General features: G+C 35.6%; 1 protein-coding gene across 1 annotated transcript; it reads left to right on the top strand.

Moving 5' to 3' along the window:
* The first annotated feature begins 47,882 nt into the window (after positions 1-47,882).
* Positions 47,883-112,513, top strand: LOC140167026 (uncharacterized). Its single transcript, XM_072190506.1, has 15 exons — positions 47,883-47,919; positions 50,429-50,532; positions 53,560-53,640; positions 54,695-54,993; positions 59,362-59,424; positions 61,725-61,799; positions 78,337-78,388; positions 79,265-79,421; positions 84,813-84,897; positions 90,867-90,939; positions 105,154-105,205; positions 105,598-105,671; positions 107,023-107,258; positions 107,772-108,215; positions 111,722-112,513. Exons 2-15 carry the CDS (start codon positions 50,484-50,486, stop codon positions 112,022-112,024), a joined length of 2,043 nt encoding a protein of 680 aa, XP_072046607.1. The 5' UTR covers positions 47,883-47,919; positions 50,429-50,483; the 3' UTR covers positions 112,025-112,513.
* Positions 112,514-123,011: the final 10,498 nt, after the last annotated feature.

Consider the following 123,011-nt stretch of genomic DNA (forward strand, 5'->3'; position numbering starts at 1 on the left):
CTTTGTGCATAACTTAAAATGGCGAAAATTATGGACGGCCCCTAAATCTAGATGAGAAGACTATAAGGAAAAGCAGAGTGTCAAGTTAAATTTGCCTTAATTCAATTGTAGTGCGCCCAAGCAGTATTCTTATGTTGCTCGGCAGTATAATTCAGTATGCATGTATAAATGCAATGGAAAAGAATGAAATAACAGCAAAGATATGTAGTATTCATTATAATTCTATGGTATTTGTATTTATATTTCATTATTATATCTTCTGAAATTAGAATCATTCATTTTTCTGAATATCAATTTTTATTTAAATCAGAGCAGCAGTTACGCCTTAAAACTTAGTAGCGTTATAGACATGTTTGTTCCTTGTATATATGATCCTATAAGGATTTTGAGTCCTTTGTAGGTCATGGGGTTCAGAAACAGCTTAGCAGACAAACAATATTCGTTCCCAGCATACCCAAATTAACAAAATAAGTTGGTTGCCAGTTTTACCCAAACTTGCCAATGACCCAAAATAGAACCAGTCTATTATAACAAACTTAGGAACTTAGCGAGATGCGTAAGAAGATTACTGTGATAAATAACAAGCTGAAAAGTTATGTGAATTGCTTATGGCAGGTGTAACTTAAAGTTTAAGAGGTTATAGTAAAAGCTATTTTTTGCTGAAAATCAAAAGGCGTTCTTATTTGGTACTACATTGTATTATATAGTACTATGATCTGCATATCTTCATCTTCAACTTCGTTTCGTATTCTTTAGCGATTGACAAAAGCTGAATAAGATTCAACCTTCTTGTACAAGTATAACGGGTTTTTTCTTAGTCAATGTCACGATCCATAACGTTGGTATTTTTAGTGGTATCTGATTTCTTCCCTTACAATACAGTAGCTATCTGATTTCTTCCGTTACAATACAGTAGCTATAGGTGTAACACGGGAAACACACAAACACACTACTGTAGGGTGGATATGAATCCCTATAGATGTAGCTAAAGAAGGCCAACGTATTACGTCTGACGCTAACAGCTTCAGTGTATTCAGATTACATATTCCATTTCATTGTTGTGTTTTCCCATAAATAGATCAGCAGCTTTGTTACCAATATATTAAATTATTAACGCCTTCCGTAAAGAAAACAGACTGTATCTTACGAGTATTTTTCGATGGATAATTAAGCTTTTACTTGACAAATGATAAAATGATATAAACATATCCTCATGATTTCACCAGAATCATATTAAGGTTTTATGTTACTGTCTGTTCAATTAGCTTAGATTCTTGAATTTTTAAGATATTTGAAAAAATAAAAAATTGTGGTCAAAGTCATCAAAGAAAAGTGTTAGCACAGCCTTAGACCTAACGTGATGTATACCTTTCAAATTCTAAAGTTCAATTTAAAACCCCATTTCTTTTCAATTTTGGTCTTTTCCGCGATATTTTTATAAAAAGCCGTAGAACGTCAGGTACCATAAACTTTTTTGAATCAATCCATTTAGAGCATGGGGACGAATGTCACAATGCGCAGAGATTGTATTTATTCGACCATCCGCATCAGGAAGTATTGTCCAGCAAAATATTTGCCAGTATGCCTAATTTGTGTTGAAACCCGTCTGTTGAAACATTACGTTATTATTTATGAACTAAGGTTTTTTATAGGGCCAGCTTATATAAATATATTCCATGCATATTTATTTATTTATTTATTTATTTATTCATTTATTTATTTATTTATTTATTTATTTATTCATTTATTTATTTATTTATTTATTTATTTATTTATTTATTTATTTATTTATTGTGCGAATGGGTCTGAGAATGGGTCTGAGAAGGTGTAGGCTATTATAAAACTACACATTTATTTTCAATTTGTTATTTCGTTTTGCTTGTTGAATACAAACTGAAAAACTGTGAAATTAATGAACTTTTGTACAAGGAAATATTATTTAAAGGAGTGTTTCGTGATCCGAGCATCCTCTTTTTATGACATTTTTCAGTACATTTCCACGAAAAAAGCCTATTCCCAAAATTTCAGTTGATTCCGATTTTGCGTTTGCGAGTTATGCATGATTATGTGTATTACACTGCTCCATAGACAATGCGTTGTAATTTCGTTCTGGTGCACCAGAACGAAATTCAAATTTCACGATATCTTTGCAAAACGAATTAATCTGCAAGAAATATTTTGTACATAAACATTATGTAGCCAGAGGTTTCCAGTGATATAAAAATCTCAACTTTTTTGAGAAAAGTGGGGGATGAGGCTGTGGATCACGAAATGCCCCTTTAAAATAATCTTACATTTGTAAACCAGTTGAAATAAAAACGAAATCCATAATTTTAATGTAATTGTTTAGGAAAAAAATAATGCTCAGAATAATGTTATGCATAAAACGTAATCGCGCCATTCAATTTCGTGTAACAAAAACCGATGGACCATCATCACATAGAACCTATCCAATAAACGGAACGGTATAACAATTGAAATGGCAGGACAGATTGGTGGACAGATTGTTTTGCTAAATTGGATAGGGTCTATGCCCTAAGTTGATAATGGACCGTCCCACTCGAATTGTAAAAAGGTCGCGAACCCTTTCGGTGGACCCAAGTAACTGCCTAAAATGAGGCAAAATTCAAAAGAAATGGGGTTTTAAATTGAACTTTAGCATTTGAAAAGTATAAACCATGTTAGGTCTAAGGCTGTGTTAACATTTTTCTTTGATGACTATGGCCACAATTTGTTATTTTTTCAAATATCTTAAAAATTCAAGAATCTAAGCTAATTGAACAGACAGTAGTTTTGTTAGTCCGTGTACAATTGTGTAACACGCTGGTGTATTGGTGAAAGAATGGCATTCCCTGTAGTCAATTCAATTGTTCAAGCTGATGTATTGTTATATCACGTGTTTCATTCACTTCAACAAATGCTTAATTTGACTCAGAATTAGTATAATAAATGAAAATATTTATAGGTGATCAAAGTTTACAAAAAAAGTGTACAAAATATTTGCAAGCAACTCATATTAAAAAAATAAAATAAACTTTCACACGAAAATCGAAAATTGACACTTTTGCTTTTATACGAGATTGTAACATTTCAAAATAAAATGTACGTCTTTTAAGACGTACATTTACTTAAAAGTTGCGTTTGCCCTTGTTAATCACCATGTATCATCCGCCATTCTAGAATACCGATTGATTACTTGCTACTAATGTTTCTTTCTTGACCTGTTTCTTAATGGGGAAACATGGGATACTACTTTTTAGTAGCTGGTTATTCAGTCTTTTGGAGTATAGTACAACATCACATTTGTACAATTTTGCGTATTCTGTCGAGCATATAAGAAGAATTGTCTTTGCATGTTTATATACATGTAATTTCGTTTATCTGCTCACTTATTTACTTTCCTATAGCACAGTAAGTATCTCTGTCACATTCTAAAAAGTTCAAATATAACAACATTTTCTGAGGCACCTGCTGATGACCTGTCGGTTAAATATAGTCACACACCGATGCCATATTTCATCTGCAATTACAATCCCAAAGGTGTCTTTGCAATAGAGTAAAATCTTTTCATGCAGTTTAAATTTCACATTTCAAAAAATTTGATCCGATTTAAATTTGCAACTAACACCTGTAATAGCGTGTATGTTACATAATAACAAATGGTATCTGACAAGTAGTTATAAACCAGAGATAAGTTAAGGTGTACCTTACATTATGATTCTATATATTCTAATATTTCAGTGCAAAGTTCTTTATACCCAAGGTGTTTTAGGTACTCTAAGATTGACATTTGACTTCGGGTACACAGTATCATACCCCAAAGCCTGAGGTACATTTTTAAGATATTACTATTATTCAATTGAGTTTACTGAATTATATCACTGGAAAACCAGGTCAGGTGAGGCCTTTCAATTCGGCGTTGTTCTATATATCATAAATCAAATATTGGTATCTAGGGTAATATGCATGAAGAAAAATGTGCTTCAATCCAAAACCATCTGCTTCATGTTATGAGCAACTCTTGAGCAGAAATGTTTGATAGATGCAGCTATTTTTCTTTCTTTCTGTTGATGAAATTAGAAACTGGGTCAAATATGGTATGGTATATGGAGCAACAAAAATCATTCAAAACATTACATTCATTTTTGTAAGAACACAAATCATTACAATCATCACACATTAGGCATTTTGGCGGCCATTTTGAAAAGCGGCCTGTATCTGGAGTTCCCCGCCATTTCAAGAGGTTGCATGCTTTTTAAACCAAGGGCAATAACACTTTGGGTGTTCCATTTTATTTAAATGCCAATGGGATTAAGAAAGTGGCCGTTGTTTCAAATCAACCTTACACAGAGAGGGCTGACATTCAACTTTTAGATGTCTCTTGGACAAACAATATAAAATGTATCATAAAAACAAAACGGTAAATGCTAATTCCTTGATTTTTTACACAAGATCACTAATGAATATGTTATTCACAAAATGTTTAAAACCTAAAAGGTTCAACTCGGTTCTTAAATAAAAGTGGATTCTTTTCTCTATTGCACTTTTTTGACTCACCCTGTACTACAGAAAGAAATCATATTAATGATGAAAATCAATAGTTCAAATAAAACAGTCAACAGATAAATTTCGTTTATAAAGATATCTTGAAAACTACTAATCCAACTATTTAAAGCCTTTTTATTATTATTATTATTATTTGACTAGCGTGGATATGATCCCATAATTACAGGAACGCTTTAATTATGGCTTTCACGTATCCGTTGTAAAATAAAAAGAGGAATTGAGCACCATTATCTGACTTGCCAGATTTGTAAAGTGGGAAAAGAATCTATATATCACAGCAACGTTTCTACTCCTAAGCTATTTTATCATACAGGGTGGCTGCAAGAAATATTACAGAGTTAAAAACACACTAAAATAATTAAAAGAGGTCAGAAAGGCAAATGCTATTTACTCATCATAAGTGCTGAAATGCATCTTAATTTGAGCATATTTTAAATTTGGAGGAGGTACGAATCTTTGTGTTTCTACTACAAGATCTTTAACAAAAACTATAAAAAATATGGTTCCACACTGCTTACTGGACAGCGACATAAGTGAGCTGGAAATTTGTTTGATCGAGCCAAAATATGAGCTAATCATATTATAGAAAGAACCATAAAAATAGCACAAAGGAATGATGACAAATTATCGTAAAAATGATTTATATCCAATGATCAATTACTGATATCATATTTAATGTACCAACTCATTTATTTTACCATACAACATGTTAATACATCCTTACAACACGGTTGTTTGATGGCATGTAAAACTGTATTAATTTTCAAGCAAAGCTGAACACTGATGGCGCTATTTATCTTAAATCTTGTTTGCAACTTAACAAGGCGTAGACACTTGTGTAATGGCATTAAAACATCATAAAAATGAGAAACATATATAGCAAAAACATTTCAAACTTCTTTTTATCATGAAAATATAGGAATAACTCATTTTAAAAATATATGTATATAGCGCCCTCAATTTGCACACAAATTTATAGTTCGTAATTCCACAGATTATAGAATAAAAATTACCTCAAAAAGGCAAAAATAAATGAAAAAGAAAAGAATAAGTTCAAAGTAGCAAAAAATATATGTGTATATAAATTCTGTTGGTATTGTAAAGGTCTGGAAATGAAAATTATGTTATGTTTTGTTTTGTTAGAAAAAATAATAAATGATCACATCAAAGAAATGATCCCCATTTAATGTACTTGGAGAACATTTTATATGTATAAGCAGGTGTCAAAATAATCGGAACAATACAGTGTTTCTTTACATAATACAGTTTAGTGTTGTTTTGTGACCCGAAAATGTCACATTAAATCAACAAGTTAAAGAAACGAGCTTTTTTTTAAAGATCCCAATCTTTATTTATTATTTAAAGGAAACCTCGGAGAATCAGGTTACTAAGCCTATATGATATCAGGTTACTATGATTTCCACTTAATTGACAGTTGAGATTATGTGATCAAACATGTTTTGATGCTGTGTATGTCTCTGATGAGAAAGTAATATGATACAGTATCACGTTCACACTCAATTACATCCCAAGTAGCCGCTAAAAGTGTCAATTTTATATCTCTTATCACTAGTTTTTATCAATAAAAAACTATATAACATCATTTGGGTTTCATCTTTTAACAGAGGTACTGAAATAATCTTAATCTGTTGTATTTGACTTCAGAGTTCTTTGAAATGGGTTGTTATTGTAGCTGTCTGTCTCGAATAACCTGAGGACAAAATTGAGTGTTCTTGATGACAATCAATTCTTCGTATTAATCGCTCAAATAAAACAGACAGATATTTGCTTATACTGTCATTTTGTAAACTAGTTCTTATAACATCATTTGAAACACTTGTGCTTAAAATGTCATTTGGAAAAATATTTTTGACGATAGCGTGGAAATGATCCAATGATTATATGAACACTACGAGCCATGTTTTATTGGCTTCACGTACGTTGAAATGATAAGAGTCTGTGAACACCATTAGCCGATTGCAATTGCAAATTTGTTGAGTGTGAAAAGAATCCATGCTGAAAAGATCCATAACACAGCTACTTTCTACTTCTAAACTACCTTGTCATACAGGGTGACTGCAAGAAATTACAATATAAAAGCTAACAAATTATAGAGTTGTTCATTATAGATAGTGGCATAAAAAGAATGTCATGATCGGAAATCATGAAATGAAGTGTATTTTTGAAAGGCCTAAGAAAATCAGCTAGTACTGCACTCTGGAATAATATTACTAAGCACCAAAATGACCGGCTTCATTAGAGTGATATCAATGTTCTTTAAAATTGGGTCTTGTATGGTGATATTACAGCTATAGCAGACCTTGGTCTGGGGTGGACATTTTATAAATGAATTTAGAAGAGCCGCAACGGCAACACTTGCACTGCATTCCACATGTTAAATCTACATCATATATGAAAAATTTGACATGTTTGAGGAAAAAAGAATCGGGCGATTTGATTGTAGGGCCGTCTTTCTATATGCCTTTACATGAAGTCCTATGGAGAGAGTGCCCGTTGAGGGCGCTATAACCTCCATTTTAGTAACAAAATGCAATTAAATTAATGACCGATGTTATTTTTCTGAAATTTTCAGAGTATGTAGTATGAATATGTAGAAATATAATCAATCAATTGCCTTAGCTGCACTTCTCAGAAAAAAATAAAAAGGCCTATAGGCCTACCTCAGTGATAATGAAACCTAGGTGACGAATAATGCACAAGATGGATACACGGCCTACACGGCCTGAAGTGTGTTTTGCTTTGACGTAAACCCAGCAAACACAAAAACGTTTTAAATAAGTTATATTTTGACTTTTGGTTTAAGTAAAAACGTTTTAATAACATTAAAATGTCGGGTTGTATAAAGGTCATGACAACGTTTTAAAACGTTATGTATCAAAACACACTACAACAATATTTTTGCAATGTTTTCAAAAAATGTTATTGTAAACTATTTTTGAAAACATTTTACCAAATATTTTGTCAATACTTAAATAACATTATGTTAAAATATTTGAACCCAGCAAGCACAGAAATGTTCTTAAACTGTTTTTTTCAAAACCTTTTAATAACATTTAAATGTCGGGTTGTATAAAGGTCATGAAAACGTTTTTAAAACGTTATTGCAAATATTTTGGGCAAACATTTTTCGCAAAATATTTTTTCAACCCCAAAATAACATTCTGTTTAGAATGTTTTGTATCAAGTTTTCAAGAATGTTTTTGGAATATTATTGAAACGATTTTATACCCTTTATATAACCCGACATTTAAACGTTTTCTGTAAAACATTTTGGTTTGCTGAGCAGTAGATTATCAAAAATGTTTTTAAGGTTATGAAAACGTTTTATACTCTTAATATACCCTTTATATAACCCGACATTTAAACGTTTTCTGACAACCTTTTATAACCTTTTGCGAATGATGTCGAAAACGTTTTGTGGTTGCTGGGAAAGAACAATTAGGAAAATTGTTGCACAAACGTAGGTCGACTTTTCAGTTGTGTAAGGCTTATGTATTTACTTCCCGTCTTTTTGATGTTGATTTGACTATAACACTGGAAGATTTTGCTACTGGAAAAAGCATGTGTTCTAGACTAAATCGAGCGTGCTGATTCCAAATCTGAAGTCAGAACTACATTTTGAGATAGATGTAAGACCTATCAGCAAATTGGCTTAAAATGATTTTTAAAATGCGCTTCTTGTATTCTCACCTTGGTTTCTTTCCATCTATTAAGGGTGATATAAGTGATATGCATGGAGAAAGGTTCCACAAGATGAAAAACTAGGTATCAAGTACGGTTTAACCCAAACATGATGGCGGATATATATTATAATATCCTTAATATAGCATTCTGAGTAACACAAATTTAATTGAAAGTGTGATGTCCTGGGTAAATGCTGACTTCATATTTGAAATCAACGGCTCTGATTTAGCTAGGAATACATGGATTTTCCACAGTGACAGTAACAGATAAAAGGTTCGTATTTGTTGTCAAGTGAAAGCCACATTTTGCTCTGCAGGAGGGCTTATGTAAATGTTTGATACGCCCTGTATAAATGCAACAGTGACAAACGTCATCAGGTAACTCCGATTTTCAGGTGCGGTTTCGAAAACTTTGCGGAATAGAAAGGAAAATATATTAATCAATTAAAGGGGTATTTGATGATTGTAGCATCCACTTTGTAGTGTATTGTTTAACGTAAAAAGCTTATTTCACAAAATGTCATTTCATTCAAGCAACCTTCTTGTACTAGTATAACAGAGGGTTTTTTTTTTCTTATTCAATGTCACGATCCATAACGTTTGTGTTTTTAGTGGTATCTGATTTCTACCCTTACAATACAGTAGGTATAGGTGCACTACTGCAGGGTGGATATGAGTCCCTATAGCTACAGGTAAAGAAAGCCAACATATTACGTCTGATGCTAACAGCTTCAATGTATTCAGATTACATATTCCATTTCATTGTTGTGTTTTCCAACAAATAAATCAGCAGCTTTGTTACCAATATATTGAATTATTTTCGCCCTATATTGAATTATTTTCGCATCATTTTCTTATGAGCATTTTTCGATGGATAATTAAGCTTTTACTTGACAAATAATAAAATGATATAAACCTCTCTCCATGATATTCACCTAAATCATGTTAAGGTTTGTATTGGTCAAGTCAGTCCGTGTATAATTGTGTAACACGCTGATGTATTGGTGAAAGAATGGCATTCCCTGCAGTCATTTCAATTGTTCAAGCTGATGTATTGTTATATCACGTGTTTCATTCACTCCAACAAATGCTTAATTTGACTCAGAATTTGTATAATAAATGAAAATATTTATAGGTGATCAAAGTTTACAAAAAAAGTGTAACAAATATATATAAAAAAAATAAAGTTCACACGAAAATCGAAATTGACACTTTTGCTTTTATACGAGATAACATTTCAAAAACAAATGTACGTCTAAAGTTGCGTTTCCATAAATTAATTTTTAAATAATTTGCTTCAGATTCAGGTACAGGAAATACAAATCTCCTCTCTGAATGCAAAATGTGCAGATGATATATAGGTATGTCAATAAATGTCATTAAAATCTGTAACATAATGCAGATTAAATGTTTCTCCTTTCTTCAACAGCATTCTTCGTTGGACCATGAGAATGATCCATACATCGGAGTAAATAATAAGCTATCGGTCCTTTCCATCATGCATGTAGTTATTGTATCACAAACAAAATGTTTTACGTAATACGTCCGAGAGTAATTAAAGTGATATACACGCAACCAACACGAGAAATGAGGCTTTAATTATGCAATTTACTTAACAGTAACAGTAATAATAGTTAAAATGTGCCTATAATTATTCACCATATGTGATGCGATCAAGCCAAATCAAGCGGAACTCGGAAATATTGATTTTGAGATATAGCCAAAGAAAGGTAATATTTCCTTTTGTTTCCTCTTGTTTTGGAAACTCTTTAATTGCTCATATCTTTGGAACTGGTTGTTCAATTTCAATGTGGTTTTCTGCAAAATGCAGCTTTGTAAATGCCTTTTACTATCCTATAAGAAATTGAAATTTTAATATTTCCGAGTTCCGTCTGATTTTGCTTGATCGCATCACATATATCAACCACCATTTTGGAGTACCATTGATTTATTGGTACTAATTTGGAGAAACATGGGATACTACTTTTTAGTTACTGGTTATTCTGTCCTCTGGAGTACAGTACAACATAACATTTGTACAATTTTGCTTATTCTGTCAAGGATACAAGAGCAACTGTCTTCGCATGTTTATATGAATGTAATGTTGTTTATCCGTTCACTCATTACTTTCTTATAATACAGTACTATTGTCAAGTATATCTGTCATATTCTAAAAGGCTGCTGAGGCACCTGCTGATGACCTGTCGGTTAAATGTATTCACACCACCGGTCCCATATTTCATTTGCCATTACAATCCCAAAGGTGTCTTTGCAATAGCGTAAAATCGTTTTATGCAGTTTAAATTTTACATTTCAGAAAATTTGATCCGATTTAAATTTGCAACTAACACCTGTAATACCGGGTATGTTACATAATATCAAATGGTATCTGACAAGCAGTTACAAAACAGAGATTAGTTAAGGTGTACCTTACATTATGATTCTATACAGTCTAATATTCAGTGAAAAGTACCCACGGTATTTTAGGCACTCTAAGATTGACCTTTGACTCCGTTTGATACACAGTATCATACCCAGAGCCTGAGGTACATTTTTAAGATAATACTATTATTCAATTGAGTTTACTGAATTATGTCACTGGTAAGAAGACCAGTCTGGTACAGATTGTTCCTTTTATGAAACCAGGTCAGGTGAGGCCGTTCAATTCGGGGTTGTTCTATCACAAATCAAACATTGGTATCTAGGGGTACATCCATGAAGAAAAATGTGCTTCAATTTAAAACCATCTGCGCCATGTTATATGAGCAACTCTTGGGCAGAAAAATTTGATAGGTGCTATTTTTCTTTCTGATGAAATTAGAAACTGGGTCATATGGCATGGTATATGGAGCAACAAAAATCACTAAAACATTGCCAATTTTTTTCAACAATTAAAAGCATCTTTATTTTATTTTTGACTAGCGTGGATATGATCCCATAATTACATGAACAGTTCATGAACACTTTAATTATTGCTTTCACGTTTCCGTTGTAAAATAAAAAGACTCATTGAGCACCATTATCTGACTTAGCATATTTGTTAAGTGGGAAAAGAATCTGCATATCACAGCAACTGTTCTACTTCTAAGCCACGTTATCATACAGGGTGGCTGCAAGAAATACCATAGAGTAAAAAACACACTAAAATAATTACACATAAGCCAGAAAAACAGATGCAATATACTCATCATAAGTGCTGAAATGCATCTTAATTTGAGCAAAAAGGGAAAACAGATATGTACATTAAGTTGGTTTTCAAATTGGAGAAATTGGTAGGGATCTTTGTGTTTCTCCAACAGCATTTTTAAAATAATAGAAAAATATGGGTCCACACTGTTTACTGGCAAGCGACGGAAGTGAGCTGGAAATTTGTTTGACCGAGCTGAAATATAAGCTGATCATATTATTCAATTGAAATGTTCAAAATATTGTGGATCTGACAGACTAATCAATCAAGGACCATAAAAATAGCACATAGGAATGCTGACAAATTACCTTAATTAACGACGATTTATATCCGATGATCAATTTCTGATATAATATTTAATGTGCCAACTCATTTATTTTATATCATACAAAATGTTAATACACTCATAAAACACGGTTGTGTCTTAATTATTTTGCAGCTTTACAAGGGTAGACACTTGTGTAATGGCATTAAAACATCATAAAATGTAGCAAAGATATTTTAAAAGCACATTTTATCATGAAAATAAAGGAATAACTCATTTTGTAAAATATATGTAAATAGCGCCCTCAATTTGCACACAAATTTATAGTTTGTAATTCCCCAGTTAATAGAATAAAAATTACCACAAAAAGGCAAAAAAATGATAAACCTTTAGCACAAAGTAGCTAAAAAAATATATGGGTATAATATTATTGGTGTTCTTAAGGTCTAGAAATGAAAATTATGTTATGTTTTGTTAGAAAAATTAATAAATGATCAGTTCAAACAACCGTGACAACTAGCAACCATTTAATGTACTTAGAGAACATTATATATGTATATAAGTAGTTGTCAAAAAATCGGAACAATACCTTGTTTCTTTACATAATATACTTTAGTTGTGTTATTTTGTGACCCGAATATGTCATATTAAATCAACAGGTTAAGGAAACGAGCTTTTTTTAAAGATCCCAATCTTTATTTATTATCTAAAGGAAACCTCGGAGAATCAGGTTACTAAGGCTATATGAGTTTCACTTAATTGACAGTTGAGATTATGTGATCAAACATGTTTTGAGAACATTGACGAAGCAAATATGAGTATTGATTGAGATCTCGTGATGAAGTAATCTGATACAGTATCACGTTGACACTCAATTACTTCCCAAGTAGCCGCTAAAAGTGTCGATTTTTATCTCTTATCACTAGTTTTTATCAATATAAAAATAACATCATTTGGGGTTTTATCTTTTAACACAGGTACTGAAATAATCTTAAGCAGTTGTATTTGACTACAGCGTTCTTTGAAATGTATTGTTATTGCAGCTGTCTGCCTTGAATAACCTGAGGACAAAATTGAGTGTTCTTGAAGACACTACAGAAAAAAAACCCTTTTTTTCGTGATGGCAATCAATTCTTCGTACTAATCGCTCAAATAAAACAGACAGAGATAATATTTGCTTATAATGTTATTTTGTAAACTAGTTCTTATAATGTTATTTGAAACACTTGTGTGTAAGATGTCATTTGGTAAACTATTTTTGACGATAGCGTGGAAATGATCCCATGATTATATGAACACTACGAGCCACGTTTTATTGGCTTCACGTACGATGAAATAATGAGAGTCTGTGAGCACCATGAAGGGATGGGATATGAACGTTTGGACAGTATTTATTGTGGGACATTAGAGCACATCAGACATATCAAATTGCATTCTGAATACGAAGAATGTCCTTCTGATATCAAATAATTTTGATTTTTTGAAATTCGCAATGTAATACACATTTTATGGCAAATGATATTTTTGATATTTAACAATACTCGAAGTAAACTTTATAAATCTGATGATTTATACTTAAAGTGTATGTAGGTGGGATGAAAAGCCGACGATCAATTGAAAATTTAGATGAATCAATATCAAAAAGGCGGGAAGTAAATACAAAACTGAAAAGTCGACCTACGTTTGTGCAACAATTGTTGACGTTTATGTAACCTCAGGTCATGTATCCACCTTGTATCACCATGCAAGACTCACTTTAAGGAACATTGATATCAATGTAATGAATCCTGTCAATTTGGTGCTTATGATAATTATTCCAGAGTGCAGTACTATTTTCTTAGGCCTTTTTGTTGAGTGTGAAAAGAATCCATATATTGCAGCTACTTTCTACTTCTAAACTACCTTATCATACAGGGTGACTGCAAGTAATTACACAATAATAAACTAGAAAATTATGGAGTTCTCTATTAATAGTGGCATAAAAAGAATGTCATGGTCGGAAATCATGAAATGAAGTGTATTTTTGAATATTTTGATACGCCCTTTATTAGTTTATAAAAGCAACAATGACTATAACGTCTTCAAATAACTCCGATTTTCAGGTGCGCGTTTCGAAAAATTTGCGGAATGGAAAGGGACATATATTAATTATTTAAAGGGGTATTTGATGATTTTTGCATCCTCTTTTTAGGTTATGGCTTTAGGTAAAATGCTTATTTTCAAAAAAAATATTAATTGATTTGAACATCGAGTTTCCGCGTTCCCGTATAATTACATGTATTACAGCGCCCCGTAGGCCACTGATTATATCGGGCTGTCGCAGCCTGAAAATACAAATTGGACGATATATGGTTTCTGATGGTATAAAATTCTTCACCTTTTGTTGTTGACTAAGTTGGGGGATTAGCCAGTGGATCACTAAGTGCCCCTTTAATCAGATCTTATTTTTATCTTCGAAAATGAAACAAAGGTTATTGCATATGCATTTGAAATCGAGATACAATCTATAATTCATTCTGTCATGTTTATTCAATTTCCCAAGATTACTGATAAAGATGTTTCTTAATGTGTTGATATTGGAATTCATTAAAACTTCAGTTGCCACACAGGTGCATTTGTTTTCATAATTGAAGCATTCGAGCTCGGATTCGCCGTGAGTTCCTGAAATATTAAACAATGATTAGCAAAAATGGAGGTAATTAGATACGAAGATCATTTTGCATTTGCACAATATTCATGATATAAGGTAGAATTACACCATCAGGTTAACGCTTTGACATTGTTTGAAGGATATCCTTGATTTCAACAATAAAGGCATGTTAAAACAAATAATCACCCGTTTGTTGCGAATGCGTCACGAATTCAATGTAACAACAATAGACAGATAATAATCTTTAACGAATAAAACAATGAATGATAAATGATGTAGTCAATGCATCAAAGAAATTACATTTCAAGATTTGAAATAACAGGTGAAACGTAAAGAGTATATAAAAATATGCAAACTACCCAGCAAACACAAAACGTTTTCGATATCATTCGCAAAAGGTTATAAAAGGTTGTCAGAAAACGTTTAAATGTCGGGTTATATAAAGGGTACATTAATGATATAAAACGTTTTTATAACATTAAATAACATTTGTTGGTAACTTACTGCATAGCAAACACAAATGTTTTACAGAAAACATTTAAATGTCGGGTTATATAAAGGGTATAAAAACGTTTTAATAACATTCCAAAAACATTTTTGAAAACTTGGTACAATTCATTCTAAACAGAATGTTATTTTGGGGTTGAAAAATATTTTGCAAAAATGTTTGCCCAAACTATTTACAATAACGTTTTTAAAATGTTTTCACGACCTTTATATAACCCGACATTTAAATGTTATTAAAACGTTTTGTAAAAAACATTTTAAGAACATTTCTGTGTTTGCTGGATTCAAATATTTTAACATAACGTTATTTAAGTGTTGACAAAATATTTGATCAAAAATGTTTGCAAAAATAGTTTACAATGACATTTCGAAAACATTTAAAAAATATTGTTGCAGTGTGTTTTCATACAAAACGTTTTAAAACGATTTCATGACCTTTATATAACCCGACATTTTAATGTTATTAAAACGTTTTTACCTAAACCAAAACCCAAAATATTACTTATTTAAAACGTTTTAAAAACGTTTTTGTGTTTGCTGGGTACATGTGCACTATAACGCGCAATCAAGTGAAATGCCGCCATTCAAACGTTATCACCACAATTTACTACGAGCTATTTTCTTGGGCCTAACGATTAACTTGTCATTACAATGTACGTTCTACGTGTAAAAATGCTACCTCTGGTGGCATTTTGAGATGATATGAGTATTCCAAAATTCCAAATTGTCAAATGAGAAAAAAACACTAAAACGTGAGAAATATACTAGACTTATACAACACAATACAATACAATACCATACAATACAATACAATACAATACAATACAATACAATACAATACAATACAATACAATACAATACAATACCATACAATACTTATATGTTAATAAACGCGTATCACTTGTTGAAAGTGAAATTGTACAAAATAATGCACTTATACTGAGATGTTGATGCGTCTAATGCCAATATACAATTACCTATAAGCTCTAAGTAACTTCCTTTAAAATGTCAGCATGCGGAACAAAGGTGTGGTATCTACCTTGGCACTCCCTCACCTCTACACTTTTATACGACAGCAAGATTTAAGACGTATATTAGGAACTTCGAAAAAAAGAAAGAAAAATAAAACAAAAACGGGCGTGTGTTTTCTAACAAGTTGTGTTTTGTGACATTATCAGAATGTTATTTCATTTAAGAGACAACTTTTTCGCATCATGTTGTACTGTTGATGTTAGTAACAAGCATATAAGAGGTTATAGATTTCACAGTTGACTTCTTCCATTTCCTTACACTCTCTGTAACTGCACTTTGCCCTGGATTTGCAATTTATATCAAAGGTTATGCCATCTTAATTTTCGACTCACCCACTTAATAAGAGACAGCCAAATGCATCAAACAGGCGTCAGATTCGATTAGATATAGTGGAATGCTTCAACGAAGATGCTGTAAGATAAATTTCAATAAATTATGTTCAAATCGAACAGGTGGAGAGAAAATGGTACAAGTGCTTGAAGGGAACAATCTCTTTCACATCCATTAATCCAACTTCAATTAAGTGCTCTTACCTCTCCGCTGAGTGTAACCTACCCCGGACTTTCTTATTTCATTTTCCATTGGGGCGCCAGAAAAATTCGTTGGATGAAAACGCAGAAATGGTGAATCGACTTTGTTGTCTTCGCTCAGCGAGTAGATTGAATATCTCGGCATGTTTCCGTCACGTTGTCATGAAATTTTTATAAACATTTTAGTATGCAGAGAATGTGTGGAATTTTGCATTTCCTTCCCAACAGACATGTTTAAATTACATTGCCATCACTGTTTGTCTGTCTACACTTTTGAAAGTCTCGTCTTCGATCTTATTCGTCTGTAGCATGTTCTTTTGTCTCTTTAATTATTTTATATTAGTAACTTAAATTGTAATGGGGTCAGATACATTCGAGCTTTGCTCTCTTTCACCTCCAACACCACATTGTCTTGAAATTTGTATTTTTAATCTTTCTGATGTAGACTGAAACTGAATCTGAGACATTACAACTTTCTTCATTCTCTTTGCTTCAGCTGTGTTTATTAACGCTTTTGAATTTCTTGATCTATTTGAACTAAAAACTGCCTTGTTGTAGCAAAGAACAAAAAGAGCAATCTTGTGATCATCAAAATAAATTTCGCAGGATTTCGTAGAGCCACCGGGCATTAACGTTGTTATGCCCGGCTCTCGACCAATCACACGCGCCGTTATATAACGCATATGTATGAACTAGTGATCAATGACATTTAATCATTACACTGTATGTGATTCACCTTTGCGATGGGTGCTTTTACTCATCAAGGAAAGTGCCGTCAATATCTTCATTCATTTTTACACTTCAAAAGCTTTTAGCAAAATTCAAAAATAGACTTATACAGCAAGGAAAGATACAGAATCGAACCTAATCATTGGTTATATTCCCTTACGATGCATCATACAGGAAGTATTTCAAACCCGCTCTATTACCAGATTACCTGCTCAAATATTGAGTTTCATGTAATTGATTATTTTACAAAATCGTGCAAACAGATAAAACATGTCTTTAGAATAAATATTATTTTTTTTACCGTTGTTGAAATATGATATAAATCCCAGGGTAGCAAAGCTCATTATCAGCTAAATCCTTTGGATACATGTTGCTTAGCACACACATACAAACATAAAGAACTATTTGGCTATTCCAGAAATTAATGGCACCCCCCTCCCCCTAAAGAAAACATGTAAATTGTACCATAAATTGTTGGGAATTTCCAGACCAAGAAAAATGGGATTTCCCATTTTGAAAATAAAATGATTAAAAGATAGGGAATTCCCAGTGTCCCTAAAGAAGACAGGCAAATTTTTGGGACTTCCCGGTGGAACATTTTAGGAATCCCGTGCCTTCTTTAGGGGGGTGCCTTTAACTTCTGAAATAGCCCATTGAACCACACTGCTGATATTTATCACCAAATACAAATGTCACTTCATTCAAACGAATGGAAAATTTACATAAAATGTGTGTCAGTTTCGTTGGCCTTACAATAATAACATGTTTTTGTTGATACTTAATCTCAGCTCACCATCTAAAACATGCACAGATACAATTTATACTAGAATGTACTTTCCCCCTCCATTATGCTGTAAAGGTTCCATGCGATTTCACATCGATCACCAACCTCGTGTCCGAGACAAAATTAATTAAAGTAGCCCTAAAACTCAGGGGAAGGTATCTGATTGATGTATGGCCTTTTGCTCATTTAAGTTAAACGGTAAACCTTATTAGGCAAGGTTGGATAACGTATCGATTGCAGGCCAATTAGTTATTTCTATCGGTAAAGACAATAAGGGGTATTACAGATGTGGTACGAAGTTCACAACAAATTACTCACAATATATTGCATGCTCACAATATTAGGCAGTTTCATATTTTGGACAATTGACAAGAGTCATGTCAAAATTGGTGGTTTTTTGTTGTTGTTGAAGACATTCAAAACGTCATATTCAAATTATCAAATTACTTTTACAGGTATGGAAGTCCTACAGGTGCAGTCAGGGCTCGAATTCGATTTTTAGGAGTATGCCACTCAGAGTAGGGTGAATACAGCAAGTCTAAACAGGCACGGTTTTCAATCAATACATGGTCGTTCGAAGGAACTCACCGCTTAAGTTGGTTTTTGCGGAATATCAATTTTAAACGTCTTATTTTCTCAAAAAAGGAGTCATTTTCATTGTCCTTATAATATTAGCTTGCCAATGATATGATGTCGTTTTTGCAATAGACCTGCCCTTTAAGAAGACGTGTCAATTGAAGTGTCTCTCCCTGGGGATCATATAAAACCACGTAAATAATAACTGTGAAGTACAAACAGGAAACACAAGTATCTCAAAAAAAATACATCTGCCAATTTTCCCACGAGAGTTTGGGTGGATCTCGTCAAATTGTTTCCGGAGGTTTGAGATTGCAATAAGGATCATCTCCATACGTACCTTTTGTCAAAACGAAATCCATCAATATATCATAGATTAGTGGACAGACTTGCATAGGACCAAATAAAAAAATAAATTTGTCTCACGTCACCCGCGCGCATTAGATTTATGCTGGGCGTTTGCACATGAAAATTGCAGAAGTTTTCATTTTAACGAAAATGTTGCTGAAAATCTGTATAATATTATGTTCAGTTTCAAATTTGCTTCCGATCGAGTCGGCAACTTCAAAATGTATTACATACAGCTTTGACATACAACACATGAATACTTCAAACCCATGAAATTGCAGAAGTTTAGGGTATTAAAATGCCATTTCATTTCAATACTATTCTGTAGGCCCTACTATAAACTACATGGGCTGTGCTGTATTGCAACACTGTAGAATTGCATTTTGGGTTACAATGCAATGCAATAGGCATTGTATAAAGATAAAAATAAATTAACAAAATACCGCATTATATTTTCAATTCCCATTTGATAGGAAACAACTCATTTTTTTATGGCATAAAGGGAATCCGAAACACGGGTCTGATTGAAAAAGTTATTTTTGATATTAACGGGAAGCAGCGATAATTATACTCCAGCTGTCAGGCACTACCAACTGAAAATGTGACCATCCTCCACAACTGAGCCCGGATGTCGCCAGTGCCACTATTGAGATATGTTCCATTTTGTCCAGGCCCTGTCCTACAGACCCGTATACATTTTTGAAAGAGGAAAGTTTGAAAGTTGATTCGAGTAGGGTATGCATAGGTCTTCCCAATTCTACTAGGTGGAAAATTCCAAACCCGGGCAAACTCTGTATATGGCCATTTTTCAAAATGGCCGACAAAATGTACTTATGAACCAGGTAAAATGACAATAACTCTGAAACTACTTGACCTAGAGGGGTGATTGAGGTGTCTATCCCCACTAAATCAAGGCTGTCTGATTGAATGAAGGGGGTTTCATGTATGTCTGAGGTCCAGGACACCTGCAATCCAAGATGGCCGCCTGTAGCAACCATAATCATCATATTAGCCAAATGATATGACAATAATTCGAAATCTGTCTGATCTACAAGGGTAATTGAGGTGTCTATCCCCACTAAATCAAGACTGGCTGAGTGAATGAAGGGGGTTTCATGGATGTCTGAGGTCCAGGACACCTGAAATCCAAGATGGCCGCCCATAGCAACCATAAATCATCATATTAGCCAGGTGAAATGACAATAATTCGGAATCTGCTTGACCTACAAGGGTCATTGAGGTGTCTATCCCCACTAAATCAACGCTAATTGACAATATCTTGACTGACAATTATGACATCAATTCTGCGATATTGATTACAGACATAAGTGATCACTTTCTGACTATTATTTCAACTAGTATTAAAGTAAGGAAGAACCAAGCAAGTAATAAGGACACATTTTGTAAAAGAAACTTTACTACCAGTAATGTTAATCACCTAAAAGAAAGGTTATCAAGAATTAACTGGACAGAAATTTTACAAGGTGATGATGCCAACAAAGATTATAACATATTTATATCCAGGCTTCAAGATCTAATAAATGGATGTATTCCATTGAGGAAATACACCAATAATAGGAAACAAAATCCGTCATTGCCTTGGATTACAGGTGGTTTGCTGAAAAGTATAAATAACAAAAATAAACTCTATAAAAAGTTTAAAAACTCACCCACAGCAAACAACCTTAATAAATTTAAATTGTATAGAAATAAACTACAATGTGGGTGTCCTAGACATCAGACAACCACGACACCCTCTTCATTCAATATTATTAGACAGCCTTGATTTAGTAGGGATAGAGACCTCAATGACCCTTGTAGGTCAAGCAGATTCCGAATTATTGTCATTTCATCTGGCTAATATGATGATTATGATTGCTATGGGTGGCCATCTTGGATTTCAGGTTTCCTAGACCTCAGACATCCGTGAAACCCCCTTCATTCACTCAGCCAGCTTTGATTTAGTGGGTATATACACCTCAATGACCCTTGTAGGTCAGGGAGATTCCGAATTACATACTGCAGTTACTGTCCGTTTTCCTATACACAATACACAGTGCTCTCACCATTGACGCGTGACCTCTACAAACAGTGTATGTTATAGGTATATGGGCATTGCCTAGTTAACATCACTGTGTGAAAAATAACCGGCCAATATTTTAACTATTCTCCAAACTTCTAGCAAATATATTTCTCTCACATGACCTAAAATTACAGCTAGGTTAGATGTTCAGAAGGGGTCGCACTTTCGTAGAATATGAGTGAGGGCAAAGCATAGCTAGCTCATAGCTAGCCAACTCCCCGTGTTAATTGAATGAAGATTTGACCGAAAATATTGAGCTATATTGGTAACGGACCGCTCCGTTCTGAAGGAAAAAAAAAAAAACGGTACAAGCTACATTTAAACTATTCTAAATAGGTTCTAGAAAATATAGTTTTGTAACATGTCCTAAATTTTTAGCTAATTTAGATGTTTGGAGAGGGTCGCACTTTTGTGTTTTAGGAAGGATATGTAAACGACAGATAACACCAAAAATATGAAGAAATTATTTCCAAACCGTGTTAAGTCAACAATCATTATGTTGCTCATTTTGAAGAATGCTGGTTAACAAAAAGCAGGTCATTGTCTCATTTCGTGAACAAAGGTACACATACCATTGTTTCCTTTCGTTTCCTTTATAATCGGTTACCCAACTGAAGCTATAATACCAGCTTTATTGCGATGTCGCACATGTAAAACAGACACTTGTGCACAACCAGAGAAGATCTGATTTAATCAGTTGAGCTGCTTCAATGAGTGTTATCTTGGTTTAATAGCTTTTAATGGGGTTTAAGTCCTGCAAAGGTCGAGATGAATTCTACTGTAGACATAACTGCATCATGATTGTCGTTTCACCTGGCTAATTTGATGATTTATGGTTGCTATGGGCGGCCATCTTGGATTTCAGGTGTCCTGGACCTCAGACATTAATGAAACCCCCTTCATTTACTCAGCCAGCCTTGATTTAGTGGGGATAGACACCTCAATGATCCTTGTAGGTCAGGCAGGTTCCGTATTATTGTCATGTCATCTGGCTAATATGATGATTATGGTTGCTACGGGCGGCCATCTTGGATTCCAGGTGTCATGGACCTCAGACATCCATGAAACCCCCTTCATTCAATCAGACAGCCTTGATTTAGTGGGGATAGACACCTCAATCACCCCTCTAGGTCAAGTAGTTTCAGAGTTATTGTCATTTTACCTGGTTCATTTTGACGGGTTTGGAATTTTCCACCTAGTAGAATTTGGAAGACCTATGCATACCCTACTCGAATCAACTTTCAAACTTTCCTCTTTGAAAAATGTATACGGGTCTGTAGGACAGGGCCAGGACTAATTGAATTTAACAATAAACAATAGGAAACAAAGGATTTATTGACTGTTTTATTGATTTTTCACTACTTAAATGTCAAGTACATTGTACTATAGACATGATATACATCATTTTAAAGCTAATTTCAAGCAGAATATTTTGGTTGAATATCTCAAAAATGATGATTGGCGACTTCAGGGCTCAGTTGTGCTGCCGGGTCACAAATATGTGCACTAATTGGCCGCTGTAGGCCTACTACTAGTATATTATGTTTGGTTAAGGGATGGGGTATGAACGTTTGGACAGTATTTTATTGTGGGACATTAGAGCACATCAGACATATCGAATTGCATTCTGAATACGAAGACAAAACACACAAAAAAAATAGGTCTTTTTGGGAAAAAAATCCATATCTTCAATATGAAAGGTGAAAGGTCAAAATTTTCAATTGATCGTCGGCTTTTCCTCCCAGCTACATACACTTTAAGAATATATCATTAGATTTCTAAAATTTACTTCGAGGACTGTTATATATCAAAAATGTGAAAAATATCAAATTTTAATAATTTGTCATAAAATTTGTATTATATCGTGAATTTCAAAAAATGAAAATTATTATCAGAAATACATTCTTCGTATTCAGAATGCAATTCGATATGTCTGATGTGCTCTCATGTCCCACAAAAAAATACTGTCCAAACGCTCAAAACGCTCATTCCAGATCCCTTAATTGAGCTTTGATTAGTTGTATCGCAATGGCTCCTTTTAGAACCACCATATCGTCATGCCTGGCGGACTTTTAGGTTAGATTTTTGAACGGATCTTTTCAGAAATAGCAGAATGTTTTGGCTTGCTATCCAAACGGCTCTTTTTAGAGTCACCAAATTGTTGCACATGCGACGGACATCTTTGATATTGGATATAAAGCTAATGGACATAATAGCTCAATTGTGAATTGGTTATCACCTAAATCATGTGATGGAATTTATGTCCACGTTAAAGGTCCGTAACCCGATCGACAGCATCATCCCCCCGATTTTTTTCATTGTTGATGAGGTTTTGGTATCACATAATAGATACTATTTTTCTCATTACTATCCTGAAATTTGACGCTCCAAGTCGATGTATTTCCGGAGAAATCATGAAACACAGCGGTTTTTACAGGCTACCAGTTGTTCGCATTTTACACGACACGGGAGTTTTGGGTAGTCATAGAATGAAATCGGAATAGATTCGGAAGACTTCACCCCAGTACCAATTCGTCCGCAAAAATACATCAAATAGGCCCCTAATGTCAAACTATAGATGGCGCTATAATGATATAAAACAAAAACAAAAATAAAGAAATACATAAGAGGCGAAATAAATAAGGAAACATGACCTATATTGTCAAGCATGATACGAGGAATATGAAAAAATGATGAGAGCACCCCCCATAAAAAAAATTAGTTAAAAAATAAAACAAAGAAAAATCATAAATATGTGAAAATGTGCATCATATAGCTAAAAATAAAGAAATAATTAAGCGAAGTAAATACAGCATGGGCTATCTTGTCAAGAATGATAATGAGCGCAGTGATATGTAATGTTTTTTAAGATTAATCAGTATGAATAGAGGGTATAAAAGTGTACAGGGGCGAGCCGGTTTTCAGTGCCAAGGCGAACACTTCCTGTTTCCACCGGGACATGCGCTCGGCCGTTGTTTCTGGGCTGCCTGACCAGAATGCAATTCACGCGTACCAGTGTATTGGCTTGCTAATTATGCTAATTATTCACACTTATGCTGAAATTGTTCCCGTTTTCTCACATAGATGGATAAAGGGGACAATATTTGACATTGTATGTAAGTTTGAAGAGAATCCATATCCTAAACCGATAGGGTTACCCCCCTTTAAAAACTATATGACAAAATATCGAGTCACACTGTATATTTTTATTACCGAATGCAACGATCAATTCAATCAAACCGACGAAAAATAAGGGTATATAAAATGTTCGGCAGTTTCGTTATCCTAACAGTTGTTTGCTTATATCCGTAGCTAACCATTCCAGAACATCAACATAGATGCAATTTACACGGGAAGGTACTTCTAACTCGCTACCAATCACCCAATTCGTGTCAGAGACAAAATCAATGAAGAAAACCCAAGGGATCAAGGGATCTGGAGCATTGCATTCTGAATACGAAGAATGTCTTTCTGATATCAAATAATTTTAATTTTTGAAATTCACGATATAATACAAATTTTATGACAAATTATTAAAATTTGATATTTTTCACATTTTGATATATATGCATCATGTCACAACGGTATTTTCTAATTGCCAAAGAGGGCGCTATTTACTTGCACAATTTTTTTAGACAGGCTGTACATGTTATATCTATTTTCGAAGATAAATGCTCAGATAAATTAAGCAACAACATCATTAGAAAACATATGTGAGTGGTCGAAATTCTGGCCGGCAAATCGTAAAATTACTTTAATTTGACTCTGTGACAATAAACAAGTTAATAAAAAGCGTTAAGGATGAACCCAAGACGTACAAACGCCAATCCCTCGAAGAACTATCAAAACAATTCTCCGTGAATGCAAATGCTGTATAAATACTTTATTAACATCTGTCTTTGAAAATAAGCCCGATGACCACTGGTTATATATATTTTTCACTTTAGAAGAAAACGCCTGAAGGATTTTTGTTATTGGCAAAAAGCCATCTTAAATTGCATTGTTGTAGTTGTCCATTCCACAATTAAGTCTAAGACGGTGATTGACCACTTAATTGAAAATAAAATAGTCACCAAAACGGTTGTTGGCCAGACGTTTACTATGTTACAAAATAGTACGCGCCCAAAATGTTGCTGGATGAAATTAAGCAAATAAAGAAAAAGTGAAATTTATAAGGAACAAATCACGAGAATTGTGTGATTTACTCCACAGCGACGCCCTCACTTTTCTCGAATTTCTACTTTTTGCACGATTGGACATAATTGTTTGATTATTTCGTGAAAAATGTTTGCTACTCAAACTTACAAGAAGGTCCATTATTTCTCTGTTGATATCAGCAATAAAACTACAGAATAACATGCTTAGTTACTACTACCTCCAAATTACTGAATTAAACATGTAAGTGCGCGCACAAAATGATCTGTTTGTTTTCCTTTCTTATAAACAGTTGAATACGGAGCTAATTTTGTCGCCGAAGCAATTATTCATTGAATGTTTACTTTAATAAACTCTGAAATCTTCAGACGGGTAATGAATGTCACGAGAACTAATTTGATACTGAATGCCAGTGGAAAATAAAATAAATGCAAAATATATAATAAACTCACGGATCTGTTCGTTGGATATAGTAGATGCAGGTAGTTTGCTACTAATGGATTCGGGTAATGCTACACGTCAATTCTATGTATAACATTGGACATTTGCAGTTGGCAAATACCGTAAAACCTCGTCTACAAGCATATAGAGTGCTTCTGATAAAAGCTAAATTAATCCAGGCGCCATTATGGAATTTGAGCAAATAAATTACAGATCCAAGCACATACAAACAAGTATTATTGTAAGACCAATCTATTGTATTGGCATATTTACGCATACGTATCGTATTAATTTAGCTTTCATCAAAAACACTATATATGCTTGTAGACGAGGTTTTACGGTATTTGCCAACTGCAAACGACAAGTTCCAAATTTCAAAAATTTCAGAAATATACATTCATGATAAAATTTGGAATCTACATGAAAAACGCATGAAAATAAGTACAAAGAAGCCCACATTTGGTTAAGAGGTTTTTGATATTTTGAGAAAATGTCTCAAAACATGGACATTTTATGTTGAAGTTTATGGCCATTACGTAAAGCAGAATAGGAACTGTACCGTAGTATTAATCACGTCGCGCTATAACTTGTCGCCTAAAGCAGCATCTTCGCTAGATACATATAACTAGGCATGCTAGAGGAAATAGAAAAGAAAGTTCAGTCAGAGCTAGCTTGTTCCTTGCTTTCAAAGCCAACGCAGAAAATTTCGGAAATATACATTTTCATGAAAATATTTGGAATCTACATGTAAAATGCATGAAAATAAGTACAAAGAAGCCCACATTTGGTTCAGAGGTTCTTCATATTTTTGAAAAATGTCTCAAAACATGGAACATTTTATGTTGAAGTTTATAGCCATTAAGTAACGCAGGATAGGAAATGTACCGTGGTAATCACAGTCACTATAACTTGTCGCCCGAAGCAGCATCTTCACCAGATACATGTTACTAGACCTGCTAGAGGAAATAGAAAAGAAAGTACAGTCGAGCTAGCTTGTTTCTTGTGCTTTCAAAGCAACCCCACTAATATTTGATTGTCAGGCAAGACAGGGTAACACGATTATTGCTTAGTCAAGCTGATTTTATTTATAAATCTTGACATAAGTTTGATAAAGGGAAATAAATAAATTTAATAAATAATTTATTACCTTCATCCATTAGTAGCAAATTCCATGCATCTCCTACATCCAATGAAAATAGATTCATGAGTTTATTGATTCTCCATTTATTTTCATTTGTAAAAACGTTTTCTATCAAATTAGTTCTCATGACTTTAACCGTATGAAGCTTTCGGATTTTACTAAAGATTAATATGTAAACATTATTTGATAAGAAGAATTACTGTGTCAACGACAAAACTAATTCGGAAATCAGCAGGTACACATTTAAGGGTAAACGAGGTATTGTTGGTCGAAGCAACCTAAAAATCGATTTTCATTATCTATATCAATATATTATTGAAAACTAACGCCTTGATGTTTTGCAAAAGTTCATTCTACAAATCATATACTTTGCAAACTTGCTTAATTTATTGTTGTTAATGAGTTATGTACGTTTTACAAAAGTGTTGTTGTTTCAGTCCTCTTTACAACGTAACTCAAGAACCGCAGCACCTATAAAAGTGTATCTGTGATATTTTAATTCTTCTACACGCTCGCTATGAATTGAGCAATGCAGTTTTTGCCAAAGCTCACTACCATTCGTAAGATGATGTGAACTACCAAATCACAACAGTTTAAAATAATTAATAACCTTAATAAAGGCGTCCCGTCAGGATGTTCAAAATGTGAATTGTTTTAAGAAATGGAGGTAAACATATCAAATCGAAAATATAGCTCAATTGACAGCGAAAACCTAATTTGCCCTTTCCCTTTGCGCCTCAATTACATTGCCTGTTACATTTGACAAAAGGGATCTTTACCTTTGGTCATTTCAACTTGCACGTGGTAAGGTGCAACACTCATATTCATACATTCACTATAAATAGCTAAACCCACTTTTTGATCAACGTAATGGTTAAAATGGAACATATCAGTCATACAACATTTACCATATTGGAGAAAATAACGTCTGAAAAGGTTATATAATTAGATAATTATTACACAAGATCTTAGATATTATTATAAGCTTGGTGATAACTATTGTCATTATGCATGTTAGTGATTTATTCCGATACTTTAGTTACTTATACTACTGGACTTAATTTTACAGTTCCGTAGTTTTATTTAATAATGTATGTGTATGTTTTTTATGTTTCCAAGCTCACAGAATTACACATTGTATTATTTACAGATTTCATATAACTAACACAGTATACTAGGATTGTGTGCATTTCGTTCGTCAATCTTTGCCAACACTTCCAAGAAAAAGAAAAACACAAGATATTTTATTATAATGGTAGAACCTGTTGGCATGTATGATAGAGTGGATACGTGAATCGCTAAAAGATATTACCGCGCGGGATTGCTGTATATTGAAACCTACAATAGTATAATAGAAAAGACTAGGTATCAGTGTGAACATTCATGTTACTTTCGCAACACAAATATCTATCTTCATAAGAGATCACATGCAGATCTCTTCATAAGAGATCACATCATTTTCAAGAGGTGAAACTCCGCAAAAGTGTCGGCATAAAAGCGTGTTAAAATAACCTCATCATCTGCTGGCAATGGCTTATATAGCTAAATGGGTTTCAGCAGTTTCATATTATTCTTGTTTCATCGTAAGATGCAAAGATAAGGATACTAAAAGTATTGCATTTTAATATGATTAAAGCACAGACAGGACACATTTCATCCTAAATTACTTCAGGCATTTCGAAGTTAACATGTTCATAGATGTTAAGATAATTTGACGTAACAAGAATTTAAGTTTTGTTTGGGAATACTGATGATACAGTGTGAGGCTGCCGATAGGAACATCCTTCGTAACATAAATTTAGCAGCTGCAGTTTTTTTGCAATATAGTAGCTCACTGTGATTTGTAAATGATGCGTTGTAGTATGATAAAGAACAGTTAACATTGTTAATATCAGAACATTAAGAAGAGTGTAGCTGAATTATACTCATTTGCTGAGTGTCGAGCGATGGGTTTTTAGCCGATGATGAGCCTCTGTTGGGAAAAGCGAGCGTAATCATTTGGTAAAATACCGATCGCTCGTCGCTCAGCCATGTCAGCGATGGAGCATTAATTTTTTAAGGATGTCTCCGGCAATCACAACATTATGCCTTTTATGTTAGAAAAATAATTATCAAGTACAAATCACATGGTTTTATTTTAAACAAACTCATATTAAAGATAAAAACGATAACACACGATACTCAAAATTACCGCACCGATATTTTCTATAGTCTGTATACCTTCCTCGAGTCATCAATTTAGATATTGCTTTTTATTGTATCTCTAAATGTAATGATGAGAAGTATATTAAAGTATACATTTTCAGAAAGAAAATGATGCAAGCATTACAGATTCCTCCAAAATTAACAGTTTTTGAGAAACTCTTGATTTTCTTGACGTGCAATGACGTAATGGTTGTCAGCCTTCATTGTATTACTGGGACGTCATTGCACTGGACAATTTCGGATATTTTGAATTTTGAATATCGCGTGTTGAGAGACGGCTGTATTAATTAGTTATTATGGTCAATATGAGTTTGTTTCAAATAAAACCACGTGATTCGTGCTTGATAATTAATTTTCTAACATATAAGGCATAATGTTTTTATTGCCGGAGTCATCCTTTAATTATTTGCCATAAAAAGTGCATTATATCGTGAATTTCAAAAAATCAAACTTATTTGATATTAGAAGGACATTCTTCGTATTCAGAATGCAATTTGGTATGTCTGATGTGCTTTCATCTGACCTACAAAAAATACTGCCCAAACGTTGCTGCCAGAGCCCTTAAGGCACAATTATTTTCATCAACCATGGATTGGATTGATTGATACCACAGATAACAAAGAAGTAATATTGTTTTTGCTTCGCTCTTAACAATAGTGATTCTCTGTGTCATTTATATTAAACAATGGTGAACAGAGACAAAGGACCCCACCACCTTCCACCCACCTATGACTCGTCATTCATTCATCTAACCGTCGGAGGTCAACATCCGTTGCTACTTCCGGTCAGATGACACAATCTCCCGTTACCATCAAAACCAACACCAGTCGACATTGAAGACCAGTGATGCTGGTCGCAGGCCACCAACCTCCATAATGTAAGTCGTGAGAACTTTGTTTCAATGTGCACTTACTAGAAATGGTGATATTATTATCTTGTTGAATCTTATTAAATCAGTGCACAATTATCAATTTCAGTTTAGAGTCTTCATCCATAACGATAAGGATGTAGGATTTATTATATCATTAAATGTATAATGTGTTACGAGTCGTGGATATGACTCAAGGCCAAAACACCTTTTTCCCAAATTCACTTCAGAATGCACAAAAAAACACACTGATTAATTAAGTTAAGTCTTTTAATCAAAAGAAAAGTTTAACAATACTTTAGTGAGTCAACATAAACACATACTATCAATCATACAGATACACTCATTTAGTAAAGTTACTTATCCGACAGCCTTCATCTTGTAGTTGATTGTGAAGTTGTTGTTCTCAGTGTTCTTGATGTATATATATCCTGATTCACTTGTGCTGCGAGGATCACTGTTCAGCGAAGTCCACTGAAGACTTGCAGTTATAATCCTATGCGTAAAATTCTTTGCTAATAAAATCTTCGCTCAGAAATGGTACTGCTTTCTCCACACTTAACTCCTTGCGCAGTTCTCCAAACTTGTTTTTGCTTCTCAGTTAATTTTTGTTCGCTTTGTATGTAGGGCTTTCCTTTAATTTAGTGCTCTTTGAGCACTATTGGGTATTGCCTGTGCTTTTTGCCAAATGTAATAAATAAATAAACACTTAACTCTTTGCGCCGTTCTCTATCTCCAAAATGGTGCTACTTTCACCTTTCAAGCAATTTCTTTAGGAAGCAGGACTGCGTTGCAGTTGTCCCCTTATTTCCACTTATATTGACAGATGTGTTTTTTCATAAACCAGACTTCAGCAAGTCGACAGAAGAATATAAATTCCTTTCTTGGAAGAGGTACGCCCTTTGACGTAAACTTGATCTTCTCCGACAACACTGGCAGGCAGTAAGTAGTATATTGACTACATGAAATATTTCTGGTATGCAATTTCCTTTCTTTGAAGGAAATGGACTGTAAGCACATTAGCTAGCTGAGGACAACACTACAAACTATGAAGAATTGTGTTTACATTTTCTTATATACCAAGCAATGCTATTTTACAACACATGATGTGATCTTGGAAATTACCAAGAACACTTATAAACATTAACCTTTCACATTACATCACTTTCTCAGTTGTGATGTCATTTTCACTTTATAATCTCAAGGGAATTCCCAACTATCTAAAGTTAGAAATGATTCAATTTGTTGTTGCTTAATTTGATGTGTGAGAGGGGAATCCTAAAAATATCTCATGAAATAGATTTTAATTGTAAACAAAGATAAATAATCAAATTAAATTACTCAGGGCACATCATAAATGTCATACCATGAACACTATACACCAACTCGCCAATACCTAAATTCTATTTCCCGATCCTGGATACACGTATGACCTTTAACAAAATAGGGCTATCAACCATGGTGTAATAAATCTAGTGGTTCAGTCATTTGGAAGTGAATGTTATATGCTAAATCAACAAGTCTTGTCGTTAGGTTAGGCTAGCAAGACGGCACTATACTATCAACCACGATGTAATAAATCTAGTCGCTCAGTCATTTGGAAGTCAATGTTTTATGCAATCGACATGTCTTGTTTTTACATAAGGCTAGCAAGACGACACTGGCACAAAATTCATTGCTCCGTTTATAACAATCAGTCCAATATTACCGATGTCCAAATGCAGTGGCGTAGCGTGAGTCATAGCGTGAGACCTTATTTGGGGTCAGAAGCCGTTTTTCGGCATTTTCAGACCGATTGGGGTGACAGGTCCCACACACACACACACACACGCCCGTCCCCTACACTACGCCACTCACTGTCGAAGTAAGTTCTAATTCTTGTGTGTTGTGTGTTAAAGCAGAGAAGTTGTACAAAATAATATGTTATAACATCTTCTCTGGTTAAACCTATCATGCTATGGATTAAAGCTAGGCAATGAGTTGGTTCAAATTAGTAAACATTCTGAGCATCTTCGTAATTGCCTATATTGTCCAGTCAGTACGATTGATTGACAGCTATTGTTGAGTCAAAACGGCTAGGTGTTTTGGAGTGTATTACATCTTTTGTTTGAATTACAAAAAGTGAACAGTTAGACAAAAAATGAGCAGAAAATCCAGTGGATGTTGACAAAGATATGAAAAAAATTACAATTTGATGAAAGGACTAATTACGAATACCAAACCAAATATTTGACAATGTTTGACAATGCTTCTATGGCTAGCAGTTTTTCCAGCATAGACACAGGTTCCGACCATCACTTGGTACTTGCCAACCTTAAGCTTAGACTTAAAGTCAAGCCCAAGCCATTAAGACAGAATAAATAAGATATTCAAAAACTTCAGGATTCTGCAACCAGGCGTTCATTTGAGATCCAAATAGGGGGCAGATTTGAACCACTTCTAAATGTTTCAGACACAGACCTCGAGGTGGAAGATCTATGGGACTCAATAAAACATTAAAGCTTCAAGGAAATATCTGAAAATGTGTTTGGTCTCAAGAAACCAAAGCCACAGCTCAACCACAGACACCTCAAAAAACAGTAGATACAACAGAGAGATCAAAAGACAGTCAAAATAGTGGTTCAAATCTGCCCCCTATTTGGATCTCAAATGAACGCCTGGTTGCAGAATCCTGAAGTTTTTGAATATCATATTTATTCTGTCTTAATGGCTTGGGCTTGACTTTAAGTCTAAGCTTAAAGTTGGCATTATTTCTTGACCGAATTTAACGAATGTCTATGCTGGAAAGGAGAAGGTAGAATATCTGGACACAGGCCTAGAGGTAGACCCCCAAAGCGCTAGCTTGACAATATAAAAAAGCAGCTGCCTACATCAATCTACAATGCAAGGAGTATAGTCACAAACAGAGACAAGTGGACTTCCATGGTGAAACGGCTGCTAGCTCCAAGGTTCCCAGGATCAGAGGGAGGAAAGCAATAAGTCCAAGTAAGTCCAAGTCAGAGTTCTGATTTTTACACGATTGTATATACTTTAGTTAACTAACATGCCCTGCAAATATCAAGGCTTTAGGTGATGTAGTCGTGACAAAATCTGAGATTTTGAATAAAACGGCGGACCTTTAATTGTTTTAACTATTACGATTGAAATAATAGTCGAACGTACATACACGTATGGCGTGCGGGTGGTCATAACACATCAAAAGGACCGACTTCAGCCATGATCAACAAAGTAGTACGCATTGGAAACATCTGAGCTGGGATTTATCTTTCTTATGGAAATGTTTCAGTTCTTGCTTTCATATCATGTTTGTTTGTGATATCTAACTGGTTTTGTCACTTCATGTTGAGCTCTCACGTATAAACCAAGCCTTTATAATCTTCGATTTGGAATCATCCTAAATCCATATCTCGATTTCATTACAAGATGCTTAAAAATATGGCTGTATTGCTGCTGAATTTATGCTCCATTGCTGATGACTGAGCGACGAATGATTGGTATTTTACCCAATGATTTAGCACGCTTTTCCCAACAAAGGCTCATCTAAAAACCCATCCGTCGACGCTCAGCAAATGAGTATAATTCAGCCACACCCTTCTTCTCTGATAACTATTCTATAACATACGTACTATGGTTCAACGCGTCACATGCAAATCACAGTGCGGAGTTTCGTTCCACTATTGCTACTGCTGCTAAATTTACGTTAAGAAGAATGTTCCCATCGGCAGCCTCACAATGTATCATCACGGTTTTCCCTACAAGTTAACAAAGCACAAGTTAACGTCAAATTATCTCAACATCTGCGAACATGTAAGCTCTGAAATGCCTCAAGTAATTTTGTATGAAATGTGTCTTGTCTGTACTTAATCATGTGAAAATGCAATACTAAAAGTATCCTTAACGTCATCTTTGCTTCTTACGATAAAACAAGAACAATACGAAAATGTTGAAACCCATTTAGCTATATAAGCCATTGCCTAGCAGATGATAAGGTTTTTTCAACACGCTTTTATGCCGACATCTTTGCGGATTTTCACCTCTTGAAAATGAATAAGGCTGCATGTGATCTCTTATAAAGATAGGGATTTTGTTGCGAAAGTAACATGAATGTTCGCACTGATACCTAGTCTCTTGTATTATACTATTAGGTTTCCAATATCCAGCAATCCCGCGCGATAATAGCTTTTAGCGATGCACGTATCCAATATATCCACAATGTCAACAGGTTATACAGTAATAATGAAATATCTTGTGTTCCGTTTTTCTTGGAATTGTTGGCAAAGATTTACAACCGAAATGCACCCAATCCTAGTAGTATACTGTGTTAGTTGTATGAACTCCGTGTAATGATACAAGTAATTCTACGAGGTTGGAGACCTAAAAAGCTATACACATATTTTAACTGCGGAACTGTAAAATAAAGTCCGGTGAGTAAGTCCGGTGTATTTAAGGTAGCGGAATCAGTCGTACCATTAACGTCGCTTCCGCGATCAATAAGCACAAAGATTATTATTATCAAAATTACAATACCAAAGTTCTTGTGTGACAAGCTAATTTTATCTAACCTGTGCCATTTTTTCAGACATAATTGGTAAATGTTGTATGACTGATAGGTTACAAATGATTATTTTTGTTCCATTGTAACCATTACGTTGATCAAAAAATGGAAATGAAAATAAATGAGAAATAATAAACTCCTGAATCTATTTTTATTGGATATACGAGATGCATGGATTTTGTTAACAGTGTCGGCTGTAGACGACAGGTTCTAAATTGTCTATAAAAAAATTTCAGAAATAAACATTTTCATGACCATATTATATAGAATCAGCATGTAAAAATGCATTGAAATATGTACAAACTAAACAACCCCACATTTGGCTCAGAGGTTCTTGAGCGATCCCTTAATATCGTGATAAAATTTCACAAAACTTGGATATTTTTATGTTGAAGTCTATAGCTCTATAGAAACAGGATAGGAAATGTGCCGTAGTATAAATCACGGTGCGCTGTAACTTGTCGCCCGAAGCAGCATCTTCACTAGATACATGTTACTAGACATGCTAGAGGAAATAGAAAAGAAAGTACAATCAGAGCTAGCTTGTTTCTTGTGCTTTCAAAGCAACCCTACTAATATTTGATTGTCAGGCGAGACAGGGTAACACGATTATTGCTTAGTCAAGCTGATTATCACATCTATTTCTGGAAATTGATGGTTCGTACAATATAATCGAAATCTTGAATTATCTATCTTGATGGGGAGGAAGCAGAACAGAAACACAAGAGAACTACCTAAAAATAAATATATTTGATCCGTATGTTTTAACTGGCATATATTTATATAGCATCTAAAATCAGTACCAAAGACCTGATAAATAAATGCATAACTATGTTTTATCTGTATTTACCTGATACATATTTATATTATCATCTGTGGAGGCAAGGAGGGGAGGAAAAGTATACGTATATATTATGTATGCTTTAACTGATATACGGTATACAGTGGCGTAGCGTGGGTCATCACATGGGGGGGTCACCGACCATGATCGATTGGGGGGCACAGGGTCTGATTGGGGGCACAAGCCGTTTTTCGGCAATTTTCCTATGGGATTTTTAAAATTTCAGATCGATTGGGGGCACGTGCCCGCCACCCCCCCCGTGTCCCTATGACGCTACGCCACTGACGGTATAATTATTTATATCCTAAACCAGTACAAAAGAAACAATAACAACTAAGTGCATGAATAAACTTTTAACTTAATATCTTAACTGAAATTATCATCCAACGACGGTCAATTTCATCTGTAGCCTACTCATTGTAACAAAGCCCCCTACTCAGTTTAGAGCGACTAACCAAAGTAGGTGCCTGTTGTTTCCTCTCATATTACTCTTAACGTCATATTGTAAATAATTATTAGTGTGGTCCTAAAGCAATGAATGTCTTTTCGTCCAACGCTTTGAATTCCATCAAAATACCTTGCAGCACAGTACGTTGATAGTTTTGTATAACAACTTACTCCTAAACTGGAGGCATGATATCAGGTGGAGATATTTTTACCAGAAGTATATATTGTCTACTCATGCTTACATATTGGTTGAATTGCATAAAACGTTTTCGAAATAAGAACGGTAAGATGTGACCTTGAATGTGTTTACAACTTTGCAATTATGGAAATAAAGAATATAAGCAAGCAGAATCACAATCATCCATCAGACAGTGCCGCCATACTGAGGGGCCTTGACTTTAAAAGACAATTATTATTATTATTTTCATTAATCATGGATTGAGTTGATGGATACCGCAGATAACAAAGCAGTGAGTTGCGTTTATAACAATAGTGATTATTTGTTCCTTGTGTTACTTTCATATTACACAATATTATCCCATCATCTTTATTCAAGCAATTTAAACATACATATTTAAAGGAATAAAGAAACCAACAAACACCCAAGACAACTGGGGCCTTTACTGACCACCAGGCATGGCGTGAACGAAATACATATTACACACAAATTTTAAAACACCGAAAAAAGATACAAAAAAATAAATATAAATATATATGATATTATTATTTTAAATCTTATATTAAGTTAATGCCAGTATTATAATAACATTGCTGTGAAAGCTGTTGAATGTATGCTGTCATATCATTATGAAGACTATTTAGCAAATCTATAATTCTATCTTCTGATTCTATATAAACGTATAACAAAATAGGGCTATCAATCATGGTGTAATAAAACTAGCGGTTCAGTCATTTGGAAGTTAATGCTGAATGTTGTATGTGTTCCAATATCTGTGATTTAAATCGACAAGTCATGTTTTTTACGCTACGCTAGCAAGAATGCACTATCAACCATGATGTAATAAATTTAGTGGCTCAGTCATTTGAGCTCATTTGGAAGTCAATGCTGCAATCGACAAGTATTGTTTTTACGCTAGGCTAGCAAGACGGCACTGGCACGAGATCCATTGCTCTGTTTCTAACAGTCAATCTGTAGATCAATAATAGCTAATAATAACGATGTCGAAATGAGTTCTCAGTTCTTGTGTGCACTGTATGTTAAAGCTATGTGGATTAAAGCTAAGCAATGAGTTGGTTCAAATTTTTGTTTGTAAACGCATAGCAATGGCTATTCCGAGCATCTTCGTAATTGCCTATATTGTCACATAGATTGATTGACAGATATTGTTGGGTTACTCACTATGATTTACGAGACAATTAAACAAACCACAATGGTTAGCCGATTCGGTTTTGTAATGTATCTTTTGTTTGAGTTCAAAAAGTGAACAGATGCTGATCAGATTCATAAAACACAGAGACATACAATGGTTAATAAAGATATGGAATAAATATGACCTGTTACCACGAAATGAGCGTAAAGTCGCACGTTGGCAGTTTCGAGACATCCTGACTGACTGAGGATGGTCTTTGTTTACCACGCACCTGTACAAGCCAGTAGTATGACATTCGTGAATGGCCCATACATACAGACATAATACTGACTTGAACAGGTTCGTGTGATAAAAAGAATACCAACGCAGTAGCCAGAGCGTCTAGAAACTACCACCTTGCGACTTTGCGCTCATTTTGTGGAAGCAGATCACAAATTATAGATTTGATAAAAGAACTAAATGCGGATACCAACTCAAAGATCTGAACTGAAACAATGTTCTTAATTCTCACACATATTAAAATCCTGGCACAAAATAACATAACAACATATCTTCGAGCGCGAGATATACGATCATACGCAACATAAATATTGCCGCAGCGATTGATGTTAGTATCATCCGCAATACACAATGTTTGTTAATGCCAACTTATTGTTTTTGTCACTTTTCATTGCTAACTTAAGGAATGTGAGAAGAGCGAACCGCGTGGTTTGGATTCCAGAGGCAGGGTGTCTGCAAGAGGCACAGTCATCAAAAAATGAATAACCGAGATCGCACGCCAAATAAACTTACTGTAGTAATTTTCCTGGTCTTTAAAAAAATTAGGCATAGGTGGAAATCGAACCCGGTACCTCCTGATTCTGAAGCACGGATAATACCACTAAACCTACTTTATATCTGCTCTACAACCTGTGATATTAATTTGATAATGCTTAACGGAATAAATCAATAATATATAATATAATATTACTAAATCACCAAAACGAATTGTAACATACTAGGTATGCAGAAAAGAGTTGTATTAGCAATAGCAAAGTATGTGCAAAAAGATTTGTCTTTGACATGTCGCCTTCTTGAAATATCACCAAAATATCAAATTTCGGACAAAACGTCCCAAAATTCAAAACAAACATGAACCTTCCAAAATAAATGCACATTTGCACTTGCTGACCCGGTCATTACCAGGGGCTGTGATTTGGGATTCCTCGTCGCTTTCTGTCTCTAGTTACCAGTACTTTAAGTTTGCCCTTTACCCAGCCCTTAAGCCTTTGGAATCATGATAAATCCTTTACTAGCTTTCATTACAAGCCTACCCGAATTCGTATGAGAATACCAATCACGTGATGATGCATGTAAATTTCACCATATCCCAATGAACTGACTGTGACAAAATAACTACACGTTTCAAAATATGACTCTATTTCCAACTCGCAGAAACCTCATTGCCTAAAAACCCATTACTCGTCATAATTTTTTTGATAGCTGTAATAATACTGTATCGCACGTATTGTTAAACATGTCACTTACAAATTACAGAGTATAGATTCTTGACATTGTCATATTGCTGCTAAATTTATGTTAAGAAAGATGTTCCTATCGGCAACCTCACACTGTGTCATCCCAGTTTTCCCAAACAAAATACAAGTTCTTGTAAAGTCAAATTATCTCAACATATATGAACATGATAGCTTTGAAATGCCTCAAGTAATTTAGGATAAAATGTGTCTTGTTTTTGCTTAATTATGTTAACATGCAATACTTTTTGTACCCTTAACATAATTTTTGCTTCTTACGATAAAACAAGAACAATACAAAAGTGCTGAAACCCATTTAGCTATATAAGCCATTGCCTAGCAGATGATGAGGTTATTTCAACACGCTTTTATGCTTGCACTGCTGCGGATTTGAAAATGAATAAAGGCTGCATGAGATCTCTTGAAGATAGAGTTTTGTGTTGCGAAAGTAATATGAATGTTCATATACCTAGTCTTTTGTATTATACTATTGTAGGTTTTCAATATCCAGCAATCCCGCGCGGTAATAGCTTTTAGCGATGCACGTATCCACTATATCCACAAAGTCAACAGGTTATACCATTATAATGAAATATATTGTGTGTTTTTTTCTACGAAGTGCTGGCAAATATTGACAAATGAAATGCACCCAATCGTAGCCTACTATACTGTGTTAGTTGAATGAACTTAAGGGAGGTGTAATGAGCGTGAACCAGGTTTGGATTCCAGAGGGAGTGTACCTGTAACAGACACAGCCACCAGAAAAGGACCAGCTCAGATCGCGCGCCAAATAAGTTTGCAGTCCAGAAATTTCATTTTTTTCTTAGCCTTGCAAAAAATAGGCAGAGCTGGGAATCGAACCAGGGACCTCCGTGTTGTAAAACCTAGTGCGTTACCACTGAGCCAACTGACAATTAGCTATGAGAAGTTTGATAGTAATCCTTGATATTGCTGAATAGAATAAATCAATACTGATAGGCCTATTTATCTAATGTACGATGCTATTCAAATTTAATAGACGTTCCATAGGGGCCTATAAACTAGGAATATAATGTGAAATGACTATCAATCGATCAATCAATCAAGTTTTCAAGTTATCAACAATCAATCAATCAATCAATAATAAACCGACGTATCATGGAATATTACAAACTACTAACTAATATCAAATAAATAAATAAATAAATAAATAAATAAATAAATAAATAAATAAATAAATAAATAAATAAATAGGCATAGGCCTAAATAAATAAATAAATACAGAATGCAGAATAGTATTTTATTTGCAAAATTCCAAACATTCTATTATAATTTTCTGCTATACACGCAAAGGACATGTGCCTTTAATATGTCCGCGCCTAATCAATAATGAGTCTTTCACCATGCTCACACACCATGTTATCCCTGTAGCATTATCTAATGACCAAGTCCTAACAACTCAATGAAATGGATCCTATAACGTACCCAATCAAGCGAACATATCAAGGTCATATCAGGGCGTTATACAAAGAATGGTCAAAGGTCAACGTTTCCAAAGAAGTATAGTCATAGATGTAGACACACGCTTTCGTGCGGGAAACATAAACACATAGTCGTCAGTCGTGTGGTTTTATGAGATTTGATACGGCGCTGAAGTCTATGGCTGTCCCAAAATCAGTTCCAGGCCCGGTTTCCAGACGGCAATGTGTGTGTTGTTACAAGGAATGCAAACTCATTTTATCAATGAGTGAACCACATAGAGGAATACGACATCTATCGTGACCCAATCTGTATTCTGTTGCCTGCAAAAGCCGACGATCAGGTAAAAATTCTAAAAGCAGCGTGACTAGATATTTGCGTTAATTTCATGATACGTGTAAAACGCATTGAAAACGCCAAATTGCAGGCATAAAATATATAATATTAGTAAAATCACCCAATCGAATGTTAACGTAGGTATGTGGAAAAGAACTGCAATAACAATAACAAACTATATGCCCAGAGAGTTGTCTTTGGCATGTCGCTTTTTGAAATATCACTCAAAAAATATCAAATTTTGGAAAAACGCCCCAAAATTTTAAACAAACACGAACCTTCCAAAATAAATATTTTGGCACTCGGCGGCCCAGCCACTACCTGCCGGGGTAACTCATTGCTTCCCCTCTCCAGATACATGTACTTCAAGTTCGCCAATACCCCACGCCTTAATGTAAATGATATAATATGTAATACTACGAGCTTAGAGATGTAAAAAGACAACACATCTTAATTCAATCTGCATAACTGCAATTTAAAGTCCGGTAGGGTAATAAGTATAAGTAGCGGAATCGACCATATATTACAGTCGCTTTCACGCAATTTCGCGCATCAAAAAGCATACATGCCTACAGGAAAATATTATCATGATTATAATACCAAGAAGTTTTAAATAAAAATTGGCAGAAAGTGGTCTTTTGTACTACGTTATAACTATGTTATCGCTATTGGTAATGAATAACAAGACAAGTACCAAAGTAAATCTCTCTTACGGCTGACTGATTGCTGGAATTCCGAGGCGGATACACAGAATATCAAGCCTGGGTGTGATACTGAAATTAGCATATGAACTATTGTTATTAAATGACCCATTGACTTTGAGTTTTGACCAACTACAGTAAAGTAATCACGGTACTGGAGAAGCTCCTATAAAGCAAGAAGATGAAAAGGCACCTGGATCACCATTCATCATGTTCATCCAATTTCTAACAGGCAGTTTGGATTCAAGGCTGGGCTCTACCTCCGATGCATTGACTACCATTTCACAATCTGTCAGCAATGCCAAACACACAAACCTCAGATCCTAGGCTTCGACGGTCCGTATTAAAGATCTCACAATCCTGCAGTTGATATACCACGATCGAATATTGTCAAAGATCATTTGCACCATCTACAACCCGTATGTGGAATGATCTCCATGCGCATATACAGACCAACTTCAGCAAGGGGATTAATAATTATGTGGGTGCAAAGCTGTCAGGGCCAAAGTGGGTGAACTTAAACTATTGCATGTATTCAAAAACAGAAAATCGTATCGTGCTTCGTTATGTATGCGCAGTTCAGCACTGTTAGTGTTAACAACATCACATCCTTGACTACCGGGGTACCGTATGTTTACCAATCTCTGCAATTCCGAATAGCAATTACTTTGAGCACAATAAAGTCGATAGGTTGATAGGATGTAACGCCAAGTTAGACTTAGCAATGACAGACTGTCCTTGAAAAGGAAATAATAATTTATCATTACTTCGGGTAAACATGGGAAATGCTCCGTGTAAGGTCTAGTCTATAGGTAAGTAGATCAAGCCTCTGTGCTTTGATAGATACAGATTTCAATGAGTGACAATAAAAAAAGAAAACAAAGGGATATTGTAAATCAGGTTTGACAAAACATCGGCATGCAAAACCGGTTTTGTTTTGTTTTAAGGTATATTTGTGGCCAAGTTTTTGTGGCAATAATGCTCATTATTATGTTTTCAGGGTTATTAGGAGTCCAGAAAACCTAATAATGATAATATTGGATGGCTTATTTCGCATGATACCATAACATATCGGATTCGTCATACAAATATCGAACTCGCCGTTGGCTCGTCCGATATTTTTATAACTCATCCGATATGTTATGGTATCAGGCTCAGCCATCCAATATTATATCAATATCTCAACTCTCTTTAAAATAAGTTGTTTAATGTTTCATCTATGATAGCCGTCCTTTGGATTGCATGCATCGAGCTTTGAGCTAACTCAGCTCACATATTCCATTTTTTTTTGAGTGGGCAACAGACTTGTATTATATCACTACCCTTCGATGGCGTCCGCAAAAGGGATGGGGCTGGAGGAACGCCCGTCCGCCACCTTTTATCACTCAGTGAGGGAAATGCGCCCACTCGGGTGGAAAACGTGCGGTTTTTTCCCATTTTAGTGACCGCAGGTGATCACGACACAACAGACAATCGGCTGACCACAAAGAATTGTCACTTAGGTAATGCGTGTTAAGTATATGAGTTCCTCTCGGCGCTTTAACAATATTTCTGTACTAAGATTTAAGCAGTTATAATTTTTATTAAAATAATTATAAAGTCTCATCATGCAAAAGGTTATTCATTAAGTTGAAGTGATTGGTCGTCAACTACCTAAAGAAATATCCATGTTAATTTCCCAGACGTACCTTAAATAAACATAAACACTCTGCAACATTAATGTACACTAACACAAACTAATACCACATCGATGAGTCTACTTGATTTCCAGAGAATCCAATTTGCAGGGAGCCGAGATGATTACATCAGACATAAGGCTTGGCCTCATTTCCTTCGATATTGGATATTGTAGCAAGCATGCATGTACTCAGGAAGGTTTTTAAATAAATTTAATGAAACAGTTAATATACAAGTGTGTGATTATGCAATATGTTTGAAATACAATTAAGTTTATTGCTACAGCTCAACTTACCGTACTTTTCCTAACCAGACAGTCCATGCCAAAATTGTTACTACACCTTTACATTTCATCGAATCTCTTTTTGATGTCTGTCATTTTGAACATCACACTTGAAAGATGTATGCTATGTAGAAACTTTATTTTGCAATTTCATAATTTGCATATTATTAGCATATTTGCAAGAAAAAACATGAACATCAATAAATACCTATATTTTTCACAATTTCAATATTTTATTATTAGAAATTAAGCATGTAGGCCGTTTGTTATGACTTGATGAATGAAGCTGTTAAACAGATTTTGATATTTTTGCTTATTTTCCTTTTTTTGCCCCAAAATGTGTAAAAATCAAAAATTTTGGATGACCTATATTTTCTTTGAATATTTATCAAATTTCTTAATTTAGGTATAATACAGTGCAGAAAAAGATGTCAAAAAATCTGTTAAACAGATTTCCAATAAATTGTTCCATTTTCCATTTTGGGTTAAATACTCAATTTTCATGCGCGGGATATTTGAAACATAAAATGAAAACATGTCCATTGCACTTTTCCTCGAGATGTACTATAATATCAAGGTTACGGATATATTATAATCCCTTCTTATCTTCACTGATCCATCAGATATATACCTATTGTTATGAATGATCAATGAAAAGGTTCAGAACTGGGCTACTAATGGTCTGTCAAGTATCTATAGTTATTTTCATGACTGTGTCAACTCAAAAATCATGCAAGGTCGAATGTAGGAAAAGTACGATCAGTTGAGCTGTACGTTGACTGAGAACTCGCTATCCTAGTTAATGTATTAAACCAATACCTGTGACAATTTGTTATCGTGTCAGTTGCTGCTGCCTTGCTAGCTATGGATCGTGGTGCTTGGAGAAACTTTGTAGTCGCTTGCTCCGCAGCCGAATGAAATGAATGACCGTAGACATCTTTCCTTGGATCAGTGTTGAATTGAATTTTGTTTTCATTGACATTTAACATGTATGCAAAAGGACACAAGAATACGCCAGTGGGAAAATGGATGTTAACAAACATGTACAAAATCGAATGCAATTTGCGTAACCTGATTTGATTTACAGTACAGACAAATTGGACATTAATGTCATAATGTCGAAGCTAGCAAACATTCTTGTGAGGCCGGCCATAGGTGATATGATAAGAAAATCAATCTCGCCTAATGCTTTTCGTGTTCAATAAGAGGGAATCAGAATTGTATTTGTTTTCTAACGATACATGGTATTGATACATACAGTACAATTTTATTCAATCATCTTTATTAACCAAAAGAAGAATAACAAACAACCCCAATATATAGAAATTTAACAGCAGTTTCCCGACATATGAACTATAACAATACCTTTGACGTTTCTATTAAGACGATAAATTATCATTATGGCTTTATTCCATTTAAATTAATGAAACTCATTTTATTACATTGTACGTTGATGATACATTCAGCAAGTTGTTCATATTTCTTTGGAAATCAAATTGCTCCCACAAAATCAGAACTAAGGACGGAATACTCTCATGGTTTATTTACCCAGTTCTAAATACATCATAGGAGAGCGGCTGATGTCGTCAATTAAATTCAGACTTTAAATTCATGATATTTTACAGCGTTTTCCCGGACGAGCCCCCAATTGTTACCAGTCGTTAATGACTCAAGGCCAAAAACACCTTTTTCCTAAATTCACTTCAGAATACGCAACAAAACACATTGTTTGATTAAGTTAACAATATCGGAGTCTTTTAATCAAAAGTAAAGTATAATCTTGTGAGTGAAGATAAATAAATACATACAATCAGTCAGAATCATATACAATGTGTTTAACAATTTTACTTAGCCAGCAGCCTTCTTTGTGTTGCTGATTTCAAAGTTATGATGTATGTCCTGATAACCTGATTCACTTGTCCTTTTTGATGATTTCTCCGAAAATATATACCGATTTGGAACGCCTAATGTTAGTATATTAATGAGAAAAATAATTATGAGCTTTCACCTGATACCGAAATCTGCATTTTGATGGGGTAAAGTGAGGGGATGAGGTTGTCAATCAGGTGCTTGACATGGTGCTGCGTCAAGCCTACCAGTGGACCTCGTCTCTAGCTCTGTCGTCTGTTCGAAACACCATCATGACCATGAACAGAAATGAGGGGAACTATTTGTTACCGAATATTTTCGACCTGTTTTCTAGCGCCGCCACCGGCAGCAACTTCAGGAAAGAAGAAGAAGAAGCAAGGTTGCTAGTCTGATAAAGTGCTGCATAGCAGCATGAAACTGTAACAAGGTATGTCACCAAAAATGGATTTGATAGTATGAATTTCCATCAAATAGTGTTAAATTCAAAGTATAGACCTCTGGCAAGGCAACCGTTACTTAAAGTTTCACGGAATACCCTCACTTACGATCATTGGGTAAACCGATCATCAGACGGATAATTTGTCATGATTTCAAATTTACAGGAATGTATATACAAGAATATACATTCTGTGGTGTCGAAAAAATGACAAATCAAGCTAACCAGAACAATCTCTACTCCAAAAGTAGTCGAGAGTGCTCAACCACTAAAAATAGTGGGGGCGTATTATAACAAGTATACTTTACAAGTGACTAACTTTGGAATTTAGAGTGCTCAAACCCATTACAGGTGAGCTATAATGTTTTGGAAGAGGTACGCACTTTGACGTATTCTAGGTCTTCTCCAATATCACTGGATAATAGTAGGCCTACGTTGACTTCATTTCTTTCTCTGAAGGCATAGGGACTGGCCCCACAAATATGTGTAAAGGTGAGTGACCGACCGAGTAATAGTTATGGATTCTATTGTTTACCTACCATTACTCGGAACTTCTTGCAACATAAAACTTGAAGCATACAAAAAATAAGATCAGGCATGTTTAGACATAAAAATGACAAAGGTACTATCAGATTGAAACAGAACAGAACAGAACAGAACAGAAGAACCGGAAAATTGGAATGCGAATAAAAGTTTGACATTAACTATTCGACACGGCATGTGTTGGAAAAACAATATTGCAATGCGGACACTTTAATTAAATGTCACGTGCGGTGCAATATATCTGTTGGTGAAAATATAATACTGCTACTATTGTGAGGCCCGAAGTGTCAAAATAAACATTTTGAGAGGCACATGAGGTTTACCCCATGAGCTCATATAGGTTTTACATATCTTTTAACCGTACTTTCTCTCCACATTTTAGCACAAGTGTTCTGGAAAGATTTTTATAAAGTGCATTTCTACCAAAAATACAAGATAACATATGATGCCTGTAGCACTTGATTTCCCTATAGAGTTTCCAATTCCTGGGGGTTTCTGCTTGTTTGATGATATATGGTCCCGCGGGTTATAATTCTAAGTTATACTTAACAAAAAGTAATACATCCAACGCTATATAGTTTGAACTCTTCTGAACGTAGTTTTAATGCAGAATATCAAAATGATCATAGAGTAAGATTGAAAAAAGATTAAACATGGGGAAATTGTAAAATTGGTATATACATGTAGAATCTTCTTCGGTTTCCGCATTCTGATGATTAATACAGACCCCGGGATTCATAGATATCAGAACCATGAGCTAATTAAGTACGTGCTATATTTGGTTGCTATACATGATACCAGATTCAATAAATGAAAAGCAATCCTGGGGTAACATTGTAGCTACTATATTTTTTATAAGCCCTCACATTAACGGCGTGGATTCGTTCAATGGCAGACGAAATGCCTGTCGAAATATTTGAGGTTTATTCTTTGGGCGCCGCGCATTGCATTATTCTTTGTGATCATGATAAGAGACGAATGTTTTCGCTCGAAGTTCAACGACTTTTAGACAACATTTACTCCCTTTATATGTCATAATCTTACTTCTAAATAATTATAGTAACCATTGAAGGTTTTCATCGAAATGTACAGAAGGTAGCCTATAGGCCTAAAGTCGAAAATATTGGATTTTTGTCACTAACTGCTAACTTTGAGGCATAAAGTGATTTGCAGGAAGTTTACCATTCTTAGAGCGTCTGTCATATTGAAACTATAGGCCTATTCTTGCTCAGAAAGCCGAAATAAATTCCATTACACCGACCTTTTTCATACTTGGGGTTCAGTATAATTCTTTATAAAAGCTCTTTCGAGCTGCATTTTGCCATTTCTGACAAAAAGGGCATATGCCTATAGAACAGAACCCGAACATTTGATGTAGGCTACATAATAAGCTTATAATGGAACATAGGCCTACTTGCATGGTCTGAACATCAACGTTGAGAAATGGTCTGTTTTTATTTTTCATCAGCAGTAAGAATTTTAAACAATGCATCACACACCGGACTTTACTAATTCTTTCTGCCGCCCCTACATGCCCAAAGCCCCCCCCCCCCAAAAAAAATACTCGCATGTATGGGAATCACTGCCATATCCTGGAATAACTGAAGTGGTCCGCGCTTCAAGAAAGAAGGAAGTGTCATCGGCTAACCTGCTTTCACAATACGGTATCCTATATAGGCCTACCAACCTAGACATATAATCACACAGATCACATCAAGCCGAAAATGACCAGACCCAGAAGAGGACAATTCCCTGCAGCAAGACTCAAACAGCCTCATGCAAACTCCATTATCCACCACCACCAGATAAATGCAACAGACTTCTTCACACCATGGCATGTAGGCCTACAGTAGGCCTAAACCAGCGTTGGCCAATGACTTTCAAATCAGCTCTCCTTTCCGACTCTACAATTCACATCAATTAGACCTCTCTCTCCGACCCACCTCCAGTTAAAACCTTTTTTGGAGAATTGAGGATACTAGGAGGAGCACTACCAAGTAGGCCTAGCATATAGGCCTACCCCCATCGAAAATTGAACCATTCCCCGGAACAGCTCGGAACCATTCGAGACGTTTCAATTTGGACTGGTGCTCCACACCCTGAAGGAATATTTTATCGGGCGAAGTGCGTACGGATGGTGGATTCGATTCGTCAATGGTAAATGTTCATTCAAATGTTTGAATTTATTCAATTTACGAGTTATTAGTACAAAATATAACGGTACTGCAGACCAAATCCTTTCACGTTTTAATGGGTGAGGGCAGATCGACTGTAAAATCAAAGATATTGGCATTTTTAAGATGCAAGCTCCGGTCAATGGCTGAACATGGCATATAGTAGATAAGCTTAAATTTTAAGATAGTTCACGCATGAACAGAACACGCATGCACATAGAATTATGAGAATGTTCTTTGTCATCTAGTAGCAGTTAAATAAATCTATAGTCTATATATATGATTATATCTACCTTGAGTCACCGCACCGGCACTTGACTCTAGCTTGCCTTAATTGAAGTTCAGTGTGTGCTACCGCGTTGCCTTGAGGCTGCCTAGGCATGTTTAGCGTGGTTTCTTGCGTGTACATATGCGGCACGTTGATCCAGAAGTTGCAAAAAGTAAGATTCGACTAGTGGATTTCCAGCTCATTTTCTAAAATAGTGGTGTGGGAGCAGGAAAGTTTTGACCACCCCGTTTTTCAGATCTTTTTTACTTTTTGCATGGCAATTGGCATGCTATGTCCTATTCTTTCACATCTACTGAACCATTTTATAAACACTGCATTGTTTGATTGATCTTTCAACCTGTGGAAATATAAAAATAAAATAGGTGTTTAAAACCAAATTGTGAAATTTCAAACACTTTTCTCATTTTTGTCCCTGACCCCCGCATCACTATTCACCCCATTCTACGCCGTAGGCATGTTCACAAAATTTTCAAGTAGGATATTTCACATTGAAATTATTTTGTTTAAAAAGGTGATTATTTAACTTAAAAAATGAGGGGTCAACCATGTCTGTAGGTCAAAAATTAGCGAAGTTATGGGCAAATGTCTGTTTAAAAAAAACTGCACTTTTCTGCGCCCATCATTGACAATGCCTTACACTGACTTACTGTACAAAAAAAGTATGTAATGCATCATTTTTTACCACGATGATCCATTTTACACAAAGGAGATTTTATTTTATGAAATCTAACTTTCACTGCATGCTGACTTCTGTATCAAGGATAAAGTACCAGCACTTTTTAGACTACGTCGTCAAGTTTCTGGTGTCCAAATTTCAAATTTTTGTATTTCCCTATGGGGATTACACAGTTAAGCCATTGTCTGACTGTGAGCTATTGTGGACACAACTTTTTGGATTGAATGTCGCCCTCTATAATAAGCAATGTGGACATGTCTATCTACGGTAATGCTAGGCCTAGCCTAGCTAGCACTAGCAGTGTCAGTGCTCAGTCATGGGCCTAGACAGACTTAGACTCTAGTGAATCTGCCTGGCCCTACAGTCTGTCCACATAGTCTGACATAGAAGTAAATAGACCTCGGAAACTGGAGGCATGGGAATAATTATTTCAGTTCAATGCGTGTGTAAATTGCTTCTTTGGCACGCCAACTGCTGCGCGATTTGTACTTGCCAAGCGCACCACACCATACTTTGCAATTGACTATGCTTTTAAATTTGGCATTTTCTTTTGTGTTGAAACCGCATCATCCTGTCTGTGGTGTGTTATTATGACCCGTGTCTGGCCGAATCAAGATTGCAAGTGCCTAGCCATTCTTGAGGCGAAACTTCCAGGCCTAAAATCCTACAGCATAATCAGCCACAATATGAATAATTATGGTGCTCTTTTTTTCTTCTGACTGTAAGAAAATTATGCAGTGATACCAGTAGTCTCTAGATTTCAATTGTCTTTGCATTTATAAGTAATTAAAAATGCAGTGGATGGGCCATAGGCCTAGTTTAAATCAGAGAATGTACCTTGTAAGTCATATCGTAGGCATAAAATGGCCTAAGCTTTTTAGCTTGTGCCTGCAATTTAGTACCGGGTAAGCTAGTTTGCAATTTGCTCCAAAGTGACACCCTCAATTTTTCTTGTATTTCTACTTTTTGCACGATTGTAATACGGTACTTAATGGTGTACTAAAATACCATGTGAAGGACTAAGCCTGAAGTACGGTACCGTACTTTAATTACAGTGGTACATTAAAAATTTGGAGTTTTATAATGATTCTTGGTTTTATTCTCTAATTCCCTATAGAGCTCCTTGACTGCTGGGAGTGCTGCCCTCATTTGCTAACACTCTGGGTTGACAACTGAGAAAACTACATGAAAAAAAAAAGTTACAGACTTTTGCAACCACTTTCTGGTTGCACTAATTGACCATTAGACCGGATTTGTTGTTTTTAGAACTTCAGAGCGCAATCTTGTCACAACAGCGCAATAAAGTGAATATTTTCAGAAGTCGTCACAATATGAACTGTACCGGTACTTATCATCCTTACAAGGATACAATACAAAACAATGTCAAAAATTTCCCACTTCGACTCGAGTGATCCTACATGCCACCCTGATTTAATAACATTAATCTCTTCCTGAAAATTACTTTGACATTTTTGCAATTAAAGAAGCTTGATTTGTTTAAACATTTAAATTTCTTTATTTAACCAGGTTTTGTTCAGTTGCTTTGTAAGACCAAGACATATTATGAAATGAAACAGACCATATGGACGAAAAGAAGGAGCAGGCAAAAGTTAGAGAAAGGATTCTAAGAGGTACAGTATGACCAACACACTGTGATAGAACTTATAGTTGATGAAACTTACAATAATATAAATGGGAAAAGTGCAGTGAATAGTCTCAATTTATTAATATTCATGAGCGCAGGGTCAGAATTTTGTTTTGCAGTGCGAGAATCAATCTTGATTATCTTTTGATTATCATTTGATAATCATTTGATTCTTTCAAATCAACTTCTGTGTAAACTACAAAAGTTTGCGAGAATCAACAAGGATTCACGGAAATCTGTTAACAAGAATCTTTGGGAGAATCAATTCTCGGATTCGTGCCGAAATTCTGATCCTGTGAGCAAATCCAAATATTGGTCAATAACAAAAAAATGACATGTTTTCCAGTGCGATAGTTTTCCCTATCTACATGACAACCTCATCCCATAGTGTAATAAAACAAATACGGCACTTCATGGTTCATATCAAGGAACAATTTTCTCCTCAGTGATAGGCGTAGATCCAGTGGGATATATATCAAATATTTTGGCAATCATCCCCACCCCCATTTTGACACCTGTACAGGCTCGAACGATTTTGAACAAATGGACTTTTTTCAAGAGGGGGGTGATTTTGTGAAAAGTGGACTTTCTTCCCAAAATTTGGACCTTTTTGACAAAAAAGCGTAAAAATTGGGGAAGTCGCACCCCCTCCTGCGTATGGGCCTGCACATGTATGTGGGTTTCTGACCAAATTAACCTCACTAGTAGCCATTTTATCCTAAAAATGCCCATTTTTGCACTTGTCATGTGGATTTGTTTCACTTATTGCACCATTTGTCTATCAGTTACCCCTGAAGGGATCCATAGCCAGTACCTCAAGATAGAACTGGCTCCGTTCCTCTGACCGCGGTGCCCCAATTGCGAGCGCCGCGAAGCGGCGGCGAGCGCGAAGCGCGAGGGTGAGCGGTGGTTTAGGGAGTTGGATTGTCATTATCCTGAGCACGTAACTAGTGCTACCTCAAGAAAAATAGTTTGCCCTATTTTTCCTCTAATGAGATGCATACCCAATATCAGTTAGTTTCTAAATAAATATGCAAAAACCTGCAAAGTATGTTGTTTTTTCTTTCTGACAACTAAAAGCAATCAAAATTCCTTTAAAAGGGAAAGCCAGCCTCAATGTAGAAGAGGTCTTGTAATTAGTTTTGGTCAATGTGAAAGGCATTTTAGGATCACGCTTACATCTACATGACAGTCCACCAAACCATCAACGATGAGAACATGCACACTGAAACAGCAGAAAACATTAATTCCTAATCTCATGTCAACTCTTTTAATTCATTACATGTACTCCAAATTGTTCTGGTCTGTTTGTTTTGTTGTTGTTGTTGTTGTTGTTGTCGTTGGTTTTTTGTCTTTTCAGCTTTTTACCCACGATATCTCAATTTCCAATTTTGTAATACCAGAACTTACGAACTCAATATCTTCGCTTAGGAATGTCCGATTTCACTGCTTTCGATATATACACTGCGGTTTGAGTTAACTTACATGTACATTTTATTTTAAAATAACTTAATTAATTCGCAATGTATAGTTTAAGCCTACTATATTATAATAGATAGTGGCCAGCACATTTATAAAGGACTAATTACTCACTACAATCTTCACTCTTAAACTGTGTTTTTCTGAATGTGCTGATCATGTTGATTGCTAGTCGGAAACTCCTCATGAAGCTATGGACATGGCATCTTACATACTCCATTCTATAACAGTCTGCCTAGTGCCTTGTGTGTTTTCTCTTCAATCATTTTGTTGAATGTAATTTTATGAATCAAATAGTTATGTGTCATTTTATTTATAATAAAGAAGTTATTAAATTAATAAAGTAAGACAATTTATTTATCTATAAGTGCATGTCAAATGGGGTACATTGTTCAATACTATATGCATAAATTATGCCCATATTATAGCTAGGCCCTAAAAACTTTATTTTGCATCGGATTTTTCCCGTTGAAAAGACAAAACTGATGTTTATGATAGCAACCATTTCATCAATAACATTTTGAGTCATTTTATCCATAAAACGACACAGGATATGATAGATAACTACTTTCACATCAATATGGTCCATATGATCACAGATTGTTGAGAATCTGTGATATGATCCGAGGATATGATGAAGATTTTGATTCTATAGATCTGTTATCAACATGATATCACGCTGTTCAGTGGTCAAGGAGTAAGGACCCCGGTCAAGGACACTGATATGACATCATAGGTGATGTCAGATTTTCTTCTGCTGACCATATGATGCTATATATATTAACTATTATTATAATTGTTACATTTAGGCCTTTAAACTTTTAAAGTCATAATTAATTAGTTCAAACATAACTTTGGTAATACTCACTCGTTTTGTTCGTTGAAACGGCAAAACATACTTACTTTTCCTAACAAATCGAATTAAAATATTTTTTAAAAATTTAACCACAAAAAGTAAAAAAAAAAAAATCATTCCAATACCACTAAAATATAATCTCTTGAGTAAACTGACCCCAAACCTGAAACGGGTACCAACCCCGAATGGGCTGGCGAAAAGGCCCAAAATGGGCTGATAGCATCTCCAGAGTTATGCAGCAAAAGTGAATGTACAAAGTACAAAGTCCTTGGGATTGGCCACTACAACTCTCGGCCTAGTCATTCATCTAATTGTACTTTTACCGTTATGGTAAAAGTGCATTGAAAGGGGCACGATTGTGAAGATTATCATTTCATCCAGGTATTAAAAACTATGAACTTGAGATTATAATCTGATCTACTGGACTTACATTTTATCCCGCCAGATGCATCATCAGGTCAACTGATGTTAAAGCAGCAAAAGTTTGTTGATCTGTGAAGTGGATGTTGTGTCACAGGTCGAAGATGAGCCAAATGTACTTTATAAATTATAAAAGTGTATGTGGTGTTTATAAACACCCCTATGCACTTTCGCCAATTTTATAATTTACAAAGTTTCAACCTACCATTATGCACAAGATAACCTTATTCTTCTTCCTGATTTTCTTATAAAACTCAGTGTTCAAAGCACGTGCACAATCTCCAGGAGGTGGCCCAGCAATTATTGTAAACAATGACAGGCATCAATCCAGAAAGAAATGTGAGTAGTATGGCTGTTATTAACTAAAGGAAAAAAAGTGCCTACTTTCTATGCCAATGATGTAATCAATGACTCAGGTTGGTTTTAAATTACAATATAATTTTACTGATTGCTGTATCATATCAACCATAATGAAATCTCTTGATAGATGTGCAGGTGGAACAGATTGAAAAAGGATGAAAAAGTAGGTTATGTGAATTTTTCAGACATAAATATGTTACAGTTTTGGTAGTAAAGTGTGCTAATGAGGCTAAAAGGAAAGATGATTGATACAGGTAAAAGTGAATAAGGAAAAAATCCATAGATGTAGCTCTTAGCATGCATGTGCTATATATTGCCACAACAAATTACACACAAAATTATTGACACCTTGTCACTCCCCTCAAAAATATCTTTTAAGTTATCCAAACATGTAGCCTTTTATTGAATCCTGGAATTGTCAATCCTAAATGTAAAAATACACCTTTGAAGGGTTCTTAATTTCTGGATAGCAATATGCCCAATAATTGAGAACATATCTAGAAATTAAATTGTGGGATAGGCTTTTACGACGGGAGTTCATAACAATTAGTAAGTTTTTAGCGGGTTCGCCGTTGGATAAGTTAAGAACTGTCAAGCTTTCGTCAGGAGTAGCTCTGACTTCTTCAGGACAAAGTACCTAAGAATGAGGCTGCCCCTTGCCTACTGGTGAACAAAGCTGTTCACTGAAGACTCCTCTTGTCAATAGAGAACAAGCAGATCTTGCCTATCTGCTAATTTAAAAGATTTGGTGGCTCTGAAAAGAGCCTTTCACTGAAGACTGCCCTTTGTCAACAGAGAACAAGCAGACCTTGCCTATCTGCTAAATTGAAAGATTTGGTGGCTCTGAAAAGAGCCGTTCCCTTAAGGCCCTTGTCAACAAAGAATGTTGTCCCGTACCTCTTTGTGTGATTATTAAATAAATTGGCTGCCCCTTGCCTATGAGGTAGGTGATCATGATCATTTGACAATGAGTAGATGCGCGCTACGAATAGTATGCTCATTAAGTGAGTGCACTTTCTGGAAATCTTTCTAGGTACAGAATCACATATAACAAGTGCAGAATTTCCCAAGTATAAGCTGCCAGACAGTGATGATGATTTCCTACTGAGTGATATTGCAAGTCCTGCAGATGAGAGGATGGAAAAAGGCACATCGAGGAGAAAGAAACAACAGTCTAAAGAAGAAAGCCCAGAACTACATTCAAAACAAGATGGCCATACTAAAAACCATGGTCATGGCCATTCAACATCACATGCTAAGTCACATCATAGAGAAAAGAGGAGAAAGTCACGAGCAGAAAGAAATAAAGAGAGAGCTCAGAAACAGCAACAGGTATGGTTGAACAAATTGAAAAGAAAATTGGAACCTTAACTCTAAGTTAACAGCTTCTTGTTGTACTGCAAAAAATGAAAATGTTTGAAAACAAAACAATATTTCATGAACAATCCTATCAGTTTTGCAGTTACACTGCCTATGGTGTATTGCCAGAAGCTGCCAGAGGTCAGATGTCTAAGGGGCGGGTGGGTAAAACATTGTGAATTATTTTAGCCTGCTTTCTTTTCAGGTCTGTGGGACATATATTACTGTGCTATTGTTTTTTTAGAGGAACTGTTAAGTCTTGATGCTGACCTGCCCTAAAATTACTTTACCAGGACAATTATTGTGTCTGAATTGGGGACAAAATTTCATTTATACATTACTTAGGTCCATAATCATCAAGCTACCGTATTTGTTCCATAACCCGCCCAGGGCGCCATAAAGTCATTTTGGGCGGGCGCTTATTTTTTAGAAATTCTTAAATAGACATCAATCACCATCTGATAGTATTTAGTTACTCACAGTTAGTGCATCCTAAAAAATTGTGTCCAGATATGTCTAGGTCTGTTTACCATGGCATCAAATGGCGACCGTTGGCAAATTTGGTATTCCAAAAGAATTTGCAGGTGGCATGGGCGGTTAATGGATTGAATACGGTACTTTGTCACGAGGGTGATCCCATTTCAGCCGCAGGGATAATTTTGTGTTTCATTTGACGAGCAAATTAAACTGCATTGTCAAAATGAGGTTATTGTCCTTAATATTGTCTTATCTTTGTCACATCAACTTGAACATGCTGAAGGTGTTGGCAGCTCTGTCAGACAAATGAGGTCATACAACCCATCAGGCTCAAGTGTTTATATCAGGCAGAGTGTCCCCCATATTTGTGTGGCTCCTTATTTATTGTTGAATTTAATGAACATTGATTCACTATTTTGGTCCATTTCTAGGAAAATTAATCCCTATTTTACACAAAATTGGAAGACAATCAAATTATTTGACTTTTAGAATAACTCATAAGTTTTAAGTTTCATGATATATGTGATACAAATTTTAAACTTTATTTTAGTAGCTAAATGAGAGCTAAAGCATGAAAGTTTTATTTTTTAAACCAAAATCAGCATATTAGCTAATTTGAGGCAATTTCAAATTGTGGAGCCATCGCTGGCATTCGTTAATTTTTCATTGTACGTAGATTTACTCAAAAGCATTGGTAGCTGACAGGCTGAGTGATGTCTGGTAGAAGTGGCTCATTTGACTCACTGAGACCAGAAGTTGAATATCTGACAAGAGATTTTCTGTATGATCAATGCTTCTGTATCACACTAAAATATACAGTGCCAACTTATATCCTGCCACAATGTCATATGGATATGTTATCAACCAGACTTATGGACTAAAAAATAGTTTACTGCACTCTCAAATCAAGTATTGAACAAGTCTCCCAAAATAGGCTTCTAAAGCTTTAATTTGTGACCCAAAAACTACTCTAACATAAATATGAGATGTAAAAATAATTCAAAATTTGAATTACTTTTTGAGGCAACCTTTATCATGACCAACTTGTAACATTTGTCTACATCCACAACCAAAACCAGTCTTGTAAAATGTAAATCCACTCAATTCTTGTACAAATCATGTGTTTTTTAACAGAATTGTGGCAATTGATAAAGAATTTGCATATATCTCACATTGAATGTTTTGATATGTAGCTAAACACAAAAAAAGAAACTCCTCACTTACATAGCCCGACATAAATCTAAACTTGCTAACTTTATGACAATTTGATTGACACAGTCATGTGCAGCATGTTGTTAGTAAAGTAAAGTGGCAGTTGAAACTCTAGTGATAACACGTTTGCAGTGCATGATGGGGCTTCTTTAAATCATCCTCTGCTATTGAATGTAGATTGTTACCAGTATGAAATTTGGTGCATTTTCAAAAGTTGCAAATCCAAACATCCAAGCAGTTGGAATTTGACACATGGCCAAGCTTGCTTGCCCCTGTTGACTATCCCAAGTGCCCAGTTTATAGTCAGTTGAGGGGACTAGAGGGGGGAAAGACTTCTCCCATGGAGGAAGTTGCCCCTCCCCCTTTGCCCCCTGGCTATCCCACAGATTAATTTGACCAGTTTTGGGTTATGTCATGGTCACGCTCTGCAATTCACTACAGCTCTGCATGCTCGATTTTAATTTGCAATTTTTACAAGTGCACCAAATTCCATATAGAGGTTATCCTTGTTCTATAAGCTGCATATCCTATCAGTGACTGCTATACCTTGTTTAAGACTTTCAAAAGAAATACCTGCATGTGCAACCATGACTATTTCAAAATAGCCCGCCAAAGTCATGCAGGTAACTCCGAGGTCGTGCATTGAATTGGTTTGAATGAAGAATACTACGGGAATCAGCGTCTTTTGTTAGAAGTCACCGTGAGTTAAGTGGATAACCTCTATACTGGTATCAATCTTTGTCAATTTAGAACTTTTGGTACCAAATATTGTATCATATTAGAGCCAACTAGATCTGCACACGATTGTGTCAATCAAATCATCAAAACATAAGCAGGTTTAGATTTATGATGGGAATGGGATACATAAGTGAGGACCTCCTTTTCGTGTTGTGTTTATATCATTTTGTATGGATACCTAGAAAATGCTGCTTGCATCCAACCAAATCTCCAGTGTAGTGAAGTGAAAATCCTTGACAATTCCCTAAACAATCACCGTGTAGCAGAAATTCTGCTTTTGGATTTGGTACAGATCTGCTGGGATCAAGTTGATGCCCCTATAATTACACTTTTCTGTTTGCATAGTTTCTGTATAAGGTGGAATTATTTCTGATGTAACCAAAACAAACTCAATGAACAACAAGATGATCCTTAGGTATTACTGTGGCTTTAAGCTCAAATCAGTCATGTTAAAGGGACAATAAGTGATGCTGAACAGAATAAACATACATTCATCAAAATTCAGATTTTTAATGGAATACAGGGCGAAGCAAGCACTACATTCCCTGAGTACAATAATGTAATATTTATTCCGCACAATATATATGTGACCATCCACCACAAAGTGGTAGTAAAGTCGCCTCTAAGTCATTTTCTGTTTATTGCAGAATTTGAAAGAATGCACTTTCAACTTTAAAATGACACCTCAACCAGCTTCATCGGACATCTGGAAGTGAAGTTATGGTTCACCAAAGGTCAAATTTCTAATATACTTTACATAGAAATCCATGTACTGTTTTTGATTGTATCTCAAAATGGAAAATGCCGACTTAACGACCAGTTTGTGGTGGATGGGCACATATGTGCGATACACTATCTTCATTTCGTTCACCTGTGTATGAGCAAACTCAATGAACAACAAGATGATCCTTAGGTATTACTGTGGCTTTAAGCTCAAATCAGTCATGTTAAAGGGACAATAAGTGATGCTGAACAGAATAAACATACATTCATCAAAATTCAGATTTTTTAATGGAATACAGGGCCGAAGCAAGCACTACATTCCCTGAGTACAATAATGTAATATTTATTCCGCACAATATATATGTGACCATCCACCACAAAGTGGTAGTAACGTCGCCTCTAAGTCATTTTCTGTTTATTGCAGAATTTGAAAGAATGCACTTTCAACTTTAAAATGACACCTCAACCAGCTTCATCGGACATCTGGAAGTGAAGTTATGGTTCACCAAAGGTCAAATTTCTAATATACTTTACATAGAAATCCATGTACTGTTTTTGATTGTATCTCAAAATGGAAAATGCCGACTTAACGACCAGTTTGTGGTGGATGGGCACATATGTGCGATACACTATCTTCATTTCGTTCACCTGTGTATGAGCAACCTCACACATAAAAGAGGCGAAGGCTTCAGCATGTAGTAGCTTGTAGTCAAGCTCCAAAATCCTGTGCTACGGAGCCTGAAACTGTCTGATGTATATCAAGACACAACTCTTTGAGAGCAAACATCCTTTATAGCAAGTTAATGTTTATTGGTTTCTCAAGAGCATTGCGGCAGGTGCGGTCATGGCCTTGCCAATATGTAAGAAACTTCTTATGTATTTCTTCATAACATCATATCAATTTGGACCCGAAAGATTTTGGCCAACCTTTTTTTTTTCATGTGTCGCTCCAATATTTTGACCTTCCTAAGGCCCTGATTGAATCAGCTATGTTTGTTGTTTATTTGATGAAGCACAGGCACAATATGTTGGTTAGAATCTTTGCTTTAATACCACTACATTAATTTGATTATGTTTTGTTGATGTAAAAATTATCACCTTCCATTAGCTAAATGGCAAAACAATACAGGCATGAAACCTAAACAAGGTAGTGAAAAGTTTCCTGACAAATATTACTGCTTACATCCTCAGGTGAATCCACATGAGAGAGAAGAGTTCAGAAAACATGTGAAAAAGGCAAGACAAATTACCAAGGTAAGTGGCCTGACGACTGCAGACGTACTGAGTAGGGACAGGTCAAATGCGCAATGTCATATCATATTGATAGTAAGTAGATAGATAGATGAGTGTGGGTGTGAATGTCATCTATCAGTTGGCATGGTGGGTGTGTGGATTTTAAATGGGGCAGCGTGCATTGCATGCAGTAGCTTGATCCCCATGAATATTTTCTGTTTGCATTGAGTATGTATCGGGCTTTAATGAATGGATTATCAGGAATATCATGATTTGTGACATTTACAGACATGTTGGAAATTCAAATACTATAAACGTCATTCCAAAAGGCGCGATAGCACTTTCATATTTCCTATTATGATATGGTCTGCCTCATATCTGTCAAGTGTGGCAACTTGACACTGCCTGGTCTGAGAAGGGTTTTAGTGGGAAAGTACCTGTGTAAAAGAGGTTGGGTTCAACATGGATTTGTCCCAAGACGGTCTGTATGCATTTCACTTTAAAGCGATGCAATTAAACATTTTAGTTCATGAAACTGGTAACCTAGCAGGTTTTTTATACTAAAAGCATCTATGTAGCTTTAGTTTTAGCTATGCAGGGTGGAGTGTACTCACATTTATTACAAGGAAGTGCCGCTGAAATGGGTATGTTTTCCAAGAAATCCTTAAACATGGATCTACGTTTTAAATAAAAATCCTTAGACATGGGGGGATCTCCTTTTTACAATGTTCCTTGCAACCTATGAAAAACACATTACTTTAACTATTTTAAAGCTCAAATAGTGTTTTTTGTGACATTTTGTACTACAGCTATAAAATTGGTACTACAAATATGGACTTTTTCTGAACCAAAATTATTAGATATGAGGCCTATTTTCAGTGAAATTTTGTCTTTAGAAATGGTTAAGGGTTCAGTAGCTAGAACCGCACATCCATTTCTTTTTTGAAAATTAGCACCCCTCCTTAAGGGCGTACTACACCCATATATTGGTTTGATTGGTCTAAATAAATATTTTTTCATTTATAGCTAGGCGATATATGCACGGATCATGTGAAATAAAAAAAATATGAAAAAAAGAAAAGAAAAAAAAGTGCTTTTAAACAATTGTAGTAAGTCATTTTAGCCCTATATATATTTTGTTTACTGTATCCTAGTTACTCAGATGCGTGTTTCATAACAAACCATGATTTATTCTATTCAGCATGTTCAAGTAGGGTACATGAATAGAATACATTAAATCCTTTGTTATACTCTCTATAGAAAATCTAGTGGTGCATGCAAAATATATAAACACTTACACAATGGATGTATAGTCATTAGTCAATAACATTATAATGTGTTGTTAGGAGAAGCAAAGGCTATTAGGTCACCGTATGTCAGGTTATAGGTCAATTGGTTCAGGTCAAATTTAAGCATCAATTTTAAATACACATGTGAGAGTTTGTGATATCATAATGAGGAATAATTTTGATATTCTGTCTTTAACTGGATATATATCGAGAAGTGCAAGGTGGATATAGGCCTACTAATATACCTTGGGATGTAAATGGTGAGTACAATTTAGAATGCCTAGTTGCGATGGATTTCACAAATAAATATAAAATAGTTACCAAAATCACAAACGTTAAGCTTATGGAAAACTACCCAATATGGTGGTATAGGTGACAAGAAATACAATTTTTTTCAACATTGCTGTAGTATGGTTGTGGTTACCTGTTACCTGTGGCTTAATTAAGTTTCAGTGAAATAATGTCGCAAGTTAAAAATACAAAATATAGCTCAACATTGAAAATAGAAGCATTTTAACCAGTTCCTTTTTTGATAGTTGTGGAGCACCAAGTTCATGAAGTCATCAAAGAAATCAGGAACCACTTATTCCCATTTTACATATCAACTTTATTTCCCTAACGTGTTAGCAACACATATCCAAAATTTTAACGAAATCCGTTGATAGTAAGCTTTCCAAAATGAAGTGAATTTAAATCATCAGTGATGTACCACCTTTTGGCTTCTACTTTTAAAAGCATGTAAGCTACGTTGATACCGATGCCACCAATAAAGCGAGAAGATTTGCCCTTCATTTTGCATACCACTTTGTCCATTTTTTTTTGTAATTTCTTCACAAAATGCAAAAAAATGCAAAAAAAAAATCAATGGGTGTAGTACCCCCTTAATAATTGTATGAACATTTCTCATGTAGAAATAGCAATAGCATAAACAAGATTCTCATGACAGTTTTTGGATATTTACCTCCAGGATATATTTTGCATTTTACAACTGAACTCTTAATTTGTTCTCACATTTTTTTCCTTACATCACAGCAATCTTCTAGACACAATAATTCATTACACAGTGATGACCCTCTCTTTGTTGCAATAACACAGAATAGATTGACGGTAAGTAATGTCAGTGGCGGCACTGGGGGGCATTTCTCCCCACCCCAATATTTTTCTTGCCCCCCTCCTTTCAACACAAAAACTCCAAAATGACACAAATTTCCCCTTTTTGCGGCTAGTTTGGCAACATTTTTTATTTTACCCCCCCCCCTTGAAATTCACTTTGTACCCCAAAACCCCCCACAAAGAAAAATTCCTGGTGCCGCACTGAGTAGTGTTATCATAATTTGGAAAGCATTGTTATTTGCAATGTTTTGCACTTGATCTAATTCCAGAGATTGTAGCTTGTAAGTGAGACTTATTTAACAAGATATTAAAACTTATCAGCGGTGGGCACTTGTCTTGTAGAATACATAAACAGACTCTGTTAAGCCTGAAGCAAAATTTGATATTACAAAGGTTGTCACCATCACTTTGATCACACGGTGAGGAAGCCAAAAATATGTGACAGTTTTACTTCCATACTTACAAGATACTGACACAAGAAGGCAATAATTTAAAGGTATACCAATTTGACAAATAATTTGTCAAATAATTTGTTATAATGACATTATATCTAAATTCCCTATATCTAATTACTGATGAAGACCTCAGCATCACTGGATGCAGATGTTTTTGTTGACTTGGAACTTTTGCTGTGTTCAAGGATTAATCATGTCCGACACAGCATTATATTTCCAGGCCTATGGCCTTATTTTGCAGCATGTCTCAGAATTAGTGGAAGAAACTCTACTTGGAACCTACTAATCACAACCTTTCATGCCGACGTAGCCACTTCTACCTTACGTAGTTTGATGTAGACCATAATCAGTCATTTTGTATCCATCATTATTTGTCATTAAAAGTAGACCAAATTGACAAATTGTTATACAATACATTCAGGAATGAATCTGATTCAGGAACATGTCTCTACTGTTAGACCATTGGGTCTGATTATAATTCCCTAATAGCTAGCTGTTTATTAGTTCACATAATAATTGAAGAGATCTGTCATAAAAAGTAGACCAAACTGACAAATTATTAAACAATACATTCAAACAGTTATAATCAGGAATAAATCTAATGCAGGAACATGTCCTTATTGTTGGGTCTGAGTATAATTCTATAATAACTAGCTGTGATAGTTGAAGTGATCTGTCATAAAAAGTAGACCAAATGTGACCGTCCACGGCGAATGAGCCGTAAATTCCTCCCCGGTCAATTTTGTTTTATTTCGTGTTTAAAAATAAACATCATAAACTTAAAAATGGTATATCATTTGACTTCAAGCGATATCCAGAAGCGGAGTTATGGTTAGTTAAACTTTGCTCCTTCAACAAAATTATAGCTTGTTTCGTTTCTATGTGTGTCTCTTTTTCCACATTGCTGGCAATAAATATCAAACAGTCATAATTGGCGGTCATTTCAAATCATCCCCAAGTCAACGAGGTTTAAGAAGGTTCTTTCATTGTTAATTGTTGGTTATGCATACCTGATGCAGGAACATGTCTCTACTGTTAGACCATTGGGTCTGATTATAATTCCATTAATAGCTAGCTGTTTATTAGTTCACATAATAATTGAAGAGATCTGTCATAAAAAGTAGACCAAACTGACAAATTATTATACAATACATTCAAAAAGTTATGACCAGGAATGAATCTGATGCAGAACTTACAGTTTGGTGATGTAAACCATAATGTTAATGATATGTTGGAGCATTTTAATAATGTTTCTTTGAATGTACTTGATAAGTATGCCCCTTCAGCCACAAGATCGCGTCTTGTTCGTCCTAGGCCTCCTCAGCAAACACAAAAACGTTTTAAAAACGTTTTTAATAAGTTATATTTTGGCTTTTGGTTTAGATAAAAACGTTTTAATAACATTAAAATGTCGGGTTATATAAAGGTCATGAAAACGTTTTAAAACGTTTTGTATGAAAACACACTACAACAATATTTTTAAAATGTTTTCAAAAATGTTATTGTAAACTATTTTTGCAAACATTTTTAGCCAAATATTTTGTCAACGCTTAAATAACATTATGTTAAAATATTTGCACCCAGCAAGCACAGAAATGTTCTTAAAATGTTTTTTTCAAAATGTTTTAATAACATTTATATGTCGGGTTATATAAAGGTCATGAAAATGTTTTTAAAACGTTATTGCAAATATTTTGGGCAAACATTTTTGCAAAATATTTTTCAACCCCAAAATAACATTCTGTTTAGAATGTTTTGTATCAAGTTTTCAAAATATTTTTGAATCTTACTATAAATAGGGAATGTTGTATGTATGTATGTATCTATCTATCTATCTATCTATGTATAGTGTATAAAGGCTCCGTCAGTTTCGATCCAAATGTCGCCAAATTCATAAGGGAGATCGAGGAACTTACCGAGACGGTTATGCGAAAATTTGGTTGAAAATGATCAATAATTGGCTGCAAAAACAGTGAAAATATGGGTAAAAACGGGGTTTTTGTTATGAAAATCGGTTACCAGCCTGCGAGTCACTGCAGCTGGCCGGAAAATCACAAGCTAAGCATAAGAAACTAAAAAAGAAAATGTATAGAAAAGACAGATTTAGATAAATAAAAATGTACCTTTTCAATGATTCTATCTGTTCAGTAATTCTTCCTGTTATAGTAAACGCTCCCATTTACTCATCTAGCGGGGACCCGCGCGAAGCGCGGGTATCCCGCTAGTGTTATTTAAGCGTTTTAATACCCTTTATATAACCCGACATTTAAACGTTTTCTGTAAAACATTTTTTGTTTGCTGAGCAGCATATTATCAAAAAATGATTTTTAATGTTATGAAAACGTTTTATACCCTTAAGGGGGTACTACACCCATTGGATTTTTTTGCGGGTTTTCTGCATTTTGTGGAGAAATGAGAAAAAAAAATTGGTCAAAGTGGTATGCAAAATGAAGGGGCAAATCTTCTCGTTCTATTGGTGGCATCGGTATCAATGTAGCTTACATGCTTTTAAAGGTAGAAGCTCGGAAGAGGTACATAGACCTCGATTCACAAAATCGAGTTTCTTTATAATTTCAGAATTGATACCGTTAATCCAATCACTCACACTTGTTAAGCATTTGTGACAGATGCTAAAAGTATAAAAATTATTTTTGGGGGGAAATTAATTAATTATGCACAGCTTTGAAAACATTAATATGCATCAATTTCATGTTATCAATGAAATTAAACTTATTTCCCCCCCTTTTAGTTGACAATGATATGCAAAATTTGTGTTCGCAAGGCAGCATATTTGTTTCAGGTTTGATAAGGTTGAAATTAAAGAACAGTAAATGCCTTGGTTTTCAGTATTAGGTGAATTTTTGCTCAGTTTTCTGAGGACATACGGAAGCTTACAAAACATGATTTATAATGCATTTGTAATGTGAATCGGTATGTTCACAATGATAACAGCTAAATGGGACACCCTACTAGTTCACGTGTATTAACAGTTTCAGTCACTTACCTGTACCGCATGCTGAAATCATTCCACTTTAAGAAAATCCATTATATATCCAGTATAAATCCATGAAACTCACTGTATTCGCTTGCGAAAGACTTCCGCATACATTTTTGTACAGGCGCCATTTTTTGGTTTTTGTAGCGGTGAGCGATTCGATACCATTTTGGTATCGGTCAATTTCCGATACAATACTTTTATTTTTATGGAACGTAGGCCTATTGAAAACAAAAATAATTATTGAAAATTGAAAACAAATATTAAATAAAAATCTTTCATTCTCTATTAGCGACTTCAGGTAGCGAATAAATTGTGTGTGGTAGGCCTATAGGGACCGTCGACCGTTCACAAACACTTGCTGGGGGGGGGCTGAAGCAAAAAAAAATTCATCACAAAATTTTTTCGGGGCCCCCTTTAGCCTACAGACCTCCTATCATTCACATTTAAAAGTGTATAGAAACTAGTTTACGCTAGGAATCCTCATTTCATACAATTTTTAACAATGTTTCACACACCCGAAGTTTTTGTGTTCTTGAGCATTGTAAAGTTGCAATGTTCGAATCCAATCAAAGTAGGCCTAATTGCAAATCTTTTACAAAATATTTTACAAACACCACGGTTATATGTTATGAAAGATTTGAAACTATAGCCAATGTATTGGTTTTGTTTAATGTTTACAATTAATTTCAACACAAAAATTGTGTTAATAATGTTTTAAACTTAAATTGTCAACAGAAAGAGTCAGCTGATCATCAGGTTTTATGTCTTCTTTTAACAAGAGTGGAAACAAAGGAACCCGAAGAATGTGCAAAGTTATTGACTTCGGCTAGCATCTTAAATTTAAACTCCGAGTCAAAAATAAGCTTTGTTTCATTAATTAAAAAGAAAGTTGTAAAGTTGTTGTATCTTGTTGGTAAAGTGAAGTTTGCTACTGGTTTTATTATTACCTGTGTTGCGATTCGAAATCCCACAAAGAGTAAGTAAGTTCGTTATTAAATGTGGTAGGCCTCAGTACCCCCCCCCAATGCCCCAACATAGGCCTACACATGGACTGAATTAAGGGGGGGATTAAGGTGGCTGACGCCCCCCCCCCCCAAATAAATAAATAAAGAGAAGAGAAGGGGAAGAAAGGAGAAAAAGAGAAGAGAAAATGGAGGAAAGGATCGAGGAGAGAAACTAAATTGCACGCCCGGGATTGCACGTAATTGAGTAGGCCCATGTGTAAATAACCGCACAGTCGGGACGATTGGAAGTAGGTCCTATAGAGGCCTGCGACTAGGCATTGCTTGAAGGCGGGTCCTCGTCCTAAAAGCACGTGAAAATTACTATGGTCCGCCCGATATGCAGGGCCCCTCACATTTTGCCACCAAAGTCAAAAATTAAGACGGACTCCATAACGACTTCATCGATTTATGCATGCTTTAGTAATTGCCAATCTCAAGTTTTGCAAATGGATTTCTGGCCCTTTTTTCTGTTTAAAGCAATTGATTCAAATAGTAGTGTAAAACAATGCACCGAATGGCTTCAATTCGACCTTCATTTTGCAAATTTTTCAAACTTCTCAGGGGGGAACATCCCCCTCACACTCCCCCTTGCGTAGTGGATAAACATACATGTATGATCATTTTCGCTCTTCTTCCAACATTTGCAAATTTAAGCCCAATTTGCGGTATAGGCTTACAGGGAAAACTTGTCCAAGGAAGGTTTCATGGACCATCATTTTACAAATTTGCGGCTTTTTCAAACTAAAATTTTACACACTAGTACCAAAATGGTCCACCAAATCACTTCAATTTAGTCTTCATTTTACCCTCCCCTGCGTAATCGATATACAAGTGGCCATTTTCGCTCTGCTTTAGCCGATTTATGTTTAAAACAATTTATAGGCCTACGATAATAGGGAATTGAAACTTGTCCACGAAAGGCTCTCACAAATTTTCGGCCGCCAAACTAAAATTTTACACTAGTATATAGGCCTTGGCATAATAGTGCCAAAATTGTCCACCAAATCACTTCAATTAGATCTTCATTTTGCACGTTTTTTTTTTTTTTTTTTCTGAGGGGAACACCTCCCTCAGACAACCCCTCGTCGGCATAAGCGCGCTCATGACCATTTTTTTTTTCATTTTGTTTTATTTTTTCTACAAATTCGACCCAAACCCCCTGACTCGACTGCTCTAGTTCGACAATGGGTACCAAAAGCTGGTATCGCCCATCCCTATGAAGATTGACTACGTACTCTCGCTAAATAAAAAATCCCTTAAAAAGGGATGAATAAGCGTCCTTATCAACCAATCAACTTTTAAGACAAATAGGTGAAAAACGATGTTTTTTCATAATTTTTTTAATTTCACATGATCCGTGCATATATCGCCTAGCTATAAATGAAAAAATATTTTTTTAGACCAATCAAACCAATATATGGGTGTAGTACGCCCTTAATATACCCTTTATATAACCCGACATTTAAACGTTTTCTGACAACCTTTTATAACCTTTTGCGAATGATGTCGAAAACGTTTTGTGTTTGCTGGGTCCTTGGTATGATGAGCAAATCCGAGCTGAGAAGCTGGAGCAACGTAGGCTCGAAAGAAAGTGGATGAAAAGTAAACAAGATGATGATAGAGATGCGTACAGAAAACAACACGTTCATTACATCAAAGCGGTGGAGGCTTCAAAGAAACAGTATTATAATGAAAAGTTGCTTGGAGCAGGGGCTAAAGAAACCTTCCAGATAATAGGTGTTCTTTTAAATCAAAGTGTTAGAATCTTGCCTACATTATACACCCCTGATGTGCTGAGTAATAAGTTTGGTCACTTCTTTACTCAGAAGGTTGACAACATAAGAGCCAGTATTAGTTCTGATAGTAATGTTGATAGTAATTTCTATTGTACTGATGATATGTATACTGATGTTGTTATTCAGAATGACTTAGTTTGCTTTAGAAAGCTTACGCAAAAGGAAGTCTGTAATATCATTATGGGTTGTACCAACAAATCGTGTCATCTGGATTGCTTACCAACATGGTTACTTTTAAGAAAATATTGATGTTGTTTTACCAAGAATTACCCAGATTGTAAATACTTCTATCACTTGTGGTGTATTTCCTGATTATTTAAAGCAGGCTATTGTGACTCCAGTCCTTAAAAAGATCACTTTGGACTGGAATGAATTTAAGAATTACAGGCCTGTTTCAAATATAGCTTTTATGGGTAAGATAATTGAGAAGGCAGCCATCGTCCAAGTAAATGAGCACACGCAGGCAAACGATCTTGAAGAAGTATATCAGTCTGCTTACAAAACTAAGTATAGCACTGAAACGGCATTGCTCAAAGTTAAGAATGATATCACACTTGCCCTTGATGATGATATGGCTGCTTTCCTGATTATGCTTGACCTCTCTGCTGCCTTTGATACCATTGACCATGATATCCTGCTTCATCGTTTAGAACATGGCTTTGATATCAAAGGCACAGCCCTAAAATGGTTCCAGTCTTATATAACCAATCGTCATTTCAGAGTTTCTATTGCTGGCATAATGTCTGATAAATTTGTTTTAAATTGCGGTGTTCCACAAGGGTCTATAATCGGACCCAGGGTTTTTACCATGTATATGTAGCTTCCATAATTCGTCATCATGGGCTAAATTTTCATATTTATGCTGATGATGTTCAGATATACATGGTTTTCAATCCTAAGGTACCAGGGGATGCAGCGTGCGCAATTTTCAAAATAACATCTTGTGTCGAGGATCTTCGTGTTTGGCTGTTGAACAACATGCTAAAACTGAATGACTCTAGACAAAATTTTGTATTGCTGCTTCGAAATATAACATCACCAGATTGTGTGAGATCACAATACAAATTGGTTGCGCTGATATTGTTCCATCTCCCACCATTAAAAATCTGGGTATCATTTTTGACGCTGCTATGACTATGTCTAATCAAATCACATCCATGTGCAAATCAATTAATTTCTTACTGTGGAACTTGGCTAAGATACGCAGATTCATAGATCATGATGCTTCCTCAAATGCTATGCGGGCACTTATTTTATCTAAACTTGACTACGGCAATGCGCTCCTGTTTGGATGCAAAGTAAAAGATCTTGCTCGTCTACAGCGCCTACAAAATCGGGCAGCTCGCATAATTTACAAAGTTGGGCGCCGTCATTCTACATCTCCTTTGTTAAACTCGCTTCACTGGTTACCGGTTGATAAGCGAATTCGATTTAAAATTATTCTTCATGTATTCAAAGTGCTAAATGGACTATCACCGATATATCTCACTGACTACATCGCTACCTACATTCCACCTAGGAAGGGCCTTCGCTCTGAGCTTGATATTACTCGCCTTGTCATCCCCAGGAGTAAGAGAAAAATTGGTGATGGTTCATTTAGTGTGTCTGGTCCAACCCTCTGGAACCAGTTACCGGCTCCACTTCGCACTGCTCTCACAGTTGAATCTTTTAAAAAGGGTCTTAAAACGTATATTTGCTGTTGTTATTTTTGTATATTTGTAAAGCGCAATGTTCATATTTTTGGTATTGCGCTATATCAAGCGCCGTTGTTATGTTTATGTTATGTTATGATGATAATTGAAGAGATCTGTCATAAAAAGTAGACCAAATTGACATAATAAATTCCATGTATACAAATAATCCCAGCAAACACAAAAACGTTTTAAAAACGTTTTAAATAAGTTATATTTTGGCTTTTGGTTTTAGGTAAAAGCGTTTTAATAACAGTAATATGTCGGGTTATATAAAGGTCATGATGACGTTTTAAAGCGTTTTGTATGAAAACACACTACAACACTATTTACAAGCCGACGACGAACGTCGGCTTGTTCTGTCTCTTCCCAATTCTTCTTCTTCTGGCAACTCGTGACATTTTGCGTGACTTGCCACGTTTCGCCCTAGCTCTCTTATGCTTCGACAGATTTCAACCATACTTGAGCCAAATGACCACTGGAATAGGCCAAACCCTACATTTGACTTTGACCTGACTGTGACCTTTGACCTTGACCTTATGGCCAAAAATGTTGATTTCACAAAAATGCTACTCCTTCCACAAATTTCATGCGATGAGGACATGGTTATATCATGTGACTCGACTTTAGTCGGTGTCTACAGGGTGTGCTCAGATAAGGGTCAAAGGTCATTAAGGGTCATTTCGGTCAAAGTCTAAAAATATTCAAAAAATCACTGTCTTTACAAATTACATAGCAGAGAGTCGCCATTAGCACACATGCATTGCTACTAGCCAGGGTCTTTAGGATGTCTACAGTTTTGGGGTCAAAGGTCATTAAGGGGTTACTTCCGGTCAAAAACCAAAATTATCAAAAATGATCAAAATTTTTTATCTTAAAATGTAAACAGACCAGAATAATATAACCATCATACATGAATCAGTGTTCCCTGATGTATACATGGTATTTTTTATTTTGGGGTCAAAGGTCATTAAGGGTCACTTCCTGTTTTTAGCTGAATAACTTTAAGGATTTTTATCTCGAGAAAGGAACATGATAGAATTTTTAAATTAAAATTGGAACAATGCATTTTGTCGGTGTACATATGTTTTTTTTCATTGAGGTCAAAGGTCATTAAGGGGTCAAAAGGTCAATCAAAAATTTAAAAAAATCAAAATCCATGTATAAGTTCGATTAAGCTGAAATTCACCAGGAATATTTCTTATGACATCCTAAGCACAATGCAAGAGCAGTTGACCCCATCCGTGACCCAGGGGTCAAGTTATAGGGGTCAAAGGTCAAATTGCGGCTTGTATTCAGCGTCTGTTGACTCTATTTTTTTAATGTTTTCAAAAAATGTTATTTTAAACTATTTTTGCAAACATTTTTGCCAAATATTTTGTCAATACTTAAATAACATTATGTTAAAATATTTGAACCCAGCAAACACAGAAATGTTCTTAAAATGTTATTTTCAAAGCGTTTTAATAACATTTAAATGTCGGGTTATATAAAGGTCATAAAAAGCGTTTTTAAAGCGTTATTGAAAATATTTTTGGCAAACATTTTTTCGCAAAATATTTTTTAACCCCAAAATAACATTCTGTTTAGAATGATTTGTATCAAGTTTTCAAGAATGTTTTTGGAATGTTATTAAAAGGTTTTTATAACCTTTATATAACCCGACATTTAAGCGTTTTCTGTAAAACATTTTTGTTTGCTGAGCAGTAGATTATCAAAAATGTTTTTAAGGTTATGAAAGCGTTTTATACTCTTAATATATACCATTTATATAACCCGACATTTAAACGTTTTCTGACAACCTTTTGCGAATGATGTCGAAAACGTTTTGTGTTTGCTGGGATACCATATAACTTGAAGCAATCTTGTAACATTCATGAGGAGGTATGCCCTATTTTGTTTCTAAATTCTGACTTTTATATACTTTTTTTGTAATGTCCTCTAATGAACTAACATACCATGCAGAAATGGTATTTGTGTCAAAATTAGAGATTTTTAATAGACATTTTTAATCAAATCATGGAACGTGCCATATCTAACATGTCTAATTCATTTGTTGGGAAATATTAATTCAAACTTGCATAATGGTTAAAATGTCTTGTTGCACATGTGAATCTGCAGCCATTAATAACATACAGTTTGTGCACCACACCACCATATTGGGTTCGTATATTTTAATGCACTCGGTGTTTCTACCGTCCGGCTCAAACCAGGCTCAAACGATTCTAGAAGTTTTTCTCACAAGCCCCGCCTACTTTTCCTGCCTTCTCGGCGACCGAAGTAACGTTTTCCATTGGTTTGTGTGGTGCAAAATGAGGAAATTACCAATATTTGGCAGCGAATTACAGGAATTCAGTCGTAGATCTCGACTGAAATCGATATATCAGGTAAATAACACTTTCATTTATGTAATATCAAAAAATTGTAGGAGATCTACTACCAGTTTGGTAGAAAATCGAGTTGAAATGTGGGCATGTTTTTGGTATAATGGTCAAGTGAATTGACAGGTTAAGTATTAAACTCAATGGGAATCTCAAGCTTTCGGCTAGGCTAAATTTTAGTCTCGGCATTATACAACAATATTTTGTAAATTTTTCTCGTAAATCAACTCGTCCATGTGTGGTATACACTCTCTTTTTCCATTTAAATAGTTAAGAATGGAAATTTTGGCCTTACGAGCGTAACATTTACGAGGTATTTGTCCACGGTTTCGGATTCTGTTCCCTTCGCCAGTAGTGCAAGACTGTGGAATTCGGCAATGTCGAGATAGTATTTTCACGAGTTCATACCCTAAAATGCACTTTATCACTGAGTGTCTCCCAATGAGTTTTGGTTATTAATATACAATTGTCTTCATTACAAAAGAAAACGTCCAAACCTGTTAATTTAGATTTTAGTTAAGAGAATTCCCACACATAAGGGGCTGGCATTTTCTTCGGAAAGGGGGGGGGGGCTCAAATATGTCGGTGACCTGAGAAATTTATGGCGCCCCCCTATCGCGGGCAAAATTTTTTTACGACCCCCTAAATTGGGTCGAAAAATTTTATGACCCCCCCCCCCTTCCACCTACACAGACTCAAGACAAATTATTTATTGCGGAACTAAGGCGGCACGCATCAAAACTTAATAGTGAAGAAAGTGCATGGAGCGTGTTAAAAATTTTTTTTTTTTTTTTAAAAAGGCGCGCGTTGCACGCAAACATTTTGCATAGATTGTACGCAGATTTTTCGATTGCTAAAATTTTGAGTCACCAGCCCTTAATAATTCTATAACCCCCTATTTTGGGTGTTAACAAAATTATACCCCCCCTATTTTTAGTCTGAAAATTTTTTTAGAGCGTTTTATTTAAAAGGCGCCCCAAGAATGTGTGCCAAAAATCATTTGCCTCCCCCCTCTCAGCTTTGTGGGTCTGAAATATTTTTCAGGACCCCACTTTCAGACCTAATATTAATTTCAGGGCCCCCTTTTTGGCCATGATTAATGAATGTCAACCCTATAGAAAATAGTGAAAATTAATGTTCTACAAGAAAAATTAAGGTGACATTTCTAAAGCCCCCCCCCCGGCAATTTTTCTTTGGGCATTAGGCCCCCCTGTTACAAGTGTTTGTGAACGTTCCCAAATATGACACCTAAATGAACCCTGTGGTGTGCGACTGACTGGGGGGGTTAATAATTTGCCCCATAAATGAAATCACTCAGTGCTGAATGACACCGCACCACAAGGGGGGGGGGGGTTCAGGGGTAACATTCTCCAGTGACGAAACTAGACTTTTGCAATCAAGAGAACAGTTACATGTAGCTCGGGGTAAATTTGCCACCACCACCAAAGGGGGCTGGGGAAATGCTGATTTTTTATTGAATGTGTTCATTTGGGGAAGTGTGAGTGGGGGAAAGGATTTCAAACGAAGCTGCTGTAACAGCCCCATGCTGGAGGTATTGTGCCACTGTCCCAGCTCTACCCTAACAAATTTTCTAAAATCCTATTTTCCTTTTCAGACCCCGGGTTCAGACCTGCCAAAAGATGAGAGCTACTGTACAAGTAACAACCAACTGCCAGTCACCATTGACCAATGCCCCTGTGAGCCATTCCACATCGCTTTTTGCAGCAGAGGCAGACAAAACAAAGGACTGAAATAACGGAGTTCAGAAACGCACTTCACTATGTTGCTAATTGAAGAACAATACTAGTATTAAAGTCGGGACTCATAAATTATGTGTAATGGAATGTGTAAAAAGATTTTTAACCCCTTAAATTAAAATCAAATTAGATTGAATCGAATTGGATTTTTAAAATCAAAGCGATTTAAAAAATCGAATTAGATTGAATTCTAGATTGAATGTTTCTAATTAGAGAATAAAGGTATTGTTTTTAACGCTGGAGTGCATCTATCGTCTCATATAACACGGGTGACATCATTATTTTAAGTAAAACAAAAATAATGATGTCGCCCGAACTCGCCCGTGTTATATGAGATGATAGATGCACGACAAAAAATAAAAACAATACCTTTATTCTCATTCTTAAACACTTCAATTCAAATAAAAATATCAAAAGAATTACAAATTTTAATCAAATTAAATCCTACATTTTGCAAGGAATTATACCTAGGGCTTAAAATCGATCAGTCCTGTTGTTGCTATGCGCCTCCAATTGGTTCAAATAGCGAGTACGCCTATCGCGTCGATGCACATGCGCTGACGCGTGTGGTAAGAACCAATAAGATTGCAGGAACATTCTCAAGTGTTTAAGAATAGATTAGAATTCAGTTAAATTTCATTTAAATGTTTTAATCCAATTTTGGACTTGTCTCTGATTACAATCACTAGTAGACTGATTTTTTTAGTTTGAGGAATTTGTAGGGAACGTATACTGGATATCTTCTTCCATCACAATAGTAGAGGCTAGTAAAAAAATTCCCATCATTTATTCTCTATTTAGTAGGTGTGATGAACTATTTTGGTTTGATTGTTTATTGATGCCAAACACAAGCAAACACAGAACTTCATACTTTTTAATTAAAAAATAGTGTTTTTATTTTTTAAATTTCTTACAAATCTCAAAATAAACAGTGATCAAAACTACATACTGGCCGTATTCACCATGCTTTCTTGTTGTGTTTTTTTCATGAACTCTTGTCTTTTTTATATAGTGTAAAAATAACTTTAGTAATGAATTGCAAGTACAAAAAGATCATTTGTTTGTCTATTGGCAGTCACTAGTCTTTTGGGAAGGCTTGTGTGCAGGCCTCAAATTTTAATGTTTTTTTTTGGGGGGCCTTGAAAATGGGTGCCCCCAAAAAAAAAAAAAAAAACAACAACAACAACACATTGAAATTTGAGGCCTGCACATAAGCCTTCCCAATTTCCCAAAAGACTAGCAAGGGCACCAAGGCCAACAAGTGATGAAGAATGCCTTGAAAATGACAAAGATATGGGGCACCAAGGCCAAAACTGAAATAGGGCAGGCAATGGCCTTGGTGGCCTCACTGCAATTCAAGCCCAACTTAATATGGTACTAGTATTGACTGACACCTGCCGATGCTAGTCTTCATGAAAGAAATAGTTTGTCTGCCAATAATAAAGCATTTACAAGTCAAAGATTTAGGACCAGAAGGCCCTATCTGCAATAGCTGCCAGGTGTCATATTTTAGATATGTACACTACATAATGCAAAAATTACTGAGATGTCTACATGGCAGCTATCGCAATTGGGGCCTTCTGGACTTAAACCCTTGAAGTGGATACTCATCATATTTGCAGTATCCAGATTTTTAATTATTGGAATGAAGTGTACACTTTACCCGTCACTGACCCCCCCCACACCCCCACCCACGGAACCCTAGTTTGACTCAAGTTCGGTGGTGACGTTGGTGCAAAAAATTTTTGGGCGGGGTGGAGTATTGAATCGCACTCGTAAAGTTAATTGCGTAGAGCGCACATGTACAATGTTGGTTTTAGGGCTCTCAACTAACAGGTAATTATGTACTTGGGTACCGGTACCTGATTTAATTTTCGAAAAAATTATAAAAAAAAATACTTTTGCTTCTATTGAACAGGTAGGGACAAATTGAATTAGTATGCATTGCTAGCTGTTCAATAGAAGCAAAAAGTAATTAAAATACAACTTAATCCAATTTTTAATTTTTTTTATTGCAGTATTTCTCTGGTTTCCAACCTCGAATAACAACTGAGTAATTTAAGGCCTATAACTGCCAGGTTATTTTTTCAAATTTTGTATAAAAAAAATTTTCAGGTACTTTGACCCGGGTAGGCCAAGAACAGGCGGGAACTCAGAATTGGTGAGAGACTTAGTTGGTTTGTATTGGCACAACCGCGTAAAGACATTGATGTCATTAGGCCTACCGAACTTGAGGCGAACCAAATAAAAATGCCTGCACATTGAACATTTCCAATCATTGTGTGCTATAATTTACAGTCTACAAAATATCGTTAAGGAACTCTGCATTGTACTTGTAGGCATCACATGTCAGTGTCACTTTTTGAGGTCGATTGTTTTTATAATTGGAGTTCATATTTACTAAATTACTACTGCATCGTGCATGTATTTAGTTTATGCACAACATGTATTGCTATGCAAGTATTTAATTTCTTTTAAAGTGTTAAACCTCCAGGTAAGATTTTTCTTCACAAAATTAAATTGTTGACTTTATCGGTCCAGCAGCATGTTGGGAGAGTTTCAAATGCATGCAACAGATAGTTTACAGATGCCAGCTGTTCACTTCCAAATCATTATCTTTTCGGTCTGTCAAGAATTGCGCCATTATCCTCAGTTGTTCTACTGCACCTGGAAATGAGAATAAAATAAAATGTAAAATAATATTAGCCAATGATAAATTACATATTATTATCCATGTATCAGGATTATAGACTGCCTTTTACCATGGACAGCACCATTTGAGGTTTGTAAATTGGGATCCCAAAAATTTGGCATACATAAGGGGGGGCAAAGAATTTTGGCAGGCGAGAGGGGGGGAAGCGAATTTTGGCGGGCGAGAAAGGGGGGGAAAGTGATTTTTGGCGAGCCGTTTGGAAATCACCCCGGTTCATAATTATTGCACATCCCCTATGTCAATGATGGCTGCAGAATTTGAAAACAGTCATTTGCCCATAAACTTAGCTAATTTTTGACATACAGACATGGTGGCAAGACCCCTCATTTTTGAGTTAAATCATCACCTTTTTAAACAAAATAATTAAATGTAAAGGACCGTTCACAAACACTTGTAGGGGGGACTTTACAGACCTCGAAAATTTCAGGGACCTCCCTTTTGACATGAAAATTATGGGTCAACCCCATAGAAAAGCATATAAACTAAATTTTTCCAAGAAAATTTGTGGTCATCACCTGGTCATTTTTTTCAGGTCCCCGCCCCCCTTAGAGAGGGTCAAAAAATTTCAGGGCCGCCTTTTTGCATCATGCCCCTAACAAGTGTTTGTGAACGGTAGACTTAGACTATAGAAAAATTATCAAATTCGTGGACATCGTGGAACATTCAACTACGCGGTTACTCGCCGACTAATCATGCTAACTACATGCGCGTACAACGCTACTCTACGCGTCCATATTAGCGAGGCTATCTGCGTACAACTGCTTACTACGCACAGCCACGCAAAGAGTATGTTCCACGATGTCCACGAATTTGATAATTTTTCTATAGTATTGGTTTTAAAAGAAACCCACCTTGCAGAGTCGTGTACACAACAAGCAACACAATCCAACATCATGCTCAGCTAGCTGTACACACAGACAAAGGTATGATCAATTGATGCATATGAAAACATACGGGCAGTGCAGTACATGGTAGTCAATGGAACAAATCTCGATATCTCGTCATGTTTTCGCCGTCTATTCGATGCGGGATTCGATGTCCGTGGCAATATTTGTCCTTAGTCCATCTTATTATTTGCTTCTCTGATACAAGATAAATTGAAAATCTATTGCAAACTTGTCCAAGCAAGTCGGTAAACGAGGCAAATAATGCGATTGATTTTCACAACTATCGTGTGTATTGCATTTTGTGTGTGTGTGAATGTCCCACTGGGCGCAGCCATGTTTGTGATCGAGGTCAGAGGTGAAATCTGTCAATCAAACTACTTTGCGATATTTTAGGGAAATATTTAGCCGAAGGCATTGAAGTGGTGTGTTTGTGCACTTTGAAGTACAAAGTAAAGTACGCAGTAAATTACGCAGTTTCTGAGCGCCGTAATGTCAAAAGGAATTATCACGCTGCTAGGCGCATACAAATGCATGAGCGTCTTAATACACGACATACAACATGCTTACTTTGTACTTCAAAGTGGCCAAACTGTAATGAGCCAATTGATCTTATTAACAATTGATGGAATGATATACTGACACATTGACAATATAGGTACTGGAAAGAAATATATTTTCTTTGTTTTACCTCATTTGTACACATGGTTCAAAATTAAAAGGGCACACATAATAATGAAAACTAACATTTTGTAGACAAAAATAAGTATTTCATTTTTGATGAAAATGTTATCGCTTTAATATCAATGTTTGGAGTGAAATTATTTTTGCTTCTTTGCTTGTTTTATGCAGAGGCAGGCTGGCATCTACAATCAGGGAAAAAAGTCACATCGTCTTTACAGAGGTAATTATTCCCAACTCATGGTTTTATGGAGCTAAATTTCACTTTCATAAAATTATTTCTTTCATTTTTTTTCAAAGGTAGATAAAAACGTCCTATTTTTGTGCAATGAACCAAGCATTTTAAATGCATTTCTTATTAAATTTTATATTAAAGACATAAATTGGAACTTGCATTTATGTAAGTCCTGCAAATGTACGACTCTTACAACTTCAGCTACTATGCATCAGCAACTGTTAGTTATTTATGAACGTTCAGGATCCTTTTCAATACTACAAACAGCAGGCAATAAGGCTCAGAGCTGAGGGGAAAAAGTGCAGGACATTTTGCCATTAGGTCAGGGCCTCATTGAGGGCTGGATTTGCAAACTGCTAGCAGAGAAGCCATGTTTCTAAAGAGCTCTGCTGAGCAATTTGCAATTTACATTAGTTTCCACACAGCATGCAGCTGTGCACATTATATCAGTATTCATTAGTTCACAAGCTGTGGCACATATACTACAATCAAGTGCAAAAACCCTGGAACACTAATTTTATTTATATTATAGATCATCATGTGATTTTATATGATTGCAACCTATTTTGAATCCCCTCCAACCCCACCAATCAATGTTGAAGCAAGCATGTGGCACATTTCAAAATTGATGTGTTTGGTATCAACATAATTTTGAATCAGGAGAGTGTGGGGGATCACTGAAGTATTTAAGTGTGCAGAATTTTTTCACTGAATTGTAGCTTATACCATGAGTTTCCATGGGTATTTGAATCATGTTTTGACAGGATGTGCCACTCGACCTCCCAAAACCCTACCTTATTTCAAAGGGTAATTTTTACTCAAAAAACACCTGACTTTACTCTTTTACCCAATTACTTATCGTAGATCCTCTGCGTGTTTCTGAGCGGGTGTCAGCAGCAGTAGAAGAGGATGTTAAGATGATTGTGGATCCCAGTGGTAGTCCAAGTTTACATACCAGTATGGAATCCTTGCCACCACCAGTTGTGACCAGTACACCTATCATTGAAGACAGAAGGACCAGGTCAGCCAGCAGAAGTTGCAGGAGCCTCAGCCTCCTAAGGTACACTCTGAAAAATGTTGGATATCAGTCATCATTAATGGGTAAATTTTCTCGAGTAAATTTACTGGACATGTGACACCCATGGGTGCAGACATATGAGCATTAAATGGAATGTAACTTACGTGTCAATAATGTTATAGTAAGAGTTTCTGTGGAGAAATATATTTTTCTGTAGGTAGATATTTTTGAAATTATAACGTTTTGATGATATTGTGAAGAAATTAAGATTGCTGAATATTCAATAAATTTGCTATGCACATATTTCTAGTGCAATTGCGGCCAAGAACATTATTTTAATTCAAAATGAGGTCAACGCCAGGCATCAGAGATCAGGCTTGTAGTTTCACTCACATTGATACACATTGGTTACACGTCCAGTAATTTTAATTGAGAAAATTTACTCAGTATTGGGGACTCAGTATTGTTGACTGTTTATGGTCTTTCCTTTTAAAACAAAATAAATCCCTAAAAACAAAACCAAAAGACAGAAACATTATGTTGGACAAGATGGACATTCTGCAAAAACGAAAAATTGTCTGCTATTTTTATGTGTATATTCTAAAAGTGCAACTTATCAACTTTGCTCCAAATGTTTATTTTACAGTGAACTTTATTTTCAATGATGTCAATCATCCCTGTAGCCAGGCTTGATAATGAGGGCAGTGCAGATGGAACTCTTTAGGGAAACATTGGGGTTTTCCCCAACTGTTGCACATATTGATTGATTATCATAAAGTGGGTCAGTTTGATCATAACAAATCTTGTGATTTTGCTTTTATGTGAAATCATTTTCTGAACTTTGTTGTCTTGTGCCTTGCAAAAACAATCTGTATCCAACTCACTACCTGTTAAATATCTTTGTTGCATTTGTTTTATGTTTCAATAACTTACAAGAGCCAACCATTGTTAATCTGTGATGAATACACACTTTACAGTAGGGTATATGCAAACACAAGTTAATGTGAGCCCGTAAAATTTGTCATGCCTGAAATCTGTATGCGCAACATGTTGAATTCAGTATTTTGGAGGTAGCAGCTAAACATTGCCATTTATTGCTGATATCAACATAGAAATCACCAATCTTTTTGTAAGGCTGGAGTGGCAATGGTTAACTGACGTGTGAATTATACAATCTTTAGCCTGTTTTCATTGTTGAAAGGGATTCAGTCATGTTTCACCGCTGTTCATCATCGTTTTACAACTCCAGCATGTCTGCGTGGGTTTCCTTCCACGTAGCCAACACGGATGCATCGTTGTTAAACTGTGATGAACAATGGTGAAACATGATCGAATCCCTAATTGTTACTTTGAAGGGTTATCTAAACACATCTATGCATTCTAAAAAAGGACACAGATATGACAACGGAATATTAATGAATTCTCCGGTGTTCTGATTGGGATGTGGAATTTTTAATTCGAATCTCATTTTGACATCTGTTGCATTGGCAAGTTCATTGACATTGAGATGATTACTTGTGATCAATATATACAGGGTGTCCCAAAAGTCTCGATACCTTTTTAAACATTTGTATCTTTAAGAAGGAATGGTATACACAAAATTTGAAAACATATTTGGAAAGAAGATATTTGGGCAATTATTTTGGTACCAAACTTGCCCCCCTTTGTGGCTCCTACTTAAAAATAATGTTAGATGAATGTATAGGCACATAACGCGTAGTACCATACAGCAGTCATTCCTTTTCTGAATATTCACAGATCTTCTTGGGCTTGCTGATACAGCACGTCTAACTATATCAATGTTTCGTGTATCGCCTTGTCTTCCTACGTCCATAGCGCACTGAATCACGTACTGATCCTGTCTTAAAGAATTTGTTGACAATGTTTTTATGCAGCATTTTGATGGTGCTCGAGCATGTCCAGTGAGTTGATAATGTTCGTTGAACACATTGAACATCTTTTGAGTATGTTTGACCGATTTTGTTTCGGCATAAAACCAAAGAATGTGAATTTGTTGTTGAATATTGTATGTCATGTTGATACAACGCCATTTATCACTTATTCGTGCATACAAAATGTCAGCACTGTGCAAAACAAACCGCTTGAATGCGCTTGAATGGAAGGGGGGGGGGGGTATCAGAGCAAAACAATGGATTCAACAGGACAGTGACTCTCCAATGGCTTGAAAATCGTTTCCATGAGAAGATCATGTTCCTCAAAACTGATCAAACTTGGCCACCTCATTCTCCGGATTTAAGTCAAATTGATTTTTTCTGTGGGGTTATCTTAAAGACCGAGTGTATATCATAAAACCTCGCAGCATGCCCGACTTGAAGGAAAACATAAAGAGTGAGATAAGAAAACTTGAAAGAGACACTTGCAGAAGCGTCATTCAGTACTTCAAGTGTGCGAATTTATATGATGGACATCTCATATTCCGAATAGACTACTTGCAAAACAAAAAAAGTCCAAACTACGGAAGAACAAAATAAAAATAATGTGAAGTTGTTGGGAATAGTGTTTCAATTTGACAATGTTCCTGGTGATTTGTTCCCATTAACCATTTTTGCATATGCGCTATATTGATGCATAATGTCTTCTGACTTAGCATGAAAAGGGGAGTTTCAATGTGACAATTCAGTAATGATAGGGGTATCAACTCAATCAAAACATTATAAAATCCTTGAGATAAGGAAAATTACTTTACCAAGTCACTTTGTTAGGATTGTGAGCAAATGCAGAAGAGGGTGTTAATTTGACAATTTGTTTGCATTTAATTAAGTGCTTTTGTTTCTCCGGTTGAAAGAACGATTTTCCAATATGATAAACATTTGCTCGTATCTTCATACTACAACATGCAAATATTAGCAAGTTTGGTACCAAAAATTGCCCAAATGTCCTCTTTCTAAATATGTTTTCATATTTTCTGTATACTATTTCTTCTTAAAGATACAATGGTTTAAAAAGGTATCGAGACTTTTGGGACACCCTGTATGTGAGAACTGATTGTTGCTGGAAATACTGAGGTATTTTTAAGGATCGTTGTGCTGCCCTCATCCTCAGCGACCAACCCTAAATCCTGAACATCCAGGGCCCTTTTTTTAATATTTATTTTTACAGATATGTTCAAAATCTCAATGTTTCTACTTAAAACTAGTGATGTGATTAATCTAACTGTCTGATAGTTACCCAGTTGTCAAATTTGACAAGTGTCCCACATTATTTAATTTTTTTGGATTTTAAAAACTGAAGGTTTCAATCTGAAATTCAAATCATTAGCAGTATTGTATCCAACATTTTCCCGAGGAAGGAGGGAAGGCAAGGGGGTAAAAATAAACCAAAATGGGCAAAAAATGCCTAAAAATCTAAAAATTATAGCAGCCAGCATCCCACAGAGGGTAAAAGATGTTCACCTGGGAGTTGATGGCTACTAATCATTAGGTGGTCACTGAGTGACAGAGATGTGATTTTTTTGCCAGTTTTCCTGATTTTTAAAAGTGAGTTTTTGATGCAATGTGTATTAATGCTTTGAATTTTATTTCATGAAATCCATGCCCAAAATAGCTTTCCTTGAGCCTTCAAATAGGCTTAAACCCAGGAGATTCGGGGGTGTGGTCGCTACGCTTGTTACGCTTGCGATTTTTGCATATTGTTTTGATAGTAACCACTTGGTTTCAGGATTTATTTGAAATCCTCAATCACACCCCTGCTCTGAAATTTGATTAAGATATGGGCTGTTTGTCATGTCCTTTGAGAATTTCAAATTGATGAACACAGCATCACAAATGTCTGTGTTCCCACCACTCAGCCATGAAAACACTCCACAGGAAGATTACCAGACGGATGCATTCTGGATACATGCAATTACACCCGCGTCAAAAGGCACACTGTTACTTCATTTGAAATTCTTACTGCAGTTCAGTACACTTGCTTTTCTTTATAAAATTCATTCCTTCAAAACTTGATATATTATTCCATTTTGTTTTTCATCTCATTGTCCATAATATCTGATGTTGTTTTCCATGGAGATTTATGTCGAGTCATAAACACATCTTAAATCCACCTGAATTGTCTAGAGTTTTGTTATGTTTCAATTCAATTTGAATGTATAATGCACTGATATGTCTTGTTTTTGGCACCGTTGTGAATAATAAAACATAATATTACTTATTCAAACTGTCTCGCTTGGTATACTGTAAATAAAAATGGTGCTTCTTTTAGCGACTCTAGCTCTGTAAAATGCCTTTTGAAAATAAATAATGTAATCTTATTTGAAGTACATATAGTAGTATTATTTATTAATGGTACTTATTAAAATATCATACCAAATCTATATGTTGTTCTAGGGTCGTATTGCTTCCAATCTACTTCTTATTGGAGTAATTATGTACATTGAAATATTCCGTTTCAGTATGTTGTAGTCTCATGTAACAAATATTTGCTTTTGTGATACATGTTTTCTTTGTATGTAGTCCAACTACATTTAAAACGGCAATAGATAGCAATGAAACAGTTGTGCTTAATGATGTAACTTCAGATTTTACTTGATTAAAAAGATTTGGGTGTGATCTCATGAAGACTTGCACAAGGTATTTAAGTCATGTAGTCTTGAAAAGTATTATAATATAATAATAATTGTGCTTTATAAAATACTGTATTGTCTCTAATAAACACCCCCAGAGTGTTGCATCTATTAGAGGCAAATTTTCAATGATAAAACTCCATAAGCTTATACCTGGAAACGAGGAAATATTGCCAAGTGACTTCTGGTTGTATTTCTTGTACTTAAACTTGCAATGCTATTTTTGGTTATCTGATCGTGATCGGTAACTTCGGTAAGCTTATTTATTTGAGGAAGCATGAACATATCTGCATTTTTAAAGCATTTTGGTCGAAACATTTGAGGGGGGCATTTATTATAGGGGGAGCCTTTAATAGAGACATTATGGTTCAAGGGAATTAGGTGTTATGCTTGTGATACATGTTGCATGTCTGTTTTTTTTATAGAAATTGTCCCATTATGACCAGGCCAGCATCAGATTTTAATATTGGCAGATATGCAGCAGATTTTTTTTGTTAGTAGGGTTATACATGTAGGAATGTTACAGTATCTGAATTGATGAGGGTTTTAAAGAATTGATTAAGATAGACTTTAGTAGCTTTTATTAAAAATAGCGGCTTGGAGAACAAGTCAGTTACTCCAAGCCATTTCCAAGAAATCATTAGAGCAAGCTATGTTGGGCTGACAGTGCAGAAGGTCTGCAGAAGAGTGACTGGTATGGGGTTCATTTATGTTATGTAGATGATTAAACAAATGATTGATAACATTTGTTGTATAGATTATTGAACAAAAACATGTAAAGATTCTGGTATTTTTGTTTGATTGTTAACCAGGAAAAGAGAATCTGAATCAGAAGCGGCAAAGAGATCCCACTGTAGGAGTGCTAGCGGCCAATCTTCTGGAGGACGGTCAGGACAGGTAATATCTGTATGAATAACACTTGTATAGCTGTATTTTACTTATGTTGAATATTTTCACACAAATGTTATGAGTGCAGTTGCTGTTGAACTACCTCTGATTGTAGTTACTGTTGAACTACCTCTGATTGTAGTTACTGTTGAACTACCTCTGATTGTAGTTACTGTTGAACTACCTGTGATTGTAGTTACTGTTGAACTACCTGTGATTGTAGTTACTGTTGAACTACCTCTGATTGTAGTTACTGTTGAACTACCTCTGATTGTAGTTACTATTGAACTACCTCTGATTGTAGTTACTGTTGAACTACCTCTGATCACAATTAGTGTTGAACTACCTCTGATCACAATTAGTGTTGAACTACCTCTGATCACAATTAGTGTTGAACTACCTCTGATCACAATTAGTGTTGAACTACCTCTGATCACAATTAGTGTTGAACTACCTCTGATCACAATTAGTGTTGAACTACATCTGATCACAATTAGTGTTGAACTACATCTGATCACAATTAGTGTTGAACTACCTCTGATCACAATTAGTGTTGAACTACATCTGATCACAATTAGTGTTGAACTACATCTGATCACAATTAGTGTTGAACTACCTCTGATCACAATTAGTGTTGAACTACATCTGATCACAATTAGTGTTGAACTACATCTGATCACAATTAGTGTTGAACTACCTCTGATCACAATTAGTGTTGAACTACATCTGATCACAATTAGTGTTGAACTACATCTGATCACAATTAGTGTTGAACTACATCTGATCACAATTAGTGTTGAACTACCTCTGATCACAATTAGTGTTGAACTACCTCTGATCACAATTAGTGTTGAACTACATCTGATCACAATTAGTGTTGAACTACATCTGATCACAATTAGTGTTGAACTACCTCTGATCACAATTAGTGTTGAACTACATCTGATCACAATTAGTGTTGAACTACATCTGATCACAATTAGTGTTGAACTACCTCTGATCACAATTAGTGTTGAACTACATCTGATCACAATTAGTGTTGAACTACATCTGATCACAATTAGTGTTGAACTACCTCTGATCACAATTAGTGTTGAACTACATCTGATCACAATTAGTGTTGAACTACATCTGATCACAATTAGTGTTGAACTACATCTGATCACAATTAGTGTTGAACTACCTCTGATCACAATTAGTGTTGAACTACATCTGATCACAATTAGTGTTGAACTACCTCTGATCACAATTAGTGTTGAACTACCTCTGATCACAATTAGTGTTGAACTACATCTGATCACAATTAGTGTTGAACTACATCTGATCACAATTAGTGTTGAACTACATCTGATCACAATTAGTGTTGAACTACCTCTGATCACAATTAGTGTTGAACTACATCTGATCACAATTAGTGTTGAACTACCTCTGATCACAATTAGTGTTGAACTACATCTGATCACAATTAGTGTTGAACTACCTCTGATCACAATTAGTGTTGAACTACCTCTGATCACAATTAGTGTTGAACTACATCTGATCACAATTAGTGTTGAACTACATCTGATCACAATTAGTGTTGAACTACATCTGATCACAATTAGTGTTGAACTACCTCTGATCACAATTAGTGTTGAACTACATCTGATCACAATTAGTGTTGAACTACCTCTGATCACAATTAGTGTTGAACTACATCTGATCACAATTAGTGTTGAACTACATCTGATCACAATTAGTGTTGAACTACATCTGATCACAATTAGTGTTGAACTACATCTGATCACAATTAGTGTTGAACTACATCTGATCACAATTAGTGTTGAACTACATCTGATCACAATTAGTGTTGAACTACATCTGATCACAATTAGTGTTGAACTACATCTGATCACAATTAGTGTTGAACTACCTCTGATCACAATTAATGTTGAACTACATCTGATCACAATTAGTGTTGAACTACATCTGATCACAATTAGTGTTGAACTACATCTGATCACAATTAGTGTTGAACTACATCTGATCACAATTAGTGTTGAACTACATCTGATCACAATTAGTGTTGAACTACATCTGATCACAATTAGTGTTGAACTACATCTGATCACAATTAGTGTTGAACTACATCTGATCACAGTAACCGTTGAATTTTCTCTGAGCTCAGTTACTACCTGTTGAATTACCTCTGTCTGCAATGAATGTTGAACTACTTCTGATCACAGTAACTGTTGAATTACATCTGATCACAGTTACATTTGAACTCTATTGAACAGCATAGTCCAGATGAACTGAATAATATTTTTATTTACCTTAATGATTGTGAATGTTCTAATTCTGATTAGTTACTGTTGAATTAACTCTGATCAGACACTGCTGTACTATCTCTGATTACAGTTAAACTACCACTGTTAAGAACACAGAAAGTTATGTTCACAGTCTGTGAGGACACACAATTTTGTTCTTTCATCCTAGCTCTTTGTAAACAATTTCTTGTTCAAAATACAGCAAGGGCAAAGCACTTACAAATTAACAGCGTATGTAACTTTAATGTAGTTGCTTTTTTTTTTCAACAAGTCTCTCGGCACAAAAAATATTGAAGGTTGACGACATGACACCGCTGAAGCAGAAAAACCTCTGAAGTAAAAATACATGCTTCATTGGTTATTAATACCAAGAGGCAATAAACTGTCACTTGCACAAGTATAGCGTAACCTTCAAGAGGCATCATTTTAAATGACAGTCCCGGTTCTTCTTCAAATCCTTCAAATTATTTGACATCATTTTCTTGATTTTGATATGCACTGTGTTTGTAAGGTTATCGTCAGTTAAAACAAAACTGGCATTTCTAGATTTATTTTTGGTGATAGATTTACTACTGGGAGAGAACCTAGTAACTAAATAGGATACACTTCAAATGTTATATTGTTGTTGAATTATCTGAACTCCTCTAATGTATTATGTTACGTGGCATTGAGGGAATTTCCCCAATATCGAGTCTGGTGATAAACCGCAGGGATTCAGCTATCTTGTCACTTACTGATAGGGTTGGCTTATCAAAGGAATTCTCTTTTACATTAGCAAAATATCAGGTGACAGTATGTTTTGTGCTTTTTGCAGTTGTTTTAAGTACTTTTTGACAAAAGCTCAAAGTTCTCAGGTAGCTGAAAATATTATTATAACAATTGTTAGTTCTTAAATAGAATATTAATCACTGTTTGTTCAAGATGAGATTTCCCCCATTAAAGTGGGACAAAGTAGTTGGAACTTTATGTATGAAATTTAAATTTGTGATCAACCCACTTTAGTTTTTTAACAACTATCATGTGAGCCATTTTATTCAGTCTTTGAAATAAATTTCTTTTTATACGAAGTGTTGCTATTTCATCCTATTTTTCATATAAAAAATTCTAGTGGTAATAGTGCAGATGTATCAAACCTAAAGCACTTACAAATTGACAGAGCATGTAACTTTAATACAGTTGCTTTTTTTCAACAAATCTCTTGGCACAAAAAATATTGAAGTTGACGACATGACAGCGCCAAAGCAGACCAACCTCTGAAGTAAAAATACATGCTTCATTGGTTATTAAAATAATCTGTCACTTGCGCAAGTATAGCGTAACCTTCAAGAGCCATCATTTTAAATGACAGTCCTGGTTCCATATCCGGATCCTGTGATCCGGATCTCTTTTAAATCAATATTATACTTAACTTTTACATGATTTGCATAATGAATTATGATATTGGTGTGCACTGTGCTTGTTGTAAGGTTATTGTCAATAAAAAAACAAACTGGCATTTCTGATTTCTTTTTCGGTGATAGATTTACTACTGTAATGTATTATGTTACGTGGTATTGAGGGAATTTTCCAAACATTGAGTGTGATGATTATTTTCTGTGATAGATTTACTACTGGGAGAAAAGGCAGTAACTAAATATGGCACACTTCAAGTGTTATACAGTATTGTTGTTGAATTACCTGAACTCCTCTAATGTATTATGTTACGTGGCATTGAGGGAATTTCCCCAATATCGAGTCTGGTGATAAACCGCAGGGATTCAGCTATCTGATCATATACTGATAGGGCTGACTTATCAAAGGAATTCTCTTTTACACTTGCAAAATATTAGGTTACAGTGTACTAGTACTACGAGTCCTTGTCCCGGTGGGGTCACTCAACTTGCAATACTGACCGCACGATCGTTACCAAAATCAAGGAAAAAGGGGTCATTTTTAGGGCATGTACGCGGACAAAATTGTCCGTGAAATTGGAAAAATAGGGGTGTTTTATTGCACAAATGTCTGCGAAATTGAAAAAGGGTTCTTATTATTTTCTCCTGATCCGTGGCCAGATAAAAAATCACAGGAATAAATTTGGTTTCCTACTTTGTACTCATCCCGTGATCAATATTGTTCTCGGTTCTGATTTATATGCAAGGGGGACTACTTGAATTCTGTGCTGCCCTTGTTAATTACTGAAAAAAAAAAAACATTCATAGGCCTAAAAATCCCTTCCTTGAAATGTTGAAATAGGGTCAAAATTGCAAATGTGTCCTCGGAAACTAAAAAATAGGGGTGTTTCAGAGTACCATTTTGTCCTTGTTTTGGAGTAAAAAAGGGGGTAAAATTTCATGATTTGTCCTTGAAATCGACTGCAAAAGGGGTAATTTGTACTTGTGGTAACGGTCCTATGCGTCCCCCCTGCCAGGGAGTGACCCCACCGGGGTCCTTGTGTGCCTTTTTCAGTCATGTTAGGTATTTATTGTCAAAAGTTCTCAGATAGCTATGAATACATTAGTATAGCAATTGTTAAATCTTAAAGAATTTTCCTATAAATTTGTGATCAATCCACTTTAGTTAGACTGGAGATGGGGTAAGGTGGGGATGGGCTAGGTCTCATAATATCAGGCATGAGAATTTTCAGGTTTAAACCTGAGTACAGGCTTTTTTGTTGTCCAAATTTCTGCACTTTTTTAAATTTCAGCCCGTTTTTGGCCTCTTTAGCCCAATTTCACACATTTTTTTAGGATTTTTTTTTCAAACACTTAGGTTTTTTCATGGATAATCATTCTCATGCCTGTAATATTATGTGTAAGCTTTGAGTCAATGAGTATTCAATAAACCTATGCTAATGAATATTAGCATAATTAACACAGATATCAAGGGTCACTGCTTGTTTGTATGATTTAATAGATCTTTGTGAAAATGGAAATTCTATGGAAAGTAAGGGGTCTGTAGGCAACAGCATGGGGAAACAAAAATGTTAAGGGTTGCAGGTGAAAGTGTATAAACAATAACCACTTTGCAACAAAACCCTAAATGGGGAAGTGTTCCTTGCAATCAGCAAGGGATCATGGGGGGAAATGTACTTAACTAAGAAATTAATTAAAAAAAAGTGTACACATCACATATCGCTATGAATTCAGAAGAGTTACGAATCGAGAATTTTGAGCAAATTGAGTTTTAGTATGCTTAAAATTAAAATCCTTGACTTTTTGCTGAATATCACAGGCATTACTATATACCAAGTTAAGTCTACATAGCCTTGGGACAATCAGTAATTTCTACACAAAAGCACCAAATCAAGGATGCGTGCTATGGTTTACACGAAGTTGAATGCGTATTCGACCCAAATACGACTTTCTGCACAGTAGTAGAGACATTTTGGATACATCTTATTCTTAAAGCCGAATATCTGTTAAAACGTGTTTTTAGGGATATATCGATTGTTTCAGAACATGCAAGTATTGTAAATAATTGTGTACATTCACTTCTATAATATACATTTAAAATGAGTGTTCATGAATGTTCTAAATTTTAGGAAGGACCAATAGAATGATACCAAGATTTTCAAAAGCTCTTTACTCAGAACAGCAATTTTGCGTATTCGGCACTCTGCCGTGTTCATAACGATATGTATGTAATCTTTAATTTTCAATTATTAAATCTTTGAATTTGACTCCTATCATTCAGGTATTGGAGATGCAGGATTTGAGTGTACAACTGGCAAGGAGTCTTGATCTCAAACAACTATTTCCTGGTAGAGGTATGTATGAACACTCATCCCAACTATATATTTTGAAGCAAAGAGGAAAGCATTACGATAAGGATAATGAACTGAGTGCAATGCATTCGTCAAGATAATCACACGCGCCGTGGAGTTATTGCATTTAGCTCGAGAGCCGATAGGCTCGAGAACTAAATGCAATAACTCCATGGCAAGTGCGATTATCTTGACGAATGCATTTGCACGAGTACATTATCCGTCATAAGGGTGTGAGTGAGTCCGGGAATTCGAGTCCCGCCGAGAATCCTGTTACCCGGCAGGAAATTCCCAGCCTGGTACCAAATTTAAAAAAAATTAAAGTTTTTTTTAAAGTTTTTTTCGGTATTGTAGTGTCTCTGGACCTAGACCTAAATGCTAGGATCATTCAGGGTTGACCTAAAAATAAAAAAATAATAAAATAATTTGCACGATGTTTGTGTTTTTATTAAGGAAATTGATATTTTGTGATAAATGGGGGACTTTTTACGTCCTGGAACCCTAAACCAGGCGTCCTCTACCCATCAAAAAAAAAAAAAAAATACAAATTTTTGACGCCCCATTAGATATAGGCCTACATGTATTTCATTTGTGAAATGCTGAATATTTTGTAATGGTGTCATCTTGTATATGGTCACCCTTGTTTTTTAGCCCTTTTTAATTAACATACGCTCGATTATTCTCATTTGATGTTTGATTTATTTGGGTTCATTAATCATAATTTATGGCAATGCTAGTTGCAAAATAGAACATAATATGTAACCTATGATTAACATCATGCGTATGAAAAAATACCATTGTAATCTATAAATATTTTAACACCACAGAATGTATATTCATACTTTTTTGATGGTATATATATCGAACAGACAAGTTATTAGTTATGTGAAAGTTCTTGTAAATGAGTATTTCTAGTATTTGAGCGTGCACATATTATCTAAAATCTATTGTTTAGCGTGCGGGTTTTAGATAATGCATTGTTTAGCGTGCAGGTTTATATAATTTGGGCTATGAAGGGTAGTTCACGAATTTAATGCACGGGAGAAGAATACATAACGATGAATAGAAACGGGCACTAGAAGTATATACAAACGTGAAGCATTACATAAACGTGACTAAAAATGTAGATCAAAATCAAATTTCAGTTTTCAGTTTTATTTCTTGAGTCATTTTTGTGGGGCATGGACATGCATTTGATTATTTGCATATAGAGATAGAATATTAGAGCGTGTTTCTACAGAGCCATATACCGTTTTGGAAAAGGTATGGAACCGTTAATCAGTCATGTGGAAACAGCCTCCAACGCCTTTTTACAACGCCTTTTCAACGCCAACGGAAACATCGTTGGAGTAGGTTTTTGACGTTGACGAAGGTGTATATTTTTTCTGTAGAAATTTAACAGACCAAAGCGTTAATTTGCCGTTTATTGAGCAAAATCAGGCAAAATGGCTGTTAATCAACAGGCAAATTAGACGGACGACATGACAAAAACCCTAATTTTGCTCACAGAAATTTGTAAATGCCACAAAATAGTGAAAAACTGTGTAAAATGTCAAACTTTTCTGTTGATTTGCAAAACATAACAAAGAAAAGTGATTATTTAGCAGTAATCAACCATTAAATAATCCATTGTAGCATTAATTCTAGGCCTACGATGCAAGATTCTGGCCATACTACAGTAAAAGGTAAGACAAGATACACTTTTAAAACATGTTTGATGGTATGATGCAAATAACTAAAACCAATATTAGGCATGTTAGGGTAGAGGGACATCACATGACGTTATTCAGCTTAAGGTTTTACCGTCGTTACTAAACCTATCGACGAAATTTTTTTAAATTGACATATTTTGTACATTAATATGTGTAGATAATAAATCAGGAAAAAAAACAGGGGGTGCCGGACCTCACTTTTGAGCTCCATCCGTCTTAAAAGAGGTGTACATTTCCAAAAATCTCTATGTAAACTACAATGGCAAAATCAGCAATTTGCCCAAAATATATCACCTTTTGCGTTGTATAAAAAAATTGTCGAGACAAAATTTTTTACTTTTATATATGTTATGAAAAAGAAAAAGCTCTGTAAAATCGCGCAAAAAAAATTGGGGGTACCGGACCTAGTTTTCGCGTAAATTGACCAAAATAGGTCAAAAATGCATTTTTTTCTGCGACACCATGCGTAGTTAATTGTGTACGTTGATATTTTGGTGCGTGCAAACGCGCTGGTATGAAGCGCGATCTGATGCGGATCAGCGTTCATTTACGCATATGGCCACAAAAAAGGAATTGTCTGTTTACGCAGGAAATTTTTCACTGTAAAAAAAAAGTTACCTAAGATAGGCCTACTTAGGCTAAAAAGTGTCCATAATTAGGAACAATTATAATGATGTCGACTATTAAGGCTAAGAATATCAAAAAATTCTTAGCCTAATTCTAATTTGGTGTATTTTAGTCACAAGCGGGTGTAAGAAAGACTCCCATTCTGCAAAGATATTGGGCCAAAGAGTTATCAAGTTACACAAAGTGAGTTATTTTCAGCTTTATGTTCACCTGACTCGAATGACCAAAAAGAGGATTTATTAAACATGTTAAAGCTAAGCGTTTAACACCATGGGCGGAAGTGTTTGACTATAATAGGCCTACGATTATTATAGGCATTGGCCTACTTAGCATGCTTAGTGCCTTTACCGAGAGGAAAACTTTTTGGTCACAAAAACTATAGGCCTTCGGAATTATCTCGAGGTGGATTCATATCATCAATTGTTGCAGTTCAATTTAAACCAAAGTTAAACGCTGGGTTGCCTATAGCTGTAGAAAAACGTTTGGCCAATTATGATATCATTTTTGTAAATGTAGGCCTATGACACATTTTTTTTTTAACTGAATAGTTTTGATGGTGTTGTCTATATCGCATGCATTATGAAAATAGCAATCAAAAACATTGAACACTTGCTGCAAAACATATTCTTAGTTGGAACAATGGTGCCAAAATAATATATGTCTACAATAACATTTTCACATGTTTTTAATTTTGTTGTAGCGTGTTTCATTATGAAACGTTCTACAAACGTATAACCTTTAATACGCCAATATACCGTAGTGCTTACCCAACATTTAGGCCAAAATATTATTAAAACGAATTAACCAATTTACCCAACACTCGTTTAATTAGGCCTAATGTTAAAAAAACACCTAATTCTGTGTTTGTTTGGTAGGCCTATAACTTCATACCATCTATTGGACCCTACTGTCGTATAGGCCTACTTTGGGGAGGGGGTCCAGGTCCGTTATTACTGGAAGCACGCTGGCAAGATTTGGTTTGTAGGCCTACATGTTGTATTTAATATATTAGAAGCGACCACTTTTTTTGCGCTCAGCAAACATTGTTTTCTTTATTTTTTGTTTTTAGTTATTGCCGGTGCGCAAAAATAGCATTGACACGCACAAAACGCATCGTTTTCTGCGATGTCTGCAACGCAACGCAGAACACGACGCGGCGTACGCACGCCTTGAAAACAGGCGCAATAGTCAAGTCGAATCGGCTGACGACGGTAAAACCTTAAACGGTATGAACACGCGCACGCCAGCAGCAAAACCTGTCTGTGGAAACAGCAGGTTAAATGGTAGGATAACGGTGAGATACCGTTATCCATTTAACAGTAACTTAGCGGAGCATCGTAGAAACACGCTCTTAGAGGCCCATTTAGTAATTTGCATAACGAGAGGATCATCAAAATTCAGGTTTTGGCGCCTAGATGGGCTAACATAGCCTGCTGAGGCATCAACACACAATGTCTATACTTTGATCAGCTCGTAATCGACGGGCCTTATAACATCGCGGATTAATATCAATATATTTTTATAGAAGTATCACAAATTAGTAATTCAAACCCTATACTTTGTCTACTTTATTTAACATGCACAATAATAGACCAGACAGGTCAACTAATCACTCTAAACGTGGGTCTACTTTTCGGCGTAGTGGTAAAAGCCTAACAATTCCCGCCGATTAAGAGCTGATCAAAGTATACAGGGTTCACTTGAGTGAGAGGGTTGTTTAGGCATCAATACACAATGTCTACAGGGTCCACTTGAGTGAGAGGGGTGTTGAGGCATCAACACACAATGTCTACGGGGTTCACTTGAGTGAGATGGTTGTTGAGGCATCAACACACAATGTCTCTGGGGTTCACTTGAGTGAGAGGGGTGTTGAGGCATCAACACACAATGTCTCTGGGGTTCACTTGAGTGAGAGGGGTGTTGAGGCATCAACACACAATGTCTCTGGGGTTCACTTGAGTGAGATGGTTGTTGAGGCATCAACACACAATGTCTCTGGGGTTCACTTGAGTGAGAGGGGTGTTGAGGCATCAACACCCAATGTCTATCGGGTGAAACCAACACCCCTCTTACTCAAATAATGAGAGGGTCGGTGTTGAGGCATCAACACACACAATGTCTCTGGAGTTCACTTGAGTGAGAGGGTTGTTGAGGCATCAACACACACAATGTCTCTGGGGTTCACTTGAGTGAGGGTTGTTGAGGCATCAACACACACAACGTCTCTGGGGTTCACTTGAGTGAGAGGGGTGTTGAGTGATCAACACACAATATATATGGGTGAAACATAACACCCCTCTCACTTAAGTGGCACTGGTGGGTATACCAAGTTAATAGATAGTTGCCAGAGTGAGAGGGAGGGGTGTTGAGTCATCAACACACAATATATATGGGTGAAACATAACACCCCTCTCACTTAAGTGGCACTGGTGGGTATACCAAGTTAATAGATAGTTGCCAGAGTGAGAGGGAGGGGTGTTGAGTCAACAACACACAATATATATGGGTGAAACATAACACCCCTCTCACTTAAGTGGCACTGGTGGGTATACCAAGTTAATAGATAGTTGCCAGAGTGAGAGGGAGGGGTGTTGAGTCATCAACACACAATATATATGGGTGAAACATAACACCCCTCTCACTTAAGTGGCACTGGTGGGTATACCAAGTTAATAGATAGTTGCCAGAGTGAGAGGGAGGGGTGTTGAGTCATCAACACACAATATATATGGGTGAAACATAACACCCCTCTCACTTAAGTGGCACTGGTGGGTATACCAAGTTAATAGATAGTTGCCAGAGTGAGAGGGAGGGGTGTTGAGTCATCAACACACAATATATATGGGTGAAACCAACACCCCTCTCACTTTAGTGGCACTGGTGGGTATACCAAGTTAATAGATAGTAGCCAGAGTGAGAGGGAGGGGTGTTGAGGCATCAACACACAATGTCTATGGGGTGAAACCAACACCCCTCTGACTGAAGTGGCACTGGTGGGTATACCAAGTTAATAGATAGTAGCCAGAGAAGATATCTTACAATTCCCATAATGCATTTCTTCCATTTCAATGGTCTGTACTGATTTGCAATCCTGTTCAACATGGCTTGATAGTGACAAAAGGTACCTCATAATTATACAGAGCACATTGAAAATTATGTTATTTCATGACTACCCATGTTTAGCCAGTTTATTCTCAACTTGAAAACCAATGGAACATATCAGTTAACAAAATAATAGTGTCATTTGATGAAATGAGGTAATGTATCATGTTGCAAAGGATTCTGGGAAGAGTAAGATATATTTCCTGGATAATAGCAGTGTTTTTATCAAATCTGTGATCCCACTTTAAAATCACTACTGCTGTTACCCTGGATATGTGAAATGATTAGATTTCTATATTAATTTTTCCAAGTTTTCAGAGTTTTCACAACACAACTTAAAGGAGGATTTTGTGATCCTAGTATCCTCTTTTTATGACATTTTTCAGCACATATCCACGAAAAAAGCTTATTCTCAAATTTTGAGTTGATTCCGATTTTTGCTAAACGAATGAATCTGCAAGAAATATTTGGTACATAAACATTATGTAGCCAAAGGTATCCAGTGGTATAAAAATCTCAACTTTTTTTGAGAAAAGTGGGGGGATGAGGCTGTGGATCACGAAATGCCCTTTTAAACCCTTAGGATTAAAACTGGTGCGAAATTGATTAAATTGTGAAACAAAACTCCTGATAGTAAATATCAGATTTGTAAGATGTACGTACGTCATGTGTATAGGGCTTGCTATTATATTTGTCTGGTCAAGGCTTTTTGTGAAGAGTAAATTTAATAGAAATCTCTTATCAATAATACACTTCAAAGAACAAATATAGAATATTACTTGTTGAGTATTGTGGCATGTTATGAGGTAGACCCAAATATGTCCAATTGTTTTACATGGTGTACACTCAAGTGATGGGATTAAAGTTTGTCTGAAATATTATAATACTATCCTGAGAATTCATATCTATAAAAAACACACAGTGTGTTTGCTTAGAAGTATGCATGACATGAAAGTTATATACTGTATGAAGACATGTGATACTGACTATACTTTGAGCCTTTGATTTGCTCCTAAGAATACCTACACTCAAAGTCTATTTTCTGATTTGAATATAACTACAATGTACATTAATGTACTGAAAACAAAGCCTAAGGAGCCGTTATTGTTACAAAATGTATGGTTTTATATCAGATGGTTGGAATCCTGAGTTAAATTAACAACTTGTCAGAAATGCTAAATTAAGTTTAAACTTTGCAACAATGCAAATGTTCAGCAGCGCCATTTGTCTGTGCAAAGACATCAACTATATTATAATACATGTACTCTTAATTTTCCTGTCAGGAGAATGACTTACATGATACTGATTGCTGAGTGCCAAATTCTCGCTGGAATGACGCTGCCGCCGGGTGAAATATATTTCAGTATGTTGCTGTTCTTACCACTGCAGCATGTTGACTTCTTGTCAATAAATAAGTGCAATCTCCCTTTTGAATTATATACATGCAATAACAAACTTAACAAAATGGTTAAAATGCAGCAAATGAACAAAACCAAATTCCCATGCGAGACAAGAATGAACATGATAATGTGCATCTCACATCTACATGTAATAAAAGATTATATTAAAATATAGCAAAGAAAAAAGTGCTAATACCAGCCTGTATCAGTAAATTAATTTCTTAAGGAACATAAAACTAAAACGGCCAAAGTAATCTATGAGAGATCTATGCTTACAAGCCTCAAGTCTAATAATGCAAATCAGCTATTCCAGTTAAAATCCATACACCCCTATGGAAGACATAACCTTAATCTCTCACACAGAGTTGTAGATTTCAAATGGAGTCGTCAGATATCCCCATCACAGGCATGAGAATTTTTAGTTTTAAAACTGAATTTAGTTTTTTTAAAGTTAAAATTTAAACTTTATTTTAATTTCAGCCTGTTTTGGATACTTTTTGCCCAATTACACACACATTTTTAGTTTTTTCAGTTTTTATAGGAAAGTACAGTCTCATGCCTGCCATCAGTGACGTAGCGTGGGTGATCATATTGGGCGGGGCACCGACCATGATTGGGGGACCGGGTCTGATGGGGGGAGGGGCACAGGCCATTTTTTGGCAATTTTCCTATGGGATTTGTAAATTTTGCAGTCCATTGCAAATCGACCCCTGTGCCCATATGACGCTACGCCACTGAAACCCATTTGCAATTTACACTCTCTGTGTGGAAGACTAGGGTCATGTCTTCCATAGAGGGTGTATGGATTTCAACTGGAATAGCCCAAGAGTGTAAACATATAATCAGCTACTTCTGAAGGTTTCAAGAAAAATAAGAAAATCATTAATATTCATGAACGTCATTAGTAAGTTGTTTTCCTTCAACAGAAGTCTGTTGATATAAAAGTGTTTGTGTTTGCAAATGACTCCAGTTATAAAGGTTAAATGCATCCCATGCATTAGCTCTAAGTAGAGACATGGCAAAAACACTTGCAAGTATCAATAGCAAGTAGTGATCAGCACTAGCCGTCCAGGGTTTGTCTCCGCCTTGTGCTTATACAGGGGCTATTTTAACGTGCCTCACTGTCACGTTCGTGCAATGAGATAAAAGTGTTGATGAAGTAGAGTGCGTTTCAAAAATAAAAAAATTGACATTTTTACCTGAATGTGACCGTAAGAAAGGCTCTACCATTGTCTAGTATTAAAGCATATACACAGATTGTTAATTGTCACTGTACGAATATTTTATCTCGACACGTACGTGACAGTGAGGCACGTTAAAATAGCCCCTGTGCTTATATGGCTCTATGCATGGGAAATTGGAGGTGGAAATTTCCCTCCCCCAATTAAAAGAGTCCATACTACTTACTAGGAGGATCGCCAGCCACTAGATCCCCAGCCCATTGAAGTAGTTAAAGGGTAAATATGAACGATCACAGGGAGTGTTGTTATGGAAAATAAGGCTCTCACCTATTATTATGTAATAGGGTATGGTCTACCCATATCTTGGCTGTGACTTGATCATGACAGTTGTAGTTTACATTGACAAGGTCTGTAGCAATTTAATCCTATCTGACCCCATTTGCACATGACCCACCTCCGAACTTGACCACCGCCTACTTTTAGATACATCTATACTGTGAAGATGGACACGCATTATTAAGATGCCTAGCACTTCCAAAGACTCTATGCTTATTACTGATGGGGACTAATAAACGTTCTTGGCACTGCCAATGTTTGTGGGACATCTCATTCTAAAGAAAATGTATAGACATGTAGATAACTGATTTCTGATTCTTTTTTGCAATTCCAAATAAAATGAAGATCTTTATTAACATTTTAAAATGTACACTAGAAAGTGAAAGAAGAACCAAAAACTGAACATTAAAAATAAAGAAAAAGCTAGTTATTGGAATGGCTATTCTGGCTGTATCTCTCCCCTACCCCCCCCCCCCTACTTCTCTCTGTCTCCATGTGTATGTAAGTTTTGATCCAATAATGCAGTCAATTACTTCATTCTGTAGGAAACCAATGAATATAAATTAACTTTATTGTTTAGGGAACAAACCAAAAGTTAGATGATGTCCTATAAACGAAATTCCTTTCATTAGAGAGGGGGTTACTTTTGTAAAAACTAGTTAGTTCAAGTATTGGTCAAAGTCCGTCTTTTGGGTTGAAATTTTCAACATTTCATATTTACCTTTCAGATAGGTTGGAGGGGGTTAGCCTCCTAAGGAAAGCACTTTCATTTATAGGCAGGGGTGGTGCCACAGGGAGTGGGGGGGTAACCCCCCCAGTCAGAACTCTTTCCCCCCAGTAAAAACCCAAAATTGCAAAAAAATATTCACTTTTTGCAGCAATTTTGCACAAAATTTGTTGATTTTGCCCCCTCCCCCTGAAATTCACTCCCCCCCCCAAAAAAAAATCCTGGTACCGCCACTGTTTATAGGACATCATCTCAAACTTTGTTCCCTTAAGAGGTCCTCTTATTTTCCATTTATCGATGGTGAGGCTGGATGGTGAGGGTTACTGACACTGTTCATGATTTTGCATCATCTTTATTCAAGTTTTATCTCCATTTACATGTATCAAATCCAATCTAACACTTCACCATTTTCCATCTCCTTGTATTTCATCATCCCAGCCATTTAATTGCTATAAAAATAGATCTAGATATGCGATAAGTGGATTGATAATGTGGCAACCTATACAATTCAGTCTTCAATTAAAGACACTAAAGGTGGCAAACACAGGATATTGAAGTGTTTTATCTTCACTACGCTCTAATTTCCTTATCTGATTTGCAAGCTAAGGTAATACACAAAGGCAATTAAACACATGCACTTGAAAGCTTAAATGTCAGCCACTTCAGATTTCTGTTTTAAATTTAGTAAATTTGTACAATTAACAAAACTACAATTTTAGTGCTGAACCTTTACTTTTCAAGCAGTATATAGTGATTATGTTTGTATCGAATGAACTAAGCTGAATTTGATGATTATGACATTTTACAACAAAAACACAATTAATTACTAGAGGGAGTCCTGTGAATGATCATGTGTAAAAATACAGAAGCAGCAGTGCTGTAGTCAGCCATTTGAGACTATAGAGGGCAAAAAAAATTGCAAATGGCCTATACTGAAAACTTAAACTAGTCAGGCAGTTGCTTGACTAACTTAAAGCTAGTCAAGCAGGTTAGTCCAGCCCGCCTGACCAACCTAACATTAGTCAAGCCAGAGCTCAAGCTAGTCCAGCCTGCTGGACTAGCTTGCAATTTTGATAAGCTAGTCAAGCCTGCTTGACTAACGTGTAATGCGGTGCTTGACTAGCTTACAATATCGATGGCTTGACTAACTTGAAGATACAAACCGGCTTGACTAGCTTTAGGTTAGTCAAGCCTGCTTGACTAGCTTTAGGTTAGTCAAGCCGGCTTGACTAGCTTTAGGTTAGTCAAGCCAATGACTTTCGTAACTTTCATTTCACAATACTGAATTGCGCAACCGCTTTGCACGTGCATGTTCAACACATAGGAAATTGCTTTGAAATGGCTACCCCATTATACGTAGTTGTCTAGTAATAGTTAAATAATATTTATCGGAATGGAAAGTTTAGGATTGACAACCTGGTACTAGCATCATTGTTAACAACACTACTGTTTATATTTGTAAAAGCTTTCTGATGGTTTTTAATGTAATTTAGTGATATTTTGGATATTCACATGCGATTACAGAGTTTAAAATCTAAGGTAAGCATACTAAACATGATAAGTACTAATATTATGTTCCATTATTTGTAAGTGCCTCCGTGGTCTAGTGGTGAGTGTATAGGGTTTGTAATCTCCAGGTCCGAGTTCAATTCCCAATGAAGGTAAGTGGTCATAAATGTGTTGTCATCATGATTACCAGGTAAGAGGATTTTCTTCAAGTAATATATCAGTTTCAAAACGCAAAACTATGAGAATAAATCCCACCAGACAAGATAAACATCCACATTTGTCTCTTTTTTTTTTTCCCAATTTTTTACCAGTAACATGGTTTGCAGCACGCTAGTCAAGCAAGCTAGTCAACCCGGGGGGGTCACTCCCATTGTGGCTTGTACACCATCCGCGATAATCAACTTTTGAAAAGCACCCTAAACAAGGATTTAACCCTTGGCTAAAACGACACCCTAAACAGGGATTTCATTCCTAACATCAAATTTCATACCCTAAATTTCATTTCCGCTTATTTAGAAATTGCAATTTTGCTACCCTTTTTTCCAATTTTTCATGTCTTTGACACCCTAAACGCGATACGCGCGTATCGCCCCTACCCACGAAAAACAACCCTTTTTACGCGTTTTCATTATCGCGGATGGTGTAGAGGCCACAATGGGAGTGACCCCCCCCCGGGCTAGTCAAGCAGCTGCCTGACTAGCTTAGAACTGCTTGACTAACGTTAGGTTAGTCAAGATGGACACCATCTGGACTAACTTAAAGTTAGTCATAAACTAGTCGAAAGCGACTAACCTAACGTTAGTCAAGCAGGCGTGACTAACGGCCAAGCTAGTCAAGCAAGTTAGTCGAGCCGGCTCGACTAACTTCAAGTTGGTCAAGCACGTTAGTCAAGCAGGCTTGACTAGCCTTACGTTAGTCAAGATGGGCACCATCTGGACTAACTTTACGTTAGTCAAGCTGACCAATAAAGTTTTCAGTTATTCCAGTTGAAATCCACACTAGATTTTGAAGATATGTTCCATAGGGGGTGTGTTTTTCAAATGTAATTGGTCAGGGTTAATCATTTTGAAACTCATACTCCCCTGTGTTAATGGCTTTACATTTATCTTCCACAACTGAAGCGAGTTGAAGCAATTGAAGCTACCCAATTGTCTATTCTATGTATAACACATGGCAGCTGCTGGTTTTGCCAGAACAGTGACAAACTTGTATACATGTTTGTTTCAGGCGGCGGATGACATGATCGAGCCGGCAACTTGTGAAACCGCCCGGCCGTATGGCATTTTCCAATATAGTCGGTTAGTTTTGTGGGGTTCATTATCGAACCCCAACGGTTTTAGCTTGTATTTATATTATGTATCAACATAGGCCTATTTGTTTGTGACATTTCAAGCGTTTTAAAATGTCAAAATAATCCCATTCAATTACACGGTTGACGATGCATATTCTTTCACAGGCTCGCCATCTTCAAGACGCAGTATATGGCCGAGAAATTTGAGTTGATGAATCTTGACTCTGGCAACCAGTGGAGTGGTATTGGTCAGGTTGTAGATGGTTTCATTTGGAATCCGATCCACACGCTTGATGTTTAACATGACTCTGTAAGCAAGATGTTGCAAATGCATTGATCTTGTTTTCCATGTCCTTGGTAATTACCCATGACTCGCACCCGTACAGAAAAACAGCAACACACGTTGTCTGAAACAGCTTGATTTTTGTTTCGATTGGCAAGGACGGGCTTCTCCCAAGGCGTTCCAGTGTCCAGAAAGCTGCCCAAGCTAGTGCTTTTCTTCTTTTTAGGTCTCCAACACTAGAGCCCTTGGAACCCAAATACTTGAAGACTGTGACATGGTTGATGGTACTACCATAGACTTCAAGTGCTGGTTGGGCATTACAGTTTGCAGTTATATATTCTGTCTTAGGTGCGCTGATGACAAGGCCTAGATCTGCTGCTGCAGTTGCAGTCCTAGTAAGCTGTGACTGGGCCCGTATGAGTATTGGATGAAAGTATGCCAATTGTTTTCCCTTCTCATCACAAATGATAAGTTAGCGATGAGAGGATGTTGTGATTTTAATAAAATTGATAGACATTTCATTAAATACAGTACTACACTGGTGTTGTTTCATTATGAGTTCAATACTGTAACTTGTGCTGGGTTGATCGACATCTTATAATATCCTTAAGATGAACAACTGATTTACCTCTGAAGGAACATAAGAAAGAACACATGATCTCAAAATTATGATGAGAATTTTGTACTTTGTCTGTTTCCAACACATAATTTTTGGCAGATTTCTCATAGTGAAATTGCTCAGTGTAAAATGTATTTGATTTCATTGTCAATTATGACAATCTTAGATTTTCCTGTTAATTTAGGGATCTGTTGACTGTTCATCCTAAATAGTCTCAGGTTCTGGGTTCTTGTGTTCTGGGTAAAAATCTTCCAGATTATCATGAATTATGGATTTCGGGATCAATTTAGGATTATGATTACATATAATCCAAGTGCACTGCCTAGAAGAAAAATTCTAACACACTCATGTACACAACACCTTTAAGCTGTTTGCAAGTAAAGAAAAAATAATACATCTTATGGGTACATTTGGGACTGATATGAAATAGTACTTGATCCAACTGGTGCAATATTGCTTGTAGCTAGTAGGCATTGCCTTACCACTTGACAAGCTAATAATGTCTCATATCCAAGACACAGAGGAAATTAATCAAATTACATGGAAAACTCCTAAATCATGTTTGTACTACAGAGGCATATTTGCAATGGGATCAAATATAATGTGTCTTAGTCAGGCAGACCCAATTCTTGGACCATTTTATTAACTCAACGGTTTTTATATGTTATATTTCCACTCGGAAGTTTCTACAAAATAATCAACCTACTTTTCTTTTCTTTTTTTCTTTTTTTCAGGTTTAGTCTCTCTGTTACATTATCAATCAGTCAATTCTTTATTCATTGAGATGAAACATTATACAAATACAAATATTATGAAATTGGATGAAAAAACAAACAAACCTGGATTAATCAATATGCAATGAAATGAATATGAAATAGTTCATTTAATTCAATTTGCAAATGTTATATCTCTATCTTTTATAAACTAGTTGAGCTTTTTAAAATGATTAAAGTATCATACTCCATTGAACTGCACTAGTTTCTGTTTAGATCACGGAGGTCTAACATATTTATAGCTTTAAGGCTTGTATGAAAATAGATCAAGCATTCAATCAAATTCATGTTTTATCTTTTTACCTCCATCAGTATCGTGATTTGCAAATAATATCATGACTGATTGGCAAAATCTTGGATAAGTTTAACTCAAATCTAAGATTAATTTAGTAGTATTTCATTATTTATGCTTCCATTTCAGTTTTTAAATTTATACTCCTCTTAATGTACCTCATACCTCCTAATCCTAGTGTTTGGATTAAGCTGAGATTAGGTTTGTTACCTGGTACTGGTAAGTGGGTTAGAAGGTGTGAGGGGTTAGTTGTTGAACTATTCAATCTTATCTTGCTGGTTTCTAAGGTATCACATATTTTAGGTTTTCAAAATGATCAAAATTGTGCGACTTAAATAGTGATTTGATATGTTTGTTTATTACAGATCATGCAGGAGAAATCAAGTGTGAATTGCAGAAAATAATGAAGTCAAATAGGTAAGAGAATTTCTTTAATGTTACAAGGAAAAGCATCACTTTTGGACATGTTCCTGAGAAAAATTTAAAGATTGTTTCCTTGTGTAAATGCAATGTGCATCATAAATGTTAAATTTTGTGCAGGCCTTCCAGTTGACATATGCCCCAAGAACCGCAAAGATATAGCACAAACTGAAAGTACATACAACCCAGCTTTTTAATGCGGATCTTAAAAATACGAAAGAAAAAAATCCTAAAACTTTTCAAAAACTAAAAACAAGAAAGTTTGTGGTGAACGATTTAATTGTGGGACACCCCTGCAGGCACTACCATAATTGTCCCTATATATACTTTCATTTCAGCAGATTATATGATGATATGTCTTTTATATGCACATGTTTTGTTACTTTTAGTGCAGGGAAAGATGAAGTAATTAGTTCTGAATCAGTGAGGAAATACATGGAGTCTGCACCTCATCAAAACTCAGGTTAGTATATTTTGGGAGCAATTTCCGAATAAGGTGCAACTCTTCTAGTCTTATTACAAGACTGCCTGCCCTAACCCCTAACCCTAAACTCCGTAAGCGAGGACTGGACTCAAGTCTAGCAAGTTGCACCTTTTTCGGTAATTGTACCATATTTGGGCTTTTTTCTATTGAAGATGGCACAAAGATATAGTACTTTAATAATGCTACATTTTAAGTTTTAAAACGATGCTTTCTTCTAGTCCAAAGGTTAACACTGCTATCTACTGAAGATAGCACAAACTAAACCAAACTAAAATCTTATAATCTAAGCTACATTTAAAGTTAAGCAAATTTTGTTTATCTGGAGATTGTCCAAATATGTTCATTGTCAATATCCAATGACTTTGCTATCTACTGAAGATAGCACAAAGCTAAATATATTTATGCTACATTTTAAGTTATACAAATGCTTTCCTATGGAGATAGTCCAAATATTTCATGATCAGTATGCGTTGACACGGCTATCTAATGAAGATAGCACTTACTATATATAATCTAAGGAACATGTAAAAATGTAGTCCAAAGGTATCATCAATATCCATTGACAATGCTAAATGTTGAAGATAGCACAAAGCTATATAATGATATATGCTATACTTTAAGTTTAACAATCACTTTCATCTGGAGCAGGGTTTCCCAAACTATTTTTTTCCATGACCCAATTTCATAGAAAAATATGGTGCAACCCACAACCTAATATAAATGCTGTTACTTAAAACCTTATCAGCAGCATACCAGGCAAAATTTCCAGGGGGGGGGACACAATTTCTAAGTCATCCCACTTACTAGCTCCCAGAATTAATTGACAGGGACAAATGTGTGCAAAAATGAGCAATTTTAATGCTAAAATGGTTCAAATAAGAGTTTCAACACTGTACCCTGCACTTTTTTTTCTTTCTGACAAGTCCTCTGACCCCTCTTGGAAAAGGCCACAACTCCAAAAGGGTCAAGGCCCAGTTTGGGAACCACTGGTTTAAAGGAATCATAATAATAGCTGTTGACAATACTATCTACTGAAGATAGCACAAAGCTATTTGAAAACTAAGCTATAGTTATGGTTAAAAATGCTTCCTGTATATATTCCAAAGGTATCATGATTAACATTGTTTTCTTTAGTAAAAAACTCTTTATCTACTGAAGATAGCACAAAGTTACCTTTAATTACAGATCCATGCTTCAACTTTTGAAGACAATAAACCTAAAAGTAACATCTACTGAGGAATAGTGAGGATATCATAAGGTGAACATTGTCACTGAATGGAATAAGTCTGGTTTGTGCCTTATTTTTATGCAACGTTATCATTATTTTCAGAAACTAAATCCAGTAAACCACCTGCTGTCATAAAGCCAACCCCAGGGACTCGCTCAAAGACACCTGCAATGTCTCATGGTACCATCCCATCAGATGGGGCACCTGCATCCATACACCATGCTACAGCCTGTGTGCAGGTTGGATCGAATAAATATAATATAGCTTCTACTGCTGGTGCTCATGAAGATACCCAACACCATTCACAAGATCAGGTTATGCTCCATGATGTTCCCAAGGTAAGGTGGCCATGTCCATTGATTGGGCAACAGGTCTAAAATAGGTTACATTCAGCATAACAAGCTGAATAAACTGGGGAAATGTATTGAAATGTATGGTTTTGCACAAAAACAAAATGATAATTTGGGTGATTTCTTGAACCAACATGTCCTTATCCCAAACAATAATAGGTAGGTCAGTTTATGACAATACAACTTGTCCTGATGAAAGGTCTTTAGCAGTGTCTGATCCAAGGGAATAGTAGAGAGCACCATTCTCTGTCATATAAAAGCAGCTTATTTCATCTAACAAACAAAACACTATATCCAACATATGAAATTGGTATTCTTTTGCATTAAAATCACACAAAGACATTGTTTAAATCATATTGGTATTAATCTGTTAATAGCACACAATGTACACATCACTTTCAAAGTTGAATATATCACTTTCCAAGTAGCAGATCAAGCATCATGTAAAGTATTTATTCGAAGGTATTTTTAATCACAACTACCTCAATGATTCTTCAACAGGCAACAACAGCTAGTAATCCTTTACCCAGACACATAGATCAGAGTCACCAGGATAACTCATTGAGGCCATCATCATTCACTGATAATGCTCTGGAGTTTCTTCACTTTGCTGAAACAGTGGCAGCTGAATGTGCACAGCAGCAACGTATGCAACAAAGAGAAACTGTTTTAAACTCTTCTTGTATGCAACCACTGAGCCAAATACCAAGGCAGATGAGAAATGAATCTTATACTACTGACTATAATACATCATCACATAACATTGAGGATATATATAGGACTTCACATAGTAGTAGATTTGGTAGTGTTCGAGCCGAGAATCTATCATCACTTGGCAGTGACAGGTGTAAGGTGGAATGGCAACCAGATATGTATCCTGATGCTTCGATGTCATTGAGGCAGAGGAGTGATGAAGATGTTCACACTAGACATCCCATGTATGAGGTAATCTAATTTGTTCCAAAAAGCAAAGTATTTGAAGTCAAACCACATTTTATTATATATAGATTTATATTCAACCAGTGCAGCCAAGAAAATGTAATTTTCCAAAAAGGCTGTAGAAGGAAGTGTACTATAGCCAAAATAATAAATTCTCGATCATGAGAGGATGTACCTTCTGCGTCAGCGTACTTTTCATAGAATAACACGATCGCACGACCTGCATGACCGAAACTTGACCTTGCTACGACCGTGTGATTGGTCAATTCTCAAAAGCTGTATTTGCGCCGTAAGCGCCGGTCTTTGCGTAGTATGCTCGACGCAAATAACTGTGCGTACCCAAGTTGGCTCTCATGATCAAGAATTTAATATTTTGGCTATAGTGTAGTCAGTCATATTGTGCTACCTGCCCAATTGGCTGATTTCTTTGCTGCAATTAACCCTCTCCATACAGGTGTTGACTGCAGACAACATATTAAAAAAAATCTATTTCTGAACTGTACATTTTCATGACCATATTTTGGAATCAGCATAAATATTGCATTAAAGTGAGGACAGAATAGCCTAGCATTAGTTCAGTGGTTCTTGAGATAGCTCTTGATATGTAGAGAAAATATCACAAAACTTGGGACATTTTATGTTGAAGCCTATTGTTGGCATGCAAAGCATTAATTAATAAAGTGCCCAATGATTCTTTTGACTGCAAATTTGCAAATTGGCCCACTTGAGAGCTTCCCACTGCTGCATTGATGAGATGCCATGGTTGCCAAACCCGCGATTTGGTAGCCCAATTGGGCGACTTTTGAAAATTTTTCCCGCGACTTTTGACAATTTCCTGTCCCATAGAAACCAATGGTTAAGAAAAAATTTGGGCGACTTTTCAACATTGGCTCCCGCGACTTCAGATAGTTTCCTGCCCCATAGAAACTAATGGTAAAGAGAAAAATTGGGCAACTTTTCAATTTTTTGACCCGCGATTCGGGCTGAAATCTTTTGGCAACCCTGTGAGATGCTGGCTGAGTCTTTGGTCTGTAGCAACCCTGTAGATAAATGCATATATTACAAACTCTGCTTATATGTAACTAGGCCTAATCTCTGCAAAAGAAAAACATTTAAATGTCTAGATATCGTGAATAATTTCCCTTGTAATCAATGCAAAATTTATATTTCTGACTGCATTTTAAAAAGAGAGATGTAACATTTTGGTTTGGTAAAGATTAACAGTCTGATACAATAAGCCTAGACTTACAGGACTAGACTAATATACTTATAGTTAATGCTCTGCATGCTAGCCATGCAATTCAACGGAAAAAGATCAAGTTTTGAAATATTTTCTCAAAATATCAAGAGCTATCTTAAGAACTACTGAACCAATACTAGGCTTGTTTGTACTCATTTTAATGCATATTTCATGCTGATTCCAAATAATATGGTCATGAACATTTATATTTCTGAAATTTTGGAATTAAAAAAAAATTTCAAACATGTCGTCTGCAGTCGACACCCGCTTGAAGAGAGTTAAGTATAGACTTATAATACTTCTTGTCGTTCTATATTCTAGCCTACTTCTGTAATCCAGTGAACTGATTATGTTAAACTTTGTCTGATGTTGTTGTTCAAATCTGTCATGACATTATTCATAATCTGTTTTTACAGGAAGTTGAACATTTTGTTTAGTTTTTAATTAAAATTTAACTGTTTCACCAAAAGTTTGGTAGTGATATAAGTCATGATTTTGCTGGTCATCATCAGCAGTGGCGAAAGCATTAAAAATTAGGGGGACATTTCGTTTCATTTCATTTTATTCGCCAGAAAAACATTATAAAATACATATATTGCACATTTATAAGCACTACATCAAAAACAATAAAATATTTAAAAACGAATATATAAGCCCCTTGAATAAGTTCATCAGGACTGTAAGATAACATACCAATGGTAAACTGCTTCACGAGTTCAACAATTCACTCCCTCTCCAGACGCCCCACCCCCGATCGGAAGACCCCTTCAACAACACGATGAACCAGCAACACCCCCACTCCCACCTCCAGAGCACACAGCTCCCCGCAGCAGTCAGCCACACACATGATTTAGTGGTCATGTCAGTTCATAAACAAGTCCGCCATCACAGATCACGTGTCACATCAAAACCAAAGCATCGATTGGAAGAGAGCTGGGCTAACGCCAACAAAGGTGATGAAGGAACACACTCACCAAATCATGCATATGACCAACCACCGCAAAGTCCCCACACTCCGGAACGAGAGTAGGAGTGCCGCCAGCCCCGCGAGCAAACTACCAGACCCGCAAAACAAAAATTCACCAGTAGTATTACATGTATATAAGCACTACACATGTGTACATCCACATCAAAACAAACAAACAATGCACCCGTCGGCCGCCACACACGCTCCATTCCACACAAATACCAGACTCGTCCCAAGCCGAAGCCACCCCAAGCCATACCAAAGTCACCTGATCTAGGAATACAGAAATGCATTTCCAAACCATGCGACCGGGGACGACCCGAAGCGACCTCCACCCGAGACCCGGGCCCGAGACAAGCCCGGCACCCACCCCCAGCTATCATGCGAAACAAGACACATGCAGCAACCGACAAGCGCACCGCCCCGATATGGATGTACACATGGGAAATGAGCAACATGGCCTGCTGGGCAGATAGCACCAACCCCCAGGAGGGTGGGTCGGAGCAACAAATTAACAAAACAGGATGGAAAACAAGAGAAACCTGGCAGGGAAAGCCAAACAGTGACAAGAAGTCAACTTTCAAAGTGGCAAACCGTATGGCTCTCTGCAAACACAAAACAACAAAACAGGCTGAGACCCCCCCTCCCCCCCCCCCAGGATGAAGAGCAAAAACTCCCACCAGGCCAGGCAGCTCATATGAACATCTAAAAATTTAAATAAAATATTATGTAAAATTATAAAAAGAATAAAAATACAAAAGTACAGAAAGGAAATTACAGTTATTGCACCCAAAAAGGTAAAAAAGATATCAGGATTAGTTCTGGACCTGCCAGCTGATTTCATTTAAATATTTTTTTGTACCTTGTAAAAAACTAGGAAGACTCATCAAGAGTTGGTTCTTGACATGTGAGGGTAAATTGTCAAAATAAACAGGAAATCTATTAAAAACTGTGAATTTAAAACTGTTAGTTCTGGTATATGAATGATGAAACTTAAGAGTATCTGCATGACGCAAATTAATCTTGATATATTTGAAGGGATCAACATCGACATGCATATTTTGTGCACAAACAATTGTCAATTTCAGGCTATTTTAACCTAAAATGAAAGGGAATTTAGAAATTTGATGGGCCAGTGTGCTTGAAGCACACAAAATTTTGATATTTTGTCCCCAAATACATTATTGATCTTTTAGGATTAAAGCTGTATTCAGTAAGTTTATCGAATTGTTGAATAAATCATGTACTTTAATTTTCCAGCATTTGGTAACATTTTCACAATTTATATTTTGTTATATATTACAGGGTTCATCAACAGATATACTGGATCACATAGAGAACATGGAGGTTGCTGGTCCGTCTCCCTCCTTACCTGACCTGTATAATGAACATAGCTACACAAGATCTAGTGTTGTCAGGCATAACCAAAGACATCGCACTACTCGCCATTACCATCCCCACATGCTTTCTCAATTCGAGAAGTGCGAATCAGAGAGTGAATCATCACCGATGTGGCGACCAACATTTTGTGTGTCACTGTCACCCATACGGAAACCACAACTAGAATCGCCTAGTCCGCCAGAACTCTATCCCCAGAAGATGTTTTGAAATGTACATATCCCTGTGCCAGTGAGGAATATAGAAAAACTGGCAATATCATTCGAAAAGTATCACAACTCAATATCATCGGATGTCTTTCTCTTTTACAATCAATTGTTGTATTAGCCATGATTTTAAATGTAACTAAAATTTATATTTCTTACAAATCAGACCTCAGTTTTATTGCAAGTCAAAATGTTTTTTATCTTTTTTTAAATATTCATGCAAATCATCTGATCCCAAGTTTTAAGCTGTCAACCCAAATGAAATGAGACTGCTGCCACTGATTGGGAACCAGGGGTCATCAAATTTTTTAATTGACCAACTTGGCCATTTACTCGTTGCTATCAGCATATCAACTTGCCCTGGAAGTTTAATGAGTAAGTTTATTTAGAAGGCTTAAATTTAGAAGGCTTAAATTTGAAACTGCTTGTCAACCATATTTACAACTCCTAATTACTGATGAAAGAGCAATTTCATTTGCTTTGCATAAATGCCAATTTTGACCCTGTTTAACTGTCCCAAACGAACCCAGATTTTGTGTTTTGGGATAATATTTATTTTTTTAAATTTTGCTAAAACATGTAAAATCAGCTATTTTTAGCCAAAATTTGATGACTTGCACTGAAAATATTTTGAAAAGAAAAGGAAAACGCAGAACATTTTCAAAATATGTTTGCAAAAAATCAATTTCATTGCCAGATTTGTCAAGCTTTCTGTGATATTTTAGCCTGACCGACCGACATACTTCCCTTAGTTGAAAAGCCTGTCCACCAGTAAAACAGGTTTTTTTTATTTGTTTTTGTTTTTTCAACACCCCAAACTTCATGGTAATAGTAAACAAAATGAGTTTTTAAATCCTGAAAGTGTTTGAGTCCTTTCCCCTCTGGCGTCGCCAAGTTGCTCTCTTGCTGAGGGCCATAAAAGACCTGCATAATTTCTATATAAATATTTTCATAGGACCTACTTATTACTATCATATTTGTATTTGCAGCCCATGGGCTATTATAGCAGGGGTTACCAACCTTTGGACCCTGGTCTGGTTGCGGCCATTGGCAATGTCCAAAGTGGTCCACCCTCGGAATCAAATTCAAGACTACTGCTATACAGAACCAAATCAGCAGGTTGTTGTTTCATAAACATTTAATGAAACAGCACTCTATTTTTTTTCAATTAAAAAGACAGGGTAAAAATAAGAGCAACACATCATATTATATGCCAGAATATAGAACCATCTCCTGGGTATGAACTACCATCTCCTGTGTATGAACTGTAAAAAAATCAAATAAAACTTATTTGCATTGATTAACCTCTTTTTTGGTAACCTAGAGATAAATATGCAAATGTGCCATTATGGCCCACAGTACTGAAAAGTACAGCAAAGCATCACCTCAGTTCCATTTTTAGTTGTTGAAAAATAATTAAAAATATTGAATTAATTATAAATTTAGCCAGCGGTTAAAGAAATGTAAAAATAAAAAAAAAATCCAATCAATTTTGTCAGTGAAATTTCAAACACTAACATTTGGCTATTCCATGTAAAATCTACACTCCCCCTGTGGAAGATTTTGGAAATATCTTGCACAAGGGGGGGAGTATGAATTTCAAATGGAATGAGCAAATTAAACAGCTCCATTTGAATTTCATACACCCTCTGAGAAAAATTCAACATGAATCTTTCATAGAGGGAGGGTGAGTTTCAAATGGAGCTGCTAATGTGTTCATTCCATTTGAAATTCATACTCCCTATGTGGAAGATATTTCCAAGATCTTTCACAGGGGGATTGTGAATAGAATAGCTCATTGTCACAAATTGTGAACCATTCTGCCGAGGGAGAGAGATCACAGACTCTTACCTGTAGAATGAACCCTAGAAACAATTCATTTTGATGTTTCCTTGAGAATCTCTTTAGGAATATTATATGTGCAGTCTCTTTAACCCAGTCCTATAGCTTTGCTTTCCACGGAGCAGGGAGGGTATTTTTCATGGAACAGCCAGCTTCAAGCATTTTACCCCGTGGCATACATTTGGGAATAACATAATACATGTATGCTGGGTAGGTGAACATAGAAGCATAGTTTTTTGATAATCAACAAGGGGTATACTGAACAGCTCAAATTTTTCTTCCTTGTTACAATTTTAATATAATTTCATCAAAATTCTATGATCAATATGATATCAGGTGAAATGTTTGATTTAAAGATGCTGCAATGGGTGTAGCTTTCTTGGTATGGTTATCAAGATGAAAACAGCTGCATCTTCAAGGTTTTTTTAAGATAAAAACATGATATCATTCCCATTGTGCAGATTGTGTAGCCCAATTCTCTACTTAATATGATATGGATATATGTACGAGGGTCATTCAAAAAGTTGTACCTCCATTGTCACATCTCTGTTAATATCTTACGTAAGAAATTGAAATTACCCGTGATTATATTCTTGAATCTTGGCTACAAAATAAAAGTTATTTGATGAAAATGTGATTTTTAGTTGTTAAGATATGTTGGGTAAAGTAAATACAGTACTGATATGTTGGAAATGGTCTAACAAGAAAGGCTAATTTTGATTAAAAAGGTTGCCCACATCTATGTGGAAATCATTACAGATTTATTTCTTAAAATAATTAAATTGCTTAATTTTTGTTCAAATAATTTAATCAATATCTAATGCTTGCAGATAGTGCAGTTTTAATGGGTATGGTGTATTTTGCAAACCTGATACATGTTCAGAATAGCCTTCAGATTGACCCTTTTCCGGGTTGTTAGTTTCGATTGGGTGAGCACTTGTTGGTTCAAGTCATATTAATTGGTTCATAAGTTAAAAACAAGATGCATCCATTGCTTAATATAAGCACGTATTTACGAATTGCCCTTCTAGTCGAAATATGGCAAATTTCACCAACATATGTGTTTCTGTTGAACCCTTTGATGTTTTCATATTTTGTTTTGAAGTCTCAAGTTATGTCAGGGAGCTCAAATAGGAGCAAAATATTTATCCTAAGTAAGCAGTTGGACAACTACATCTTAAAAACATTTTTATGAAAACTATCCAAAGCTACAATATGATGCTTACTGGCCTCAGTTTTTAACCATTTCCGACATACCAAATCTGTATTAGCTTTAACCAACGTATCTAAACAAGCAAAAATTACATTTTCATTTAATAACTTTTATTTTGTAGCCAAGATTTATGAGTAATAAATAATCATGGGTAGTTTCAATATCTTGATTCGTAAGATAATAGAGATGTGATGATGGAGGTAGAACTTTTTTAATGACCCTCTAGAATGCAGAATTTAATTTCTTGTCAACTTGTGTGCAAAGTTTACATCTTATCAGCACAGTTCATATCTTAGTTTTATCTGTGGGAAGAGACCTCATAGTTAATATCCCAGTATTACAAGCCATTATTGTCTCATTAATCTCATTTTAACGTCTTAACAATATATCAACACATTTTAAGTATAATAATTTCATCTTAATTTGTAAATTGAAATTTGTATATAATTATCTACAACTAAGTGTTATGTTTCCATAATTGGTATTTCTATAATTTATGTATTTATTATTTACATAATTATTGTAATGAATGTTCATAAAGTATTGCTGGAGAAAAAAATAGCTCTTGTATAATTTTATGTGAAATATATTTGCCATAGAATTAATATAATAATTTATCACCATTTTTATTTATAGATTTATTATTTACAAATTCATAAAATATTGCTAGAGAAAGAAAATGGCTCCTGCATATTTTCATCCATATTAATGTGGAAGAAATTGAATATATTAAGTTTATTACCATTATTTATGTAAAGTTTACAATTGCAATAAATGTTCTTAAAATAATTGCTAACGAATCCATGGTTCCTGGATTATTTCATGTATAATTGTGAAATTATTTGTCACAAAATCAATAGTCACAAAATTAATATATTTCAAATTAACTTCATCGTCATCATTTTAATCAGAATTTGATACAGAAGGCTTTTGAGCGTTGTTTAATATGCCAGATAAATCTATTTTTGAAATCTTCTTCAGAAATGTGTTTAACAAAGATTATTGGAGCCGGATAAGGTATATACCACTGCAGGGGTAGTTGTAGCATATTTGACACACTTTTAGGCATTTCTGTATTTATAATGTTACAACTTGTAATGATAAATATAATATTTGCAAGTATCCTGGTTGCCTGGGGTACAGGTATTATTACACTTGTTGATGTGTGCAATATTTTGGCATGCAACTAACTACCATAGCAAATTTGCAATTAAGTTGGCTGCTGAAGCTATGAATGATATTTCTACCACATTCCCTTTTGTTTTTAATGTTTGTCTACATTTGGCAATATTTTATCTAAATCATTTTTATTGGATTGAGTTTGAAGCAGACAAGCTTGTAAAAAAAAGAAATTTAAATTATATAGGCTTACAGACAACCACATTGTCAAAAACAGTAGGTTAAATACATCTTCTAACCCCGGTTCTGGCACTCTGTATATCCACGGGTACTCGTGCTCTTCGAAAATTTCGCGAAATTAGGTGTATTTTCAGATAAAGAAACACGATTCACAAAACATGTAAAGGGATAATGTCCTATTACATGTATTACAGATAAATATGCCATTGAATTCATTTTAGAAGCAAACCAAAAGTGTGTCTTATTTCACTATTTTTTTTAATCGAAAATTTGCCTCATATAATAAACACCTCGTTGTGCAATGCCCCTGGAGCATAGAGAGAATACAGTACTTCCAATACATATTCCCAAAACATAAGACTTCACAATTCAACCACCTCTAGATAATCCACCCACTTACTGCTCAAGCTTTCAAACTCCTACACTCCCATCACATCTTTTTATAAATGTATATATCAAATCAGCCCACTTCGATTGACTATTTGAATAACATGCCAAAAATATTACACTCAATCAACAAAGGTAATAGTGTATTATACCTATCCTAGAAGCCTCTCAAAAAAGTTGGTCACATGGTCACATTTGTTGTAAAATTTGGGCAATCAAAGCGAACTGTAAAATTCTTCATGAGTGTCTGCCCCCTTTTCAAAAACCTGGATCCAACCCCACCTGGAGCTAAGGGATTTGATTACCCAAGGTATGTACATAATCCTCATCCACCCCCACCTGGAGCTAAGGGCAGGGAATAGGAATGAGATTTCTCCTCCGATAGGAGGAATTTCTCAACTTTTCACCTCTGTACAAAATTATAGGATATCATTTTTTTTTTTTTTTTGGTAGAACTCCTGTCTCATGCCTGCATGCACGTTTGATTACCCAGGGTATGCACATAATCCTCATCTTTGAAGTTTTGAGCAATAAAACTTTTCACTAGTTTGTTGAAGTTTTTAGTTTCTGAAATTACTTACCCTTTGATAACTATTGCCTACTTCGCTCACAGCAAACATCTTCATGCAGTTTTAATGATCCTATAATCGCTCAATTTATTGATGTTTATTCCAAAACATCTATTGCCTGAATTAGAGCAGACATTACAGAATAATTGCCTCGATTTGATTTGCTTCTTTTTAACTCACACTGACAACTTAACTTAGTTATAGGTATGAAACACATAAGTCCTCAAGGCTATGTTTGTAATAAACATATTTATTGCAATTTACATGATTTAGATTTACAAATGTCTTTATACAGTATCACCGAACTTAGTATTTTACAAAATAAGACCTGAAGATATACAATAAATATGCAACACATACATAGGATATACTGAATTTTTCATTTTATCATCATAATCTTATATTCATACTATATAAATGGAATGCCCCAGGTTCAAGAGCTGCGTTATACAAAATCTGAAACACTTTCTATGTGTGCAATCTGGTTTTGCTTATAAACGAAAAAACAAGTTTCATCAATTTTAAATCCTAGTTAATGTATCGCTACTATGATGAAAATGAAACCAATCTGGGCTATGTAGTAACAACTTTTAAATGTGACATGATCTGGTCCCTGACAGCCAAAGGCAGCAAATTTGAAATTAAGATAAAGGCAAGTATATGGATTTTAAAAAAAACCCAGTAAAATACATAAGAAAATAGACATCACAAAATTTCAGAACTTTAGAACCAAGTATGTTAGACTTTTGGGTCCGTATGCACAAAACAAGTTAGACCAGATCTAACTTTAGACCTGGTCTAAACAATGAGGTAAAACAAAGAGTACCAACTTAACCATGACAAACAAACATGGTGAAGTTGGTACTCTTTGCTTTATCTCATTGTTTAGACCAGGTCTAAAGTTATAGATCTGGTCTAACTTGTTTTGTGCATACCAGTCTTGGTGTTTTCAGTATAGCCAAAATGTTTGTGTATAAGGTAATAATAGAGGCCGTCAGCCTTTCGCCATCTTGTGAGTACAAATGATCTGTGTGTTCATGCGTCGGACACTACGCGTAGGGCGCAGCTTGCCACATAGCTGTTATCGCGCATCAACACAGTGATTTTGCTGTTCATGCATAGAGATCGAACGACCATCACAGCGTGTACCCACAAGATGGCGGCATATGACGTCACACTGACGGACTCTATTCAGTAGATTTCTTTCAAAAAAATAATCAAATTAAGTTACATACACGTATAAAAATACATGAATTGGGCTATTCCAGTTGCAATCCACACCCCAAAGACAACCACACAGGGGAGTAGATTTCAAATAGAGTCACCCATACAGGTAACCCCATTTGAAATTCACACTCCTTGTATGGAAGATTAAAGTCATGTCTTACATAGGGTGTATGTATTTCAACTGGAAGTGCCCATTGCACAAGTTGTCTTTTACAAACTTCCAATTCCAAGTACATTATATTGCTCAATGCTCATACCATAAGAAGAGCTTTCTGTTGAATGTTCCACAAAAAATCTGTATATTAAACTTTACCTAGAGGGTAATATGTGAATTGTGTTTGGTTTCAAAATACAAATTGGGATATTTGCATGACATAGTTTTTGGAAATGATTACACAGTAGTTAACAAAACACATGGCAGCATGCACTAGGATCCACAACATGTTCATCTATCAGGGCACAGTTCTTTAACCCCAATACATTTGTACATTCATTGAATGACCTTTGAAAATTTTGGTACAAAAACTCATACTCTGCAACTTGCGGTCGAATTTTACACTATTGTTTAATTGAGGTTATTTAACTATGCCATTGGAATGAGGCCATTGTGGTCCACAGTGATGAAATCTAGAGCAAATTCCAAACTTGTGTTTCTGTATTTGGAAGGAAAACAGGCCTATTTTACTATTCTATATTTAGCAGATCACAATCAAAATGTTTTCAAAATACAACTTTGATTGCTTTACATTCTCTTGAGTGCTTCAATGTAGAGGTATTTTTGCGCACACTTTGAGAATGCATATGTCGGTCTCTCTTCTGTTGTTATATCACAACAGTTTAACATGTTGCTTGTTGGTAGGTACATTTGGCAAAGAAGATCTATCAACATGCTGATAGGTATAATGAGGAATATCTATTATAGTTGGGATAACTAGCTGTTCATCTAATAAATGACTATACATCAGGATTTTTTCTTCTATTATGGTATAATGCATAAAGCAAATGATGAAACATTTATATTTATGAAGACATTATTTTTACTTACAGTTTTGCATATACGACAGCTTGTGAGAATCTTGCAGATTGGCACCAATTCCCCAAAAGATTGAATTAATATTCACATATCACATTTCACTACTCACTGACTTTAATTGCTTAGCAAAAATGACATTTCCCCCATAAAGTTTGCCCTTACATTGCACACAACTTGTCATAATAATAGTTTACACTGATAGAGAACAAGTCTGTGTGGAATTCAACATTAATACATTTGTAATTGGTTGATATTCGTTTGCACTAAATTTGCAGTCATGGATGTGTTGCTTATATATTCAAACTTATATTACAGAAAGCACGTTGGTAAGTTTATACAAATTGCAATTGGTGAGTTTTAACCAAGGCGTGTCATGCCACCAATTAAGCTAGACTATTATAGAACTTCAATCTAGATCTTTATCCTGCATCTTTGATAATCTATGGTACAATACAGAGAAATAGTTGTTATGATGATGTTAACATGCATCTAGTGCAGGGCAATACATCCAAATGTTCACGTATAGCGTAAACTAAACGCTGTGGTAATTGATCCTTTTACATCTAACTTATTTGACTTGTAATTGGCAAAAAAATGACTCATATTCATAACATCATGCATTGATATTATCTCAATCCATGATGTTATGAGTAGCACCTACGCCAGTTATGGGTTGCATGTGCGACTGGCATGTGCTGATGTTAATTTGCGCGAGTGTAAGTTGGACCTTTATTGATGTGTGCAGTAACCACAGAATTAGTAGCAAAAATGATCTCCAATAATAAATGGAGCGAAAATGCGTTTATACGCTACAGTGGCTGTGGACCGTACTATATATTGGAAGAAGAACAACAAATTTACCTCCAATGCGAATTGTATTATTAATAACCACTGTGTGGTATATCAACTTGGCTATCTTCTCCAAGAACTGAATATGCTTATTTTCTCTGCTGAAAAAAGCATAAACTTGAATTGTCTGACAGATGTTTTGTAATCGCATACATCATTTATTTACAAACACACATGGTGTGTCAATTCAGTCTCATGGGCCATTCATTTGTGTCACAAACAAGTGTATAAATAGGCTTTGTGTTGATACAAAACAGAGAACTATATAACAGCATATTATTCATGTCATGATAAATAATGCAATGTACTGAAAGGTCTTCCATTCAGTTTACAACGCATATAAAACACCTACACACTTTAGTCAAAATAAATATTATTGGGTTATTCCAGTTGAAATACATACAACTGCTATGGAAGATTTGACCTTAGTCTTCCACACAGGGACTGTTTATTTCAAATGGGGTAACCTGAATCGGTGTGACTCTGTCACTCCCTGTCTGGGAGATGAATTTAAGGTCATGTCTTCCCAAATTTCATCTGGAACAGGGACTATCTTTTGGAGTTTGCAGGAGAACATTAAACAGCTCTCTGGAGCCTTCAAGGGGAGCTGTTTAGAGCATTTACAATAAATGTAAGGAGAGAATGGTGAACTAAGGAAAGCTAAAAACTACTCTCCTATATCAGATTTAAGAAGAGCAGTAGATTACTCTCCTAAAAAGGTGTTCCCTGCTGGAATAGCCCATTGTGTTTGCATCATGCAGTCAATGGGAGTAACTACACAATATTTTTGTCATTAAAATATTGTAATTTATATTAACTCGTACAAAGATTCTTGTCATTTGGCCAATTACTATTGATTTTATTTAAGCATCAGCTGCAAAAAGGCTAGTGCACTCTTTGCATGTGAAATAGTTACTTTTCCAATGCACTCAATCAAAGCTACCTGCATCGCAACCCTGACAGACACAAGTGTATAGCGTGTGTGGTGTCCACCTCCACTCACTATAACTATAGGTGTGGGTGGTGCTTCTAAAATAAATATAGTTTAAAGTTGTTGTTTTTTAAATTCACATTCCCTGTGTAGAAGATTAAGGTCATGTCTTCCCTAGGGGGTGCATATGACTAATTTTGCATTTTTCTTAAAAAATAACTACATACTGGTAACAAAAGTTATGTATATTATAGGTGCAAGGAATCAAATTACTTCACTGAAATTTCAGTGATTCAAGACATCATTATATATATGTTAAGAAATGAGGTACAATCTTGCGGTACCTCCTTTCTTATCATAAATAACGTACCGCTTATCTTGAGTCTACGCTAGTAACTGAATTCTTTGCCCCTATAATATACATAACTTTTGTTACCAGTGTGTCATTATTTTTTTGAGAAAAATGCAAAAATAGTCACAAATTTATCAAGGGGTGTAGTTACTGTAGTACCACCATAAAGCTTTGCAATGCTGAAACCCTGATCTCCAGCATACTACTAATTTTTTCAAATAATTATGTTTTATGTTGTTTACCGCTTCTTTGCTCTATGCATGTTTATTTGAAGTTAATAATGCCCATATTAACATGCGTGGATACGATTGTCTCATGTGACATATAGTCCAAATTAAGGCCAACTCGTATATCAATAATTTATAAAACAGACTTCTTACCGGATCTTGTTTACTTGCTATTTTTTATTTAATTATATTTGAAGCCAAGCCGAGTCTTTCTGTATTTACATAACAAACAAACATATAAAAACAAGAGCTATATAGAAAGTCATGGGAGACATGACACACAAGCCGACCTGTTGATGGGTCAAGTTTGAGCAATTTAGAAATTTGACCTTTGACCCCTAAACTTTGACCTTTGGGGTCATAAATATTTTAACATGTTTAGAATGTCGTAAGAATAATTCCTGTTGAATTTGAGCTCGATTGGACCAATTTCGAAATTTGACCTTTGACCCTATAACATGACCCTTGGGTCACGGATGGGGTCAACTGCTCTTGCATTGTGCTTAGGATGTCATAAGAAAGATTCCTGGCTAATTTCAGCTTAATCGGAACTTATACATGGATTTTGATTTTTTAAATTTTTGATTGACCTTTTGACCCCTTAATGACCTTTGACTTCAATGGAAAAAAACCTTACGTACACCGACAAAATGCATTGTTCTAATTTTAATTAAAAAGTTGTACTATGTTTAGTTGTTGAGATAAAAATTCTTAAAGTTATTCAGCTAAAAAACAGGAAGTGACCCTTAATGACCTTTGACCCCCAAAATAAAAATACCATGCATACATCAGGTAGCACTGATTCATGTATGATGGTTATATTACTCTGGTCTGTTTACATTAAGAGATAAATTTTTTTGAACATTTTTGATAATTTTAGTTTTTGACCGAAGTAACCCCTTAATGACCTTTGACCCCAAAACTGTAGGCATCCTAAAGACCCTGGCTAGTAGCAATGCATGTGTGCTAATGGCGACTCTCTGCTATGTAATTTGTAAAGAC

This window comes from Amphiura filiformis, chromosome 12 (genome assembly GCF_039555335.1).
Source record: "Amphiura filiformis chromosome 12, Afil_fr2py, whole genome shotgun sequence".
NCBI lineage: Eukaryota > Metazoa > Echinodermata > Ophiuroidea > Amphilepidida > Amphiuridae > Amphiura > Amphiura filiformis.

Coding starts and splice junctions, on each gene's coding strand:
- LOC140167026 (XM_072190506.1), top strand. CDS start 50,484: ATGGACGAAAAGAAGGAGCAGGCAAAAGTTAGAGAAAGGATTCTAAGA. Junction 53,641..54,694: donor GCATCAATCCAGAAAGAAAT/GTGAGTAGTATG, acceptor AAATCTTTCTAG/GTACAGAATCACATATAACA. Junction 105,672..107,022: donor TGCACCTCATCAAAACTCAG/GTTAGTATATTT, acceptor CATTATTTTCAG/AAACTAAATCCAGTAAACCA.